The sequence below is a fragment of the Physella acuta genome, unplaced genomic scaffold (genome assembly GCF_028476545.2).
Source record: "Physella acuta isolate Inbredline_101_S28 unplaced genomic scaffold, ASM2847654v3 ptg001466l, whole genome shotgun sequence".
NCBI classification, from domain to species: domain Eukaryota; kingdom Metazoa; phylum Mollusca; class Gastropoda; family Physidae; genus Physella; species Physella acuta.
The window spans coordinates 1,978-146,156 of record NW_026732981.1 but is presented as its reverse complement, the minus strand read 5'-3'; the positions used below and the strand labels follow the sequence as shown (position 1 = coordinate 146,156).

Below are 144,179 nucleotides of genomic sequence, written 5' to 3'. Positions count from 1 at the left end.
TGCTCTCATCTAACAAAACAGACAAACAAAAAAAAACAAAAAAAAAACCCCAATAAAAAACAACAAAACAAATGTACAATCTTTTCGCTTTTAATGGTATAACAATGGTTGTTTGAAAAAAAAGAAGTCCAAAAAATTATATTTAAACCTGAAATAAAATCATACTACATGAGTAATGACCAAATTAAGTAAAGCCAACAAATAGCTGGTCACAAGACAAATTTGCTGGTGCTCACATATAGACACAGGTCAATATTACAAAAGAATACCTGACCACTTGACTTGAAGAAACTGAATTTAATTTTCGAATGTATATAATAAATGATAACAAGATACGCAAATAATAATAGGCAAACAATACACAATTTAATCTAAACAGCATTGTTAAATACCAAACGTTACAGTGAATTGAAATGAAAAGATATTTTTATTCGATTAAAAATTTAATGCAAAATATTTATTCAGCATTTTTTCGTTGGTTCTTCTTTAAATCAACATGTCGTACGCTTTTGGTAAAGTATATAGTATCGGATTAACAGCTGAATTTAGGGGCAGAAGTACAATAGCCACCAAGCTATAGGTCTCAGGGCCAAAGTCGTGCCCAAAGGCAGATATGACACCCATGATGCAGATAGGAAGCCAGCAGAGAACATTGGATATGACGACGAGAGCGAGGTTTTTAGCCACGGTAATCTCACGTTTTCGATGAGCTGGTGACGTAATCAACGAGTTAGAGGAAACAGCGATACATTTAAAAATCATCACTTGTCCAAAAATAATAAATACAACTATTATGAAATTAAAAACGACGTACACGATAAAAGAAAACACCCATCCACCCGTGTGGTTTAGGTTAATGGGAAGTCCCAGACACATTGCGTTAGAGGAATAAATCTCATAGCCTGGAAGTATCAATGGGACGGTTGAAACAAAGAAGCCAAAGAACCAGACAGCTGCTGAGATAAGTGTCAGAGTTTTTTTTGTAAAGTCGGGAACATCAAACGGGTTTTTAAACACGCAATATCTATCTATTGTGATGAGTAAAACAAACAATAACGAAGTTTCCGAGGAGATGGTAGCGAGAAAACCCGAGGCCTTACACAGTGAACTTTCTCGCCACTCTGAGTCATACAACACGTAGTCGTCCCGGTAGTAAACATCAGCCCCTGCTACCACGAGTAAATATACGCTCATGATCAAATCGGATAAGCCTAGATGTGTGACATAATATCTGTAACTTTGTTTAAAAATGTGTTTCTCATAGAAAAGTCTAAATCCAATGACAATAACATTACCAACTGAACCTACTAGTGCCATGAGCCATATCAGGGAACGTTTGATAACATCACCAACAAGATGTTCACATGAAGATATGGCGTCTACGGGCGCATTACATGTAAGGGAGGGAATTCCTGGACCTCTAAATTTTTCACAACATAATTTATAATTATCTCCGTAGATTGCAGAAGTTATCTCAATTTTTTTAAGTGACCTGGATGTGTCCATATTAAACACTAACTTTGTGTTTCTTAAATCTAAGACTTCTATGTGAATATTATTTTTTAAAAAGTCCATGCGTTTTAAATGTGTCGAACTTAAATTTAGATACTTCAAGGCAATATCGCGAGAGACAAAAAACAGAATAGTGTCCAGCATTGAATATGACAAATCAATGACTTTAAGGTTAGTCAATAAAGACATTTGAAATATTACATAAGAGACTAAGGTGTGTGATAAATTCAAATGACGCAAGTTTCTTAAGAAAACTGACAATCCATCAAAATAATCAAAAGTAATGTTATTAAAACTCAAGTCTATGTAGTATGTGTAATGTAAACTGTACTGTAATGAAATTAGTAGGTCGTCGCCAGTGTGTTTGTTTAGCGAACAATTCGATAAATATAGTTTTAAAAGTTTCTTACAATTTATATAAGTAGGAAAGAATGCCGCGGACAAGTTTATACCCGAGGCGTACAAAACATTTGTATTAGGATAAAGCATGCTTAGCATGTCACTGTAATTTACTTGACTAAGGTCTGTCACTTCTGTCACACCCCACTGACATGTAAAACCCGTTGGGCATTTCTCGTGGCACATCAGCTCATCTTCTCCGTCATGGCAGTGTCTCATGCCATCACAGATATGCCAATCGTTGATAACAGTTTTTCTGTCTCTACACGTTGTCATATTGTTTTGATAATTTGCTTCATGCGTCAACAATAAATTGTTGTTATCATATTCATCATCACCTAGAGGGCAATCATTTATTCCATCAGCAATCATGTAAACAGGAATACAGTAAGAAAAATAGCATTTGTAATAATCTGGCCCACACAAAAATTGTTCGCAGTTTTCTAAGTGAGAAAAATCTGAACAACCTAAGTTATTTCCAGAGTATCTCCCTCTTAGATAAAAACATCGTGGGGCAAACTTAATTCTTTCAGTTTGGTTTATTGTGTGTGGAGTGTTTGAATTTTCATCGACACAAAGGACTGCTGGTTTACTTTTATCATTATCAAACAAACATACATTGGTCTTGCACATTGAATTCATGACGTATTTCTGTTGGTTTTTAGTAGTGGGAAAAAAGTTAAATATTGTGTCGCTAGTTCTACCCGGGAACCACACAGTGGGTAAACAGACACCATCTGTTGTAATCGTTTCCAAGCAGTCGTTACAATTCTCCTCGTCAATGTTATCTAGACAGTGCTGGACTCCATCACATATTTGCTCATGTGTCAAACAAATCTGTTTTGTACCGAAAAACGAGATAGAAACTGTACAAAAAAATCCAGTTGCACAGGCGTGCGAGTTGGTCTGATCACACATAGCTTCATCTTCGTTACTATCACAATCCTTAGTGCCATCACACACGTAGCTGTACGGTATATTGAAATAATTATTGTCAAATGGGTTCTTCAATGAGTCAAAGATTTCAGAATGGTTTGTTGCCAGAAAACAGTTAAACACAAACTGCTTGTTTCTTTCATCCATTTTAAAGTCGATGTACAAATATTTCAAAATGCTATAGACAAATAAAACGATAAAAGAAAAAATAAATTAGTAAATACATTAAAAATATAAAAAATATATAATAATTTTTCTTTTCAATTTAAAAGATAAAAAAATGAATAAAATAAACAATAAACAAGTAAAAAATAATACATAAATAATCAGGGTTCAAGTCAGTAGACCGTCCCCGAGTCCACCTAACTCTGATGGGTACCTAACTCACGTTAGGGAAAGTAAAGTCGGCTGGGCATAGTGCTGACCACACTATCTCTTCATTTATGCCGAGGTCACAGAAACAAGTGAATTCTACTTCACTTGCCCCATAGACCGTCATGTTTGAAAAGGGAACTTTACTTAAATAATGACATAAATAAATAATCAAATAAAAAAATAAATAAAAATGACATTGATGAATTTAAATGTTTTTACAGCTACCGATTATCATCCATTATTTTGGCACGTGAGACGAAGTTTGTTTCTTTCTTCCACTGCTCCACAATTAAATTAGTTCGTGCCTCAATCATGTCTTGTTCGCAGAGAAAAAACAAATTGTCTTCCGTTTGGTTATTTGTTTGAATCCAAGAAACATTGTAACCATTTTCTTCTTCAGGTTTTGTTTTGTTGAAATGCAAAGCGAGACATAAAATAGTGGTATCAATCTCATCAGAAAGGTTAAACTTTTGCCTGTTTTTGACACCAGGAAATCTGCTTTTGCTTTCCACAAACGTTTTCTTGCATTCACCAATCAAAACTAAAAACGAGCTGGCATTCCTGTTTTGTCCACTAAAAATTTGAATTAACTTTGTTTTCAGAAAAATAAATTCTTCTTTCGTTTCGATTGATACTGAATTGGAGTTCAACTTTGTGCACTGAGAGCTATCTATGTTAAATCCTTTGTTTGCTTTGACTTTCTTCAGCCTATAGCATGACAATTGTGGGAGACTTGTCTCACTTTTAAACATAAACCAGCCGGGCCTACACTCACCACACAGTCCATAAGAGATGTAGTTGTTTGAAGATAGGTCGTCATTTTTAAATACATACTCAAACCATTTGTGTTTTGCAACACTTTTCTTTACTTCTATAAAAAGATGATAAAGATTGATTTTTTGTTTCAAATGATAGGGGTTTAGAGTGGAACGAAAATCATCTTCAAAATCAGATATTGAAATAAATACATTTCTTACATTTAAATCAACCTTCACGTCACCATGTGTTTTAAAATATTCTTTTGAAAACTCAAAAGTTATTCTTGCATCAATTGGATTCGTTGAAGGAAAAGTGTTTAGCTTTTCTATTTTATCAAATAGTTCACATGAACTATTGTATTCATTAAAACCAATCAGTTTCTTAAACATGTTATCCGACTGCTGTTGCAAGGCAAATACTGCAACTCGTGTCTTAAACGTTTCATTGATTGATATAGGAACGAACAAACCAATAATGTTCTGGATGCGTGTCTTTGTTAATGCGTTTATACCGTTGGAAATTAAAAATAAATCTATGTAAGAGGTTCGACATTCTTTAATTGGACGTTTTGGGCATTCTGTTCAGTAAAAAAATATAACAAGTATTTAAAACTATAAAAATAATACAAATATAATTTTAATAATATGAACAGTTTAGATTTAGCAGATAAACATATTAAAACGAAACAGTTCAACTAAATAGGATTTTCAGTAACATATATATTAAACTTAAGTGAATTTGGCTAACTGTTTTCGTTATGAAATATGTGATGAATAACCAGTTTTACTTAGAAACAAGAATAGAAAAAAACCATAACAATTAATAAAAATCAAACAAGAATATAGTGCATTATTATTTTAAAAAAAAGCTTACATACCAAAAGCGTTGCTCTCGAAAAGGTTTTCGAATTCGTTGTTCATACATAGTTCTAAAAAATACCTAAGCGTATCTGATTAAAACAATATACAGATAAATGAAAAAATGAATGAATAAATGAACGAACGAACGAACGATTGAACAAACGAACGAACAAACGAACAAACGAACGAGCGAACGAACTAACGAACGAACGAACTAACTAACTAACAAATGAATGAACGGATGAATAAATAAACATTTAAACAAATAAATAAACACACAAATAAGTAAACAAAAAATACATATATAAATTTAAAAAAATAAAATTAATTATTTAATTATATATATATATATATATATATATATATATATATATATATATATATATATATATATATATATATATATATATATAAAGCAATGTATGTCTGCTTGTGTGTCTGTGTCTTTGTCTTGTATGCATTACACCTCTCATCTCATGGTTTTGTTAGTTTTCCGTTGTGTAATACCTGACTGGTGGAGTCTTAATATAGTTTCTTTGTGATAGATATACATTTTTTTTGTATTTCTTAGTGGCTCAATAGCTTTCAGATAACATCTCTATTCACACTGTCAAACGCCTTTTCGAAGTCGACAAAGTCATGTATAAGGGGGATTGCCACTTAAGGGACTGTTCAATAATGATGCGCAGCGTGGCAATGTGGTCAGTACATGACCTGTCTTGACGAAAACCAGCTTGTTCTTGTCTCAACTTTTTGTCCAAAGCAGTTGTTGCATTGTGTCAGGTCTCCCTTCTTTGGCAGTTTCATTAGGTATCCCAGTTTCCAGTCAGATGGGATTATCTCTTCTTCCCAAATCTGCTTAAGTAGAGGATATCATATGTCTGCTGATATGGCTGGGTCTGCTTTAAGTGCCTCTGGTGTGATGCCGCCCAGGCCAACTGCTTTGCCATTTTTCATGTTCTTTATTGCTCTTATTGTTTCTAACTTTGAGGGTGGATCTGTACACACATTTAGTAGGTGGTTTGCAGGTGGTATATCGGGGATGTTTGATGAGAGAGGATGGTTTAAAATCTCATCAAAGTGCTGTACCCATCTGTCTCTCTGTTCTGTGTCACTTGTTAAGATATTTCCTACTTTATTCTTTACTGGTTTGTTGGGATTAATATTCTTGCCTGATAGGGTCCTGGATACTTCATAGAGCCTCTTCATTTTTCCTTGTCGTGCTGCAGTTTCTGCCTCCACTATCATCTGTATGAACTGTCTTTTGTCTTCTTTTGCACTTTTCCTGACCATGCGATTTACTTCTCAATAATGTGTTCTGATGTTTATTTTCTCTTTTTGATCCTTATATTGGTTAATCTTCTGCTTTATCTCTTTTCTATCTTCAATTTTGGCCCATGTCTCTGTTGTGATCCATTCTTTTTGTTCATTTTTTTTTCTTCCCAATATGTCAATGCATGTTGACTTCCATAGTTCCTGTATTCCTAGCCATTTTTGCTCTACTGTTTCTTCTGCCAGACTTTTGAGTGCTTCATACCTATTTTTTACTGCGCAGTTTAAGTCTTCCTTTATTTTTTGACTCCTAAGATATGTTGTATTGGATTTAAAATGCGGTTTATCAGCTCAATCCCTGTAGGATTTTAGTTTTGATTTTAGTATTGCAACCACTAGTTGGTGGTCTGAGGCTGCATCTACACCTCGTTTCGCCCCAACATCCATTAAACTCCTCCATTTTCTGGAAACTGTGATGTGATCAAATTGGTTCTCTGTTTCGCCAACGGGTGACGTCCAGGTGGTCTTATGTATATGTTTATTAGTGGAAATTGTCCCCGATATAATTAGATCATTAAATGCGTACAAATCAGCAAAGAGTTACCCGAAGGCTGGTGTAGCGTCAACATGTTGTGGCTAGTCGTCCGTTTTTTTTCGTGTCCATGTTTTTTCTTGTAGTTGGTGAAAATTATATTTTAATGTTGCAATTTCTCTTTGTGGATTGTGTTTTTTTTTTTAAATTATTGTTACACCTGGCACAAACGAACCAAAAATAATTAGAACGCCGAGTGTAACAAGTGAGGGCTTAAGTCCGGGATTTGAACACACACAACTCAAGATTCGAGCTTTGACCCCTAGGCAAAGAAAAAAAATGGCGGAGAAAAAAAGCGGACTGGCAGCATCAGAAAGACAGTAGATGCCGAGCTACAAAAAATTGAAACAAATAAAAATTAAGGCACAAGAATGAAGAGAGAGAAAGAGTTGAAAGAAAAACAAATAGAAATAGAGATCAAACAAATAATGGCCGAAAAGAAAATAGTGGTAGCAAGGGAAAGAAAATAAAATGGCAGCTACAAACAAAAACAAATAACATAAGACCATTAGAGAATAGCAGTCAAACAAATAAAATAAGACCATTAGAAAATAGCAGTCAAACAAATAACATAAGACCATCAGAGAATGACAGTCAAACAAATAACATAAGACCATCAGAGAATGACAGTCAAGCAAATAACATAAGACCAGCAGAGAATGACAGTCAAACAAATAACATAAGACCATCAGGGATTGGCAGTAATTAATAAACAATAAGTTTATCTGATGACAGTTAGCCAACGAAACAAGTAACACTGGAGAGAACGTAGATAAAGCAGAACTCTTACAAAACCTGAAGTCAAAATATAAAGAAGATATAGGCCCTCCTGGAACTTAAGAATAAATTTAAAAGAGAGAAGGAGAACTTGACCAGTATATTTATGTTTGAACTGGAGTCAAATCATGGTAAATACATTATGGCATAATGACGTCATATTTGATATGATTCGCTTCCCACATCTTCCAATTTTAGAATATGAAAAAAAATAAGTTTTTCATTCAAATTTGTTTTAGATCTCTTATGAAGACGTATGTCATGAATTTTAATCAATTCTTTCGATTAAAAAATAATAGAAAATAAATAATGCACTACTATTTAAATTACTATAAGTAAAAGCGTGGGCCACTTTAGTATCCATTGGATACCTTTACTAATATTTAGGAAGAGACCCACGATTTTCTTTCGTAGTGTATAATTTATTTTCTACTTTTTAGTGCATTATTACATAAAAGCTTGTTATTAAAGCGTTTTATACGAAATTGTTTTTTTTAGTACTTTACATGTTTTTATTTACAATAGAGTTACATGAGTATTGAACGGGACGACGCGCTTTTTGCCGTGATGACGCGTGTGGATAGAACTGCCTACTAATTCGGTCTAAATTTTAATTAATTCATAAAAAATTAACTAGGCATCCAATTAAGTCATATTTAATGTCACGATGCATTGTCTTCATGTCATGACCCACGTTCCAACTACGAACCGTATCTGTCATGTAGTAGATCCTGCAATTTCGCTCGGCCGTTTCGATCTAGACTGTCGACTTACGACAGAAGAAGCAAGTTAAATAATAGCTTGTAAAAACAACATCAATACAATTTAATAGCTGAGGTTTTAACAGAATCATTTAAGTCACTCATTAAGTGTGGGCATTTAATATGGTAATATGGTGACTAATAATGTACATATTTTGTTCTAATTTTTCTTTTAAGTATTGGCAGCTTATGTTATTTTAATTGCGTCGAATTTTTAGATGATTCGTTTTTTCTTTGCTTCGCTACTAATATCGCTCAACGTGCAATAAAGCATGTTGCGTTTTGAGCATAAGTATTTTATATAACATTTAAGAAATATTTAGGCCTTTAACTCACGTGAAACGGTTAGCGATGGCTAGTATTTAATAAAACACGGGCTATACATTAAAATAAGTACAATAGAAACCTTACATAAATATATATTTATTTATATATATATATATATATATATATATATATATATATATATATATATATATATATATATATATATATATATATATATATATATGTATGTATGTATATTTAGAAGTCAACACAACACTAGGACGAAATGTGACACACACACATACCCAAACACACCCACACACACATATATATATAGAGTGAGAGAGAGTGTTAAGTGCACACTTGAACTTTATATTTAAAATTGTGTGTGTTTTGGCTATTATATTTACGTTGTGGTTTACCTTTCGTTGTGACGTGTATTTTTAAAAATGTTATCAAGCATTAATGGAATTGTGAGTTTCTAACAATTCACTTGATCAAAATGCTGTTGATAAAGGAGCTGAAGGATTTCCCAAAGGACACTTGCCCGAATACGACAAATGCCCGGGCAAGTGTCCATTCGGGCGTTTTTCGTGTTTGGGCATGTGTCCATTTCGAAAATCTGCCTAAGAAACATTCGGGAATTTGTCGTAGGCCATCCGGTTTATCTGTGTAAGGGATAGACGGATATAGGTTAGTATTTGGTTTGTATTCGGTTGTATGAATATCGGACTTGATGGATTGGGAGAGGTGCATCGCGGTGGATTTACGTGTATTATAATTTACATATTTCGTTTTCCTATTCTATTCTGAATTCATGTACTTTTTATTTGGCTTTGAAATTAGACAAATAAAAACACTTACCATAATTATAGGTTGAGGCAGATGCCAACGACAACAAACACACAATAAAACGTATTCGCAGCATCGCTACAGATTTCTGAACAAAACAAATGTTTTTAATTATTAAAAAAATATTTTGTATATAAAGGAGTTAAATTAACAAAAAAAATATTTTCTAATCTTAATTAAGTCTCATTTAAAAAACAAAACTTAATCTGCTTTAGCGTAAGTAAAATTAATTATGTCTGGTTCTAGTAAAAACAATAATTTCAAAAGCAGATATATTAAACAAAATAAAAACTCGATTGCGATTGCCGTGCGTGTTGTCTACGACAGAAAAAAAGTTAAAATAATGTTGTAAGTAATTTCTTTTCGAGCAAAATAAAAAGCCTCACTTGTAAGAAGTAATCCAAAATATATTATTTCAAATTCATTCTCAAAGACATAAACAATCGGTTGGGCGTGGCTCGGAAAAAAATGAAACTCTAAATGTAATTGCTGAGATTTGCAATACTTGAGTTTTAATTAAAATAAATTATTCAGAGTAAATTAAAAAAAAAAACTCTAAAAAAAACTCTACTCATGATAGTATACGTGTGTAAAGTTGTTTATGTGTGCATGTGTGTCATGTGTGTATTTAGGCTAAGTATGTGTGTATGTGTGTATATGAGTATTTACGTTTCTGTGTGTTCTTTCGAGTTTTATCGCATTTGAACATGTCCATTCGTGTAATTGGCCGGCCAATGTGCGCAATGGCCGGCTCTCTTGGCCTAAGCCCGAAGAACTTAGCACTAAGAGCGTATTTCATACATTGGTCGGCCAATGCGCGCACTGGCCGGGATGACCAAGAGAGGCTCTCGTTAAAATAGTTACTGAGGAAGATCTTGAGAACATTGAACAAGAAATGGAGGTTGCCATAAATGCAACGACATTCGGACTTTGACCGGTCGATGGGAGGCGATATTGGCCAATCCGCGCATTGGCCGACTTCGGGGCTTTGACGGTAACATATATATATATATATATATATATATATATATATATGTTACGGTCAAAGCCCGAAGTCGGCCAATGCTAGGATTGGCCGGCCAATCCGCGCATTGGCCAATATCGCCTCCCATAGGTCGGTCAAAGTCCGAAACTTTGCTTGATTTCGGCCTTTGGCCGGCCAATCCGCAGACTGGCCATGGTGCACCGGCCAAAGTCTGAAATAACTATTGATTTCAGCCTTTGGCCGGCCAGTCCGCGGACTGGCCATGGTGGACCGGCCAAAGTCTTAATTAGAAGATCATCTGGCTAGGGACGACCGGCCAAAGTCCGAATTAGAAAATCATGAGCAGATTTTGGGTTTTTTAATGCCGTAAGGATCATGAAATTAAGTCTTTATTGATTATTAATTAAATGACAGAAACATTCAAATTTTTTATTGTACTATAGTCTCAATCAATCATTATTATAATTTGTTACAACAAGTTGAACTTTTATGGCATTTAGAATTACATAGCAACTTGTTATTTTTACACTTGCAGCGATTTGTTGTGCACTTGGTTGTGCAATTGCAGCGAGTGTAGCCTTGGCCCCCAGTCAATGATTGTGAAGATGCGATGGTTCGTAGTGATTTTTCCTCAGTGCCAACTGACGACAATAAGAGCAGTTTTTCGTGAAGAATTGAACTAAAGAATACGTTACTCACAATGAAACCGCACCCAGAATAATAAAAACGCGATCACAACTTAGTCTAGATAGAACGTTGGCCAGGACATCCCGGCCAATGCGCGCATTGGCCGGCCAATGTACAAAATACTCTGTCAAGTTTAAGCACTTCGGACTTTGGCCAGTACGTCCCGGCCAGTGCGCGCATTGGCCGGCCAATGTACGAAATACGATCTTAGTTCTAAGTTCTTCGGGCTTTGGCCAAGAGAGCCGGCCAATCCGCGCATTGGCCGGCCAATCCGGGGTTTGACCGCACTTCGGGCTTTGACCGTAACATATATATATATATATATATATATATATATATATATATATATATATATATATATATATATATATATATATATATATATGTGTGTTGTAGTGAACGAGTGAAGTGGATGAATGGGGGTGAATGTTGTACTTGGTACCCTGTCCCGTTCGACGTTCTTCAGTTCTCGTGCTGTGAGTTGTCACAGTCCGGTTTGTACCAGTTTATGAAAGGGTATATAAGGTGTATGAAAACGTGTGTGATGGCCTCAGTTTTGTCCAGATCTCTAAGGTTTGTACAGGTTAGGTTTAGATTAGTTTGTAGCCACTGTATCTTAGTTTACTAGCTGGTGAATTTTGTGTTTAGACTAGACTGTTATGTGTAGATAGTGTATATACTATTAAAACCTTTTAGTTTTCAACGAGCCTTTGTTTCATTCAGTCTTGTGTTGTAACCCGTTTGTGGTTGTTTGTCTTATGTGTTGCGCTACGCATCGGATCACACGAAAGGCGTGTCCGTGTGTTCACAACATATGAATATATATATATATATATATATATATATATATATATATATATATATATATATATATATATATATATATATATATATATATATATATCATGTTACAATGTTAGGATGTGTGTTTAACGAGACCTCATATACATTCTGATAATCAACGCTTATATTAAATAAAGCGAATTGGTTTCATTATCTTAAAAATGTATCTCTATAAAAGCTTTTATATTAGATTTTTTTCCTCCTTGTCGTACTTACTGCTATAAAACAGCGGCGGAGGCGTGCGTTTGTTATGACAATCGGCAGTAACTAAAGATAGGAGTGTTTCGTTAATATTTTTAAGCAAACGGTTTAAGCATTACAACTCGTTGGAATGCTTAAAAATATTAATTATGTTCAAAGTTAAGTAAAAATTCACTGTCTATTATTCGCGTTAACAGTTACACAGTTATCATTACTACAGATTGTTGTGATAGTCTACATAGTTCAGGATTCGCTAGTTGCTGCAGCTCAGGTAGTATATGAATGTGTATGCCTATTTGTGTGTATTGATTTTATCTTGGTGTAAGAATGAATAAATTTAATAAAATAAATTGTGACTCAGCTGCTTTTGTAAAAGTAGGCCTATAAATGAGTTTTAGCTTGAATAGTTAAGCCTCTGTCCAATCGTAGCATTCGTAAAAGATTGTGAAAGAACGGTTGAAAATATTTTAAAATAAAAAAAAAACACTAACAATTTAAAAAAATATGTTTAAGTTTTTTATGATATAAAGGTTACAACTTTAATTTTACATATAATGACTATAATTTTTAGCAACAGTAGAGACGCAGTTTGTGGTTTATGCATAGAGTAAAAATTTAGGCAATATTTTTTTTTCTAAAACCAAAGCAAAGCTATGCAAAACGCTATAATAGTATGCAAAAAACCTGTTTTAATTAAGGTACTATTATATCAAAATGTATTAATTTCTATTTTCAATTCCGTGAACTAAAAATATTTTGTTACAAATCAGTACATTAAAAATGTATTTTAAATTGTATGTCATTTTTTAATAAATAAATAAATACATATATTTTACTGGTTTCATTTTTGTGCGGTAGCATTCGCCAACCAACCTCAAATAATGTGGCTTATGTGGGTGGCACTAGCAGTTTGTCTACCAACATGTAAGTTTATGCCACTTCTGTAAAAATATGTTTTTATGTGAGCATTTCGAAAATTTTTGCTGTTAATTTTAACTTTTTTAAACCTCACTACTATTGTTTATTTAATTTGTATAGTTTGTCTATATATATATATATGCATATATATATATATATATATATATATATATATATATATATATATATATATATATATATATATATATATATATATATATATATAGGTGCAGACTGTAGGTTCCCTATTGCAAAGTGTGCAGAAGTTGAATTGGATGTTCTAATATACACACCTACAGTAAACGTTTTTCAAAAGACGAGAATAAAGTCAATTGTGAGTTACTTTTTATCAGATGCGCCGTATGAACCAATGAAAAGCAGAATATCTTTGTTTTTAACATCAAACTTTACAACGCTTTTGGAGAGTGCTATTGATTATGAAACATCATACGAATTTTTAAAAGACATTGACAAATTAAACACCTACGAAAAACATGATTTTCAAATATTGGATTCCATCATAATTCACTCAGAAGGATATTTTAATAAAACTCATTCATTTGATAGAAATAATAAAGTAGTTGTTATAATCTTATGCGAAAATTGCATCTGGGCATTTAAAAAAGATATCTATTTTGATGAATATTTTGAAAAATTCAATATTGTTTTGCAAGCTACTTTTATTATTTTTATTACGCAGTTTCCAATCATAAATTGGGAATTTTTCTCTGAAAATAGCAATTATGTTTTTATATCTTCAAATGACGATCTTAAAGAAAACATGATTGTCTCTATGTCACTGTGTGATCAGTGCAATACAGGCTGGGTTCCGTTTAAATCTGAGTCAGCTCAGTCAACAAAGTCCTGCTATAAATTTGAAATTTCTGAAGCTATGTTGAGTCATGAGACTGCCGTAGCACGCTGCAGAGAGTTTAACTCCGAAATTGTTGAAATAGAAACCAACGAGGAATTAGAATTTTTTAAAAAGACATTTTTGCCAACAGCAAATAATATGTTGGAATCATTATATAAAAAGGAATACATTTTCAACACGAGACAATGCGGTTATTTATTTTCGAATTTTTTGGAGCACAATATTGATAAAACGTCTGGCACAAAATATAAAAAAGAGCAGTTTTGCTTTGTTTTACGTTATTCGCTTAATAAAACCGTTTTTGAATTTTCATGGATAAAAGTTCCTTCAACTAAAAATGTTACTCGCTTACTTATTTGTGAATTTAAAACGACCAATCTACTGAGAAAAAAAGTCAACACAAACACAGATCGCGTCGGCAAGGATAAACATGGGGTTCAATACTTAACCGATACAATTTTATCAAACATATCTTTTTTTGATTGCAACGATTATGCAACAAAAATTCCTTTCAGTTTTGTACGTGATGGGTATTCAGACTGTAAAAACGGAGAAGATGAGCTGGACTTCAATATTAAAACAGGGCCAGAGTGTGTTAACCAATTTCTATGTGATGAGAGCAATCTTCAAAATAAAATGCACTGCATAGCTATGGATAAAAGATGCGACGGCTATGTTGACTGTTTGAGTAAAAAAGACGAAGAAGACTGTAATCATTGTATGGAAACTACTGTCTCAGATGGAATCTGTCTACCAAGTCAGTGGTTTTATAACGACAGTACTTACTTTTTCATGCTTTCTCATCGCTGGAAAGCTGTTGATCACGAACTTTTGACAAACATTAAACAAAGAATGTCTGGATGTGAAAACATGTCATGTATTTATGAAGCACAAATAAAACTCAAAGTTATAAGATGTAGAGCCATGCCTGAAATAATGTATAAATCGTATGTGTCTACATATGAAGCAAAGACATATATCTGGGCTCCTCGATGTATTCATCTAAAACATCGTTTTTCGAAAATTCCCTTGGGCTGTTTAGATTTGTCTCATCTTGATGCATGTGAAAATTTTGCATGTAGTGATGGTTTGTATAAATGTCCCCAGTCGTACTGCATTCCATATTACATGTTAAATGATGGGGACATGGATTGTCCTTATGGAACAGACGAAGGGATGATTGAATATAATCACGTGACAGACGCAACTGACTGGTTCCAGTGCCGTAAATCTCTGACCCTCATCCACCCGGCCCATGTGTGTGATGGCATTGACCACTGCCCTACAGGTGACGATGAGTTGCATTGTTACGAGTTGTGTCCTACAGGTTTTACCTGTCGATTTGGTGTCACGGCAGTTACAGACCTTAGTAAAGTCAATTATTCGGATGTTTTTAAATCTATAGATAGACGTACAAAAGTTTTAATATTGTCTGGGTTGGATATGAGCCAAGCTGTTTTTCCGTTTCCAAAATTAGATGATTTGCTTGAACTGCATCTATCAAACTGCAATTTATCTGATTCATCAATATTGAATTTTGGTGACGTGATGGAAAATTGTAAATATTGTCATCTCATAGATATGAGTTACAATGAGATTGTCTATTTTATACCATATGCTTCATATAGGTTAAAATATCTCAATTTATCTCACACACTGATCTATTTATTATATTTAGACTATTCTCTTTTTAATTTAATTACATTAGATTTGTCTTATTCTCATTTTAAATTCTTTCAAATATCCAACTTAGATATTACAGTGTTTATAAAGTACTTAAACATAAGCAATACTAAGTTCTCTGCTTTGGGTAGACAACCACGCTTACAAGTAGGTATTTTAGATATAAGAAACACAAATTTAGTATACAATACAAGTATTTCCTTAGCTTTGCGATCTATAACAGTGCAGACAGCTGTTTATGGTGATAGTTATAGACTTTGTTGTTTTGCTTTGAAAGAACCAGGTTTTGCATCGTGTAAATGTATCACTCCAAATGACCCAATTTCATCATGTGATCATCTTATTGCTGACGTCACAATGCGGGTTTTGTTGTGGCTGGTTGGGATTATTGGATTAACGGGTAACGTATTCATAATCCTTTACGTCATGTTTGGCAGATACAGTGTATCAAAAAGCAAGTTCATGCTTTTAATAGTAAATCTAGGAATCTCCTACATTTTAATGAATATTTGTGTTATTGTCCTATTAGGCGTTGATATCAACTTTAATGGAGACTATGTATATAATAACTTGGGTTGGCAAGAAAGTTTGCTGTGTAATATTTTGGGATTTATGGCAACTTTTTCTTTTGAGTCGACCACAGCAATTGTAGTTTTCCTTGTGTTGTATTATTCTGCTCTAATTACATTCCCAACCAGTCTTAAACAAATATCATTGTCTTCTATACAATCTTTTAACACGATTCTATGGAGTCTCTCATTACATTTATCTCTAGTGCCTTTAATGTTTCCTGACTGGCAGATTTATTCATCCAATGCTTTTTGTCTTGGGCTAACTTTCTATATAAATCATCCTATTGGTTGGATATATTCACTCTTTATTTTCGTTATTATGACATTTTTAGCAATAATTTTGACTGTCGCTGGACTTGTATTGATATTTAAATCAAATTTCTGGAATTCGAACACAAATTTGAATTTACTTGAAGAGGCGGACATGACGGGAATGAAATATATGTCAGGTGTAGCTGTGTCAAACTTGCTATGTTGGTGTCTTGTGTGTACAACAGGACTTTTGTCTGCAGCAGGACTGACCATTAGTGTAAACACAGTTGGCTGGTTGACTGCATTGGTCATCCAACTCAACTCTGCTATTTTTCCATGGCTCATCATGTACCCTGTTGTCTACCAATGGATGTTGGACTTTAAAGATAGATTGTGAACAAAAAAATAATTTCGTAGAGTTTAATAGTAGAGTTTAAAATATTAAAAAAATAGCTTGCAACTCTACTTTAATCTTAAATGGCGTAGAACAGACAAAACTTTGTAAGCACACGCAAACACAACTTATTTGCAGGGTCTACGACAAATTCCAGAAAGACACTTGCCCGAATGGCATTTTCCCGAATGCCGATTTCACGAAATTTTACTTGCCCTAATGCGAAAAATGCCCAAAAGGCACTTACCCGAAGGCTTTTTGCCTGAAAAAAAGGTTAATGTTAGATAGTAGATACTACCAAATAAACATTCTAAATCAAATTAAGTTTGAAATTTGATAAACAACACACTTTTAAGCAAAGAAACAATGCTACTTATACTTTTAAAATATTAATAATATTTAAAATTTTAAAAATTTAACTTTAATTTGGTTTTTTTTTGAAAACTGAGAAATTGCTGTAAAAATATCTTTATTCTTTAAAAATGTGAGTTGACGTTGGCGGCGTGACTTTATATTCTATGGATAAAGGTTTTAAACGCCTTGTGCTGCGAGGTGTAGCAGTTGTTATATATAACTTATGACACGGTGTATGTGGCGAACAGAGTCGAACAGAGCCGCGTTTATTTGATTTATTTTGTTATGCTTAACTTGTGTGGTGACTATTTCACAACAGATCGAGGCGAAATCTATGCAGCAAATTTAAATCTAAGGGTAGTCATTTATGTGTTATCTTCATTTAATGCACCATTTTTATAAACTCCACTACAACAACAACTACAAATTAGTTTTCTTTCTACATTGTTAGTAAAATGATATTTATGATAATAATTTTATCAATCTGTGTAAGTTCATTTTAACTTCAGGCTAAATTAATAATGCTGAGGAATTCGTGATAGGATACATTATGTACTTGTTTGGTATCGAGTGTAATAAACGATATCACAGAGCTAAATCGGGTTGGTTAAATGAAATTTCTCTTTTGTATTAATACCACTGCTTTGTAAATGTAATTTATGCATGTAACTTTCAGCTTTTACTCATCACAAAGTGCGTCTTTATTTGTATCAGGATATCAACGGCTCATTTAGAATTTAAAAAAAAAATATTAAGTAGCACCTCTCGGCTTTTAGAAAATTGAATGCTGCAAAATGTTACAAGCTACTCCTAACGCTAGCTTAACAAACAAAAAAGCATGTTTGCTTTAACATTAAACCCGGCAATTGCAATTTACAGCCACTGCTAACCAGTGGCGGAACAAGAAGAAATATGGATTTTCCGCAATATGTTATTTTGCCCCCCACCCCACCTTATATATATACTAGCGTACCCGACCCACGCGCGTTGCCGCGGGGATAGAAGAAAGTTTGACGAAATATATTAGGATTTCACCAACGCGTTATCAAATTATAATTATATGTTCTTAGACGCGTGACCTTCTTTTCTAAAAATGAGTTATTTAAATGTAAACAATTGATCATAAATATCAGGACACGGGTTTACCTACACTACCGCATGAAAACATTGAGTGTACATTAATCACTCACCGAAATATATGGTAGAACACACTTCGGTGACCGCCCATGTGTCAGAGACGTAGAGGAGCGCTCTCAGGGCCCCACCCCCGATTACACTATCGCATAGGCGCGGCGTACGACCCCTGGCTCCTTAAAACTAACAGGCACCATCGTGCCAAATAGCATCCTGTTAATAATGATGCAGATTTCGTCATTTGCTAAAGTGACACAAAAGAACAGGATTTTTTTCTTTAACATGTAAAAAAATTATTTGAGGTGTTTTAAATATCATTGTGACTGATGCAATATGCTAGCGTTACTAATGGTCTATTATTAGATGCTCGATCTTAATTTCTGACTGGATTGTCTAATAATAGATGCTTATTGCATCATTCGCAAAGTGACGAAACTTTACAGTAGGCTCCTCATATTGAAAAAGTTATTTTTTCATCTTTCGCAAGGTGACGAAACTGTACAGAAGGATTTCCTCGCGTTACAAAATTATTTTTAGAAGCCTGTTGTAGTTTTACCGCTGAATATAGTAGTACCCCTTACTCGCTATGCAGGACGCTCGATTAACGGATGCCAAGTGCCAACATCGTCGCTCTAAAACTCTGGGCGCCAAACCGTGTATTGACGAAAGTTCTACCCTATATGGCGCTGCCCATAAGAAACTTTAGTTTTCTTTTTTGCAGAAAAATTCTCTGGTGTATTCTCATCTACTCCCTAAAGTTTCATGGCACTCGGATGAACCGCATCCGAGTTTTATTTTTTATATACCGTGTATAAAGAAAAAAAATCGCCGCCCCCCCCCCCTCCGGAGGGCGCCGCCCTTGCAATATTAAACAATATTTTTTTTTGCAGAACCCTACTATTGAGTTATCTAATCATCTCCCCAAAGATTCACGGTACACGGATGAACGGTGTGAAACCGAAATAGATTTTTATTTTTATAAACCGTATATAGAGAAATTAATTTTTATTTTTATTTTTTGCATAACCCTTCCCTAGAGTGGTATAATGAACTACCCAAAGTCTCATGGCTATCGGGTGAACGATGCCAAACCAAAATCGACTTTTATTTTTATATACGGTATATAGAGAAAAACAAATCGCGCCCTGCCGGGGCGTCACCCCTACGAATTTAAACATGTTTTTTGCGCAAAAACCTCCCTAGGAGTATTCTCAACATCTTCCCAAAGTTTAATGGCGATCGTGTTAACGGTGTCACTGCAATTTACTTTTATTATTTTTATAAACCGTATATAGAGAAAAACAAATCGCGCCCTGCCGGGGCGCCACCCCTGCGAATTTGAAATATTTGTTTCGCAGAAACCTCCCCAGGAATATTGTCAACAACTTCCCAAAGTTTCACGGCGATGTGATGAGAGGTGTAGTAATGCATAAAGGACAAACACACACACACATACATTGCTTTATATATATATATATATATATATATATATATATATATATATATATATATATATATATATATATATATATATATATATATATAGAGAGAGAGAGAGAGAGAGAGAGAGAGAGAGAGAGAGAGAGAGGGTAGGCCGGGGTAATTCCACACACGAGGTAATTCCACACACTGGGTAATTCCACACACTATATACTGACCATATATATTAATAGACAGTCATAAAGTAAAAAGTTTCCCTTTCAAACCTGACGGTGTATGGGGCAAGTGAAATAGAGTTCACTTGTCACCGTCCTTGAGTCCACCCAACTCTTATGGGTACCTAACTCACGTTAGGGAAAGTAAAGGCCGCTGGTTTTAATGCTGACCACACTATCTCTTCATATGCCGAGGTCACAGAGACAAGTGAATAGACAGTCATACTACATTTTAAATTAATTGTTCGAGCAACTATCTAATTTAGTAATTTAATCTATGTCTTTGTAAAGTACATTCTCCATGGGATAACAAATAATATGTTCTAATTCATTTTGGGCTTAATTTAATATTCTTCTCATTTATCTCCGCCGAAAATTGTAAAAAGTGTAACTTAATATCTGCCAAGCTGATCAAAAAGTGTAAGAAATTATTATTTATTAGGGTTCCATTTGTTTCTTTTAATCTCATGATTTTTTTTCGTGCATTTATATTCATGATTTATATTAATGCTAACGAAAGAGGTACAAAGGTTTGTCTATCTTTTACACTACAGCTCATGTATTTTTTTTTGTCTAAGCAACAGTGTGTAGAACAATTCACTGTTGTAGAAGATATGTTTGTTTTTTTACAAAACCATTACTCTAATAGAAGTAAAAAATCTTTATTGTGTTTGGTCAAAACGTGGGCCCCTTTAAACCCTGTTTGCTCCCACCCCCTCGCACATCGGGTCTTGTAGTACCGCCTCTGCTTCTAACTATTTCCGAAACGGCATGTACTTCAACATGCCTGTACCGAAACGTGCATGGAAGAAGAAATCGAAACCACTGTTTGTTGCTGTAACGTTATGTTATTTAGACAAAATTAGTTCACTAAAATAAAATGTTCAATTTTATGTCAGAAAGATACAAGGCGATGATTTTTTCATTTATTCGGTTAGCAGTTTTTAATTTCAAAATACGTGTAACAATTTATGTTGTTCAAGTGATTTTACATTATACTTTACGATGTGTTCAACAATTGAAGACTCGCAGTAACGGGGTTAAATAAATCGGCGTGGTCGAGTCGGTAATGCTCATGATTGCTAAACCGAAAAGTCTCGAGTTCGAACCCTCGAGGCTCGTTAGCTGGGGACAGCGACTCTTCTAGGAGAGACAACTCCAAAATCAGCTTGCTGCCTTGTAGATTGTTCTTGGTTGGACAAAGGCTATGGAAGCAAATCCAAAAAGAAAAGCAGGCGGAAATCACAGTCAATGGCCTCAATGGCGCAAAACACGTATCCTTAATTGTGATGGAGGCGTGGTCGAGTCGGCAAAAGCTCATGGTTGGTAAATTCGAAAAAGTCTCGAGTTTAACCCCTCTGGCAGACAAGGCTCGATTCCTTCCAACATTTAAAATTAAGAACGAAGAAGAAGAATGATTTTCCGTTAAATTTAAAATAAAAATGCGTTTTGAGTTTAAATCAAAATATAAACATAGTATAAAGAAAACTCTCTGAGTAAATTGGATTTGCAACTTTTTTAATGTGTTAGAAATTACATTTTTTTAAATAAAATTTTAATTTGTCAATTTGTAAATAAAATTCCTTATATCATCGTTTCTCTTATGTGTTAGAAATTACATTTTTAAATATAATATTAAGTTATTTGTTAAAAATAAAATTCCTTTTATCATCGTTTCTCTCATGTGTTAGAAATTAGATTTTTTAAATATAATATTAATTTTGTTTGTTAAATAAAATTCCTTACATCATCGTTTCTCATATGTGTTAGAAATTACATTTTTAAATATAATATTGAGTTATTTGTTAAATAAAATTCTTTATATCATCATTTCTCTCATGTGTTAGAAATTACATTTTTAATTTTTTTTTACAAGACTACCCTTTATTCTTGGATAACTGTGTTTTTGGGAGTTATTCATAAAGGAATTCACTTTTATTTCACAACGCGATAAAATACCCGTTTAGGGAGAAATACAACGGACGCTAAGATGATAGTGTTGTCTTTTTCAGTAAACCAAAACCAAAATCCTTAAGTGAACTTCAAATTTAACTGGGAGTGCTTTTAAAAATGGATTTTTATCTAGAATCGGCATTTTAACCAAATTTAAGGATGATCTACACGTAGTTACTACACGTTGAAACTTAGTATAGTCGTAGTCATACCCCTAAACCTTGCACATTTAGAGTTTCTTTAAGACGACTCTACGATGGGGGTTTGGGGCGGGGGGAGGAGAATAGGTGTGGGGGCGAATTCCCTCTCCCACCCACCCTAAAGCATGGCTACATTCCCTATCAATGAAAAAAAATTTCCATACAGAATATATTTTATCGATGTCCGCCCCTTCCCCAGAAAATTTAGTCCAACCCCAATCCCGAAAAATTTTAGGTTTCCTTCTTCCTCTGGGTTAGAAAATAATTGAAAGAAACACTGGTCGTAAATGTAGATCATACAGATTAAAGGTAGACCCTACTGCTATAGTATAGACCCGTTTCCTACTTTTGGACGCTAAACCTTGATCACGAAGATAGTGTTTCATTCAGAATTTTTTCTCAGAGGATGGGGGATTTGCGGTAGAAGATGTTCATCGGCAGCGGGTTGTGGTGGGATGCCTGAAAGAAACTCTGCACGAAGACCTCTTTTAAGATTAGACAAATAAATGAGGCGTTGATTTTAGAGTCTTTTTACACAGTTTCGATGACGTCAATGTTTCCGTATATATTTAGGCAATTGCTTTTTAATTTTATGTTTACTTTAAAAGCAATTACGCCATTTTATTGTGTGTTCTTTTTCGGCTTAAGAATCCTAATATATAAAAGACCCTGTGCGCACTTCTCTCTCTCTCTCTCTCTCTCTCTCTCTCTCTCTCTCTCTCTCTCTCTCTGTCTGTCCGCAAAATATTTTCGCCGGACATCACATCAGAACCTAAAGCGATATATCGAGAACTTGATACGTAATTTAGTTGAAAATAATATGATAGATGTTTTAAATGTATAACCACAATTTTATTTAAAGAAGAAAAATAAAAAATAAAGGCGTATTCGAATGTAGAAAAACAATTTTAATTATGCAACCGGAAAAGTGACAAAATAGCTTTACTGTTATTATAGATTCTATTATATCCTGATGTAGCTAATAACATTGCTAACCAAACAAATATTTATATAAAATAATTAAGGCTTGAGATAGTTTAGTCTAGAAACTCATTATTGGCCTATATTCTAGAACCTAGATAGAGCTAGAATCTAGATCTAGATCTAAATGTACTATATACGTCTGGCTTAATTCTAGTTTTTCCGTACTTCTAGATACATTCCTTGTATTCTCGAATAGAGCTCACCGAGTTGACGAACATCTTTTATGATATTAATGGCATTGACACATTTTATTTTTATTTTGACTTCATGGCGCCCGTAAAAATAATTAAATGGTAAATCTTAAGCCTAAAATCTATTTAGAAATTTTATATTTTTATAATCTATTTTATAAAAGTTGCAAACCCAGAGAACTTGAAAATAATTTTCCAGTTTAAGGCTACATTTCTATTTATTTTCATCAAGCCTATGTTATTACAGGATGTTTCACTTTCTTAAGATAAACATTGATTGGCTGTACAGGAACTCCGAGAACGATAACTATTTGATTACAAAACTTTGGAGAAAAAGTTTTTAAAACAAACACAAGAATTAGTTCTACCATTTTGTTTACATTTTGTATAATAACATTTATGCTAGCCTATCGAATGCCATTGTTTATTTCACCATTATCACGTGAAAAACAAATTGCTTTTGCCTTTTTAAAAATTGTGTTTAATTACCAAAAATACTAAAATCTCAAATAATATACACTGTTATCTAAGTCCGTAAATAAACATAAAAGTCAATATTTTATACCCTTATCGATTTTAATTGCACCGCACATGATTTTAAAAATATGTTATGGGCCTCTCAAATACCTTTGAGACTATTCTCGATCGGGTCCATTAGATGATCCGTGAAGTTAAAAAGCATAGATTTACATCTAACTAGACTACCCAGTTATTATTGAATAACCGTGTTTCAAGGGTCATCCATAAATGACATCATGCTTATTTGATAATATTTAATATTTCCATTCCCTCCCTACTGTCACTTCGGTTGGGCATAGTGCTTACCACACTATCTCTTCATATGCCGAGGTCACAAAAACACGTGAACTCTACTTCACTTTACTTTTCCCTACTGTCACTTATTTTCACACAAAAAGAAACAGACTCCACATTAAAAAATACATAACAACTCGGAAATGTTTTTGTCTTTTAAAACATAGATTTCGGCTGAGCATGGGTCTGACCACACTATCCCTTCATATGCTGACGTCAAAGGTGAAGTATACCCAACTCTACTTCACCTGCCCAGTGTCCCGCCAAGTCTCAGACAACATGTTTTCTTCGTTTAAAAAAAGATTTCAGCCGAGCATGGCTCTGACCACAGTATCCCTTCATATGCTGAAGAAAAAAACAGGTGAACTCTACTTCACCTCTTCTGTATTCCGCCAAGTTTCGACAGGCAACTGTAGCATTCACATCCAAAAAGAAAATTAAAAAAAAACTAGCATTACATAATGTGTTTCGAACCCGTTCCACCCGCAAGAAAACCTATTACACAAACACCTTAGCTATCTAAGCTCTTCATGTCGGTGACGTTATTTTGTGTTACATTTATACTTTGAGCCTGCGTAATAACTTGATTTACGTGAATAGGCCCTATTATTATTGCACATTAAATTTTATTCCAAATTAATCAATTCCATAGCTAAAAAAACAAAGATTTACATAAAATAATTAAGGTCTGAATTAGTTTAGTATAGAAACATAGATTCAAGATCTAGAGAGTAGAGATCTAGATCTCTAGCTCTATCTATTCTAGTTTTTCCGTAGCTCTAGATCTAGAATCTAGATAAATAAATCCCGTATTTTCTCGAATTAGATGATGCTTGAAGCTAAAAAGCAAAGATGTATATCAAATATTGAAGGACTAAAATAGTTCAATAAAGAAATACAATAACGAATCGTGTTTTTTACTTTCTCGTATATACTAAGTATAGAGAAAGTATTGTAATCGTGCAAAAAAATAACATGAAATTTTGACAGTTTTCACCGTTTTACTCCCCAGTCCTTCATCACATCCGGAGTATAGAGGACTTATTTTTATCGGGCAAAAATTATCAATCCAGATTTTTCAAAATTAAGTGGTTTTATGCGTAATCCAGTCTGGAAAAAATGGGCTTTGCAATTTTGTCCGTTTTCTGTGTGTCTGTCTGTGTGTGTGTAAACACGATAACTTGAGTACCGTTACAGCTAGGTTGATGAAATTTTATATATAAGTATTTTATCAAAATCGTAGATCCATATCAACTTTTGAACGATTTCCGATAACTGAAATTCAAAGTAGTTTTTTCTACTTTGAATTTTTCAAAAGCCTATAACTTGAGTACTATTTCAGATAGATAAACGAAATTTCACAAGTAAGTCGAAGATCTAATTCTCTACCTTCTGTTAAATTTTGAGTAATTTCCGTTGACCGGAAGTAGTAATTTACGCTACTTCCGATTTCTCAAAAAACTAATGTAAATTTTTAAAGTACTAATAATATTGCGCACAATTATGCACTTTTTATTTGACGTTCACTTGGTGTGCACTTCTTTTGTCTGCGAGATTTTATTCTATTTTCCCACGTTTTCTTTAACTTGCTTTCTCTGTGTGTTTATTTATTTATTTGTTTGTCTTTCCAATCCAATCTTGCGATCGAAATTTCTGGCACTTCCCAGTTAGCTAGCGCGCTGAAATTTTCAGGGGAGCTTTCTTTTGGATGACCATTGAATATTCAATTGTTATTATTACTAAATTGATCAATGGAAACATTTTATTGAGCATTTTAGACCGCTATATAATCTATATATATAATTCTCCTCTGCTAGCCATTAGAAAAAAAACCAGCGACGCGTACCTCGCGCGCAGTGAAGCGAACGATCACATGTCGCCACAGGCTTAGGGGCAGAGAATTTAGCTTGAACCGAGTTTAAACTTACAGGAGGTAGGCTAGTTTGGGCGAGACGATATGGTCGAGTGGTTGGGCACACGATTGCTATCCCACTCGACACGGGTTCAAATCTATGTGTTCTAGTCAGTAACGTATTCACACAACGTGTTTTTTACGAGTTGTCTTTTTACGAGTTGTCTTTTTACGAGTTGTCTTCTTACGAGTTGTCTTCGTTTACCCAAAAAAAGTGAAAAGATAAAATCGATAGCAAGATTTTAATGCAAACAAACAGACAAAGACTAAAAAGTAGAAAATAATAATCATTAAAAAAGTTTTAAAAAACCCACGTTTTCTGATTGAACTAAAAAGTAGAAAATAAATACTATACATCACAATAATGCAAGCGATCACTCTACTATAAGCGATGAAAAACGTGGGGCGCCGAAGTAAAAGTTATATTACTATTGATTAGATAATACTATTGACTTTTATTAGGGAGCTTGTAGAGAGTCAACAGTATTAGAAACTGTAAGAAAATCACGGCGCCCCACGTTTTTGCTCGCTTATAGTAGAGTGATCGCTTGCATTATTGTGATGTATAGTATTTATTTTCTACTTTTTAGTTCAATCAGAAAACGTGGGTTTTTTAAAACTTTTTTAATGATTATTATTTAAAACTTTAAGTATTTAAAATGGATTAAAAAGTCATGTCTATAGCCCGAGTTCCCATCCCCTGTTGTTTTATATAAGAATATTCGAGAAAGTTTAGGGGAGATCACTCCCGGTTTATTATTATTGTTTTTATTTTCAACTAATTCATTTTGATTTGACCTAGATTCTAGATCTATAACTTTTCCTGCCTCCGACAGCTAATCTGTAGATCTAGAAAAATGTATTGTATGCTTAAATTAGAAGAACTTTTGAAAATTGATAATAAGTGTAGGAGCCTAATTAAAATAGCAAACGGATGTATTGTTAAAGCCAGAGCCGACAGAAAATTAGTTATATAACGCGTTATACTTTTGAATGGGCCACAAAATCTTGAATTGAAGCCGCCATGACTGTTATAACCAGTAAATAAGTCATGTGACGTCACTATAATTAATGTCATTGTTCTAAGCTTTTGTAATTAAAGTTGTCTATCTACCAATTAATATATCACTAAATTAACAAAAAAAAAACAAAGAAAAACCAAATAAATATACAAACTTGTAAACAATTTTGAGTGTTAGTTTTATTTAGATACATAGATAGATATTTAAGGACTAACATAATTAAATAAAGAAAATCAATATTTTTTTTTGTTTTTATATGTTTTTATACTAATTAATTTTGGTTTGACCTAGATCTTGATCTACTATCCCTTTCTCCTACAGATCTGTAGATCTATCTCAATCTAGAGAAATTTATTGCATATTCGAATTTGAAGAACTGTTAAGTGCATCCTATTGAAAATCGATAATAGTGTTGGAACCAAATAAAAATAGTAAATGGGCATATCGTTAAAGCTAGTTAAAAGAAATGTAAGGTTTTAATGTGTTAAACTTTTAAATTGGCAACATTGTCTTCCATGTTTGTTTTATCCGCCTATTTATAATACCCTGCTTTTGTTTTGCCCTTCTAAAAGGAAAAGTTTTTACCCACTCAAGCGTGTGTGTTAATATGTAGCTGTTTTCTCCTGCGTTTTAAGCGCAATTTCCAAACTGGGATTGCGATTATTAACTCGTCATTTCTGGATGGATGGATGTGTGTCCGCAGCTTTAAGTCGTATCTCCTCCTCAACGAAGCAATATCGAGGACTAGTTCCAAAGCAAATATGTTAAGCAAGTTCCGAGGATGATTGTGGGCCAAAAAAAAATTCCCGGAATTCCTTCCTGGATTTCCCGGAAAAGCCAAAAAACCTCGAAAAATGCAGTTGTTGGCCCATATTTCAGCAACCAGACAACTTAGCGACTTGAAACATTTACCAATCGATTTCTACCATAATTTAGAACAATATTGCCGAAGAAAGTTTTCAAAAATATCCTTTCGTTTGGTCACAATTTTTTTTTTAAATTACATAAACACCTACAAAGCGATCGTTCTCCTAGCTTGAACGCACCCCAGCATTATACGTCTTGTGTTTTGTACCCGTGTGTGCTTTACGCTACGACAGAGCTATTTTTAGATAACATAAGGAAATTGCGCTTTAATTGTCACTAGACTTTTGATTAACTTGTTTTTGAGTAGAAGCATTCGGTACTCGCTACACGGGCAATGCTGACGATGTTCATCTCTCTTATCTTTACAAATATCTATACTATATTTGTAAATAAATGAACTATATTTCCAGTTTTAAAAAAAAATGGAAAATCAGGTACAATAACATTTTATTACTAAGAAAATTAACACACTAAATAACTTCAGTAAATCTATTATCTGTCAAATAATGTACGCAGCTACTGTTCATAATAAATCTTTAGGCGCATCTAAAAATGTGTGCTTGCTTGCGTTATTATTTCTCATCTTCTGAGCATCTTCTCTATAAAACTCTTAACCATTCTTCCTAAAATTGTGCTTTTACGCCATCAGTATCTCAAAGTTCTTAGTTTTTTTTTTAAATTAATCATTGACACGCTCATAATGTTCAGTTTAAACTAAACTTACTTTAAATTGTTAGTATACATAATTTAGACGAAACTTCTCTAATATGTTAACTGCAGGCAATCTTTTGTTACAGTTCTACTTAGAAAAACAGAACTACTTTAGTGTAACTTAACAAACAACCAAATTGTTAGAGGGCTTTAGTTTTCTATACCATAATAAATACTGTGTGCATTTCACTACCGATATCTTTTCTGAAAGGTGATCATTTAGTCTTAGACAGGTTGAATGATTGACAGATTGCGTTTTATTTTTTATTTTAGTAAAACAGAGTAAACTAGTAAAACAGACGAACATATCGTTAGAGTGAAACAAATATCTAACAATGTAAATCAACCGTGGTCATATGTCAAAAGATAAGTAGAGTAAAACACGATAGGAAGAATGCCGGACAATAATAAAAACTAAATTTGATCGCCATTGTATGATATTTCAAAGTGAACTATAATGTTTACTTAGCACATATATACGTATAGATAGGACCCACAGAAATTAGGTGTGGAGAGGGGAGCTTTTTTCTAGTTCCACAACTAAAACAAATACAACTGAATTATAAAAAGCTTTTCTTTTCTTTTAAAAGTTAAAAGTAAAATTACGTGCTTGTATACTGTGTGAGTACAATCTGATTACTTAAAATGAAAAAAAATAATTCAAGTTTTGTTTTGGTTTTAAAAGAATAAACTAGCTGACTTTAAAAAAAATGTTTAATATACCAGTATCTTAACTTCATATGTGTATAGAAGATTAAAGTTCATGCTAAATACATTATAAATAACCAATACCAAAAGTACAGTCTGTTACAGTTACAAAAGCAAATACAGATAGACTACAAAGGTTCACAAATAAATGTTTAAGACAGATCCTTAAAATAAGATGTCCATACAAAATATATCAAATAAATACCTGTGTGAAAACAAACAAAAAAAACAGTCAATAAATAAGGACATCAAAGCCCGTAAATGTGGGTGGATTGGACATACCATGAGAAGGGAAAATGATAGCATTGTAAAAAAAAACTAAGGAGTGGAATCCACGGGGACGAAGAAAGTGAGACTGCAAAAGATCGGCAGAGGAAGAGGCAAAGGACGCCTAGTTCGCGTGGGCAAAGATAAATTGAGCAGCCCAAAATCGAGTACGGGGGAGAGATTTGATTGCAGATTTTAGCTCCACAGCGGACAAAAAAAAACCCAGATAAATGATGATGTTGGTACGCCTGTGTGTACATAACTTTGTCTGTACTGCGCTATTTAAGAGTACAGTAAAGTTTCCAAGTTATGTTTTAATAGGCTCCAGAAAAAACCAACTTCTTAATTAAATACTTTTATTAATTCATTTGTGTATATCTAAGTTAGGTTACTTGAAGGAAAATATTTCCATGCATCAGGGACTCTTTTGAAAAAATGGTTGCCATGGCAACGGCGGCTATCTTGAAAAAAACATCCTTTTCTGGAGTTCTAAAATTTCATAAACTAACATAAATATCGGCTATATAACCATTAATCCTTCTTTTACTAACGCTAATAGAGTCAGCTGGCTAGTTTGTGTAACAGAAATCACTCTAGAAATTATTTTTTTTAATTTTCAAAATTTGGTGTGACGAAATTCCAATGAAAATAATGCTAAATTCAATGGAATTTCACCACATATTTTTTTGAAAATTTGAAAAAAAATATGTCTAGCTGTGTTTCGGTTACAAAAATTAGCCAGCTCACTCTATTTATGTTAGTACAATAAAGATCCATGATTATATGGGCGGTTTATATGTTACTTTAGGAAATTTTAGAACTCCACAAAAGGTAGTTTTTTCCGAGATGGCCGCCGTTTCCATGGCAACCATATTTTCAGAAGAGTCCCTGGTACATCCAAATATTTTTCCTTAAGTACCCTAACTTATACATACACAAATAAATGTAAAAGGCTTTTTAACTAAAAAGTTTTTTTCCCTGTTTTTTTCGGGAGCCTATCCCCTTAAAGTCCAACATTCATTGGTAGACAACCGGGTACATGATGAGCCATGGAAAAACAGCAGAGTTGAGTTGGATGACCAATGCAGTCAACCAGCCAATTGTGTTTACACTAACGGTCAGTCCTCCTGCAGACACCAGTCCTGTTGTACACACAACACACCAACATAGCAAGTTTGACACAGCAACACCTGACACACATTTCATTCCCGTCATGTCCGCCTTTTCAAGTAAATTCAAATCTGTGTTCGAATCCCACAAAATTGATTTAAATATCAATACAAGTCCAACGACAGTCAAAATTATTGCTAAAAATGTCATAATAACGAAAATAAAAAATGAATATTTCCAACCAATAGGATGATTTATATAGAAAGTTAGCCCAAGACAAAAAGCATTGGATGAATAAATCTGCCAGTCAGGAAACATTAAAGGCACTAGAGACAAATGTGTTGAGAGACTCCATATTATAATGATCAAAGAAACAAAAGGAAACATTGATAACTGTTTTAGGCGTGTTGTAACTTTCACGAGAGCTGAGTGGTACAACACAATACAAACCACAAACACCGTGGTCGACTCAAAAGAAAAAGTTGCCATAAATCCCAAAATATTACACAGCAAACTTTCTTGCCAACCCAAGTTATTATATACATAGTCTCCATTAAAGTTGATATCAACGCCTAATAGGACAATAACACAAATATTCATTATAATGTAGGAGATTCCTAGATTTACTATTAAAAGCATGAACTTGCTTTCTGATACACTGTATCTGCCAAACATGACGTAAAGGATTATGAATACGTTACCCGTTAATCCAATAATCCCAACCAGCCACAACAAAACCCGCATTGTGACGTCAGCAATAAGATGATCACATGATGAAATTGGGTCATTTGGAGTGATACATTTACACGATGCAAAACCTGGTTCTTTCAAAGCAAAACAACAAAGTCTATAACTATCTCCATAAACAGCTGTATGCACTGTTATAGATCGCAAAGCTAAGGAAATACTTATATTGTATACTAAATTTGTGTTTCTTATATCTAAAATACCTACTTCTAAGTGCGGTTGGTCGCATATGGAAAAAAACCTCGTATGACTCATATTTAAATAGTTAATAAAGACCGTACCATGTAAGTTGAACATATGAAAAGATCCAAAGTTAGAATACGATACATCTAATGCATCGAATCTTAAGTGATCGTCTAAAAATACAGCAGTGGTTAGTGTATGAGATAAATTTATCGTTTTCGACTTATATAAAGGGAATGGCTGGAATACATCAATGTTATTTACACTTAGATCTAATCGATCGCAAAGCTTACAGTTTTGTACTACAGAGTTTATATTTCCCCAAATTACGTTAATCAAATTACAATTTGATAGATACAATTCAAGCAAATCATCTAATTTTGGAAACGGATAAACAGCTTGGCTCATATCCAACCCAGACAATATTAAAACTTTTGTACGTCTATCTATAGATTTAAAAACATCCGAATAATTGACTTTACTAAGGTCTGTAACTGCCGTGACACCAAATCGACAGGTAAAACCTGTAGGACACAATTCGTAACATTGCAACTCATCGTCACCTGTAGGGCAGTGGTCAATGCCATCACACACATGGGCCGGGTGGATGAGGGTCAGAGATTTACGGCACTGGAACCAGTCAGTTGCGTCTGTCACGTGATTATATTCAATCATCCCTTCGTCTGCTCCATAAGGACAATCCATGTCCCCATCATTTAACATGTAATATGGAATACAGTACGACTGGGGACATTTATACAAACCATCACTACATGCACAATTTTCACATGCATCAAGATGAGACAAATCTAAACAGCCCAAGGGACTTTTCGAAAAACGATGTTTTAGATGAATACATCGAGGAGCCCAGATATATGTCTTTGCTTCATATGTAGACACATACGATTTATACATTATTTCGGGCATGGCTCTACATCTTATAACTTTGAGTTTTATTTGTGCTTCATAAATACATGACATGTTTTCACATCCAGACATTCTTTGTTTAATGTTTGTCAAAAGTTCGTGATCAACAGCTTTCCAGCGATGAGAAAGCATGAAAAAGTAAGTACTGTCGTTATAAAACCACTGACTTGGTAGACAGATTCCAACTGAGACAGTAGTTTCCATACAATGATTACAGTCTTCTTCGTCTTTTTTACTCAAACAGTCAACATGGCCGTCGCATCTTTTATCCATAGCTATGCAGTGCATTTTATTTTGAAGATTGCTCTCATCACATAGAAATTGGTTAACACACTCTGGCCCTGTTTTAATATTGAAGTCCAGCTCATCTTCTCCGTTTTTACAGTCTGAATACCCATCACGTACAAAACTGAAAGGAATTTTAGTTGCATAATCGTTGCAAGTAAAAAATGATGTGTTTGGTAAAGATGTATCAGGTAGGTGTTGAATAATATGTTTGCTAACTACAGCATTTATTGTAATTGTGTTGTTTCTTTTGCTTATTAAATAAGTCGCATCAAATTCGCAAATAAGAAACTTCGTAAAAAATTTATTTGGAGAAACTTTCATCCATGAAAAGTCAAAAGCCGTTTTTTTAAACAAAAAACGCAAGGCAAAGCAAAACTGCTCTTGTTCATATTTTAGACTGTATGTTTTATATCTGTTGTACAATATATTATTCGGAAATAATAGACTGCATTGTCTCAAGTTTAAAGTGACTTCTTCTTTACCTAATGATTCCAACATATTGATTAAAAAATCTAACTCTTCTTTAGTTTCTATTTCAACAATTTCGGAGTTTAACTCTCTGCAGCGTGCTTCGGCAGTCTCGTGACTCAACAGAGTTTCAGAAATTTCAAATTTCAAGCAGGACATTGTTGACTGAGCTGACTTAGATTTAAACGGCACCCAGCCTGTATTGCACTGATCACACAGTGACATAGAGACAATCATGTTTCCTATAAGATCGTCATTTGTAGATATAAAAACATGATTTTTATATTCAGAAAAGTCCCACTGTACGCTAGGAGATTCGGTGATAAAAATTAAAAACGCATTTTGCAAAAGAGTATTCAAATTTTTAAAATATTCATTGACATAGCTATTTGTTTTGACTTCCCAGATGCAGTTTTCACATAGGATTATTTTTACAACTGTTACATTATTATCTAACGCACAATTTTTATTTATATATTCTTCAGAATGTATCAGGATGGAATCAAGTATTTGAATGTTATGTTCTACGTAAGCGGTTAATTGATCAATATTTTTTAAAAACTCGTGTGGCGTGGTGTAATTTTCACCACCAATCAATAGCGTTGATAAATTTGACGTTAAAATCAAAGTTATTTTACTTTTCATTGGTTCAGTTGTCTTATCAGGTAGAAAATACTTTACAATTGACTTGAGCCTTCTCTTCTGCATGACGTTTACTGTAGATGTGTATATTAGAACTTCCATTTTGTTTTCAGAGCACTTTTCAATAGGAAACCTACTGTAAACACCTGAAATATATATATATATATATATATATATATATATAAATATATATATATATATATATATATATATATATATATATATATATATAAAGCAATGTATGTGTGTGTATCTCTCTGTCAAGGCGCGATTTGTTTTTTCTCTATATACGGTATATAAAAATAAAAGTCGATTTTGGTTTGTCGGCGTTCATCCGATTGCTAGCAAACTTTGGTGAGTTCATTAAAACACTCTGGGGAAGGGTTCTGTAAAAAAAAATCATTTTTAATTTCGCAAGGGCGGCGCTACGGGAGAGTGCGATTTTTCTCAATATACGGTATTTAAATATAATAAAATAAAAGTGAATTGCAGTGACACCTTTCACACGATCGCCATGAAACTTTGGGAAGATGTTGAGAATATTCCTGGAGAGGCTTCGCGCGCAAAAAAAACATTGTCAAATTCGCAGGGGTGGCGTCCTGGCAGGGCGCAATTTGATTTTTCTTTATAACGGTATTTAAAAATAAATGACGATTGCAGTTTCACACCGTTCATTCGATAGCCATCAAACTTAGGGGAGTTGATTAGAACACTCCAGGGAAGGGTTCTGGAAAAAAATTAATTTCGCAAGGGTGCGATTTATATATATATATATATATATATATATATATATATATATATATATATATATATATATATATATATATATATATATAAATATATATATATATATATATATATATATAGATATATATATATATATATATATATATATATATATGTATATATATATATATATTTATTTATATATTTCAAAATAATTTATATAACTGATTATATCTTTGTATTTACTTGTATATTAAAGTTGTATATTAAATTTATTGAGTCCGATAAATGCTAATAATTAAATACTTCTAAGCTTTACGGGAATAATATCACAGGGATTTTCACACTCATCCTCTTGCCTCCACCCTTACCATTGTAAAAACTAAAATACAGCACTAATTAATTGTTTTCGTTTTCAGAGTAATGAGATAAACTAACGGATGAGTTAATACATAATTTACTTTAATACGTTTTTCAGAATAAAACAAAACAAAACATAATAAAAATCGCCTAAATGTTCTACATCTACTTACAATTCTATACTTAGTTTTTACCAAAACTTACAAGTAAGTAGAAGAACAGTATGTGCCATCCATAGCAGTGACATTATTAGGGATTACCAAAACAACTGCTTAAAAAATGAAACAAGAAAAAATACATAAACAACCTTTTAATAGCAATTTTTTATTCTGGGACATGCATACGTGAAATATAGGCTACGATCAATGGTTACAGAAAAAAAAATTTCAACAGTACCAAAAAATGTCACCTTATTCTCATTGGATGAAGCCGCGTGAACGCTCACTAAATTAAGGTGTTAAATAATATTTTGTTTAGAAATAATAATAAAATAATAATAGATATTAGTTTTTAAAAAATAATAAAAATAATAAAAACATGTCTTTAGTGCCATTCTCCCAGTGTCATCTATAATAATAGTTTCGCTTTCTGTGTATGTATCTATCTATCTATATATCTATCTGACAAGAACGCTATAGAGAAAACACAAGCAGAGTAAAAACTTTCACAGTAAAACGAAAACGAAAGGTAACGTCACATGGAGCATATAGTAGGAAATAGTCTAAAGCGGGGGAGTACACAATAATATGACGTCATTGATTCTCGAGTAAACATTGTATTAAAAAGCAAATCTTGTCTAATCAAGTGGTTTTCGTGAAGTGTTTATTTCATGCAATTCTTCCGGTAAGGGGTAAAGCCCCCCCCCCTCTTAAGAACGTTTATGCCCCCCCCCCCCTAAAAAGAAATGACGTCATCGATATTCTATGATAAAAACACTGACATTACAGCCGTGTTTTGCGTGAAGATTTTCTTTCAAATATCTCATCGGGTAGGAACGAAGCCCCATCCCCGTAGAACGACTGTGCCGACACCCCTTCCCATCTCAAAGAAATGACGTAATTGATACTCCATAATAAAAATACTGACATTATGGGCTAAATTATGTGTCTAATGTTATAAGTGTTTTGCGTGAAGAGTTTCTTTCAAGCATCTCTTCGCGTAGGGGCAAAGCCACTTTCCTCTACCCCCTCCCTCCCCCCATCACGGTAGGACTTCTAATTCCCCCAACACCCACACGCACGATAGAACGTCGAACACTGATGTGTGAAATTTAGTGAAACAAAAGTAGGAAAAAGTTCTATATTATAGAAGTAGGCTCTACCTTTAGTTTGTATGATCTACAAATTCGACCAGTGTTTCTTTCAGAGTTATTCCTCTGAGAGGGGGGGGGGTACTTGAAATTTTCGGGGGTGAGGGTTAACTAAATTTTTGGAAGGGGGTGGACACTGTTAAAAATATGTTTTCTATATAAAATTATATTTCGTTGAATGGGACAGTAGACGTGCTTTAGTGTGTGTGTGTGTGTGTGTGTGTGTGTGTTCGGGGGGGGGGGGTGGTGCTCGGGGCTGAGCACCTCTCCCCTAAATGCGACTTAATTAGTGTTTGAGATTAGGTGCAAGGTTTAGGGATATGACTTCGACTATATTTAGTATCAATCTGAAGTAACTAAGATCAATCTTGATTCCGGTTAAAATGCCGATTCTGGTCTGAAATTCGTTTAAAATGGCATTTTTCGTTGCCAGTTAAATTTTAAGTTGAGCCCGTTGTATCTCTCCCTCAACGGGCCATGTATCTCGTACAGGAAATATTTTTGTAAAGATCATACACACGATTGTGGTATTATTAAAAATGTCGGGGTTTAAATTAAGCTAGTCAAAAAATATTTTGTAACGTCATAGAAGTTTAATTACAATAAATTAAAATTAAAAGCGGTATTGTTTTTTTTTTCTAACCTTGTTCACATAGGCAGGGTAGTTCAGTGCAAATTCGCTATAGAAATATTTTGTTTTAAATACTAAATTTAGAAAAAGGAAAAAATAAAGATGAAAAAAAGGATTGCGTACCAAACAAACTTTAATACGTAGTGCATGATTAAGTGAAAAATAAGTACTTAATCTTTATATTGAAACTTAAACGTGTCTTTAAAAGTTCATTAGACATCTCTAAATTTCAACACTAGACAACTGCATAGAAGAAAAAAATGTAGGTTGGTAGCTATCTCAGTATATCGGTGTGCATGTAAACATATTAAATTAAATACCGTTTAAATTAGGATGACAACATTTCATCTATTAGTATTATCATAAATTTGTTGTTTTCAGTTGACTTTTAGCTAATTTTAGTAAATCGAAAGGATCTTAATTACACTTCCTTTCTCTTTGTTATATCTTTAATAATTTCACACACATTTATACAACAAGATTAATAATTTGCTCACGTCTTTCTTTTTAGTTATTTAATTTTCGTTATATATTTCAAGAAATAAATGTAGGTCTATTTGTTACGTAATACTGTATAGGTCATGGGTCGTCAACTTTTCGAGACGGAAAAGCCAAAAGTAACAATTTACAAAATTTACCTTTTTTTTTTAAAGAGCCACTAACATTTTATTGCAATAATTGTTATTTGATAAGATTAGGTATATATATATATATATATATATATATATATATATATATATATATATATATATATATATATATATATATATATATATATATATATATATATAAAGAGAGAGAGAGAGTTTTAAATATAAAATAATAATTGTGCATATAAAAAATACACAAAACATATTAAAGCTATTTAGCTATCTCTGCTAGAACAATAATATTAAGAATAGGAAGTACATTGAAAGAGGGAGTAGTTAATTAAATCGTACTCTTGCAGAAAAATATTTGTTATGAATTTTGAAACTAAAATAATATAATTAATAGTATTTTGCGCATGGAATTCGAGAGCCGCATTTGAAATCAAAAGAGTCGCAGGTTGCCGACCCCTGGCATAGGTATATCAATATTTTTTAGATTGTTCTTTTTTAACATGTTTTTATGTTTAACATTTTAAATGGAAAATAATCTCCCATTTAACTAGTATCAGCCACCCCTCAAATTAAAGTTCCATCAACCTCCACTGAAATTTAAAGTTAACTCAACCGCCCTCCCATCCCCCCCCCCCCTCCAGTGATAAGTGTCTAAACGAAACTCTGATACTGATAAAAAAATAGTAAAAAAAAATAGTAAAGATTGCACCATTAGCATAAAATTTTACTCACGTAGTATAAAATGTATTTTGACTGTCTACTCTACATACAATCTTTTTGAGTTTCAGCCACTTGTGTGCTTAACAATGATTTGTCTAAAACTATAGACAGAACACTCCTCTCTTTCTCTCTATATTACTCTGCAACGCGTTGTAACAGCGATCCATTTTTGTCGCTTTATTTTCAGTGGCGGAACTACAGATAATAGTGTTCTAAGCAAAAAACCTTGGAACCCCTTATATATATATATATATATATATATATATATATATATATATATATATATATATATATATATATATATATATATATATATATATATATATATATGTGAGTGTGAGCGTGAGCGTGAGTGTGAGTGTGAGTGTGAGTGTGAGTGTGAGTGTGAGTGTGAGTGTGAGTGTAAGTGTGAGTGTGAGTGTGAGTGTGAGTGTGAGTGTGAGTGTGAGTGTGAGTGTGAGTGTGAGTGTGAGTGTGAGTGTGAGTGTGAGAGTGAGTGTGAGTGTGAGTGTGAGTGTGAGTGTGAGTGTTTGTGTGAGTGTGAGTGTGAGTGTGAGTGTTTGTGTGAGTGTGAGTGTGAGTGTGAATGTGAATGTGAATGTGAATGTGAATGTGAATGTGAATATTTATATATATATATATATATATGAGTGTGAGCGTGAGCGTGAGTGTGAGTGTGAGTGTGAGTGTTTGTGTGAGTGTGAGTGTGAGTGTGAGTGTGAGTGTGAGTGTGAGTGTGAGTGTGAGTGTGAGTGTGAGTGTTTGTGTGAGTGTGAGTGTGAGTGTGAGTGTGAGTGTTTGTGTGAGTGTGAGTGTGAATGTGAATGTGAATGTGAATGTGAATGTGAATGAGAATGAGAATGAAAATGGGAATGGGAATGGGAATGGGAATGGGAATGAGAATGAGAACGAGAAAGAGAAAGAGAACGAGAACGAGAACGAGAACGAGAACGAGAATGAGAATGAGAATGAGAATGAGAATGAGAATGAGAATGAGAATGAGAATGAGAATGAGAATGAGAATGAGAATGAGAATGAGAATGAGAATGAGAATGAGAATGAGAATGAGAATGAGAATGAGAATGAGAATGAGAATGAGAATGAGAATGAGAATGAGAATGAGAATGAGAATGAGAATGAGAATGAGAATGAGAATGAGAATGAGAATGAGAATGAGAATGAGAATGAGAATGAGAATGAGAATGAGAATGAGAATGAGAATGAGAATGAGAATGAGAATGAGAATGAGAATGAGAATGAGAATGAGAATGAGAATGAGAATGAGAATGAGAATGAGAATGAGAATGAGAATGAGAATGAGAATGAGAATGAGAATGAGAATGAGAATGAGAATGAGAATGAGAATGAGAATGAGAATGAGAATGAGAATGAGAATGAGAATGAGAATGAGAATGAGAATGAGAATGAGAATGAGAATGAGAATGAGAATGAGAATGAGAATGAGAATGAGAATGAGAATGAGAATGAGAATGAGAATGAGAATGAGAATGAGAATGAGAATGAGAATGAGAATGAGAATGAGAATGAGAATGAGAATGAGAATGAGAATGAGAATGAGAATGAGAATGAGAATGAGAATGAGAATGAGAATGAGAATGAGAATGAGAATGAGAATGAGAATGAGAATGAGAATGAGATTGAGATTGAGATTGAGAACGTGAACGTGAACGTGAATGTGAACGTGAATGTGAATGTGAATGTGAATGGCATTGTGAATTTGAGTGTGAATGTACACATGGAAGAGCAAATACGCATAAGTAAGCTAGTACTTCATTGTTATGTTTGCGTAAACGCATTAGCACGCTCTTACGTGAACGTGAACGTGAATGTGAACGTGAATGTGAATGTGAATGTGAATGGCATTGTGAATTTGAGTGTGAATGTACACATGGAAGAGCAAATACGCATAAGTAAGCTAGTACTTCATTGTTATGTTTGCGTAAACGCATTAGCACGCTCTTACGTCATAGAATACTCATTAGCATCCGGCACACACTAATGAAAACATGTGTTATACATTAGATTACCAGTTTTTCATTTATACTTTAATTATTTGCTTTTATTAAAAAAATTATGAGGTTATGAATATTAAAGTATTTAAATAATTACCTGCCGCATCCATCGGCTCCTTTATGTTTTACAGACTGGATTTGTATTTTGCATTTCTTCTTACACATAAGAATTACGTTTTTTGTCCACAGGTAATTAACTTAGAACATTTTAAATTATATCCATTTTCTAGTGATAGAAAACTTCAAGTACTCTTGATACTTTCCTTAAGACGATATACTTAAGTAAAAATTTTCACAATCTGTTGTATCAACTGTGGTCAGAACTATATACCTGACCATTGTTTAGACGCATATTTAGTTGTACACAAAGGTAAACTGTGTACACTGTAGTTGTTTCTTGAGAAAAACGATAATAAATTATTTGAATTGCATTGATTTTCTTTTTTTAATCTAAACATCTTAATTTTTTAAATAATAACATTTAAAATAGTTTCTGTTTTTTATTTTAAATATTAGTCGCGATGCTGCTGTCATTGTTACTTGTGTGTGTGTCTTCATTGGTATCACTCTTAGGCTTTAACTTTGGTAAGTGTTCTTTTGTTTGTCTAAGCCAGGGGCTCCAAACTACGACCCGCGGAGATCTTTTTGTCTCTGGAATTTTTTTTTTGGTTGGAGGTGGCTGAGGAACTCAAAACAATTTGAAAATGTAGTTTTGGGTTCAGATACCAATGTCTGCTTTGTTGAATACGTTGTGACTCAAATAGCTAAAAATGCAAACAAGCTTCGCCATTTTTAATTGCAATGGATGAGTCGTTGGACAGCTGTTCCACCTGTCAACTGTTTGTATTCATTAGAGGTGTGGATGAAGACATTAACATAAATCAAGAGCAGGCTTTCGTACATAACATGTATGACACTGTTACAGGAGAGGATATATTTAATGAGTTAAAAAAACATTTGCTGAGTATAATTTGGACTGGACTAACCTCAGTTACCTGACTGTTGATGGAGAAAAATACATAAGTGACAAAAAGAAAGGCTTGGTTGGACAAACGAATGAGAAAAACATTCTACAACCAATGTTCCTGTACTGTATTATTCATCAGCAGTGTACTGAATCATACGGTGAAGATGGTGAATTAAGTAGTAACAATGTGCTCAAGAATAGAAAGTTCAGAGAGATGTTGAAAGATACAAACACAGAATCGCAAGATTTACCATATTACACAGCAGTAAGAAGGCTAAGTTGTGAGAAAGAACTGAGCAGAGTACGTACGTTAAGAAAGGAAATAGGTAATGCTGGAAAGTAAAGGCAAGTGGAAATTGGCATATACTGCAGATATAACTAGTCATTTAAATTTTTCTGAAACTAAAACTACTAGAAAGGGAAATCTAGTTGCTGATCTATACCTAAAGGCCTTCAGATCCGAACTTGTCATGGTTTTGGAACAAATACAGGCAAATAACTTGACCCACTTTCAGCAGTGCAAAGTTTTTTATGGCTGAAGCAACAGCTGAGTCCCCCGGATCATTTGCACACGAGATCATCAAGGAACTCCAGCTGCAGTTTCAGTAGCGGTTTTCTGAACTCCTTAGAGACAAGTTAAAAGAAGGGCGGGTGGTTTTTATACGTGGTTATATAAATATGTTTTTGCCCAAGGAAGACTTTCCTAATATTAAATTTTTTGCATTAAAGTACCTTTTTAAGTTTCGGAACATTATACCTTTGTGAACATTATTTTCAAGAATGAAATACGTGAAGAACAATTTCAGAACAAACTTGGATCTAAAGTATGTTGTCGGCCACCGACAGTGTTTCTTTCACGCTTTTTTTCCGGTGAGGGGGGGGGGAGGTGGGGACACTTGTTAGTTGTATATATTTTAAAATAAATTATATTTCTTTTTTTTGGGGGGAGGGGAGTCCGACACACCGGAGAGATGATTGGAATCTGGCCCCCGAACAGATATTTTATAGTTAATGCGTTTCTCGGGCTGAAAAGTTTGGAGACCCCTGGTCTAAACCATAAACATGATAAAAGAAATATACTCAGTAGACTAAAAATATTCCATTTCCGACATACCTCTACCATACTGCCAACACATAAGTTCAAATACTATTTTTCTAACATGAATTACGTAAAACAAACCACTGCATTCTTTTAATTAATAATGGTGTTGTTCTTTGTGTAACATGAAGATGGATTTATAAGTTGGAATATGTTTGTTGGTATAAGTGTCGGATGCAGGTTTTAGAGTTGGGATTTGGCTTGTTAAATGATTGATTAAATATTTCTCTAGATAAATATATTAGTTACAGATACATCAATTACAGAAAAGTAAACATCAAAGCAACACATTCTTCTTTCAAATATCGGTCACAATCGCTGTACACGGGGAATGGTAAGGTCAAGTTTTTGACTCGAAGGGCGAAAAGTTGCAGGAGACATTTCGGAATGGAGTTCTGGGTTAATGTTAGTTTTTGTATATATATATATATATATATATATATATATATATATATATATATATATATATATATATATATATATATATATATATATATATATATATATATATATATATATATATATATATGCTGTATTATTTTACTAATAAACCAATGACAAATAATTAAAAAAGCTTGGTAAAAAGATGAAGGCTTCTTTTACATTGCTACATTTATTAATACATAGTTATATTTTGACATTGGTCTTTTTAATTTTCTTTTTTTTATTAATAGTCTCTAATTTCTGTTGATCTACAAATATTTCTTAAAGTATAAGGCACTTAGGGATAACAAGTATGTTATGTGGACCTAATTTAGCATAATGATATTTTATAATTTGTCTTTATGTTAAGTCTTATGTTAACATATTTTTAGAAACTCTATTTTCAAACAAGTTTGATTTTTAATGCTTTCTGCATTCTTATCTTTACAGAAAGTCTAAAATTGACTATCAAAGAATGTCGTTCCTCTTACATAGATTTATTATTTATCTCCAATGACATAAGCCCAATAACAAAGACACGCATTCAGAACATTATTGGTTTGTTCCTTCCTACAGTTAACGAGACTTTCAAGACAAGAGTTGCCGTATTTTCTTTGCACAAACGGTCGAATGAAATGTTTAATAAACTGATTGGTTTTAATGACTACAACAATTCAGATGAATTATCCAGTAAGATAGAAATGGCTTTTTATTCTAAGAATAAAATAGATGCACATTTTGCTCTCTATTTTACATTAAACTACTTTAAAGCTCAAATACATGAATTTAATGCAACACAAGTTTTAATTTCAATTTCCGATGTGCAAGAATATGTCGGTTACCGCAAGTTGGATTTGGAACATCTAATTCATGCTTTTCATATTTTTATAGAAGAAGGCATAAGCGATTACCGACACTTCAGATTATTTGAGGATGCACTTAAAAATGACGACCTATCTTCAAACAACTACATCTCTTATGGACTGTGTGGTGAGTGTAGGCCCGGCTGGTTTATTTTTAAAAGTGAGACAAGTCTCCCACAATTGTCATGCTATAGGCTGGAGAAAGTCAACGCAAACAAAGGATTTAACATAGATAGCTCTCAGTGCACAAAGTTGAACTCCAATTCAGTATCAATCGAAACGAAAGAAGAATTTATTTTTCTGAAAACAAAGTTAATTCAAATTTTTAGTGGGCAAAACAGGGATGCCAGCTCGTTTTTAGTTTTGATTGGTGAATGCAAGAAAACGTTTGTGGAAAGCAAAAGCAGATTTCCTGGTGTCAAAAACAGGCAAAAGTTTTACCTTTCTGATGAGATTGATACCACTATTTTATGTCTCGCTTTGCATTTCAACAAAACAAAACCTGAAGAAGAAAATGGTTACAATGTTTCTTGGATTCAAACAAATAATCTTGCGGAAGACTATTTGTTTTTTCTCTGTGAACAAGACATGAGTAAGGCGCTAACCGATTTAATTGTTTGGCAATGGAAGAAAGAAAGAAATTTCTATTACACACCAAAGAGGCTAGATAAAGAACGGTAATAGTGAATGTATAATCATTAGTTGATGAGATCATGTAGTGAATAATGCGTGATATACTTGACAACAAGTAAATACATCCTAACATATATATATATATATATATATATATATATATATATATATATATATATATATATATATATATATATATATATATATATATATAACTGTAACCGTAACCGTAACCGTAACCGTAACCTTAACCTTAACCTTGACCTTGACCTTAACCTTAACCTTAACCTTAACCTTAACCTTAACCTTAACCTTAACCTTAACCTTAACCTTAAGCTTAACCTTAACCTTAACCTTAACCTTAACCTTAACCTTAACCTTAACCTTAACCTTAACCTTAACCTTAACCTTAACCTTAACCTTAACCTTAACCTTAACCTTAACCTTAACCTTAACCTTAACCTTAACCTTAACCTTAACCTTAACCTTAACCTTAACCTTAACTTTAACCTTAACCTTAACCTTAACCTTAACCTTAACCTTAAGCTTAACCTTAACCTTAACCTTAACCTTAACCTTAACCTTAACCTTAACCCTAACCTTAACCTTAACCTTAACCTTAACCTTAACCTTAACCTTAACCTTAACCTTAACCTTAACCTTAACCTTAACCTTAACCTTAACCTTAACCTTAACCTTAACCTTAACCTTAACCTTAACCTTAACCTTAACCTTAACCTTAACCTTAACCTTAACCTTAACCTTAACCTTAACCTTAACCTTAACCTTAACCTTAACCTTAACCTTAACCTTAACCTTAACCTTAACCTTAACCTTAACCTTAACCTTAACCTTAACCTTAACCTTAACCTTAACCTTAACCTTAACCTTAACCTTAACCTTAACCTTAACCTTAACCTTAACCTTAACCTTAACCTTAACCTTAACCTTAACCTTAACCTTAACCTTAACCTTAACCTTAACCTTAACCTTAACCTTAACCTTAACCTTAACCTTAACCTTAACCTTAACCTTAACCTTAACCTTAACCTTAACCTTAACCTTAACCTTAACCTTAACCTTAACCTTAACCTTAACCTTAACCTTAACCTTAACCTTAACCTTAACCTTAACCTTAACCTTAACCTTAACCTTAACCTTAACCTTAACCTTAACCTTAACCTTAACCTTAACCTCTCTGTCTTTCTGTCTTTCTGTCATTTTGTCTCTCTGTCTTTCTCTCTTTCTGTCTTTCCGTTTTTCTGTCTTTCTGTCTTTCTGTCTTTCTGTCTGTCTGTTTGTATGCCTTTCTGCTTCTCTGTCTCTTTGTCTCTCTGTCTCCCTGTCTCCTTGTCTCTCTGCTTCTATGCGGCTCTGTCTATCGGTCTTTCGGTTTGTCTTTCGGTTTATTTATCTGACTGACTTTTGATTTTTCGATCTTTCGGTCTCTAGGTCTGTCTTTTCGTCTACCTCTTAGTCTGTCGGTCTGTCGGTTTCTCGGTTTTTTTGTTGGTGGGTCGGCGGGTCATTGGTTGGTTTTTTTTTTAATTAATTTTTTTTTAATTAAAAAAAATATTTATTAATTTCATTTTTTTAATTATTTTTTTTTTTAATTAAATCATTTTTTGTGTATTTAATTTTTTTTAACATTTAATCATTTGTTTTAAATTTATGTATGTGTATTTATTATATTTTTTATTTTTTAAAAGTTTTTAATATTTTTTATTTTATATTTATGTTTACTTATTTTTCAAATTATATATATATATATATATATATATATATATATATATATATATATATATATATATATATATATATATATATATATATATACATTGTTGTGAACACACGAACACGCCTTGCGGGTGATCCGATGCGTAAGACAATCAACACATAAGACAATCAACATCAAACGGGTTACAAAACAAGACTTACTGAAAACAAAGGCTCGTCGAAACTAAAAGAATTTAATAGTATCTGCACTATCTACACCTAACACAGTCTATTCTAAACACAAGATACAAAGGCTAGTAAAACTACGATACGTTGCCTAAATACTAGTATAGACCTAGCCTATACTTACCTTGAATATCTGTACAAAACTGAGGCAATCACATGCGTTTTCATACACTTTACATATTCTTTTATAAATGTGTACATATACAAACCGTACTATTACTAATCACCGTACAATAACTGAAACAGGACAAGCGGAAAAGAGTACCAAGTAGCAAAAAAAATACATTTACCCCATTGATGTATTTTTTAAATTTATCTGTTTTTTTTTTGTCTGTAGCATTTTAAAATACTTCTACCTCAACTTCAACATGAATGAAATAAACCAGCAATTTGTTTTTAAATGTTTTCTTCCCAAAATGTTTACTGATGGCTATATACCATACAGCCACGTGTGTGATGGCACTAAGGATTGTGACAGTAACGAAGATGAAGCTATGTGTGATCAGACCAACTCGCACGCCTGTGCAACTGGATTTTTTTGTACAGTTTCTATCTCGTTTTTCGGTACAAAACAGATTTGTTTGACACATGAGCAAATATGTGATGGAGTCCAGCACTGTCTATATAACATTGACGAGGAGAATTGTAAAGACTGCTTGGAAACGGTTACAGCAGATGGTGTCTGTTTACCCACCGTGTGGTTCCCGGGTAGAACTAGCGATAAAATATTTAACTTTTTTCCCACTACTAAAAACCAACAGAAATACGTCATGAATTCAATGTGCAAGACCAATATATGTTTGTTTGATAATGATAAAAGTAAACCAGTAGTCCTTTGTGTCGATGAAAATTCAAACACTCCACACACAATAAACCAAACTGAAAGAATTAAATTTGCCCCACGATGTTTTTATCTAAGAGGGAGATACTCTGGAAATAACTTAGGTTGTTCAGATTTTTCTCACTTAGAAAACTGCGAACAATTTTTGTGTGGGCCAGATTATTACAAATGCTATTTTTCGTACTGTATTCCTGTTTACATGATTGCTGATGGAATAAATGATTGCCCTCTAGGTGATGATGAATACGCTAAAAAACTGTTAGCATTTGATTATGAAGTAAATTCTCAAAACAATATGACAACGTGTAGAGACAGAAAAACTGTTATCAATGATTGGCATATCTGTGATGGCATGAGACACTGCCCTGACGGAGAAGATGAGCTGATGTGCCACGGGAAATGCCCAACGGGTTTTACATGTCAGTGGGGTGTGACAGAAGTGACAGACGTCAGTCGAGTCAACTACAGTGAAGTGTTAAGAACGCTTGATCCAAATACAAATGTTTTGTACGCCGCCGGTCTAAACCTGTCCTCGGCATTCTTTCCTACTAATATAAAATTTAAGAAACTTTTAAAACTATACTTATCGAATTGTTCGCTAAAAAAACACACTGGCAACGACCTACTAATTTCATTACGTTACAGTTTAAGTTACATATACCACGCGGACTTGAGTTATAATAAAATCACACTTGATTTTTTTGAGGGATTATCAGTCTTCTTGAGAAATTTGCGTCATTTAAATTTATCCCACACTTCCGTCCTTTCTATAATATTTCAAATGTCTTTATTGGTTAACCTTGAAGTAATAGATTTGTCATATTCAGAGCTGGAAACTGTTAAATTCATTCACTCTCACGATATTGCCTTAAAACATTTAAATCTAAGGGCAACACGTTTAAATCGTTTGAACTTTTTCAAGAAAAATATGTTCATAGAAGTCTTAGATTTAAGAAATACAAAATTATCGTATGATTTGGATACATCTAGATCACTACAAAAAATTAAAATAATTTCTGTCGTGTATGGAGATAGCTATAAGTTATGTTGTGAAAAGTTTAGAGGTCCGGGAATTCCCTCCCTTACGTGCAATGCGCCCGCGGATGCCATATCTTCATGTGAAAATCTACTAGGCGATCTCATCAAACGTTCGCTGATATGGCTTGTAGCAGTTGTAGGCTTTGGCGGTAACGCTATTCTAATTGGATTTAGACTTTTCTATGAGAAAAACATTTTTAATCAAAGTTACATATATTATGTCACAAATTTAGGCTTTTCTGATTTGAGCATGAGCATATATTTACTCGTGGTAGCAGGGGCTGATGTTTACTACCGGGACGACTACGTGTTGTATGACTCGGAGTGGCGAGAAAGTTCACTGTGTAAGGCCGCGGGTTTTCTCGCTACCATCTCCTCGGAAACTTCGTTATTGTTTGTTTTACTTATCACAATAGATAGATATATCGTGTTTAAAACAAAATTTCATGTTCCCGACTTGCCACAAAAAACTCTGACAATTATATCATCAGTTGTCTGGGTCTTTGGCTTCCTTGTTTCGACCGTCCCGCTGATGTTCCCAGACCTGCAGTTTTATTCCTCTAACGCAATGTGCCTGGGTTTTCCAACTAAACAGTTTCTCACAGGAGGATGGGGTTTTTCTTTTAGTATTTTAGTTGTTTTTAATTTCATAATAGTTCTAGTAATTATTGCTGGACAAGTGATGATTTGTAAATGTATCGCTGTTTCCTCTAACTCATTGATTGCGTCACAAGCTCGTCGAAAACGTGAGATCACCGTGGCCAAAAACCTCGCTCTCGTCGTCATATCCAAGATTCTCTGCTGGCTTCCTATCTGCATCATGGGTATCATATCTGCCTTTGGGCACAACTTTGGCCCTGAAACCTTTAGTTGGATGGCCATCGTTTTACTGTTCCTAAATTCAGCTGTCAATCCGATTGTTTTTACTTCACTTTTAGTGAACGATAAGTTGCTTGAGATAACGCATTGCAGTGGCAGAGCTTAAAAACACATTTTTACATCAAATTAAAAAATGTAAAATGTGTCTTGATTTTTTACTTTCTCGTATACAGAGTATAGAGGAAGTATTGTAATCGTGCACGAAAATCACATTAAATGTTGACTGTTTTCATCGTTTTACACCTCAGCAGTTCATCATATACGGAGTATAGAGGACTTATTTTAAGCGGGCAAAAATAATGATCCAGATTTATCAAAATTGTGTTCATCTATACGTAATCGAGTCCGAAAAACTGGGCATTACATTTATGTCCTAATGTCTGTGTGTGTGTGTATGTCTGTGAACACAATAACTTGAGTACCGTTACAGCTAGTTTGATAAAATTTCATATATACGTATTATATCGAATTGGTACTGTATCAACTTTTCAGCGATTTTCGATAACCGGAAGTGGGGCTTATTCTACTTTTAGTTTTTCAAAAGTACTGTTTCAGTTAGATAAACGATATTTCATATATAAATTTCATCTAGTTGGAGTAGAGCTGTCCTAACTCAGTTTGTCATGCCATATCTTAACACCTATTTCATTATTAGTTTATCATAAACCAAATACATGTTACGAAATAACAGTCCATTGATTATGATTTTATTTTATTTCTTTCTTTTCTAATCAATTTATCTCATACACACGTCTATTAAATTACATTTGTTTTAACACGCAAACTGTGTTCAAATATGTTAACGTTGATTTTTATATATTTTTTTATGTTGTCTCCATTGAGTTTTTAGATGTTTGTATCGATAACAAAATGAAGGAAGGAAAGACTGACAATCTACCTGCAGGCTTATATTGTAGATTAAATAAGTTTAGTAAAATTTAAAAAGCGAACCAGGCCTTTATTTTTAGTTATTTACAAAATAGCTCATTATGATGTATTTTATGAAACTTCACCCCAATAAAACCAAGTCAATGTTAATTACAACTCATCAGAAACGCCTTCGTCTTCCATTCACCGCACTACGCATTACTATTGACAATACAAGCATTGAACAGGTTAACAGTTACAAATGCCTAGGATTGGTTATAGATCACAACCTCACTTGGTCCGATCATATTCATCTTCTAAGAATGTCCTAATTTAAGACAACTTTTCAATTAGCAAGGATAAAAAACTTTCTGGACTATAGGAGCAGGCTAGTTTTTTATGAAGCTTTTATTCAATCTAGGTTGGATTATGCTTCTGTAGTGTGGAGCGGCAGCTTTATAACTAAGCAGCGTCCTATTCTATCTTTACAAAAAAGGGCTATAAAACTGGTTACTGGCTTGTCTAGTAGTCTGGATTCTTTTATTACAACTAAAATACTTCCATTAAATAAAAAGATAATATATACTAAATCAATTTTTTTATATAAAATATTCCACGAAACAGCCCCCTCTTACTTATGAGACATATTTTCTTTTAACATAAAATTAAATCGTCGTCTTAATTTACCGTTCCCATAACATAGCTTCGCCTACTCTGGTTCTAATTTGTGGAACAATCTTCCTAAAAAAATAAAGCTATCTAGATCTGAAAATATATTCAAATCTAAACTAAAACTACAATTATTTAATGACCTCTCTAACTGACTCATTGTAACATTTCTCATTCATCTATTATATTCTTTTTTAATCTCATTTTGTATTATAACTATGTAACACTATGTCTTTATTCCACATTTTTAGTGCTATGTTACTGCTATGTGTTATTGGATTGTTTTATTTGTTTAAACGGCCAATGTGAAAAAAGGCCTTCGTGCCTACAATTGTAACCGTTTTTTGAATAAATTTGAATTTGAAATTTGAATTTGAATTTATGAAAATCTATTTCTGCTATTTTGCTAAACATGGCTCGTCGAAATTTTCATAATATTCTACCATACGAAATGCTTAAAGGGAAATAAACTCTAAATAGCTTAAATTTCTTTGCAATATACGTGTAAGTATTACACGACATTTTCTCAGTTTGTATGCCCGTAGTGATTGTTATAATCAGAAAACATTCAACCATAGTTTGTGTTGTATTAACTGTTACTAAATGTTATTTTAACATATATATTTAATAAAAGAAATACACAATTTTGTGTCGATGCTACTGGCCTAGTCAACAAGTGCCCAACAAAACAAAACAATATAGATAATAAATGACTTTAATTAGATTTCAACAGACGGAGATGGTCTTACAAACGACCTAGGTTTAATTAAACAACGTAAATAAATAACAAACAAAAAAACTCGGGCGCTATTTTGCTTAATTAAAAATGATTGTAATCTGTCACAGTTTTTTTTAATTAACGTATCCAATTCGTGCACTAAAAAATGTTTTAAAACGCAAGCGTAATTTCATTATGTAAAATACCCTCGTGGATAGCGTGTAGATTTGATTTGATTAAAGTTAATCATTAAGGTCGCTTGCAAAGTTAATTATAATCTGTGTAATTGACTAGATTAAGTTTTTCTAACGTATGTCAGATTCTCAAACAAATTGAACACGTCGAGTATAAACAAGACATTACAGACACTCACTTGCAAATGTAATGAATCTCTTTTGAGAATCATCCACGAAGGAGTTATAGCAATTTGTTTATCTAAATTTTCATTAAAAATGTATTGGTGTGTGATTTATAAGAATGTTTATTATAATTATTAACGTAGAAATAGTAATAAATCCTGTTCACGAAATTTTTTTAATAATGTAATTTCAGTTTTTTAGGACGGTGAAAAAAAACGAAATTCATTAACCAAAATATCTTATTTCAAATTTTTTTGGTTAGTTAATTAAGTTTCGACAGCAATAAACAATAGTCTCAAAATGTAGAGACCATAGGCGGGTTAAGCTTGAAAAAAGTCCTGGATGAAATTTTCTGGGGCCCCTACGCACACGCACAAATACACAAACACACGCGCCAATACACAGACACACAAACACACACACACTTACATATAGGATATATATATATATATATATATATATATATATATATATATATATATATATATATATATATATATATATATATATAGGCTACACATATATATGTGTGTATGTTTGTGTGTGTATGTGTATGTGCCTTGAATAAGAAACGGGTTAACCATGCGTAATCAAATGTATTCCAACATTGGAAATACAATGTAAACTATGGGTATAGAGTAATAACATACTTCACTTGTGTCGCGTGAATCTCTAAGTTATTTTTATCGAAAATAGTTGACTTTTGTGGACGCTTGTGACCAGCTGGGGAGAGTTGGAGAGTAGGCAGTGGGGGGGGGAGGTGCTTCAATTACCTGTGGACGTCCACATATTGAATTTTACATTTCAATAAAGAGAAAATCAGCAGTTCACATGATAAAAATAACCCATACTAACCGGTGAATAAATGTGTCAAAGATTCAACTGTAACCTAAACGCAAGCTAATGAAAAGGACATTTTTTTTTTACCATGCTAGGCATTAGGGAAGGGGTGGGGGGGGGGGGGGGGAAGGGGATGCAGATATCGCGGCAATTTGTTCAATGAATGTAATCTTTGCTTTCATTGTGAGAGTAAAAAAAGAGATATTTAGCCCACGTCTACGTCTACGTCTACGTCTACGTCTACGTCTACGTCTACGTCTACGTCTACGTCTACGTCTACGTCTACGTCTACGTCTACGTCTACGTCTACGTCTAAGTCTATGTCTATGTCTATGTTGGTTCAGAATCCTACTAGTATCTATTCCCTACATAATTACAGGGTACACCGTAGGGATGGATAGTAGGTGACACGTTCAAAGAATTTAGTAGTATATTAGGTCACTTTTGGGTAGTATCCGCAGGCGCAGGCGCACCCAGGATGCGCAAAGGATATATAGGAAAATACTCGGATGCGCAGGGGGATGCGCAGGCGCCGCAGGAACAACGAGATATAGTAAAATACTCGGGATGGGGATGCGCCGCAGGAACAACGAGATATAGTAAAATACTCCCGGCGCAGGCGCAGGCGCAGGGTGAAGGAGCCGCAGGCGCAAAGACATATAGTAAAATACTCCGGATGGGGATGCGGATGGGGATGGGGATGGGGATGCGGATGGGGATGGGGAGGATGCGCAGGGATGCGGATGGGGAGTAGGTCAGTAGGTCACCACCGGTGACCTTGTGACGTAATTAGTAACATTATGACGTAATCATTGACCTAGTTACGTAATCAGCGACCTAGTTACGTAATTTTAACGAGTTTTTTAATGAGTTTGAATTTAATTTTTAAGTTTTAATTAATTTTTATTAACGAGTTACGTAATTTTAATGTGTTTTTTAATGAGTTTGAATTTAATTTTTAAATTTTTAATTAATTTTATTTACGAGTTACGTAATTTTAATGCGTTTTTTAATTAGTTTTAATGAGTTTTTAAATTTTAATTAATTTTTATTATCGAGTTACGTAATTTAATTACTTTGATTGTATTTTTATTTTGTTTAATTTGTTTGTTTACTTGTTGTTTAATTTAATTACTTTGTTTATATTGTGTAATTTTTATTAACGAGTTACGTAATTTGATTATTTGTTTATATTGTGTAATTTTTATTGACGAGTTACGTAATTTGATTATTTGTTTACTTTTTAATTATTTTTATTTTGTTTATTTTTAATTTTATTTTATTTTATAATTAGTTAAATTATTATTAACTAGTTACGTAATTTGATTTTAATTACTTTTGTTTATTTATTTATTTGATATATTTCTTTTCTTTGTTGTTTAATGTTGTTTATTTATTTGAATGTATGTATGTTTTAAATAAAAGACTAACACTAGCATGTACTAGAACAGTCTTTGTATAGGTACCATTCTTCAACACAACGAACGTTACAAACATAGAACATTCATTAAAGATAACGATTAACAACACCTGTTACTCGCTAATGGCACCCGGCACGTATCGATTCACCAGCGATCCTTTGTTCTTGTCAAACACTGGACAACGGGCCAAGTTCATATTGATCGCACCCACTGACCATCACACCTAATTAAATTTTGTTATGCTTCACCGAGTTTCCCCGCTCGATTTGATAGGTCATGATGATTTATGTGTTGTTCGCCTAAGCGAACACTGCAGGGGTCCCGCATTTAATCGAAAGAGCTAAGTGATTAACCGCAAAGCCAGCGTTAAGTGTGGGAACATCTGTTACCACGTTAATCGGTTTTACCGATCGCTTTGTTAGCTCCGCGAAGCACTTAGGTCATTATGCAACAGCTGTTGTGCGACAGCTGGTGGTGTAATTAGGTTGAGCAACCGTATAAATGACCGCGAAAATTGTGTTCTAAACACTTCGACTTCGGACTTCAAATCAAGCGTCACAGCGACTTATCCTGAATGAGACCTCTGTTGACTCCTGAGACTAAACCCACGCCAGCTTTACCAAGCATCACATCTACCTAACCCTACACGGACCACATCTTTTGTGCGTGTTTATACTATTAAAGGTAAGGTTAATATTACTTTTGTTTTATGAGCGCTAACCCTATTAAAATCAAATCTTATTAAATAAGTACGCACATGTATTTAATTTTGTATCGTACACCGAGGTAAGGTTAATAGTACGTATTGTTTTAAGGGAGCTAACCCCCATTCAAATACCTTTTAATTAATTACTTTACTTTTGAATCGTACACCGAGGTAAGGTGAATAGTACGTTTATTTTAAGGGAACTAACCCCATTAAAATACCCTTTAAATAAATATGTATCTAAATAAGTAGGCAACTGTATTCCTTTTAGTGTACAACCGACCCAACAAGGCAACCAGTGAGCTACCTACCCATCCCTGAGGCATCCACTGAACCAAACGTTCCAACTACAACCAACTACACCACTTCGGATCTCCACATACAGTTAACTTCACGTTCAGCTTACACGTTCAAACCCATAGGTACGTTTCATTTTTAATTTTGTTTTAAGTCTGTATTTTATTTTATGGTTTTTATTTATTTATTTTTTATTTTTTATTTATTTATTTTTATTTTTATTTTATTTTATTTTATGTATTTACTTTAATCTTTTTTTTTTTTTTTTTTTTTTTTTTTTTTATTCTACAGCCAACGACCTACCCAAGCATCCGACTACTAGACACCTCGTCAATAATGGAAGCCGCCCAACCTACCAGCCACCCAGCCATGACTCGCTTCACATGCGAGATCTGCGACCGAGTATTCAGCCGTAATCAAAATTTCATACGCCATCAAGAGACAGCACACGGTCGAGGAAGACATACATGCACAACTTGTGGTAAAATATTTACACGACTTGACAATTTGACAACCCACTATAAGACAGCACACAACAACCAAACATCACCGAGCGACACCTCATCAGCAACCGATAGACAAACTCCACAACCACTATACGTGACCGATAGACAAACACACCAACCCACTTCAGCGACCAACAGTCAAACCATCCAACCCACATTAGTGACCGACACACATACTGTCCAACTCTCAACAGCGAGCCAAACAGCTCGTACCGCGACCAACACTAGCCCCTTAAAACGACAAAGGACGTATGAAGACATATCAAACAACAAACGCGTAAAGACTAACATCGACAGTAACCTTAATTCACACACCACTATTTTTCCTGTAGACGACCTTAGGGGAGATGCAGTAGACTTACACACGACCACAGACAAACCTTCACCCACATCCCTTCTCACAGACATCCCTGACTTTATTAAACATAATCACGCCATCAACATGTTACAAAAGGATTCGAATTCAAAACCCTACACAGACAATTTTTCCTTTTTTAGATGTTTAGCCAGACATTTAGGAGCACCCGTAAAAGATCTTAGAATTCCAACATTAAATCTCGCGAAACAGTGGCAAGCGCACCAAGGTCTCGGGACCTTGGATAATTTTAGCGGGGTTAGGTTGGTCGAAATTCCCCTCTTAGAGTCCTGTTTTAGTGTAAATATTGAGATTTTTGAATTTAACGAAAACCAGATCCTTTCCCCGAAACTTAGAAGTAGTGATAGGTTTAGGGAGACTGTGTATCTTTTATTTTTTCAAAATCAGTTTATGTACATTAATAATATAGGTGGGGCGGGTCACTCTTTCGCGTGTTCTGTGTGTAACAAATTATGGCCCACCGTTCAACAATTGAACAGACACGTGAAAGGGTGTAATGGGGGGAAACCCGTTGATAGGTATAAGGGAGGGGTTTATCACACACAGCAAACAATCTGGGAGTTTTTAGCGTCCTATGGGGTAGTTGTAAATAGTAATTTTGTTTATCCCTTCCGAGCAACTTACGATTTCGAATGCTATTTCGACCATACCGAGTTACCCACGTTAGGTAGAGTTACAAAAAGCGTAGCCAAACACGTGCCTTTGTCTTGCTCTGTCGCCTCAAACGTAGATGGGTTCGTCGAACCCATCTGTTTTATTTCGACTGGTGACCCTCGAGAATTAGTGACTAGGGTTATTGACAGACTCCACATAATCGCTGAGGCAGCTTATGGAATTTTGAGAAAACAGTTCGAGCCTGTTTTTAAGCAAATCAGGAAGCTATTTCCACCTAAAGCTAGGGGTAGTGATAATAAGTCGAACGACAAAGGGTTTGATAGGTTTCTTAGCGGTAGATTAGATGAGTATTTGCGACAAATGCCGGTTATAGGGTTTAATTCAGGAAAATATGATATAAACCTCGTTAAACCGTATTTTATTCAGTACTTTTTAGCTTATTCAAACACAGAAGAGGGGTTAGAGGAGGGACCTAGAGCTAGTTGTAACGATGAGGAAGACGACGTAGAAGATAAACAAACACCGTTTAAATATGTAGTTAAAAGAAATAATAATTTTATGTGTATATCAACAAATAAATTAAAGTTTTTAGATATAGTTAATTATCTAGCACCAGGGTTTAGCTATAGTAAATACCTCGCCGCGTATAGTGTTAAAGAGACCAAGGGATTTTTTCCGTACGAATATGTCAAAAATTTAGCCGTCTTAGATGAAACGTCTTTACCTCCGCATTCGGCCTTTTTTTCATCATTAAAAAATTGTAACATTTCAGAAGAGGAGTACGCGACGTGTAGCCAAATTTGGGTAGAGAAGGGGATGCAAACTTTTAAAGATTATCTTATTTGGTATAATAATCTCGATGTAAAACCGTTTATCGAAGCGCTCGAGCAGCAAACTAATTTTTACAAAAATTTAGGGGTTGATATTTTTAAAGACGCGATTTCTGTCCCGGGGGTAACCTTAAAATACTTATTCAAAACACTTCCCAAAAACGTTTCTTTTTCTTTGTGTTCCGAGCGGGAATCAGAGTTACATAAAACAATCCGAAATAATATCGTAGGGGGCCCCTCCATTATTTTTCATAGACATCACGAAAAGGGTGAAACGTTCATTAGGGGGAATAGTAATAAGGTGGTACAGGCAATTAAGGGGTACGACGCAAACGCGCTTTATTTATGGTCTTTAATGCAAAAAATGCCGACGGGCTTTCCGATTATTAGAAATAGTGAGGAGGGGTTTAGACCGCGTAAAACGAATCATTATGGGGAACAGGCCTTTCAGTGGTTATCGTGGGTTTCAAAAACAAAGGGGGTAACTTTAAAAACGGCATTTAACGGGGGTGAAGTTAGCTTAGGATCACGCCATATAAGAGTAGACGGGTGGGACGCGAACAGTCGAACCGTTTATCAGTTCCATGGCTGCCTCTTTCATGGACACCCCGACTGCCCCTTAACCAAAGACCGAACAGTAAATCCTATTAGTAACAGACCCTTGACAGAGTTATTTAAAAAGACAAACGAAATTACGAAGTACCTTACCGAGACTGTTGACGTTAAAGTCGTAGAAATGTGGGAATGTGAGTGGGGGAACCAGAAAAAAATGAACCCAACTATTAAAGACTATTTAAACTCTATTGACAAATCACAAAAAACACCGACACCGACCTATGGTAAGAAATGGCCCCTGACTGAAAAACAGATCATCGATTCTGTTTTAGACGACTCGTGTTTTGGACTGATAGAATGCGACATTAAAGTACCGGATAGTTTAAGAGAACATTTTAGTGAGATGACACCTATTTTTAAAAATACGGACGTTACGCGCGACGACATCGGACCGTTTATGAGACAATACGCGATCGATAACAACTTATTAACTAGCGGTAGACGGACTTTAATCGGTAGCTTTACAGGGGAGAAAATTTTATTAGCGACCCCCCTTTTAAAGTGGTATTTAAATAATGGGTTGGTGGTAACTAAAATTTATCAAGTCGTTGAATATAATCCGGTTGCATGTTTTAAGACATTTGGGGATACAGTTTCAGACGCGCGAAGAAAGGGGGACATAGACGACAAATACGCAATAACTAGTGAAACAATGAAATTGTTAGGAAACGCGGCATACGGTAAAACTTTGACGGATAAAACACGACATGCGGACATGACCTACTGTAGTGATAGGGATATAGGGGATTGTATTAATAATCCACGATTTAAAAAAATGACAAAACTTACCGACGCTGTTTACGAAGTAGAAACGTTAAAAAAAGAAGATAGTTTGGGATCTCCCTCTTCAGATAGGCTTTTTCGTTTATCAGTACGCGAAACTTAGAATGTTAGAATTTTATTATGACTTTATAGACAAATATATAGATAGAACCGACTTTCAGCTATGTGAGATGGACACGGACAGTTTATACTTAGCCTTAAGTACCGATGACTTGTTAAAAGCCGTTAGACCGGGACTAGAACACGAGTTTTTTGACATTTACGACAAATGGTTCCCCTCAGAAGTATGCGACTCACATAGACCACAATTTATAAGCGGCAAAGGCACGGTAGATAGTCATTGTCTGGGGTGTAGGGCTAGGAAAATTTATGAAAAAAGAACACCGGGGTTGTTTAAGCTAGAATATGAAGGGGATGGGATGGTATCTTTATGTAGTAAGACGTACCACTGTTTTGGCGAGTATAATAAAACATCAACCAAAGGATTATCTAAAAATCACAACACACTAGGCAAAGAATCTTTCATGCAGGTCCTCACAACAAAGGAACCAAGTGGTGGGACAAACACAGGATTCAGAGCATACAACACGGGGATATACACTTACACCCAACACAGAAACTCACTTTCTTACTTTTACATTAAAAGACAAGTAGACGCAGACAATGTCACAACATCTCCCCTAGACATATAAGACCCTTTAGTTTACCAACCATGACTTTAACGAGACTTTAATGTAAATATGTAAATAAGACAGAACCATGACGGTATGCTGATGGGGTTGTTTTTATTCAATAAAAACTTATGATATAAACGAGCTTTTTTAAATTTTTTGATGTGAGTTATTGTTTTGTTACTTGTCCCTGAAAGTTATGTAACTCGGTATCCTCTATAAGAGGCATGACTGAAATCAAAATCAACCATTTAAAATACTGGATCCGAGTTGGAAACCGCTCTTTACGGTATTGATCGATAGCCCACCCAGGTGTGGTATTCAGGGAATACTGTAAACACCGCCGTATAAGAACCCTATACCATGTCCGGTGAATGTTTTTGTCTTCAGTGCTGTGGATGGGATTCCCGTGAGAGCACGGGAATGTCGGATCAAACGGAAACGGGTCTTGATATTGGACCCGAGGAAGTGAGATTGTATCCTGTACAGATGATCAGTACCTTTCATGAGACTAATCAAGGGGAGATGAATCTAGGTTATGAGAGAGTGTTTGTACAGCGACCTATAGGTGGAACCTTTATTGAGCCCCTTGATGAGACACCACCACCACCCAACCCAGCTTCTGACAGGGACAGTGACATTAGGTTCCATGATGAGGAGGAAAGGTTGCAAACATTTTCGGGGTGTTGGTCCGACGTCTACCCGGTCGACCCTATCAGTTTGGTTAAAAATGGTTTTATCTTCATTGGACCTGGCGACCTTGTCAAGTGTATTTTCTGTTTGAATACGTTGAGGGGATGGAAAATGGGTGATGTGGTAGAAGAAGAACATCGACGCCATTATCCAGACTGTCCTTTTGTACGGGGTGCACATTCACACACACACACACACACACACACACACACACACACACACACAGGAGTTGTTTGAAGTAAATAAAAATTTTATGTACATTTAAATGCTCTTTTGTGATTAATTGTAATAGCTGATTAAAAGGTGTGACAACTTTCCCATCCAACTTTGAAATCCTACGCAGTCAAAACATCGGTGTAAGTTATACACCGCAAACCAAACTTTTTCACTCAAACCAAAAAGCTCTCACATACACACACACTCACACTCAAACACACACACACACACACACACAAAGCGAACTTGTAAAGACAAATAATATTGCATCGTTGAAAACTTCACCGACTCTAGTATAAAAACCATCCACCAACCCCTTCCAAAACATACATGTAACAACTTTGAAACCTACCTAGATGAAAACCTCACCGACCCTAATATAAACTCGGCTGCCAACAATTCCAAGAACATGTATGTACCAACATGTCTCGGTGTTATCAAAACTCCCCCAACCCTAGTATGAACTCTGCCCCTAACAATTCCTAAACATACATGTAGCAACTTTGAAACACGCCTCGGTGAAAACTTCACCGACCGTAGTATAGACTCTACACCAACCCCTTTTAAAACATCCGTGTACCAACATCACTCGGTGAAAACAAAATCCTTCCCACTCTAGTATGGATTCGGCCCCTAACACTTCCAAAACATGCCTGTATCAACTTTGTAACCTGCCTCGGTGAAAACTTCACCGACGCTAGTTTGAAACCTACCAACTCCAAAGCATACATGTAACAACTTTGAACCAATCCATGGTGAAACCAAAACCACACCACCCTAGTATAAACTCTACACCTAGCAATTCCTAAACATGCATGGTTCGAATTCAAAACCAACCTCGGTGAAAACTTCACCGACCCTCGTATAAACTCTACACCAACCAACAACAAAACATTGCCTAGGTGAAAACAAAAACCCTATGATACTGTCCGTATAACTGTTAGTGAAAAGCACGGGACCCAACCGGGGGAAAAATCGATTAACGTGGTAACAGATGTTCCCACACTTAACGCTGGCTTTGCGGTTAATCACTTAGCTCTTTCGATTAAATGCGGGACCCCTGCAGTGTTCGCTTAGGCGAACAACACATAAATCATCATGACCTATCAAATCGAGCGGGGAAACTCGGTGAAGCATAACAAAATTTAATTAGGTGTGATGGTCAGTGGGTGCGATCAATATGAACTTGGCCCGTTGTCCAGTGTTTGACAAGAACAAAGGATCGCTGGTGAATCGATACGTGCCGGGTGCCATTAGCGAGTAACAGGTGTTGTTAATCGTTATCTTTAATGAATGTTCTATGTTTGTAACGTTCGTTGTGTTGAAGAATGGTACCTATACAAAGACTGTTCTAGTACATGCTAGTGTTAGTCTTTTATTTAAAACATACATACATTCAAATAAATAAACAACATTAAACAACAAAGAAAAGAAATATATCAAATAAATAAATAAACAAAAGTAATTAAAATCAAATTACGTAACTAGTTAATAATAATTTAACTAATTATAAAATAAAATAAAATTAAAAATAAACAAAATAAAAATAATTAAAAAGTAAACAAATAATCAAATTACGTAACTCGTTAATAAAAATTACACAATATAAACAAAGTAATTAAATTAAACAACAAGTAAACAAACAAATTAAACAAAATAAAAATACAATCAAAGTAATTAAATTACGTAACTCGATAATAAAAATTAATTAAAATTTAAAAACTCATTAAAACTAATTAAAAAAACGCATTAAAATTACGTAACTCGTTAATAAAATTAATTAAAAATTTAAAAATTAAATTCAAACTCATTAAAAAACACATTAAAATTACGTAACTCGTTAATAAAAATTAATTAAAACTTAAAAATTAAATTCAAACTCATTAAAAAACTCGTTAAAATTACGTAACTAGGTCGCTGATTACGTAACTAGGTCAATGATTACGTCATAATGTTACTAATTACGTCACAAGGTCACCGGTGGTGACCTACTGACCTACTCCCCATCCGCATCCCTGCGCATCCTCCCCATCCCCATCCGCATCCCCATCCCCATCCCCATCCGCATCCCCATCCGGAGTATTTTACTATATGTCTTTGCGCCTGCGGCTCCTTCACCCTGCGCCTGCGCCTGCGCCGGGAGTATTTTACTATATCTCGTTGTTCCTGCGGCGCATCCCCATCCCGAGTATTTTACTATATCTCGTTGTTCCTGCGGCGCCTGCGCATCCCCCTGCGCATCCGAGTATTTTCCTATATATCCTTTGCGCATCCTGGGTGCGCCTGCGCCTGCGGATACTACCCAAAAGTGACCTAATATACTACTGAATTTGACCGCTCTGACAGGACAATAGTAGTATTTATACTGACCTGTAGCCAGGGTTGTTAGGGGATAATTTGTTGTGTCACAAGTTTTGAGCCCATTGTCCCGTGGGAATAGCTAGGGGGTTAGAACAGGAGTATAAATACAGGCAGGTTAGTCTCTCTCTCTCGCACTAGCACTCCAGACAGTAGCGACGAGGTGAAGCCTCGCTCAGCAGAACAAGCATGTATTGAATTAATGAACAGCAGAAACAAAGAATGTCTCATGTACTGTTCTATATTTTACTGTAGCTGACTCGAGTAGCATTAATAAATACCCCTAGACAAACTAGGTATCCTGACTGCAAAATTATAGTCCGGTCTGCAACAAGTTCGAAATATACATTTCTTGCGGACAGTAAAGAAAATAAAGCAGAGCTTAAACCGACAGATCTATATATGAACGCATTAGAGCACATGGTTGGTTTTTAACACACAGTTCAGGAATACTAGATTCAAATTAGCCAAGCAAGTAATTATTATTAAAAAATAATTTAACGAACTACTACAAAAAACTAGACAAATTTATCAACAATCACACATTGCAAGACAATACGAGGAATAATTATTTTAATTCAACATAAACAGAGCCGCGATCTATCAATAAAAAAACTGGATATGTACAGTTTGAAGCTAAAGTCTGCAGTTTAATTAAAGTAGAAACGATTCTTATACTGTTATACCAATTGCTAGCTTATACTGAAATTGAAGTAAGCGGGGTAACCAATTAAATAATATGTTGACTATAACGTTGATTGAAAATATACATACATGTAAATATCATCGTCAATTACTACTTAACGTTACTTTAGAAAAGATAGTTACTTACACGAGGCTAGGGGTGTTATGGAACGACGCTATCAGGTTAAAAGTTACTTTTTAATGTAATTGAACACCTAGTTATATTCAGTTGCATCTTTATGATTATAAATCATCTCCACTATTTAAAAGTTGGATGACAATAAATTTACTGTTGGATTTGCACATTTCGTGTTATGATTTTAGCAAAAATACAGCAATATTTTTTTAATGTCATCATTCATTTTCCATATTTTTCAATGCTGTAGTTGTTACATTATGTCGTGTTAGCGATTGTTAAGTCCCTTGTATTGTATATATTATGGTTACGTCCCTTTGAGTGTTTACTGTGTAGCTGATGTGTACCTGTGAGTTAGTTAACAGCAGACAGACCCAGATACAAGTCGTCTATTTTGTCTAGTGTAATCAATTATTAAGGTTAACTGACGAAACTGTTTGTTGAAAGAATGTAACAATAGTAACAGCTTGTACACGGAGGACGCGGGCTGGCTTTATTTTTGTGGAGCTAATTGGCAGAAGTGTTTGCACGGTTGACTTAATGCATGGAAGGCGAGGCGATTTGGTGCCTCGTGAATTGGTAGGTTCGAATTCCGTTGGCTTTGATCTGTTCTGTCTCTGTTTGGACTATAATCCGTACCTTTGTCTACCCTTGGCGTTGAAATATCACTTTCTGTTTACATTACCATTTCGAAAATAGGGATCAACTGTATTCATTTCTCTTTTTCATTATGCTTTTTAAATGTATTCTCTGTATTTGTAAATGTAGTTAGTTACACAATGAATGTCTATGTTAGACTCAGTTAACAAACAGTCGTATTTTTTCTAATAATCTCTGCAATTGTTTTCTTTTGTTGGTCTTTCTTTTTTTATATCTTCGTGTCTTGCTGTTCTACACTATGGGCCGTCGTGCTTACAATAAGTTCGATATTTTTCCTCTAGTGTTTGATTTGGTGATTGTGTTTTGAGCAAAAGTCTTTGAAAACAGTTTCTTTTTTGTTTTTATCTTCTGTTTGAAAGAAAACGAAGCCATTCAATTGTTAGTTTCTCAGATAAAAAGTTAAAAGACACACACACTAGCGGCGTTGAAGAAATGTGTGCATCTAACTTCGATAGTTTTTATACTGCTTTATTCATAACTGGTTGTATTGTTATAGTCGTCATTAGTTAAGTATGCTGTAGGAGAGGAATATGTATCAGTATTGTTGTAATAGGTGTGTACGTCCAGTGTTTCTTCCAGACTTTTTTCTCCGGGGGGGCACTTGAAATCTTCGGGGGGGGCGGTAAACTTTCTTCGGGGGGGCGGACACTGTTAAAAGTATATATTTTCTATATAAAATATATAAATTTCATTTCGTTCGGGGGGGCGGTAAAAAAATTTCGGGGGGGCTTCTTAAATTAAAAGAAAAGAAACCTTAAGCAATTTCAAAACGTTATTTTGAGTAGAAAATTTGTTAATTAACTTATTAGCAGCAAAAACATTGCATCCTGAACCTTATTAATTTAGGATAGCCATGTTTTAAGGAAATGTTAAATTCAGATAAGAAAATGAACAATATATGTAGGCCTATGCTGACAAAATCCTTTTTTTTTCGTTGTCGATTTGTTTCTAAAATTGCTAAATCTTTAAAATGTGCCATGTTTTAGTCTGAATTAAAAGTGATACAGGGAATATTTACTAATACAAATTTTGTGTTTACAGCCTCAGAGATGTAATCGCTTTCTTTGATGAAGCTCTGAGTAAAACACAACTGTTATACAACGTATAACAGTGTCAGCCAAAGATCTTTATAGGTTTAACCACGTAGAGCCTAGTCCCCACTTGACCAACAAGATTCCCCACCAGACTTGTGTTACTAGGGTTAAAGTCCAACAACTGACAGAGCCCCGTGGACTGGAACCAGTTGAAGGCCAGACAAATCCGAGTGTCCCTGATCCTTAGACAGTCGAGGGCGCAGAACGTCGGTGTTTCTGTAGTGATTGTGACAATGGGAGACAGAATGAGTACCTTGTCGTCGTACGCTCTGTAGTCCGCTTCCAAGGGGTCCATGTACGTCGACATTGCCTCAAGTTCACAAAAATGAAGAACGTTTGTCGTGTACCTATAACATAAAATAAATAAACAAAATGATATAAACTTGATAATAGAGAATTTGGTTGAAGTCTCGAGTTCAGATTTCAGTCTTGAATCACCACATTGCTGAGTCGACCCAGCTCTAATTGGTACCTGAACTACATTAGGAAGAGTAAAGACTGCTGGGCATATTGCTAACTACATATTTCATATACCGAACACCATTATACATGTTGAACTATGATCCATCTGCCCCATTGGCAGTAAGGCTACCTTACTTTACACGATACTTTAAAAATAAACACCATAGCATAACACATTCTGTTTTTCTATTTTTAGGTGTTCTGATTTCTGATGTTTGTTTTTTGTACACGTATATTTTTTAAACGGTCACACACGCTATATATGAAAACAAAATACAATATACGTAACACACAAAGTATGAATATTAAATTATTTGTTCAATGTACAACGATGTAATGTATGTAGTTATCAAATTGGTGATAGCCAGTAGCGTACGCAGGGGGGGGGGAGCAGGGGGAGCGGCCGCTCCCCCTCTGGCCATGTTCAGCAAAGTGGCGCCTTTTTGAAACTTTTTAAACTCAAAGTTTTAAACAATGATATTTGTTAAAAAAATATTTTTGGTAGGCACATCTATGTAAATCACCAGATTTCTTTTCATGCAACAATTAAGTATTATTGTACTAGTCTCGTAGTGTCTACGTTTACAACACTTTTTAACAGCTTCATTAGTTTGCCATTCTAAACATAACCATTACGATGCATTGCTATGTTTAAAAAACCTCTACGGTAGTATCACTTGGCAAAAGGGGTGTTAAGTTTACGGCAACTGTATAATGTATTTGCTTACGTATAATTGAATTAGAAAATGTTATACATAAAACTTCACACATAATTACTTTATATATACAGTTTGAATCGTGTGATTAATTTAAAAAAAAATTACCATACAGAAAAAAATACAACTGATGTGGCACCTCTATTTAAATTTACGTATGAGCAAACTGCGTAGTGGTGGGGAAATTTTGACAAGGTCAGCCACGTCATCACGATGAAGTAGTAGTATTCTTACAGTTTGGGCGAAAGTGATTCCGATTACAAGTTATATGAAACAGTTACAACCCCCCTCCCCCATGGACCCCTTTGTAAAAAAAATATTGTCATAATACCATTACTACTTATTTAAATCTATTTCTGTAATATATATTTGTGTAATATATATGTGTGTAATATATATGTATGTTTAGAACAGCCATCTAAAAACTAACGCTATGTTCACTCTGAGTTGGTTATCTCCCCTCCCCCCACACACCTCGCCACCACAATTGTGTAGAGCGACATTAATGTCAAACCCAGGTATACACTGGGTTGGATAATTGACCTAAAGTGAACGGATAGTGATCAATGAAGTTGAACCCCCCCCCCAACCCAACCCGAACTGATCTGTTTTAAGTACATGTAGAAAAACGCGTAATGATGTACCAAAAGTACCATGCAGCCAGAATATTAGCTTTTTAAACGTAAAACTCTGTGAATATTGTTTTTGCAATTACCAGTAAAAAGGTGTGTGAGCAATACAGTGATCTAACCCATACCTATCACTATCTTAAAAAATGATCTTTAATGAACACAAAGAAGCAGTAGTTAATTAAAATATAAGATCTGAACTAAAAGACCGATATTTAATTAAATGTAGGCTGTTATTCCGAATGTTTTTCTATAATATCGAAAAGCTTGGTTTTATACCAACTCTGATTTTAAAAACTTTCATTATGCTGTAATACTTTAGCATTTATGATGACGATATATTAAATTATGATTATAGACAAAAACATTTTTTTGTGAACACGAATAGTGTTAAGCAATTTGATTATATTCTAAAGTAATTATTTATTTGTTTTGACATTTATAATTAAATGTGTAGATATATACATATTTATATTAAGAGAGTGATTATTTCCCCCATTTTACTTGTCTTAAATAATTTCCCAGGAATTATTATGTAAGATTTTTTTTACAAGAATTACAAAACAGATTGTGTTAAGTTCATTGTTTTTGGTTGTAGTTTGTGTATATATTTTTTTGTTTAGTTTGATACAATGTTTGTTTTGTCGACCTACATTGTGTGTTTTTCTTATTTCTTCAGAGTGCTACTTTTAATTTATTTTACATCATAAGGAAGTAATGACATACAGCTAGTAATTATATATATATATATATATATATATATATATATATATATATATATATATATATATATATATATATATATATAATACACGTATATAGAACGTGTTAAAAATTCGGCGCCTTTTTTGCTTTTTTCGCTCCTCCTACAACGAAAACCTGGATACGCTTCTGGTGATAGCGTTGTGAAAACACCCAGCGTAAGCTAATCATGGCTATAACTATTTCTCAAATATGGTACGGAACTATTTCACACTTACTAAAAGTCTCATTGCTTACTATCTAAAACTATAACTGCAAGTTTTAATTCGTTAAGCTTCGAATGGTAACGTAGAAATTGACTTTTATAGAGTCTTATAAAATTCTTATTGAATCGACTTATAAAATACTTTAATCTAAATGGCTCAACTGCCTCCTTAAATGGCGCAGAAATCGCTGTGATACAGTTAAATGGTTTGGATATCACTTGCAAATTACTCTAACCGTAACATACTTAAAAGACAGCGTGTTTCAACTATAATATAAATATTTTTTTGGAACTGTTAGTTTTAAATTGATACACATGTGTCAGTATTATGGTCAGGTATTTGTATATTGACATTATTGTGTATCCCATTAAGGCGCTAGGGATTATTACGAGGAATAATATTATAAATAAAACGTGTACTAATCTATCTATCTGTATACTACTAAAACTCAAGTTTGTTTACATGTTTGAATATTTATTTTTTGTTTGTTTCTTTGTCCGATTGAATACTGGAAAAAATCGGCACTAGGTGGAGAGCTGTAAACTCGTATGTAGGTAGAGAAAAATGTTTGTTTTCAGACAGACTGTTAATCACACATTTATTTAAAGACGTTAATTAATTTATTGATTTATTGTTGATTAACCACATTAATTTTAAAGTTTTAGAACAATGGCTTAACTTTGACTGAATAGGGACGTTTGATAACTCATTTTTTTTTTTTATTTGTTATTGGGGAGAATCTGCATTAAGTGTTGAGAAGTAAAATAGGATTTTGGGTGGTAAATGTTGTTCATTCTCAAACACACTGTTAATAGCAAACTTATTTAAAGCCGTTAATTAATTTATTGATATATTCATTGGTAGATTAACCACATTAATTATAAAAGTTTAGAACAATAACCTTAGTAATAGTAAAAAGTGTTATTGTTTTTTACAACAACGTTTTCAATTATTTTTTCTTAAGACCTATATGTTAAATACTGAAGATGACGTATTATCCAAATATATTTCTAACAACACTAATTTGACTCCCAACCCCACAACCCCCAGGTCCCCACCATGTTTCGCATCATTTATCATTTGCCATTCAGTTTCCTATTCTTACTTATTTGTGTATTGTTTTATTTATACAGCTTACAAACAAACATTGTAAAGTCATAATTTGTCTCTATTTTACTATTATCATTTACGTACGGTACTTTGGTTCCCCAATGACCCCAATGACCCCTACTCCTTTTATATTCATTGTATTACCCCCACATTATTACTTACAGTTGTTTAGTTAACTTAAACAACTCTTTTATGAGAACACTGTTAACCAATTTTCGACCTTTAAAACTCCGCTGTATCTCCACAACTCGTGATAGCTACACGCCTACCCACCCCTAACCTGTCGGTACTAAACATTCAACTAAACATAAACAGCGATTTGAACATACCAAACTTTCACTCTCCCACAAAATCGCTCACACAGCAATCTGTTCGTCAACCCCCCCCCCCAACATACACACACTATAAATAGTAACACATCATCAGTTAGATCACACAGCACATATTTTGACGCTTGGCTTGCCTTAAACACACACAGACACTCTCTCCATGGCTCGCCAGACACTCTACCGCCCCCCCCCTCTGCCCACTTCACCCTCTGATATGATAACCCCACATCCCTTTTAACTGTTCCAACGACCCCACCCTCCCCCCCCCCCCCCCAAAAAAAAAACAAAAACATCAGCTCCGAATATTTCTTCATTTACTTATTTACCTATTTTTGTAATTCACTATTGTACATATGTAAACGAAATCTGTGTAAAACAACAAATTTGTGTGTATGTGATTACTCTACCGGTTATTCATTTTTCTTTGGTATTTACTATGTTTATTGTACATAATGAGATGAAATCCATGTAAACCAGCTTTGGTTTCGACTATTCTTCCATACGTTATACTCTTCCACCACTTTTGTTGGCAAACATGGTACTAAACAGCCTCTTTTCAATTTTTGAACCAACAAGCTTTAAAGTCAATGCATCTTTTGTATTCATTTTCATATTTCGCTATTTATTAATTATAATCTGTACACCAATGTAACTATCTTGTAAATATCCACCCAAACGGCGTGGAATGTTACAGCATTTGTTGGAAAATAAAAGTATTAAAAAAAAAATAAGGCCTATATGTGAATGATAAGGTTGACTATCAGGACCTCGCGGGGCACAGGGCAGGTGAAGTAGAGTTCACCTGTTTCTATGTTCTTAGCATATAAAGGGATAGTGTGGTCAGAGCCATGCTCAGCCGGAATCGTTTTTTTTTTTTTTTTTTTTAAATACAAACATGTCTGAGACTTGGCGGGGCACTGGGCAGGTGAAGTAGAGTTAAGTTGAGATTTTTTTAAAATATAAAAAACGTCTTTTTGAATGTACGGTCTGGTTTTTTTTTGGATGATAAGTGCTGACAGACGTGATGTCATTTATGGATGACCCCCCCCCCCAACCCACAGTTATCTAACTAGATAATGGGTAGTCTAGTTACCCTTAACAATACCTTATAAGTCTAAGAAATGTCCCTAAAACTGGAGTTGTACAGTTCAACACAGAAGTTCCAGGCACAAGAGAATTGACCTGCTGGTAGCAGACGTCACCAGACACCAACGGGAACCCTGACATCAAGCGCGGGTCTGTTCTAAAAACTTCGATCTTGAAGTTTTCCAATTTCGGAGCGCCGTAATCAAGTCTTGTAGAAAAGATACAACATTATATATATATATATATATATATATATATATATATATATATATATATATATATATAATGAGTGAGAGAGAAAGAGAGGAAAAGAGAGTGACTACATTTTCCCAGTTACAAAAAAACGATTTTGAAAACAAGACTACGCTATTTAAGTTTAGGATAGGTATCGAAATTAGTTACAACAATGCAACAAGATTCTGTTTTTTAACATTTATGTTTATCTTCGTCTATTCAAAACCATTTTTTAAACATTTTAACTTTAAAAAAAAGAAAACTAAATACAAATAATATTTGAAATGTACACTACCCAGCATGTTTATAAATGGGGGTACTATAAAAATTATTATTAAGATTATTAAGATTTAATGTATTTTGCTAATTAATTAAGAGTCGCTTACCTATTTGAGAATATAATATGGTCGACCAAATACCATCCTTGAAAATCAACCAGCCACCAGCTTGCGTATTCCCTGTTCGTGTGAGTGCAATCATAGTTTGCTAGGTCTTGAACTCTGATTCCATCATTTCCCAAACCAGGTCTTCCCCAATCAGTTGTACTAACATTAGAACTCTGATATGCAGGTTTGAAAAGGGCAGCGTTTACCAAAGTTTTGGAATCAACGAAATTACTTAGTAAAGAAAAGATGAAGACGATGACAGGATAGAAAGACATGTTGTCTTTGTAACACCACAGCCAGTTCTGACACTCAGTCTCGTTGCTAACGTCAGCTTGCAATACATAATGGCAATACAACATGTTGGGATTGAGCACTTCAAAGATACCGCAATACAATAGATATTTTGTCTGAATAATTTACTGACTTCTTTATAAAACAATGCAAACATAAAGACAAAAAAAACGTTTTAAGATCAACTGTTTCTTTTGTTTTCTTTTTTGACATTGTTTCTTTTTCAGAGCTCGTCCTCGCTTTTCTACCGTGAAACGACGTTGTGATATTCTGATTTGCCTAAGGTCGTGAAATATCATTGATGTCTGTCAGATATGGATTTCAACCTATACGTTCTGATAGTTATTTATAATTATATAGTAAAAAATGCAATTGACAAAAAAATTCGATTATTGTTTTGATTTTTTAACATACCTCTCCCCCACCCCCGTCTCCAACAGTAAACGAGTCTTGTAAAGATGTCTTGAGCCCCGAGTCTAGACCTGTCGCTATGGTCACACCCGGATGTCTGGTCATGTGTGACACTGTAACAGACGGTGGAGGATGGACCATTTTCCAAAGACGTGTTTCTGGAACTGTCGACTTTTACCGGAACAGAACAAAACCAAACACAACACAAACACAACGCAAACACAAAAGAAAACAAAAACACAATACAACCAGAAAAGAAAACACAAACACAATGCAAACACAAACGAACACACAAATGCAACACACAAAAAAAAAACGCATCACATTTTTTTCAGTACCTTATATTTTGAAAATTTACAATAGAGTTTAATGACTAAATTCATTGCGCGCCAAATGAACGTGATGACGCGTCTATAACAGTGCTGAATATTTTATTAAAAATTATATTTAGTAAACAGGACGTTTAGTGAATACAACAAATACAAGATGGCCTTTTATAAATCCATGCTAATTATAATACTCCAACAATAATGTCCTCTTTTAATAATGTCCTCTGCAGATTTGCATTCACATTTTGCTAATTATATTATTCCAACAATAATTCCCTCTTGAAGATTTTGCATTCACATTTTTGTATTAGCGTGAGTTGAATTTATTTTTAAATTACCTCCCTTGGCAATGGTGAAGATGGTGAAACATAAACACCGAATCGCAAGATTTACCATATTACACCGCAGTAAGATGGCTAAGCAGTGAGGAAGTTCTTAGCAGATTATTTAAGTTAAGAAAGGAAATAGGTTACTTCCTAGAAAGTAAAGGCAAGCCACAGCCATTAATGTCTGATGAAGATTGGGTATACAATCTGGCCTCTGCTGCAGACATAAATATTCATTTAAATTTTCTGAACCTGAAACTACAAGAGGAAAATCTATTTTCTGATCTATACACCCACATAAAGACCTTCAGATCCAAAATGTTATGTTTTGAACAAGTACAGGCCAACGACTTAACGCACTTTCAGAAGTCATCGCGGCTGAAGCAACAGCTTCCAGCTGCAGTTTCAGCAGCGGTTTTCTGACTTGGATTCAAAAGTAGAAGAAGTGAGACTGTTTCGAAACCCATTTGAAGCAAATGTGGCCAGTTGCCCAGATGAGCTGCAGCTGGAAGCCCCTGACAATGTTTCTTTCAGCATTTTTTCTCAGGGAGGGGGGGATACTTGAAATAAGCATATATCTCTGTATAAATTATATTCCGTTGGGGGGGGGTAGACGTTCTTCGTGGCGGGGGGTGGGGGGTCCGCCACCCCGAAGAGATGCCTTCAAGCAACTCTGGCCCCCGAACTGATATTTGATAGTTAATGCGGCCCTCGGGCTGAAAAGTTTGGAGACCCCTGCATTAGAGCACAGGATAGGTTTTTATCACACAGTACAGCAATACTAGATTCAAATTAGCCAAGCAAGTAATCATACTAATAAACGAACAATCAATGAACAACTACAGAAAACTAGACAAATTTATCAACAATCACACATTTGCAAGACAATACGATAAATAATTAGTTTAATTGAAAATAAACAAGCCGCGAACTATCAATAAAAATAACTAAATATTCAGTTTGAATCTAACGTCTGCTGTTGTTAAATAAAAGTAGAAACAGTTCTCATACTGTTATACCGATTGCTAGCTTATACTGAAATTGAAGAAAGCGGGATAACCAACTAAATAATATGTTGACTGTAACGTTGATTGAAAATATACATACATGTAAATATCATAGTCAATTACTACTTGACGCTACTTTAAAAAAAAAAGTTACTTACACGAGGCTAGGGGTTATGGAGCGACACTATCAGGTTAAAAGTTACTTTTTAATGTAATTTAACATCTAGTTATATTCAGCTGCATCTTTATGATTATAAATCATCTCCACTATTTAAAAGTTGGATGACAATAAATTTACTTTTAGAATTGCACATTTCGTGTCATGATTTTAGCAAAAATATAGCAATATTTTTTTTACTGTCATTATTCATTTTCCATATTTTTTCAATGCTGTAGTTGTTACATTATGTCTAGTTAGTGATTGTTACCTCCAATGTATAATGTATATTATTATTTTAGTTACGCACCTTTGAGTGTTTACTGTGTAGCTGATGTGTACCTGTGAGTTAGTTAACAGCAGACAGACCTAGATACAAGTCGTCTATTTTGTCTAGTGTAATCAATTATTAAGGTTAACTGACGAAACTGTTTGTTGAAAGAATGTAACAATAGTAACAGCTTGTACACGGAGGACGCGGGCTGGCTTTATTTTTGTGGAGCTAATTGGCAGAAGTGTTTGCACGTCTGACTTAATGCATGTAGAGCGAGGCGATTTGGTGCCGCGTGAATTGGTAGGTTTGAATTCCGTTGGGTTTGATCTGTTCTGTCTCTATTTGGACTAAAATTCTGTACCTTTGTCTACCCTTGGCGTTGAAATATCACTTTCTGTTTACATTACCATTTCGAAAATAGGGATCAACTGTATTCATTTCTCTTTTTCATTATACTTTTTATATGTATTCTCTGTATTTGTAAATGTAGTTAGTTACACAATGAATGTCTATGTTAGACTCAGTTAACAACCAGTCGATTTTTTTCTAATAATCACTGCCTTTGTTTTCTTTTGTTGGTCTTTCTTTTTTTATATCTTCGTGTCTCGCTGTTCTATACTATGGGCAGTCGTGCTTACAATAAGTTCGATATTTTTCTCTAGTGTTTGAATTGGTGATTGTATTTTGAGCACACGTTTTTGAAAACAGTTTCTTTTTTGTTTTTAACTTCTGTTTGAAAGAAAACGAAGCCATTCAATTGTTACAGATTCTCAGATAAAAAGTTAAAAGTTACACACTCTAGCGGCGGTGAAGAAATGTGTGCATCTAACTTCGATAGTTTTTATACTGCTTTATTCATAACTGGTTGTTTTGTTATTGTACTCGTTAGTTAAGTATTCTGTAGGAGAGGAATATGTATCAGTATTGTTGTAATTGATGTGTACGTCCTCTGTCTAGGCACAGTTGTTTTATTAATAATATTTTTCATTTTAGTTTAAGAATTGCAGACTAAATGTTTTCTACACACCTTGTCTCTGTCTAAATATAACTAACTGGATCGAATAAGTCACATCTCTGAGTACAAGACACTGTAATTGATTTGTGACTTATATAAGAGAAAGTTAATGTGTCTACGCGTAATGGAACAATACTTTATGTGTGCCACAGAATCAAGGACAATCTAGTGTATTTGCGCTATGTATCTCCACGCCTGAAACGTCTGAACTAGAATATAATAATAAAGTATGATTCAAAATTATATCTAAAATGTTTTTTTTATTCTAGATTGTTTAAAAAGACAATAAAATGTGCAAATATTAAAAAAAAAAATTAGCATGAATTAAACTTGTGTGCTGTTTAAAGTTGCAGACCTTAACAATAAAAACCTGTATACAACAATAGTTTCAACTAGTTCATGTAGAAACACTAACACGGGAATGTTAGTCGCTTCAAATGTCAATTAAAGATTATTAATTTAAAAGAAAAGAAACCTTAAGCAATTTCAAACGTTATTTTGAGTAGAAAATGTGTTAATTAACTTATTAGCAGCAAAAACATTGCATTCTGAACCTTATTAATTTAGGATAGCCATGTTTTAAGGAAATGTTAAATTCAGATAAGAAAATGAACAATACACGTATGCTGACAAAGTACTTCTTTTTCGTTGTCGAATTTTTCTAAAATTGCTTAATCTGTAAAATGTGCCATGTTTTAGTCTGAATTAAAAGTGATACAGGGAATATTTACTAATAAAAATCTTGTGTTTACAGCCTCAGAGATGTCATCGCTTTCTTTGATGAAGCTCTGAGTAACACACAACTGTGTCATTATACAACGAATAACAGTGTCAGCCAAAGATCTTAATAGGCTGAACCACATAAAGCCTAGCCCCCACTTGACCAAAAAGATTCCCCACCAGACTTGTGTTACTGGGGTTAAAGTCCAACAACTGACAGAGCCCCGTGGACTGGAACCAGTTGAAGGCCAGACAAATCCGAGTGTCCCTGGCCCTCAGACAGTCGAGGGCGCAGAACGTCGGTGTTTCTGTAGTGATTGTGACAATGGGAGACAGACTGAGTACCGTGTCGTCGTACGATGTGTAGTGCGCTTCCATGGGATCCATGTACGTCGACATCGCCTCAAGTTCACAAAAGTTAAGAACGTTTGTCGTGTACCTATAACATAAAATAAATAATCAAAATGATATAAACTTGATAATAGAGAAATCGGTTGAAATCTCGAGTTCAGATCCCAGACTTGAATCACCACGACATTGCTGAGTCGACCCAGCTCTAATTGGTACCTGAACTACATTAGGAAGAGTAAAGACTGCTGGGCATATTGCTGACTACATATTTAATATACCGAGCACCATTATACATGTTGATATATGATTCATCTACCCCAGTAAGGCTACCTTACTTTACCCGAAGCTTTAAAAGTAAACGCCATGGTAAAACACATTGTTTTTCTATTTTTAGATTTCCTTGATTTCTGATGTTTCTTTTTGTAGACGTATATTGTTTAAACCAGGGGTCTCCAAACTACGGCCCGAGGGCCGGATGCGGCCCGCGAGTTCCTCTCATCCGGCCCGCGGAGATCTTTTTGTCCACGGAAAAACGTTTGTTGGTGCTGGCTGAGGAACTTTGCCCAGAAAAATTAAAGACAAGCCTGGAAGAAACTGGCCCCCGAACTGAAATTTGTTAGATAATGCGGCCCTCGGACTGAAAAGTTTGGAGACCCCTGGTTTAAACGGTCATACCGCTACATATGAACACAAAATAAAATATACGTAAGATACAAATGAATATTAAATTATGTGTACAGTGTACAACGATGTAATGTATGTAGTTATGAAATGGGTGATAGCGTAGTGAAAACAACCAGCGTAAGCTAATCAAGGCTATAACTATTTCTCAAATATGGTACGGGATTATTTCACACTTAATAAAAGTCTCATTGCTTGTTATCTAAAACTATTACTGCAAGTTTCAATTCTATTAAGCTTCGAATGGTAACGTAGATGTTGACTTTTATAGATTCTTATAAAATTCTTATTAAATCGACTTATAAAATACTTTGATCTGAATGGTTCAACTGCCTCCCTAAATGACGCAGAAATCGGTGTGATACAGTCAAATGGTTTGGATATGACTTGTAAATTACTCTAACCGTAACACACATAAAAGACAGCGTGTTTCAACTATAATATAAATATTTGTATATAGAAAACTGTTCAGTGGCGAAGGCATATATAGACCACCCCTATATATATATATATATATATATATATATATATATATATATATATATATATATATATATATATATATAAGCTACTGAAACTGGTATTTTTAAATTGATACACATATATCGGTATGATGGTCAAGTACTTGTATATTAACATTATTGTATATCCCATGGGTGGCGCGAGTGATTATTACTAGCATTAGTGAATAAAATGTGTACTAAAATATTATTGTATTTACCCTTAACAATACCTTATAAGTCTAAGAAATCTCCCCAACACTGGAGTCGTACAGTTCAAGACAGAAGTTCCTGCCACAAGAGGATTGACCTGCTGGTAGCATAAGTCACCAGACACCAACGGGAACCCTGGCATCAAGCGCGGGTCTGTTCTAAACACTTCGATCGTGAAGTTTTGCAATTTCGGAGCGCCGTAATCAAGTCTGGTAGCAAAGATACAACTATATATATATATATATATATGTATATATATATATATACATATATATATATATATATATATATATATATATATATATATATATATATATATATATATATATATATATGTATCTCTCTCTCTCTCTCTCTCTCTCTATATATATATATATATATATATATATATATATATATAAAGAGAGAGAGAGAGAGAGAGTGACTACATTTTCCCAGTAAAAAAACGATTTTGAAAGCAAGGCTACCCTATTTAAGTTCAGGAAAGGTATCGAAATTAGTTACAAAAATGCAATAAGATTCTGTTTTTTAACATTTATGTTTATCTTCGTCTATTTAAAAATATTTTTTTTTAACTTTTTAAATTAAAAAAAAAAACTAAATACAAATAATATTTGAAATGTATACTACCCAGCATGTTTATAAATGGGGGTACTATAAAAAATTATTATTAAGATTTAATGTATTTTGCTAATTAATTAAGAATAGCCTACCTATTTGAGAATATAATATGGTTGACCAGGTACCATCCTTGAAAATCAACCAGCCACCAGCTTGCGTATTCCGATTGCGTGTGAGTGCAATCATAGTTTGCTAGGTTTTGGACTCTGATTCCATTATTTCCCAAAGCAGGTCTTCCCCAATCAGGTGGCGATGTACTAACTTGAGAACTCTGATATGCAGGTTTGAAAAGGGCAGCATTTACCAAATTTTTGGAATCCACGAAACGGCATAGTAAAGAAACGATGAAGACGATGACAGGATAGAGAGACATGTTGTCTTTGTAACACCACAGTTGTTCTGACACTCAGTCTCGTTGCTAACGTTAGCTTGCAATACATGATATTAAACAATATGTTGGGATTGTCCGTTGCAAAGATACGCCAATACAATAGATATTTTGTCTGAATAATTTACTGACTTCTTTATAAAACAATGCAAAAATAAAAACAAACAAAACATTTTATGATCAACTGTTTCTCTTGTTTTCTTTTTCGACATTGTATTTTTCAGTTCTTGTCGTCACTTTTCTACCGTGAAACGATGTATGATTTTAAAAAAAACGTGTTCTCTATATGTACGGTTCGACAGCGGTATTGTGTCTTTGTTCATTTCGTCAAACGGTCTGTTACCCTATCGTAACCACTGCGTTGTCATCAAATATTGACCAACGTGTCGGTTTAAAAAAAAAAAATTGGTTCGGTTGAAGTAAATGAAATAAAAAAATTAAGTTTTCCGCCGTTTGCTGCCGCACCAAAAATTAAACATGAGATGAGAAATTAAGTGAGCTAAAATCTTGTAAATTATATTTTTTTTAAATGATCAGTTTGTTACAGCTATTTATAAATCAAATCTTTGGTTCTTACTTTCATGTTTAAAGAATATAGAAAAGTACTGTAATCGTGCATGTCAACGGTAAATTGTATGTGTACCGTTTTACAATATATATATATATATATATATATATATATATATATATATATATATATATATATATATATATATATATATATATATATATATATATATATATATTTCAACCGGTAGGGGGTCTGAGCCACCACTATACCGTGAATTCTGTACAACTGAATAAAATAATAACAATAATAACCCATAAGGGTATGAATAGATTTACTACAGATTTTTTTTATGTAATTAGTGTTGCCTTAATTATAAATTTTTGCTATACAAATAGAATCTACATAACTTTTTAATAGCTTGGGACTTTAAGTGCTTACATATGCGCTCGCTTTGAATGGTTGATCGCCGACCTAGGACGCTGTAAATAGGAGGCATGGCCTACTTTAATATTGCTAACATAATCAACGTAACTAGCGTTACATGTGTAGAACAATGTTGTGGGATATAGTAATGAGAGGTACTCATTAAATACAACTCATGTTGAGGGAAAAGTCTCAAAGGTATTTGAGAGGTCCATAAATTATTAAAAAAATAATGCACGACGTAGTTACAATTAATATGGTTATAAAATCCTGCCTGTCTGGTTTTTTTCGGACTTTACTAAAGATTGGATGTATCTGTTGTTTTTAATATTTTCGGTAATTAAATAAAAATTTAAAAAAAGCAATAAAAATAAGCATTGCACATTTGATTGCTATAACTTTTTACACACAAATGCAATAGCGTTTTTTATGTAAGGAAATTTTAAAATTAATTTTTGGGTTTCCTTGATAACGAAAATTGTTTCGACAAATTTTTTTATGCAGTTGATTATTTATATTCATTAGTCAAACATGGTTTAAGTATTTCAAAAGCTTCAGAAAACCTAGAAACAATAATCCCTATACTTTTAGTTAATTCCCGAATATATTCGATCATTATCCAATTAGTTCCTAACGCTGATTAAGCAAAAGACTGTTTAGGTTCATGGAGACCTGATTTTCCTCTAGAATTATTTTGGACAAATCCTCGTTTGGTCTCAGCTGATGTTCCTTTAGTCTGGGGGTGGTCAGGATTCTCAGACGCTGGTACAGGGCATTGGATGAAAATAGGATGACAATAGAAATCATTGGATGAAAATAGGATGATTATAAAAATCATTGGATGGAAATAGGATGATTATAGAAATCATTGCATGAAAATAGGACGATTATATAAATAAATGGATGAAAATAGGATGGTTTTAGAAATCAATTGATGAAAATAGGCTGATTATAGAAATAATTAGATGAAATAGAATGATTATATAAATCATTGGATGAAAATAGGATGATTATATAAATCATTGCATGAAAATAGGATGGTTAAAGAAATCTAAGGTGAAAAGCTCTTGAACTTAGAAGTCAGAGGTTTAAAATCTATTTGATTTCAACTATAGAGATAGATGTGAATAATACTTTCGATAAATTTCTATTTTGAAAATGTGCTGATTTAAAAAAAACAATGGTGAAAAACAAATAGTGTAGGAAAAGTGTTTCAAAGTAAAAATGATAAAGTAAATAAATATTGACCTTATATTCAACAGGGGACAGCGTGGTCGGACACTAGAATGAACAGCTGTTAACACAAAAGTCTCTGTTTCGGTTCTCTGGCTCCACGCCTTTGGATGTACTTACCATTTGGGAAAGTAAATACATCTGTACATGAGACTGACAACCTTATCCCTTCATGCCACAGAAACGGGTGAACGCTACTATTGAGCTTTATAGTTCATAAAGTGTATCTCTTTTATATTTGAAATCAATGGGCCTCACGTTTATAATCAAAATAAAATGATTTTGAGTATTGTATCTAAAATATATAGCAATGTACTTGTAACTAGTAATCAACGAACACACTAACCTCTATAAGCGTCCCTGGCGTCACGACCAAGCCCTGGATCATGAAGACCGGGATAAGGGCCACACTGACGAGCGCTAATGTCCAGCCAATCCCGATAGCCCACGACGGGAAGACGTAGGTGACGAACTTCCGTTTGTAATCCACCTCAGAGTAACTGGCACAGCCCAGCGTGAAAATAGCCTGCAATAACAAGTAGTAATAACAAAAGATAAACTAACAATAATTGTTATAAAGCAAAAACTATCAACTGAGAAAAAAAAACTAAAATAAAAATATACAAATCAAAACCTATCAATTTACATTTCTGAAATTGCAAAATTACAAAATAAAACGAATTATTGACAAACAAATTTTAAAAAAAAAATAACGAAGAAAAGAATTAAAACAAGCATTTAAAGAAGAAAAAACTAGTATCTTACATAAAATAAAAATTTACCATAAACAAAACTATTAACATTTAACTTAACCATTTACAAACAACCACTTACAAATTACAAATTAAAAACCAAATCGAACAAATAACAAACTAACAAAAATTCCTTTAAAAATATTAAAAATTAGAGAAAATAAACTGGGAGTGATCTCCCCTAAACATTCTCGAATATTCTTATATGAAACAACAGGGGATGGCAACTCGGGATACAGACATGATTTTTAATCAATTTTTAATTACTTTTTAAAATAGAATAGAATTTCGTAGAAAAAAGAATTGCACACCAAGTAAACGCAAAACAAAATGTGTATAATAGGGTGAAATATTATTAGTACTCTGTACATTCACATGTGTTTTTTGAGAAATCGGAAATAGCGAAAATTACTACTTTCGTTCAACGGAAATTACTCAAAGTTTGAAAGAAGGCAGAGAATTAGATTTTTTTACTGACATGTGAAATTTCAATTATCTATCTAAAATAGTACTCAAGTTATAGGCTTTTGAAAAACTGAAAGTAGAAAGCGTTCCTCTTACGGTTATCGGAAATCTTTCAAAAGTTGATACGAATTTACTCAAGTTATTGTGTTTACACACACACTTACACACTCTCACACAGACATATGGACAACATTGCAAAACTTGTTTCTTCGACACAGGGAGGTGTAAAACGTCGAGATTTGCAAAAATCTCGATTTTTTTTTTGCACGATTACAAGACTATATCCATACTTCGTATACACGAGGAAGTAAAAAAATCTAACAACATGATAGACAGAAAAAGGGAAACAAAATTAACCTGTTTATTAAGCAAAATTAACAATGTACAACAGAAAAAAAATAACAAATCACAATTTCTGTCTCCTATAAACTTATATTTTTTTATTTATAAATTATTATAATATTCTATTTAATCTAGACATACAGAACAACACATCCTACCAATGTATAAAACGGACTGAGAAAACCATTAAAGATCCGGATGTACCAGCGGAGGAGTTTTGTTACCAACGTGTTGTTGAACCCAAACATGATGATTAGGTTATCACAGAAGCGATCAATACCTGTGTAGAAGTTAGTATAAGAAATACAACATATCCTCTTTGTAACTGTTCTTGATGGGTAGGCTACAAGTCAGCTGATAAAGAGAGTAATATAGTGACATAAACCATATAAGTAACTAGAAAACCACATTCATCTACCATAGACACAATCCACAACTAGACAACCACATCCATCTACCATAGACACAAGCCACAACTAGACAACCACATCCATCTACCATAGACACAAGCCACAACTAGACAATCACATCCATTTACCATAGACACAAGCCACAACTAGACAACCACATCCATCTACCATAGACACAAGCCACAACTAGACAACCACATCCATCTAACATAGACACAAGCCACATCTAGACAACCACATCCATCTACCATAGACACAAGCCACAACTTGACAACCACATGCATCTACCATAGACACAAGCCACAACTTGACAACCACATGCATCTACCATAGACACAAGCCACAACTAGACAACCACATCCATCTACCATAGACACAAGCCACAACTAGACAATCACATCCATCTAACATAGACACAAGCTACAACTAGACAACGACATTCATCTACCATAGACACAAGCCACAACTAGACAACCACATCCATCTACCATAGACACAAGCCACAACTAGACAACCACATCCATCTACCATAGACACAAGCCACAACTTGACAACCACATGCATCTACCATAGACACAAGCCACAACTTGACAACCACATGCATCTACCATAGACACAAGCCACAACTAGACAACCACATCCATCTACCATAGACACAAGCCACAACTAGACAACGACATCCATCTACCACAGACACAAGCCACAACTAGACAATCACATCCATCTACCATAGACACAAGCCACAACTTGACAACCACATCCATCTACCATAGACACAAGTCACATCTAGACAACCACATCCATCTACCATAGACACAAGCCACAACTAGACAACCACATCCATCTACTATAGACACAAGCCACAACTAGACAACCACATCCATCTACCATAGACACAAGCCACAACTAGATTCCAACATCCACCTACATAAACACAGGCCACAACTAGACAACCACATGCATCTACCATAGACACAAGCCACTACTAGACAACCACATCCATCTACCATAGACACAAGCCACAACTAGACAACCACATCCATCTACCATAGACACAAGCCACAACTAGACAACCACATCCATCTACCATAGACACAAGCCACAACTAGACAACCACATCCATCTACCATAGACACAAGCCACAACTAGACAATCACATCCATCTACCATAGACAAAGCTACAACTAGACAACGACATTCATCTACCATAGACACAAGCCACAACTAGACAACCACATCCATCTACCATAGACACAAGCCACAACTAGACAACCACATCCATCTACCATAGACACAAGCCACAACTAGACAACCACATCCATCTACCATAGACACAAGACACAACTAGACAACCACATCCATCTACCATAGACACAAGCCACAACTAGACAACGACATCCATCTACCACAGACACAAGCCACAACTAGACAACCACATCCATCTACCATAGACACAAGCCACAACTGGACAACCACATCCATCTACCATAGACACAAGCCACAACTAGACAACCACATCCATCTACCATAGACACAAGCCACAACTAGACAACCACATCCATCTACCATAGACACAAGACACAACTAGACAACCACATCCATCTACCATAGACACAAGTCACAACTAGACAACCACATCCATCTACCATAGACACAAGCCACAACTAGACAACCACATCCATCTACTATAGACACAAGCCACAACTAGACAACCACATCCATCTACCATAGACACAAGACACAACTTGACAACCACATGCATCTACCATAGACACAAGCCACAACTAGACAACCACATCCATCTACCATAGACACAAGCCACAACTAGACAATCACATCCATCTACCATAGACAAAGCTACAACTAGACAACGACATTCATCTACCATAGACACAAGCCACAACTAGACAACCACATCCATCTACCATAGACACAAGCCACAACTAGACAACCACATCCATCTACCATAGACACAAGACACAACTAGACAACCACATCCATCTACCATAGACACAAGCCACAACTAGACAACCACATCCATCTACCATAGACACAAGCCACAACTAGACAACCACATCCATCTACCATAGACACAAGCCACAACTAGACAACCACATCCATCTACCATAGACACAAGACACAACTAGACAACCACATCCATCTACCATAGACACAAGCCACAACTAGACAACCACATCCATCTACCATAGACACAAGACACAACTAGACAACCACATCCATCTACCATAGACACAAGCCACAACTAGACAACGACATCCCTCTACCACAGACACAAGCCACAACTAGACAACCACATCCATCTCCCATAGACACAAGCCACAACTAGACAACCACATCCATCTACCATAGACACAAGCCACAACTAGACAACCACATCCATCTACCATAGACACAAGACACAACTAGACAACCACATCCATCTACCATAGACACAAGCCACAACTAGACAACCACATCCATCTACCATAGACACAAGCCACAACTAGACAACGACATCCATCTACCACAGACACAATTCACAACTAGACAACCACATCCATCTACCATAGACACAAGCCACTACTAGACAACCACATCCATCTACCATAGACACAAGCCACAACTAGACAACCACATCCATCTACCATAGACACAAGCCACAACTAGACAACCACATCCATCTACCATAGACACAAGCCACAACTAGACAACCACATCCATCTACCATAGACACAAGCCACAACTAGACAATCACATCCATCTACCATAGACAAAGCTACAACTAGACAACGACATTCATCTACCATAGACACAAGCCACAACTAGACAACCACATCCATCTACCATAGACACAAGCCACAACTAGACAACCACATCCATCTACCATAGACACAAGCCACAACTAGACAACCACATCCATCTACCATAGACACAAGACACAACTAGACAACCACATCCATCTACCATAGACACAAGTCACAACTAGACAACCACATCCATCTACCATAGACACAAGCCACAACTAGACAACCACATCCATCTACTATAGACACAAGCCACAACTAGACAACCACATCCATCTACCATAGACACAAGACACAACTTGACAACCACATGCATCTACCATAGACACAAGCCACAACTAGACAACCACATCCATCTACCATAGACACAAGCCACAACTAGACAATCACATCCATCTACCATAGACAAAGCTACAACTAGACAACGACATTCATCTACCATAGACACAAGCCACAACTAGACAACCACATCCATCTACCATAGACACAAGCCACAACTAGACAACCACATCCATCTACCATAGACACAAGACACAACTAGACAACCACATCCATCTACCATAGACACAAGCCACAACTAGACAACCACATCCATCTACCATAGACACAAGCCACAACTAGACAACCACATCCATCTACCATAGACACAAGCCACAACTAGACAACCACATCCATCTACCATAGACACAAGACACAACTAGACAACCACATCCATCTACCATAGACACAAGCCACAACTAGACAACCACATCCATCTACCATAGACACAAGACACAACTAGACAACCACATCCATCTACCATAGACACAAGCCACAACTAGACAACGACATCCATCTACCACAGACACAAGCCACAACTAGACAACCACATCCATCTCCCATAGACACAAGCCACAACTAGACAACCACATCCATCTACCATAGACACAAGCCACAACTAGACAACCACATCCATCTACCATAGACACAAGACACAACTAGACAACCACATCCATCTACCATAGACACAAGCCACAACTAGACAACCACATCCATCTACCATAGACACAAGCCACAACTAGACAACGACATCCATCTACCACAGACACAATTCACAACTAGACAACCACATCCATCTACCATAGACACAAGCCACAACTAGACAACCACATCCATCTACTATAGACACAAGCCACAACTAGACAACCACATCCATCTACCATAGACACAAGACACAACTTGACAACCACTTCCATCTACCATAGACACAAGCCACAACTAGACAACCACATCCATCTACCATAGACACAAGCCACAACTAGACAACCACATCCATCTACCATAGACACAAGACACAACTAGATTCCAACATCCACCTACATAAACACAGGCCACAACTAGACAACCACAACCACCTACCATAGACACAAGCCACAACTAGACAACCACATCCACCTACCATAGACACAGGCCACAACTAGATTCCAACATCCACCTACATAGACACAGGTCACAACTAGACAACCACAACCACCTACCATAGGCAGAGGCGACAACAAGACAACCACATCCACCTACCATAGACATAGGCCACAACCAGACACTCAACAACAGCCACCAACATTACAATTCTGCTGGCTGAGTAATAATCAAAAAGTTGGAATACGTACATCCCACCCTGAAAGAATCACCATAGCGATATACATAAACTCAAATACAAGTTTTAAAATTATTACATAAAAAGTACCTGAAACATAGCAGGGAAAACATTGTTTACTACGTATAGTGCAGACGACTGACAATACAATTCAATTGTAGGAGAAACAGCTTTATTTAACTAAAGCCGTCTTCTAAACTGTCAATTTTTTTTAAAATATTTTTTTTTGCCATTCAGTTCTTGATTGGTAGCTGGACAGTTACAACTGTTTCGATTTTATAGAGAGGCCATAAAGCTGGTAAAACAATATTTTAGCAGTTTAATTTCAGGTTGAAAGAGATAAAATCGGGAGTGACCTTCCTCGTACATTTTCTCGTATAAATGTATGGTTGAGATTTTAGTGGAATCGGTCTGTATAAATGAATCTTTTTCAGAAAACATAAAGAAATAACATTTTCTTTATGAGAATATGATAACAAATTATCAAATTCAAGGTGTAAAAATTTCGAGATTTAAAAAAAAATCACACTTTAGATTTTTTTTCACTATTACAATACTTTAACTTGTACTCCAAGTGTGAGAAAGTAATATCGCTTTAATTCAGTACTCACTTCCGTGACCATTGAGAGTCCAATAATGTAGCTGACCACACAGACCACAACTGTGAATATTTCTTTGCGGTAGCCTCGTCTTAAGATGTCTGGACACAGGTCGACACAGGCAGAGATAAAGCCCTCAACTGCAGCAAACTGAAATACGCGAAGCGTAGCTTTATTCTTAACTTTTTTTAAAGATTTTAATTAGATTTTTTTAGTTTGTTTGTTTGCTTGTTTGTGGGATGCGTCAAGTCAAATCTTGTAACTTAATTTTGATCCCTTTCTCGTGTTCTGATTTCGTTCGTCTCAATAATGCAAGAATATCTCATGTTTAATCTAATTATTAGGCAGTGGTTAAACATTACAATTTATTTAAAATATTACTAAATTCAGTAATAAAATGGGAGATAACAAGATAAAATATTAACAACTCTCTTTCTCCGGTTGCTTTTTAAGCCTAGTGGTATCATCCAAAGACCCACCTGGCTATCTAAGCCTAGCAGTATTATCATGATGAAGAAACAAGCCGACCAAAATGGAGCTAAAGGCATCTGTGAAACAGCTTCAGGGTAGGCGATGAATATAAGACCAGGGCCTGTAGAAGAAATGAATGGAAACGGTTGCTCCGAGAAGATCAAGCAAAAAGTAATAATAACATCAGGTAGTGTTAGTATCGTATTAAAGTTAAGGCAATACAAGTACATCATACACTTAGATCGATCAATAAAATTAACATACCTAATTAATTAAAAATTTCTTTCTTACCTCATGTACTAGCTTTTATCAAAAAGTTTAGCCCCAAGTGCTCTCAACATTGAAATATGGGTGAAATGTTTTCAACTATACAGGTTTAAATATTATTTTAATAAATTGCTTTCGGTAGTTTCTCATATATTAGAGATGATTACGTATACCGCAGTATATAAAGTAGCGCGTTGTTGACTGTTAGATCATCCTTTGACACAATACCTCTAGTTCCACTCACGCAAAAAAAAATCTGTTTTGTTTTGTATTGAAAACTCCGAATAGATGATCCCAAGAAGAAGACGCCAAGAAGACTGGATACACCTGGGGACAGTTGGAGAGACTAGCCCAGGACAGATGCCTGATACACCTGGGGACAGTTGGATCGAGACTAGCCCAGGACAGATGCCTGATACACCTGGGGACAGTTGGAGAGACTAGCCATGGACAGGGATGCCGGATACACACGGGGACAGTTGGAGAGACTAGCCCAGGACAGATGCCTGATACACCTGGGGACAGTTGGAGAGACTAGCCTAGGACAGATGCCAGATACACTTGGGGACAGTTGGAGAGACTAGCCCAGGACAGATGCCAGATACACTTGGGGACAGTTGGAGAGACTAGCCCAGGACAGAGATGTCTAGAAAGCTCTAGTCAGCTGGCCCTGTCCCAAGAGTGGCGACATGGTAATCCATTTGGATAAAATATACGTTAATTATGTTATTGAGAATTGACTTAGACAACTTAAAATCAAACAAAGTACGTTTATGCTTTTATTTCTTGTGGGAAGGGGGAGGGTTCTATTTGTTTAACTATATTATTTAAACGGACTAACTTATGTACAAATAAAAACTTACCCGCCTCAGCAACGTCCTCTATGGAGATGTTTTGTTTGAAAGCCATGTAGCCCAGAATAGAGAAAATAACAACACCGGCAAGAAGACTTGTCAACGAGTTCACAAGGGCGAAAATTAGACTGTCTCTATAATTTTGAGAAGGGTGAAATGTATATTATTCTCTACATTTGAGGACCAGGCTTCTGTTACAATTAATGGAATGTTAATTACAAGCGCCAGTATCGCGGAACAATAAACCAAATGTTGCTGATATAATGTAAAGCAAAAATAGTTTTTCTTCACCTAAAGCAGTTGTGATGGAACTTGTTGTAGCTTCCCAGTGCCATCAAGGTACCCAGTGATATAGCGTAGGAAAAGAATATCTGCGTGCCTGCGTCTACCCATACCTACATATAAAATTTAATAATAACAATAAATTTACCATACAATACAAAAATTGTTTTTACAGAACATTCTAACTAGTACTATCCACGTTTGCAGCCAAGGTCAGTCGTAGTTCGTTTTCCATATTAAGTGAAAATTTATTTTAGCCTGATCTACTACTATAGCCTACATGTGTGTTGTGAAGGTCCATTATTGAATGGAAGCTTTGTATACGCCCAACATTCGCCTTTATCCATCAATGCACTTGCGGCTGTAGTAATTTATTGCTTTTAATTACTATTTTCCCATAGACAGGTTCATGCACAAGATCCGTGGTAGACAAAGTAGCCGTACATGCAAGCAATTAACCATTTTTGGTGTGGTCGAGTCGGTTAGGCTCATAGTTTCTGAACCGATTAGTCCTGAGTTCGAACCTCCGGGCAGATGAAGCTCGATAGCTGGGGACAGCCACTCATCTATGAGAGACAACTCTAAAATGAAACAACTGCTGCCTTGTAGTTTGTTCTTGGTTGGACAAAGGCTAAGAAAGCAAATCCTAAAAGAAAAGCAGTCTGAAATCGGATTCAACGGCCTAAATGACGAACATCCCGTTGACAAGTATACTTAATTGTGTTGGGAGGAATCCCTTTCAATACTAAAATTAAGAAAAAAGAAGAAATAGCATTGTCCCTAAAAACATCTACTAAAATAAAATTAATACATGTTGTATGTAGTTTTTACTTTTCACCTGGAGAAAGCACATCAAAACACCCAAAGTAAAGGAATCAAACAAAATAAGGAAACTGGCAGGAACGGACTGGGGAGCAAATCATCACATCCTGAAAAAAAAACACCACACCAGCTCTATCGGACCTACCCTAGGATATGAGGCTAAACAATACCTGCAGCATGGTTGTGTTGCAGTGGATCCCGAGCCACTAACAAATACAAAGGAGTGAGATTGCTGACCAGCTGGCGAAAATCGAGGGGAAAGAAAAACAACCACACAAAAAAAGAATCATTAAAATACAAACACTGGACCCTACACACCACACTCAAGGAAAAATTATATGGGGCACCCGCGGATCTGAAGACCACAGTCAAGTTCATACTCGAAATTGGACTTCCTTTAATCCTCCAACATAAACTCAAATAAAAACGCAGAAGAAGAAGTTTATTTTTTATTTTTTGCTACATTGATACAACATTCAACTCACATAATCCCGAATATAATTTATTATATTTAAAATCAGTATGAATTCCTGTCCAGTTACTTACAAAAACTGCTGACTTCTTAACTAGTTAACTACTTTAAATAATTAACCACATGAAACTACCTGAGCATCGGCTAGGCGCTCCCACTTAGGGTCTAGGTAATACAACAACCCCTGGGTGGACCCTTCCAGCGTGACGCCCCTGACTAGTAAGATGAACATGAAGACGTATGGGCTACTCACAGTGAAGTACATGACCTGTCGATGTAGAACCACATCCATATAACTTATGTTGAATCTTCTTCTTCATTCTTAAGTTTAGTGTTGAAAGAGATCCCTTCCAACACAATTAAGTATACGTGTCAACTCGTTACGCGCTGTTGACTCCGATTTCAGCCTGCTTTTCTTTTTGGATTTGCTTCCATAGCCTTTGTCCAACCAAGAACAAACTACAAGGCAGCAGTTGTTAGATTTTAGAGTTGTCTGTCCTAGATTAGTGGCTGTCCCCAGCTAACGAGCCTCATCTGCCCGAGGGTTCGAACTCGAGACTTTTCGGTTTAGCAACCATGAGCTTTACTGACTGATGAAGTTTTATATAAAATTATATTAACATTTAAAAATAAGACTATATCAGCTCGAGTTTCTTACCTTCCCAGACGACTTAATCCCCTTACAGATGCAGACGTAGACGATGACCCAGGCCAGCAGCAGACACAGGGCGTTGTCCCACTTGATGGTACCTGGTTCTCCAACCCCAGAGGACAGGCCCAGTACCTTACGTCTAGTGGTAGGGTCAGACGATACGTACACTTACATTGTGCTTGAATAAAACTTTACACCTTCTATTTAAAAATTGCATACAGTTTTGTAGCAAAATTGATACAATATGACATAAAGAGTTAAATATATCATTTCAATATACGATGCTGAGGTTTTAGAGATGCTCTTTACATTTCGGTTGGTTTACTTTCTTAAACTCAAACAGAACAATTACATTAAATACTAATGGGGCGACGTAGCTGGGTGGATGAGATAATACGAAAGTCGCGAATTCGAATATCGCGCTCGAGATTGTTCGACTTCAATGAATAAAACAAGCTATGATGGGTAAATGGTTCAAGTTAGGGAGACAAAGGCGCTGTGCAAAGTGCTGACACACCATCCATCCCCCCCCCCCTTGCATGCCGAGGACAATGATACATATTAACTCTACTTCAACTGTCCGTGTTTTTCTTGGGCACAAACAGGAAAAGATGATGATAATTAAATATTATTTTTCAGTCGTAAACATGCTATATTAAAGACAAAGGATATTCGACAATGATTGTTTCCTATGTTGCAATAACATTATGAAGTACATTATTTCCAATTCTAATGTTGCTAAGATCAAATTAACGCCTTTTTTCCAGCTACAAAAAATAAATAAATCGCACAGGCATATATTTCCATGTCTGGTTAGTTAGAACTATCGCAGCTATTAAATATCATTGCCATACATGTACAGTATTTCATACAGTAAGACTCAGAGGTGCGCATAATTCTGCAAGGCTTGACATAAAGCGTCGGCGGTTTCAAACATATTAGGCATCTCTTCGGTGGGGGTGGGGGGCGCTACTCTTATCGAAATGAAATGAAAAATATATTATTGATATAGAAAATATATACTAGAATAAGCGACACCCTCCGCCGTCAAATTTTACATTTTTAGAAAAACATTCTAAACGAACTCTGTTTCCATTTATAATCTGCCTAAATGCTGAACAAATTTAGGAAAGAGACATATGTTACAACACAATGGTAGAATTACTCCCAAAATTCTGTAACCGGATCTGACGACATTGCCTTTTGTCTAAGCTGGAACATTTTCACTCGTCCGTTGTCTTGTATCTCCGTGACGTCAGAATACAGATCCAAACTGATTGTGTTCGAGTCATTGATGGGCGATTTTAGAACATCCCTCAGAGCCGTGTTCAGTAGGTTCTCAGTGTTGTTGAAGTTCAAGGTCGGGTCATCGAACATGGAGCAGTTGGGCGTGTTCCAGGCGTTGCCGCAGTGTGACCAGGGGAGGGTGGTCGTGAAGGAGGCGAAGACGTAGTAGAACGCCCAGGAGAGGATGATGTTGTACTCGCAATTGACTAGAAAGATGATGGCCGCTGTGGCGTAGCCAATACCTGGGAAAAAAATAAACATTAAACTCTTTTATTTTATTTAATTATCGAAGAAAACCGGTAACCTGCATAGTGAGACAGACAATCAACTAGAATACAAAGAAACAGACACAGGTCAGTAAAAGCCCGGAGATTTGTGTAGGAGAACGACACAATGAAGATGGGTTACCACTGGGGACAGAAGATCTAACCAGAACAGATTTGCTAGAAGGCTCATGTCGGCTGCGTGGGTCAGTATTTTATGTATCAAATACCTTTACAAACATGTTTTAAGCGACCTATGCTTTTCTTTATTGTAATATGAAATTATGGTAATTTTTGTATATTTAACGAAAAGAAACACACAGAAAATTTGCAAGTGATTGTGCATGGGATCTATTTAATGACAACTTTATTTCTGACACGCTCTGAAACGGAGGAAAAACAAACCTTGGACACGTTTTTTAAAAGCCTGCTTGAGACAATGAGGAAAGCGTGGCGAAAAAAAAAGCAAAAAAATAAAAAAATAAAATATCCGAGAAGATAACACACCTTTAAACAGAGGCACTATCTTCCAGTCCTGCAATCCCTTCAAAATCCAGAGTCCTATATTCAAACACTTATGACAGCACTAGAGAGGCTAAAAAATACCTGCAGCAGAATTGTGCTGCAGTGGATAGCGGGCCACTGCCAGATCCAGGGTGACGAGATCGCAGACCAGCTGGCAAAAATTGGGGGAAAGAAACCACAACCGGAAATTTCGCTACACCCAAAAGAAATAAAAAGAATTATAAAAAACAAACAAACGCAAATGTGGTCTGTCACACACCCTCACTACATTAAAGACGACGGCTATTATAATTTAACACGAAAAAAACAATACATAATCTTTCGACTTAGAACAGGCCACAACAGACTAAATCAACACATGCACAGAAAACTGAAGGTTGGGTGTAGCGAAATGTGCCCTTGTGGCAAGGCCCCGGAAAACACGGAGCACGTACTCCAGGAATGCACTTTGTATAGCCAGGCACGAGACAGACACTGGCCCCAGCCCACCCCACTCAGGGTAAATTATATGGGGCACCTGACAAACTGGAGACCACAGTCCGGTTTGTCCACGAAGTTGGACTTGTTGTCTAAATCCTCCACCATATTTACAATTAAGAACGAAGAAGAAGAAGAAGAAACCGAGAAGATAACACACCTTTAAACAGAGGCACTATCTTCCAGCACCCTATGCCACCCTCGCTCATAAACTGTCCGAGCGACACTTCCAGGAAGAACATTGGGATACCTCCAAGAATGACGGAGATGAAGTATGGTACCAAGAAGGCGCCTGTTTAGATGAAAACAAATGACTGAAATAATTGTATACAATAACCCCAATTTTTAATGTTTGAAATCGTGAACAAAATGTCAAACGTACATATACAATGCCCTTACCTCCACCGTTTCGGTAACACAGGAACGGGAATCTCCAAACATTGGCTAGACCAACGGAAAACCCTATACAAGCGACGAGAAAGTCAAGTTTCTTGGCCCATACTTGGCGTCTACGGAGTTTTGGTTTACGTCGACCTATGCCAGGCTCCTCCACTTGATGGGCATCATCCATCTCGAGCATGTCCCTCTCCATCACACACATGCATGTAAAAACAATGGTTCGTTTAACGCCAATATACATCGGCGAGTTAACTTAGCTTACAGTCGCTTTGTTGTTCGTAGATATAGTGTACAGTGAAGCAGTGGCGTCTCTAGATGGGGTTTCGCCCGGTGCGAAACCTTACTGTGTCACCAACCCCAACCCCCCCTAACAAATGCAAAAAAGTACAAGGTTTTATATATATATATATATATATATATATATATATATATATATATATATATATATATATATATATATATATATACTTATGTTTATAAATAGGCATATGTAAGCCTAAATATATATATATATATATATATATATATATATATATATATATATATATATATATATATATATATATGGATGTAGCATTGGTTTCTATACAGTTAGCAAGTTTAAGTCATAGTATCACCGCACCATCCATGTCGCGAATTGGCGAATTGTGAATCGTTCTTAAAAGACAATTTAAATATAATTAAACATTAATTAAACTGGGAAAAAAGCATTTTTCTTCTTTATTTTTTACAATTTTTTTGTCTTGGTGTCACCCCCCCCCTCCTAAATGGTGTCACCCGGTACGGTCCGCAGCCCCCCTAGCGACGCCTCTTACGTGGAGTTACATTAGCATTGATCATGTTTTAGCTGTCGCAAATTGAATGTGACATAAAATAAAACGTGTCGAGCAACATAAAGCTTCTAACATTTATCTTTTGTGTTTACACATTAATTTGTGAATAATCCTATTCATAAAGGGGAAAATTATAATACCCAAGAAATTAGTGGTATAATTAAACAGAAATTAGATATACTTTTAGGATTTTAATGTGAATTGCTAATGATTTCTACTTAATATGTGCATTTTCTAGGTGCACCATCAAAACGCCCCGGGACAAAACGACCCCGACAAAGCGGCCCCGTCAATATGACCCCGACAAATCGACCCATTACAAAATTACCCAGTCAAAATAGCCCCGTCAAAAGGGACCCGGCGTAGAGGCTCGCGGCAAATTGACTCGCGACATATAGGCTCCCGACAAGTGGGCTCCCGACATTTAGTCTATCGACAAATTGCATACTGGCTCTCTACAAATGGGCTCACGACGTATTGGCTCCCGACAAATGGGCTCCTGACATATCGTTTCCGAGAAAATAACTTCGACAAATTGACTCCAGACAAATTAATCGTACGACCACTATTAGCATAAAAGTAACCATTATGTCTAACCCACCAAATACGCAGAGTTCCTACCTCCATTACCACTATAAGCGCTAATAATAATGTTTGAATGAAATGCTGTAGCATGAACGAACAACAATTCATAAATAAATCCAGTGTTAAACAGCTAAATTTAACCAAATTAAAAAATTTGAAAATGTAAAATTTACAACAGTAAAGAACTTTAAATGTATGATATTCATACATGATGCTTACAGGATAACGACATATTGTTTTGATAACCTACAAGCATACTGCAGGTAGGGATGTACAGCGTGGACCTCTCTCCCCTCATGCTGAGTTGGAACAACCGACTCATTATGGAAGTCATAGATAGATGACGCTTAAATCTATAACATACTATCTCTAATACTAGATAAAATAATATAAAAATCACATAATTTATTCATGCTAATAATTAGCAATTATTAATCTAATTTTTTTTCTAATTGTTAATTAGATTCAGAGTGCAGACACATGGGCAAGATGAGACCATATCGATGTTAATAAAATGTCGCGATAACCTAACCATCTAAATTCAAAATCGACAACAAATGAAAATTTTTAAGAGGGACATTTGGATTGTGGTTTATTGCACTTACAATTAATCAAATATTTTAAAGAATAACAAGTAAAGGCATGTGCCGCAGTCATTACATTGAAAATTCCAACTTATATTTATCTGTCGATATTGTTTGTCAGTTTTCGCGCAATAGATCTCCAAACCAATCTCATTTTCGATTTGCAAAAAGTTGTATGCTTAATAGTTCGGCGCTTGTTATTTTCTTTAACTATGCAACGCAGAGTCCCCTTGAAGTCGTTATTTAAAGAATGCGTACCAAGAAATTAGTACTTTAACAACTACTTTCAAAATTAGACTTGTATTTGTTTTTAAATATCTTTTTTTCTTAATCTTGCTGGAATATTCTTTTTAGCAGCAAGTTTATTGACATTTTTAAAGTGATCTTTTATTTAAATGTTCTCATAAAATTAATTAATTTATTTTATAGAATATTTTTTCAACAGCATAACTATTTATAGCACACTCACAATAGATATCTCAAACATACCTAAAATGCCGGTAACATGATACTTTACATTAGGAATGTTGAGTGTGGGGATATTTTTCAATTCTTCTTCTTTCGATTTTTGATTAACCTAATTCAAACTTGAGATTTTTACTATTTTCACTTGATAATTTTTTTGTATTAACCTAATCAGAGCCGGCATTAAGAATACTCGGGACCCATGAGCCGACGGGTGAGAAGATAGTGTTGCAATTGAATGTAACCTTTTCCTTTGATATCATTGAGGCAAACCGAAAAGAACCGCAGTCAAGTTAATATTAATTTTAGTCTTATTATTTGTTTTTCTTTTTCACCTTTTTAAATTATCTCATTCAAGTTAAGACTATTTTAGGAAAAAAAATATATTGATAAAAATGATGGGAGAGAAACAAGGCGTGATCTAACCTGTGGTTTGAACAACTGGGCCAAAGGACTGCGTGGTGGGGCGGGGGGGGGGGGATAGATCGACCGACGTCTAACCCGAACAAGACGACGCAGGAACTTGAGAACAACTAGAAAGTCTCTATTTTCAACTAGCTCTCATGGGAACCTGACTCCCGTTAAGGACAGAAAAGGCGACTGACATAGTGCTGACCACACTTTATGTGCCATGATCGAGAAACAGATGAACTCTACGTCTTCTATTATAGTCAAATAGATAATAAAATTACCCTCAATGGCAACTCTTTGTTAGCCTACGACAAAATCGACCTAGGACATGGACGCGAATATTTTAACAACTCTTTTCGATTGTGTCACAGGCTTAAGCAATCATCACTTACTATAAATCAAAGGCTCACTGCAATCAATTACTATAAATAAACGGCTCTCTGCAATCGTTAATATGAATAAAAAAATCTCTCTGCAATCATCAATAACTATAAATAAAAGGCTCGCTGCAATGATGCTGTCTGCTCATGTCAAAGATTTGAATGTTTAATGTAATCAGGACAACAAAAGACTTTTTTCATAACGCAGAGTGGAGCTCAACCGAAAGTCTGAGGTAAGGAAATAATGTTTTGGTTACAAACTTTGAAGATGACATCACATACAATTTTAATAACCCCATGGCTTAATCTCATTCAAGCTGAACGTCACGTGCACACAATCCACCAACCAGTGATGGGAAGCTTAACAATTGAATTGTCTAATTAATATTTTATTCAAGAAGCCATTCTCTTCTTGTTGCGTGAGATTCAGTGTTAAACAAAGATTGATAAAAATCTAGATAAAGCATGTCAATAATCGTTCGCTTCTTAATGAGGTCGGTAAGTAACGAGCTAAGTTGTTAGGTATTAGTTTAGAACTATTAGATTCAACCATCAGTTCTTGTAAATCGTACACGTCTAATAACTTTTCGTTTAACACAGGAATACTATATTTAGTCTATAAATGTTAAATCTCTTATGCGTCTATCAACTGTATCAAAAGTGAATAGCTAAAGCATCTACGGAGCATTCAGTATTACATAATATATTTGTGATTTAAAAACGTGATTTAAAATTACCAGAAAGCAAAAGGTTGTTGAAATTGGATTAAGGAAGCAATAATGCAAAATCAAATTATATTTTCGTATGTTGCACTATCACTGCTTCTTCGAGGTTTGTATACTATGATATATATATATATATATATATATATATATATATATATATATATATATATATATATATGAGTATGTTTGTATGTATGTATTTATTCAAAGTATACGACATTGTATGTATTTATTTAAAGTATACGTCATTTAATTTGACATCTAATCTATGTATCTGTAAAACAAAATGTATGTATGATTTACCTATTTTAGACTATTTTATGAAAAAGTAATACAAAAAGGCCGTTTGAGCTGACGTTGGGTCCTACATTTTTGTGTATGCATAAAACGGGATCCGGACGTTTTCCCGAAAAACACTTGCCCGAATGTGATAAATGCCCGAAAGACACTTCAGGATTTGTCGTAGACCCGCATAAAACAAAAATCTGGAGATAAATCATTGTAGCCAAATGTTTGGTTATGAGAAGCCGCAATAAATAGACCGAGATAAAACAGTAATGGCCTACTCCAGTTTTGGGCGGGGTTTATTTGTAGAGCGGTTATTGACAGGGGAAGATTTGCTTTAGCGCCCGAGACACATTGAGCAGGTAAAGTAGAGTTCATCTGTTTCCACGAGTAAGACATACAGCGGGATAATGTTGTCCGTACAAGGTAAAGCCGACTTTACTTTCCCTTGGTGAACTCAGGGACGTCCTACAGACTCAAGCCCGGGATCCGAACACTGGACGTTTAGTTAACTGTCGTGAGCTCGTTACTAAATGCTAGAGAACCCTTACATTATGTATTAAACGCTAAATAGATCTTACAGTAAATTAGCACCCCCAGAAATACCTAACTCTTTATAAAAGCAGCAATGCTAGAGAGATCTAACCATTAATGTACCTTCCCCACCACAAGCCCTGCTGGCCGATCTGGTGAAGCAGACAAGTTTTAAGATGGTGCAGGAACAAAACCTGCTGATGCTGCCCATCAATGTAGAGTACAGTGACGTCAGCCATCTGTCCTGCGCCTCCCGATGTACGACCTCCAACAAAATGTGCTACTCCTACATCTACGACGGTCCTACACGACATTGTACCCTGGGTGAGTGGAACATTTTATGTAGGACAGTTTACATAGGACATTTTACATTGGGAAGTATGAATTGGAGATTATCCAGAGGACATTTTACAGATGACCCTTACATTGGACATTATGGTTATTATAAGAATTTTGTAACTCAAAATGTATCTTTTAATGTCACTAAGCTAGGAACCTACTGATATAATTACGGAAACTACCCACAATACCAATCCACTCATCATAAACGCTGAATTTGATTCCATTAAATGCAAGCAACTGTACTTATTTATCTTTTAAAGGTTCCTGACTGGTCCTTAAAACACCATTAGATCCGGTTGTCCAAGGAAAGATCTACTCTACTGGCAAGTTCTGTAACACAACCAGCGACAAGATGTTTATAAATAGTGGCAGAATCTCCTCGACAGAATTGTTCTTTTGTTCAAGTGATCTTATAATTTTAGTCACGTTTTTTTGTATCAATTTTGTTTGTTCATAACGATATCCATACACTACTAATTATAACTAAATCACTTGCACTGTTTTTCTTAAAACTACTAAATAGCGTCGGCTATACAATGAAATACGATATGGAAATCAATAAAAGCATATAAACCACATCTAACAAATGAAAAATGCTACTGAACCAAAAAAGAACAATGATATGATTTGCCTGAGGTTGAGAAATATTGATGCTTGTCGGATTATGAAATACAACCTATACGCTCTGATAGTTTATTCTCGTTTTTAAAAATAACTAAGTAGTAGAAAGCTCCATAGACAGAAAATTTGGTTATTGTTTTGATTTTTCCTAAAGATCCATTCCTCTCCCCACCCCCCATCTCCTCAACAGTTCACGAGTCTTGTAAAGATGTCGTGAGCCCCGAGTCTAGACCTGTCGCTATGGTCACACCTGGATGTCTGGTCATGTGTGACACTGTGACAGACGGTGGAGGATGGACCATTTTCCAAAGACGTGTTTCTGGAACTGTCGAGTTTTACCGGAACTGGGCAGAGTACAAGAACGGCTTTGGGAATTTGAGTTCGGGTAATTTTTACCTGGGTAACGAAAACATTTATTTGATTACGTCAAAGAGACAACACGAGCTTCGAGTTGATTTGACAATGAATGGCGTTAATTATTTCGCCAAGTACTCCAACTTCAGCATCACTAGCGAGGCTGACGGCTACAGGCTACAGGTGTCCGGGTACTCCGGCACGGCAAGTGATGCTCTCTCTTACCACAACCTGATGAAGTTCACCACTTACGACAAGGACAACGACGTATACAGCACCAACTGTGCCGTTTTTGCCAACGGCGGCTGGTGGTACAATAGCTGCTTCTCCTCCAACTTGAATGGAAACTGGGATTCTACAACCCAGACAAGGGTCTCCTGGCTTCAAAATGGCGTACTTTCCCGTGTTGGATTTACGGAGCTGATATTTAGATTACGTTAAATTTGTCTGAGGCGACGTCACGCCCATTTTAAGTATTTTTACCTCCCAGAAACCCATCGTTACGCATCTACACATAAGCCAGACCCCACTCCCCTAAAATAGATTTAAACCATCAACTAATCCCCTCCCCTATAAATGCTACACTTTTTTGTGTGCTTTTTGGGCTTTAGTTTAGTTCACAATGCCTGTTTGTTTCCTTGTGGGTATGTGATAATCTTTTAACTCTTTTTGACCCGATTCTAATGCAGCGAATTCGTTCAAATTTTCCAGATACATTTGTCTAAGTGACAACGCAATAATATTTTTATTTTCAATCAAATTATATTTTACATTAGTACCACGTTGATTTAAAGATCACTTAAAACAAAGTTATCTTTCTTGAATAAAATCATTGTTGGCTGAAATGTGTACAAAAATTGCATGAGTGACCACAGATTTTATTAATGAAATCAAGATGTTTTTTATATTCTTTGTGAGCACTTAAAAGTTTATCGTTGTTTTTTTTTTTAATTTAAATTTCTATTTTCTAAAAAAAAATTTCTGATCTCTTGTCAACACTGAGTTTATTTTTATTGAAATAATGGCTAAAATTCTGACATCTCATCTCCTTCGTCACTTATCGCAACAAACGTCCGGATCCCCCCTCCCCCTCATCGGTTATTGAAGACCCCCTAATTGAGTTAGTTACATTGACATCATTATTACCCTTGGTTCAGGGTATGCAATAATAATTCGAAAACAAATTCCTGCGAGGGTACATTTCGTAAAGCTATTATATTCTGTTACAATGATATTAGCAGTACGGTTGTTACCATTTTTAATTAAATCCTTTTAATTATTTTTTTTATAAAATATTATATTTAAAAATAAATAATTTAATTAAATGTATCACTTGTTTTCGATAACGTAACACGCAATTAAAAGAATAATTTGTTGATACTATGTATAGCACACTTAATTAATGTAAATGTAATATTAATATTAGCCTAATAACCATATCAGTTTAACTATATTTACGATATTTCTAATTAGTCTAATATCACTATACCAATCAATTTGAAATGTAAATTTTAATGTCATTAATCCTAATATATAAAAGCCCATGTCCGCACTTCTCTCTCTATCTCTCTCTTTCCTTCACTTATTGTCCGAGGCTATGTGATCAGTATGTTCAGCGATATATGGAGAACTTAAAGATACGGACTTGAGTTGAAAATAATATTTTGGGTGTTTTAATGTATAAACTAAATCTAATGTAAAGATGCTAAATAAATATAAGAGAATATTCGTATGTAGAAATACAACTTTATTTGTGCAACCAGCGAAGTGATTTACAAGAACGCTTTAGAGAGCATATAAGTAGAACAAAATATATCACTGGCAAAAATAATGACGTCACATGAAACAAATAGAAAAATACTATTATGAAAGAATGTTAATAAAAAGTTTAAATTACGGAAAGTACAAAACACTAATGACGTAATTGATTGTAGGATTAAAATTAGAATCAGAGGCGTAGCGACCCCTCCCGATGCTCGGGGACAAACTTTCAAATTGGCGCCCCCCCCCCATAATTTTTTTATATATTTATATTTCAAAATAGCAGCTAAATTAGCTTATTTTGGCTCCCCTAGGGTCGGCGCCAGGGGACATATGTACCCTCCCGCTTCGCTACGCCTCTGAATAGAAGTAAAAATCGTATGTCGAAAATGATTAATAAAACTAATGATGTCATTTTAAAACAGGATAGTTTCCCAGCATCTTTTAATTTTAGAATTATTTAGACCAACACTAAAAAAATAAATAATAGTTTTTAAAAAATACCATTGAATAACCAGGTTTTTAACGGAATTATTTGTCACTTAAGGGGGTAGGCTCCGGAAAAAGGGGGCGGGGAGAATCATAACTAATACGTTTTTTATATTTATTTATGTATGTATAAGTAAGGGTACTTAATGGAAAATGTGTGCATGCTTCAGGAAATCTTCTGAAAGTTTAGTTGCCATGGCAACGGCTGCCATCTTGAAAAAAATAACCTTTGTTGAGTTCTAAAGGTTCTAAAATTAACATATACATTGACCATATAGTCATTGATCTTTTTCTAATACTAATAGAGTCAGCTGGATAGGTTTTGTAACAGAAAACCCGCAAGAAATATTTTTTTCCAATTTTCAAAATAAAAATTTTGCTGGGAAATACCATTAAAGTTAGCATTAATTTAAATAATATTTCGACATGCCAAATTTTGAAAATTCAAAAAAAAAAAAAAAAAAAAGATATAGGCCTACACCTCTAAATAACTAAACCACACTTGATTATGAATTTTATAAAACTTTATTTTTTTATTTTTTTTAAATGTAAAATTTAAATAAAATTCTATGATTTACTTTGTGTTTCAGTTTTTAGTTAATAAAACATGAATTTTAAAAAGATTAATAAAATTTTCACAGGTTTTTTCAACCGACGTCTAAGATAAAACAGCACTAATCAATTAAATTATATATTTTTTAATTTAAAAAAAGTACTGAATTTATTAAACGTTTCTTACTATTAATGTTATTTACTGTTTAAACGGTTTTAAAACTCTGTATATTATTTTTTTTAAATTAAACCTTGAGTTAAAAACGCCGTGAATGTTTTTTTGAAATCGTGAATGTTTAAAACATATATGTGAAATATTGGAGACGAAATTTTTAAAATTGCATAAAACACGTTTTAATTAATAACAAGCATTTATGGTATGCACTAAAAAGGAGAAAATAAATGATTTTCTTGAAATATACAATAAGACACAAGTATTTAAATTACTATCATATATATATATATATATATATATATATATATATATATATATATATATATATATATATATATATGCCAACTCTAAATCAGCCAAATGTCTTTATAGGCTGAACCACGTAGAATTTTGCGCCCAATCGACCAACACGGCTTTCCGCCAGACTTGTGTTACTGGGGTTAAAGTCCAACAACTGAAACCCTCAGACAGCTGAGGGCGCAGAAAGTCGCTGTTTCTGTAGTGATTGTGACAATGGGAGACAGACTGAGTACCGTGTCGTCGTACCCTGTGTAGACCGCTTCCATAGGGTCCATGGACGTCGCCATCGCCTCCAGTTCACAGAAATGAAGAACGTTCGTGGTGTATCTTTGATATAAAGAAAAAATATTTTCCGTTATACAAAACTTAGACTAATATTTTTACTCACCTTACCAATACTCATCATTTGTAAACACAGATTTTTAAATCGTTTATCATCTGTGGCTCAGTAACAAAATTAAATAAAAATTGTTATTGAACAAAAATTGAGATGACACGCTAAATATATATATAACGAGATTAAACGTTTCTTAAAAACATGAATAATAATACTGATATATAATTTATGGTTTTATAATTACTATATTAGTAACAATGATTTTGCTTAGTGTATATCAATGGTACCTGATCAATCTGAGAAAAGTCCCCAACACTGGAGTTGTACAGTTCCAGACAAAAGTCCCAGGCCCAAGAGGATCGACCTGCTGGTAGCATACGTCACCAGACACCAACGGGAACCCTGTCATCAAGCGCGGGTCTGTTCTAAACACTTCGATCTTGAAGTTTGCCAATTTTGGGGCGACGTAATCAAATCTGGTGTGAATAAGGAAATAAAAAAAAAATAAAAAGTAAACAATATTAATAAATCAGCAATATATGAAGAAAAAACGAATATATAGACATTAGGCCTAAATTACGTGCTGTTTAATACTTTAACAAACACCAACGGTTGTACAACACACTGAGCTATTTCTTAAGGAAGCTATTTAAGTATTATTCTATATTTTAAAAAAAATTGAAAATATAATGATATTATTTTTCTAATATTGTTAAATTATTTTAATAGCAAAAGAAATTTCGTGGTGAGATAATTATCTTTCCATAGTATTTTGTTTGAGATATTTTCTACCAGGATACTTCATCCAGAAACTGTGACCCCATATAAAAAATATTCTGCTAATTATATGTTTAATGTGTATTTTTTTAAGAAAGGTAATTAATTTTATAATAATTTAGAATTACCTTTTTTTAAAAATCAAAAATGATTTTAAAAACAAAACCAAGGAAATAAAAAATGAATAAATATTCAAATACCTATTTCTGTGTATATAATGTTTGTGTAAACAACGTAAAATGTTTTGTACTAAAGTTTAATATCCAAGCGTCTAACCTCTAAAATTAATTTTTTTTTTATTTTAAATGCAGGCGTGTCATTAAATTTACACTCACGATGAAACAATAGCTTACCTGTTTGTGAAAATAATATAGTCAACTAGGTACCATCCTTGTAGGTCAACCAGCCACCAGCTTGCGTACTCGTCCAATGTGTGAGTGCAGTTTAAAAGTACTGGGTCTTGTGTTCTGTTTCCATCATTCCCATAATTCGGCGTATCGTGCAAGACATTGTAATCATACACGGAACTCTGGTACGATGGCTTACGAAGTGCAGCGTTCTCCAACGGCTTGGAAGCGAATACGTGGATTATAAAAGAATTGATGAAGACGATGAAGTTAAAGTAAAACATTTTACCTCTTTTCAACCGCAAGCACGACTGGTAGTCTCTCTTGTAACTATGACTGTCTTAAAAAAAGTGATGCTGTTGTTAAAAGCAATAGTTTGCAAACAATAAAGATGTGAAGATATACAGATGAATAATTCACCATTTCGCTATTACACACATAAAACATGAGAACAAAAGAGCGTTTTATTCTTAAAATCGTTCTGCAACTTTGTGCTCAGGTTTTTTCAGTTTTTTCCTTGGTTTTCTACCGCACCGTCAAATACGTCCGAAACTGTTATCCGTGCTTTATTTGCAACATCAACACAATATTCTATCTGTCACATTGTCACACAACTCTACACACACGCTGGGGAGGGGGGGGGGGGGTCATCCATAATTTTTTTACCTATCTCTGATATCTGCCCACCTGTCCCTGGTATCTGCCCACCTGTCTCACGTATCTGCCCATCTGCCTCTGGTATCTGCCCACCTTTCTCTGGTATCTGCCCACCTGTCCCTGGTATCTGCCCACCTGTCCCTAGTATCTGCCCATCTTTCTCTGGTATCTGCCCACCTGTCTCACGTATCTGTCCACCTGTCTCTGGTATCTGCCCAACTGTCTATGTGCCCCTTGTGTTTGGTATCTACCCATCTGGTCCAGGTATGCCCAACTGTCTCTGGTATCTGCCTACCTGTCTCTGGTATCTGCCCACCTGTCTCTGGTATCTGCCCACCTGTCTCTGGTATCTGCCCACCTGTCTCTGGTATCTGCCCACCTGTCTCTGGTATCTGCCCACCTATTCCTAGTATCTGCCCACCTGTTTCTGGTATCTGCCCACCTGTCTTTGATATCTGCCCATCTGGTCCAGGTATGCCCACATGTCTCTGCCCACCTGTTTCTGGGATCTGCCCGCCTGTCTCTAGTATCTGCCCAACTGTTTATGTGCCCCCTTGTCTTTGGTATCTGCCCATCTGGTCCAGGTATGCCCACCTATCCCTGGTATCTGCCCACCTGTCTCTGTTATCTGCCCACCTGTCTCTGACACTTGACTATCTATTCAGACATGTTTGTTTCCTGCAGTCCTTGTTTACTTGACTCTCCATTGATCTCTCATCGATATTCAATGTCTATGTTACGCTAACACCCAAGACTTCGGCTAGCATCTCTTCTTCCAGATCATGCACAATTGTGGCGGTATTTCTTCTATTCTTACCGTTCTACATTGTTTCATTTTTTTTGGTATAATTGTTGTTTTGCATTTTTAACAACAGTTTTGATTCGTATCTACATTTGCCATCATCATACCTTTATTAAAGAAAGAAGCTGATGAATAATTTGGACTTGGTAAACATCGATTTTCGATTTTCATGATAGAATAGTGTATAATTTGGAACATTGCCTTTTTTGTTATTTATTGAGTGAGTTCTTCCTTCATCCCAACAGGACCGTGTTCTTTTATTGACTTATCACCAATTAAAAAAAAAAACAATTTTTTTACATTTTGAAAGAATTTTTTTTTTCAATTATAAAAAGTTATTCTTTCAATTTATAATAGCACGTTTTGAAATATAAAGCTAATTTACTGAAAGATATCATTAAAATACATAATAATACATATGTTCAAACGACATAGGTTATTTTACTTCGTTCTTAATTACAAGGCTTCCATTATTTTCTCTCCTAGACGGGCCCCTGTGGGTTTGCCTCCAATCCATAACCTTTGCGCTTACAAGAACAGCTACAACTCGGCTGTTTTCTCTCCTAGATGGGTTGCCTTCGACAAGAAAACTAACCACCACACAAGACAATAACAAAAAATAAAGTAGAGAAACATCAGGCACTTTATTCATACAGAAGCAGTATAAACATTACACTCCATGACAAGTCATTGGAAAAAAAAAAATCTCTACTTTAAAAATAAAAACATTTCAATTCATTTAGTTTGGATGAGATTCTTTGTCCATACATTCTTTTATAGAAAGTTGTTTAACAATTTTAGAAGTTTCAAATAATATAGGAAGATATCCTTAGTTAAATGAGTTTCTAATACAATTCAGTTCCAAATTTATATAAAAATATCACCTTTTAATCGGATGATTTATCCTTGTTTTTATTTTAAGTTTCAATAATAATGAACGACAATGAACTTTATTAAAAAAAAATGTTTGTAATAAATAGCTATTGAACCAGTTTAAAAGTAAAACAATATTTAATATAATTGCATATTACAGTTTGTACAATTGTGTATATATGTAAGCCATATAAAATATATCTAAAATGCATAGAGACACATCATAAGAGACATTTTAATTATATTAAACAAACTATTTGGACTTCAATTATGTGGTTTTGTATGGTTAAAATGTATACAACTTACATTACTGATAACAAATTTAATTTTAAATCAAAATTATCCTGTTTTTTGTTTACAGAACATTAGCTAAGTCTGTATAACTTACCCATTTATCTTAATGGTTTATAAAACAACACAGATCTGTCTCTTCCATAACCACTCACAGAATTAATTTAAACAATAGCTCTGCTACATACCATGACCCTTAAGCTAAAACAGAATCACTGACTACACAAGTTACAAAACAATGGATATATATGTACACTGTTGTATATGTTTATTAGTACTAAGAAATGTTTTGAAACAGAAAAAAAATACATACAAACTCCTAGACAACAAGTTAAAAGTAGTAGCACCAATATGAGTGAGAAAAACATGTTCAAATACACAAAAGAGTTACAATTTCTTTCACTTCTTTTATAACATCCAAATTGAAACAAAAAATGACATGGTAAAATGAGAATTATGAAGACACCAGGGAAATTCAGACTAGAATGAAATTTTATTTTTGTCAATTATAAAAAAAAACAAAAAAACTTTTATTTTTCAAAAATAAAACCAATTTGATATTGTGTGATATTTGGTTGAAATCATGTTAAAATTTTTTTTTTAAATATAATTCCTCAATCACAGTTTTAAAATAATTATTTCCACCCTGATATTAATGAGAATGATAAACAGAACCAGTACAATAAATAACAATAACTCTTTCATCCAAGCATCCTTAGAGTAAGTGATGCCATTAAATACAGCATAGCATCAAGTCAGTTGCAAGAAGCTTTCACTGCTCTTCACTATACACACATGGAAATTATATCTATATATTGTGTTATCACTGTATCATGCTTATTCTATCAATTCATTATATTATATTACAAATTACATTATTTTTAAAATTATATTATTTTGAAATTTTTAAGGAGCTTACAGTAAATGTAAAAATATAAGTAATTTCGAATGCCCTACAGTAATTTAAAAAAAAAAATCTAAATGTACAAAATGTGCCTAAATTTAAAGATTTTACAATGATTGTAAAAAAATATTTTGTAAAGGGCTTTTTTGTTTAGAAATTGTAATTTTTTCCTGGTGTTGAAGCGATAACACTTTAAAAAAATTATTTGATTATTCTAGTTGGACATAAGTTCTCTCCCCTTTAACTAAGCTAGCACTTGGCGCTTGACCTTAGAGCGCACCACCTGCAGCATAATGAGTTTCCTGGCACCAAACTTGTCTCCCAGGGCAACGATGGTGCCCTTGTCTTGGCTCATGGTGATGTAGAACACATCCACGCCAGCATTGAAGGCGCAGATCTCCTGCCCATTCTTCAGGCGCCACAGGCGGATGGTTCCATCTCTAGAGCCAGAGACCACGATTTCATTGTCAGAAGAAATGCAAGCGCACCAGACCTGATGATGGATAATAGAGGTTTATAAATAAAAATTTAAGTCAATTTCCTTAAATGTACATAAAACAACCAATTAATAATTGAACATAAAATATATTGCGTTATAGCAAAATACACAAATTTAATCCTAGTTTTTTCATCATCTTCAGTGTAGTGTTTTATAAAATGAAAATTTGAATTTCTTGTCTCTTTTAAAAGCCCCAGATTATTATTTCTCAGTATTATTGATAAATTTCAAAAATTATTTTTTTAAAAATAAAATTAGATAGCCTGGTCTAACAAAATCTGAGTTAAAGACAAATCTTGACACAAAGATAAATCTTGACACAGTTAAAGACAAATCTTGACAGTCACAGACAAATCTTGACACAGTCACAGACAAATCTTGACACAAAGACAAATCTTGATACTGGAAAGTCAAACTTTGGCATAGTCAAAGACAAATCTTGACACAGTTAAAGACAAATCTTGACAGTCACAGACGAATCTTGACACAAATCAAATCTTGACACAAAGACAAATCTTGATACTGGAAAGTCAAACTTTGACATAGTCAAAGACAAATCTTGACACAGTCAAAGACAAATCTTGACACAGTTATAGCCAAATGCTGACTCAGTCGATGACTAACAAAACCCAACAAGAACTAACAAATCCTGACAACAAATCCTGACAAGAACTAACATATCCTGACAACAAAATCTGACAGGAAATAACAAATCCTGACAACAAATCCTGACAGGAACTAACAAATCCTGACAAGAACTAACAAATCCTGACAACAAAATCTGACAGGAAATAACAAATCCTGACAACAAATCCTGACAACAAATCCTGAGAGCAGGACTAACCTCATCATTGTGTCCTGACATGGTACAGATGTGTCTCTCAGTCTCCAGGTCCCACACCTTCAGGGTGCCATCTGTGGAGGCAGACACCAAAAACTTGTTGTCCTGTGACCTTGACACAGCCTTGACCTCCCTGGAGTGGGCGTGTTTGCCTGTGTTTGAAAACAGCTGACGATTTGGTTGACCTAAGGAGAATCAAAAGAGCACACGATTAAGTAAAAAGTAGGAGAATTGTTGACCATGCCACCAAACAATATGAACTTTTCTTTACTAATACAAATAAAATATAAGTGGAAAAAAATCTAATTTGTGATAATTTTTTTGTATGCTGGAATACTGAATTTTACCAGCTTTCTTTCAGAGAGAGGACCATATTTAGAAAATGGACAAGTAACTAAAAAAGCAGAGGTTACAATCTGTTTAAAGTAAAATGTTATAGTAATTGATAGAAAATGTTTATGGAAAAACATATTTTTCATGGAAAAATTTTCATTGCACAGATACATTCAGAATTGCATAATTGTTTTTTTTTTTAAATATAAATATCAGTGTGGTAAAGAAACAAAATAAAACCCAGTTACACAATTTTGCTATTTCTGTGCTTTTAACAGGTCATTATGTCCAATATACTTTTATTTTTCCTTGAATTTAAGGCTCTTATCATTGTCCTTTATTTTACATAGGCCTACTTTATGATACAATGAAATCTGCTTGTATTGCATGCTCTCTCTATGCAGGAAAACAGGATGAACAGAAAATACATTTTGGAACACATGTAGAGTAATACCCACATGTAAAAGGGAATGTACACAAATGGAAAATACCAGAACAGTCTGAAAGTTTTATGCACATTTCATTCTATTTTAGAAAACCTTGCACATTCTTTAATATAACAATATACTAAGCTTCAAAACATTTAAATGTGTTATCAATAAAAGTTCTAAGATACCTGTCTTAAGGCTCCATACGACCAGGTCACCATTCCTAAGTCCTGTGACAGCCTCGTCGTGGGGGAGGATGGCCGTGCACTCAGGGGCGGCGTCCAGTCGCAGAATGTTGGGGTCGGAAATGTTGTAGGATGTCAAGGTCATGTCGAAGATGACAAACTCGGCAAAGTTATCAAAGGTGTTGTTGAAACCTGCGACCACGTACCTGTCATTCTGAAATTACCGCAGGTAAAATATAGTTCAGGCAGAGTACAGTACAGATCTATATGAAATAGGTAAAACATTATACAACTAAAACAATGCATTTTAAACATTGCACACATTAAAGGAGGTAATGAATAGCATAATACAGGTGTAACTAATCAGATAGAATATAGAAAAGATAACTTGCTTTAATCTTTTAAAATATAATAATTAATGTGCATGGAATGTATTTAATACAAATTTTGTTTAAAAATATAGAAATAATACTTGTAATCAAAGTTATGAAATCAAAGATATTTTTATGCCAAATTGCTCTGATTGATGAGCAAAAAAATTAAGAAAATAAACTATTTTAAAAAAGAAACCTAAAACTGACTTGTGCTCAATATGTTTAGAAAAATTGAAAGTAAATTTATATTAAGATGCTGTACTAAGAAAACAGTTTTATAATATAAATTCTTTTATAAAATGATTTTTCATAATGCTGACCTGTGATAAGCTGATATAGCTAATGTAGTCATTGTTTCCTACAGGGGCGTCGTATCTCATCTCCTTGATGGCCTGGTTGCCCATCAAATCCCACACAATTATGTTGGTTCCCCCACCAAACTTGTCCGAGCGGCCAAACACCACTTTGTCGTTGTCGCTGAGAACTGTCAGGGCCGAGCAGGTCTCCTGCATGGCCATGTCTAAAGGTCGACCTGATGCAAAGTCCCAGATCTGTAGAGAGAGTAATGAGTGAGAGTAATGTGAAAGAGTTTAACACACTTTCATGAAACACTTACCTCATTCATGAGATGTGCTAAGGAAAAAGTAATAAGAATCTAAATAGATCTAGGCCTACTTTAATTTCTTTTTTTTCTGGCTATTATAACATAAGGTTTGAAAAAAGTTTCTAATTTATTTGAACAAGCATTAAATTAATAAGAAATTATATATATTACAAATAAAATGAGCTATGGATAAAGTAGAGAGAAAATAAATACTTTTATTCAATTTTTTTTTATATTTGGGCAATATAACAATTGGTTTGTAAAATTTTATAACTTACTTGAACTAGCATTAAAGTAATACAAAATATCAAATATTACTAATAACATTTTATGGGTTCACTTTGAACTTGATATTAGTTAAAAAAAATTTGGCTATTACAGTAATACACTTGTGGTAATAATTTTTAAAACACATATTCAACTGTCGGTATAAATGTTTATTCAAGTTATAGATTCCTTAAATATCATCTGAGGTTTAACTTCCTATAGAATGGTTAACTTTGGTTTAACTTCCTTTATAAATGTTAACTTTGGTTGAGCTTCCTGTATATGAGTTAACTGAGATTTAACTTCCTGTCTAAATGTTTAGACAAGTTACTCTAGATATCCACTTGGATTTAATGTCCTCACCTGGAACTGATAGTTGTGTACACCTTTAGGTGTTGAGTATTGATTGATTTCTAGGTCGGCATTGATTGCACCAACTAAAAGCCTGTCATTGCAAACTAAATGGAGATTGGTGGAGCCCACTGTTTCACCTTGCATGATGCGAAGGAGCTCTCCTGTCTGCAAAAAACAAAAAAAATAAAATTGTTGCAATTTTTATTTTAAATAAATAAAATCCTACCCATTTAGAACAAAAATCCCTTAATAGTTTATTTATTACAATTGCCAAAGAACAGAGGGGTGAAAGTGGCGTATAAGCGAAACTAGAAATGCAAAAGACAAGTAGCCTGTAGACTAGGCTAAAATGAATTGATGTTGAGAAGGCAGACCTCCGGCAGCTTAGAGTTTAGACATGGAAAAAGAAAACAGCAGACAAGTCTGAGAGGAAGAAGGTGAGAAAATGGATCAAAATCCTGAATGGATTGTGAAGCAACAGGTAAAAGTAAAGTAAAGTTTCCCTTTCAAACCTGATGGTCTATGAGGCAAGTGAAGAAGAGTTCACTTGCTTCTGTGATCTCGGAATATGAAGAGATAGTGTGGTCAGCACTACGCCCAGCCGCCTTTACTTTACCTAACAGGAGTTAGGTACCCATCAGAGTTGGGTGGACTCAGAGACGGTCTACTGACTTGAACCCGGATTCGAACTCAAGACTTACGGGCTAGCACTCCAGCTTTCTACCACTAGACCACTCCGTCCCGTGGAGCAACAGGTATGGATGGATAATATCCTATTAATGTTTTTTTTAAATACTAATCAATAACTAGTAAATAGAAACACTGCAGTGTTAATTGATGTAATTATCAGGAGCTTCATTCAGCCATGTCTAGACTTACATTCATGTTCCAGACTTGAGGGGGACCTAAGCTGGACCCAGTGACCACACTGTGACCATCAGCTGTCATCAGGCAACAGTCGACCCTGACCTCTTCACCCATGGCACCTGGGGTCACAATGACATTGGACATACTTCCTGCTGCATAGCTGAAATAAAGTTTAAATATATATATATATATATATATATATATATATATATCAGGGGTCGGCAACCTTTTGAAGCGGAAGAGCCAAAAATTACAATTTTCAAAATTTCCCTGGTTTTAAAGAGCCACTAACATTTTTTTTATTTCAAATATTTTATTTTTTTATTGAGATTATTAGTATTTGTTCAAAGAGCTGGAGAGCCGCATCTTGATATCAAAAGAGCCGCATGCGGCTCGCGAGCCGCAGGTTGCCGACCCCTGATATATATATATATATATATATATATATATATATATATATAAAGTGATCAGCACAAATAAATAAGAAAAAAAAACAACAGTTGACTGATCTTCTTCATTAAAAAATGTAATGTTGGATGGGATTTCCTCAAACAAACTTAAGTATTCATTGTCATCATGTTAAACTCCAATTTCACGTGATTTTCTTTTTGGATTTGTTTAAATAACTTTTGTTCATCCAAGAACAGAATACAAAGCAGCAGTTTTCTATTGGGTTGTTGTCCCAAGCTATTGAGCCTCCTCTGTCCTGGGTTCAAACTCAGGACTTCTGCAGTAAATCACAAGTTCTACTTCCCAACCACACCACATTTAAAGCAAATATGTATCATTCATGAAGAGTAATTTTGTGGTGGCTATAAGTGTCAATACATCTTCCATAGTATACAGCTAATGTTTATATGTTATTGGTAATCAACTTGCAAGACATAGTTTAATAATATTGCAATCTTAACCCCAACACTAATTATAATTGTGGAAAAACTAAGTCCAAAACTTACCCCATCATAGCCTGCTGCCCTCCTACATTGCGGATGGTCTTCATGGAGAAGTTATAGTTGGAGGACATGGTGGAAGTAGAGTAGCCTGCCCCTACTCCACCTGCACTTAGAGTGTTGCTCTGATAGTTGGAGTGTACACCTGTGGGAGATAATATAAAACATTAACTCAACTAATACAGGAAGTCAACTTTATAAGGAACAAAAGATTAAAAATTAAGAAGGGTTCAGATTTTAAAACATTTGCAAAATAACACTAATGACAAAATGGTAATGATTAATTCATAAAATTTAACATTGAATGTTTTTAACATTTTTTTAAAACCATTAATTATTATTTTCAAAACATAATATCGGTTTTCAAGACAAATTTTTTTATTTTCCAAATTTTCATTTTATTTCAAATAGGACAATGTGATCAGACTGTAAAATAAATTAGTGATTGAGTTCAGATTCCAGGTCGTCCCTGAGTCCACTCAGCTCTAATAGGTACCTGACTAACGTCAGGGAAAGTAAAGTCAGCTGGGCATAGTAGCCTGCTGACCACACTACCCCTTTATATGTGGAGGTCACAAAAACAGGGAATTTCTACTTTATCTGACCCACAAACCACCAGGTTTGTATCAGTAAATTTACTTTTTTTAAACCATATTTGAACTTGTTAATAATATTTTGACATTTTGAAATCAGTTTGAATTGGTAAATTTACTTTGTTTTTTAACCATTTTGAAATTATTAATAATACTTGTATTGATAATATTTTTACATTTTGAAAAACATTTAAAAAAAAAATTGAACTAGGTAAAAAGAAAACTCTACTGCACCTGTAGCAAGGTCATAGTCTGCTGTACTGTTGCCTCCTTCTATGTGGTAGGACTGCAGTGAAGCAGGCGTGATGGCTGCGGCACTACTCTCAGAGTAGGCGCTGGCTCCAGAAGTTGAGGCCATCTGGTGTCTACCCATCCGTGGGGTGCCAATTGCTGTTCCTACAACGTAAAAATTTACAATATTTCAATTCAAAAACCTAATTACCCATTTTAATTGAAATATAAATTTTAAGGAAAAGAAATAATAAGACACAAAATTTTAATTTTCTAAGTATTGAATATAACCAGTTTGCTATGTATGACAATATATTGGTCATCACATTTGAACCTCAAAATAATGAATATTTCTTGTACTACTTTTGTGTTGTATGGATTCTACACACAATATAAAACTCAATATTGCATCCGACAAATTATAATAATAATATCTGCTTGATAAGTTGGCTATTCTAGAATTTAAAAGTGACAGTACGTAAGTGAGTTGAGCTTTGAATTCCCTGAAAATTTGAGATTAATGAACTCAATCTTATTGTATGGTTTATTGAAACAAATAAGCAAAAGAGTAAAGGAGAAATAATGTCAGGTAAAGAAAATTGATGCTGGGTTTATCAGTGTGGCATAAAAATGAACCACAGTAAAAGAGTTAACTGATTAACTGAATGTTTAAATTCAATCAACTTTACTATACCTGATTTATTATTTGTGTTGCTATTTTAAATTAAATATTTGACTACAAAGGAAAATAAAGCATTTAACTAAAGATCACAGATTTACAATATAATCAGTGAATATTTGTAAAGATATACCATTATCAAAATATAGTATTGTTACATATATTAATGAAGAATATGCACTTACGTACACTACACAATCATGTCCTATACTGTTTTTAAGCACAAAAAGCTATTGAAATGTAAGTAGTGTAAGGAGTATTTAAAAATGTTAATAACAGGCTACTGTTTTTGTCAATGTACATGATTGTTTTTTCTAAATGGGAATTTAAGTGTTAATATAATTAAGAGGCAAACATTGATGATGCAATTAATACAATATGCTTTATACATTATGCTTTATACAATATGCTTTATACAGTAAGCTTGTCATACAAGATTACTGTGTATAGATCAGCAAATTTTTCTATCCATTTTGAAATAATTTAAAATGTTTACTTTATTGAAAAAATAGTTATTTAAATACTGAGTCACTTCCCTTAATGAATCATATTGAGACACTTGAAAATACTAGTTTTCTCAAAAAATGTTATTAAGAAGCTTTTTAATAAGACAGTTGTTATTTGGTTGTTTAGTTAATTAATAAACTGTTAGCAAGCATTCCATTTTAGTTCTTTTGTTATAAGTAGGTTTTAAATTTCATGATTTTTAAAATTAGATCCTTCAGTTAATGAGTGCAAAAAAAAAATCGTTAAATGTGCAAACATTACGTCACAGTTCTCCGCCTGGTGTGCATCTAAAACTACATACAATTTGTACGCACTGGTGCCACATATGGAATCCAAAGACTATACAGAATATATGCCATGAAAGATATACAAAGCATATGAGCCATGGACTACGCTATGTTGGTTATACCTTTATTTGAAAATGTACCCGTGGCGCGCAGAGTTGCAGAATCGTAACTATCACTGCGTTGGTGGGCACTGGTGCTACTTTGTTGTGTGTATAGATAAGAGCTAGAGCCTCCGGCACCAAAACCTTGACCTGTGGCGCTCTTAGAGTAACCTGTGACAACAGCATCTGTCATGTCAGCACCTGGTGGGCCATTAGTGATGATGGGAAGGGGAGGTGAAGGGGAGAGAGAAAATAAACCATGCTGTTAAATTCATGCATTGTTATCACACAATAATCTAATTTTTTTTAAATTAATTTTTTTTATCATGCTTACACATGCAGAACAACAAAGTAGAAGTTTGATACATAACACACATGCCTATATTAAAAACAAAACTGTGTGGGGCAAAGTCTAATATTGAATTTATGCTAAGATTATTTATACAATATCTTACATAGATAAGTTATTTTATTACATGATTCTTGGAAAAAAGTCTATTAAACTTGTTTCATATTTTCATAAAGAAATAAAAAAACTATCTCTGAGTAAGTTATTTTTAATCAGATCTTGTTTAATACCATTGACAAAGTGATATTTTTAAGGAACAACTAAAAAACCACTACTGATTTTTCAAACACATCTACTCTACATGACTTTACAGAGAGTGCTAAAACAACATCTTACAGACAACCATATCAACTGTACTAGCCTCATTCAGTTATCTTTAAGTGGTCTAGTGTTTTTAGATCTACCCATGCCAGTGTAAAAAATGCAGCAGTACAAAAATGCTAATTATTTAGTACTTTGTGTTCGTAACTTGTCTAACTAACACAAGCTTATAACATACATCAAATATACACTGTAAAATAAGGACACACAGTTTAGATGCAGCAACTTTCTACTAAGTGTACATTCTAAATACAAAGTGTACATTTAAATGTGGGAAGGTGTGTCATAGTGGTAGAGCGCTAAACTGCTAACCCGTAGGTCTCGCATTTCAATGGTTCAAAACAGTAGAATGTCTTTGAGTCCACCCAGCTCTGATGGGTACCTAACTCATGTTAGGGAAAGGCAGCTTGGTTTTGTGCTCAGCACACTATCCCTTCATATGCAGAGGTCACAGAAACAGGTGAACTCTACTTCACTTGCCCCATGGACCATCAGGTTCAAAAAGGGAAATTTACTTTAGTTTATGATAATGTATAAAGGTTGTAGCTTGGTTGAGTTGCTAGATATTTGTATAGAAATTACAGTAGGTTGCCTGGTAGGATACTTATGATGATAATATTGTTGCATCTGCTTTAAATTGTATAGTTGCAGAGTATTTGTATAGAAATTACAGTAGACAGTGATGATACTTATGATGATAAAGTAAACAGTTTTATCTGCATTAAAGTCTATGTTTATATGATGATGCTTTACACAACATTTCTTAATTATATGGTAAAATATTCTAATATACAGTCATTATCTTTATTAAGAAACCTTGATTTAGAGGATGATTTGTTTTTTTAAAAATAGCGTAAGATATTTCAGGGGTGAATTTGAAAGTCCTATTTGATTGGATGGAACTTACCTCCAGCACCTGCACCAGATCCTGCTCCAGCTCCCACACCAGCTCCACCTGTTGCAGCTCTTACAGCTGCCATGTTGCTGGTGCTACTGGGGGCTGAGATGTTCAGGTTGGTGGGCTGCGGGGGCTTGAGGAAAGTGCACCAGCCAGGCTTACATCTGTGCACACAGAAAGGCTTGTTAGATGTTTTCAGGAAATTATTTTAAAACTCAAATATAATAGACTCACTAATTGGTAATAATTAATTAATAAACACTTGGTAGTATTGTGGCCAAGGGACACAAGGATGTTGTGACTAAAAAAAATCCACTATAAGAAAACGTCCATACAGAAGGGGCATATTACAAGAATTAAAGATAGATGCCCCAAATAGTTTTTAAATAATAATAAAAAATAAAAATAAAATCATTTTTAGAAGGCCGACTTAAGAATAAAAAAATCTGAAAAGCCCACAAAAGAATAAAGAGAATATGTACTTCTAGAAAGCCTACAGTATAAATATAGAATAAAAACTCTTAGAAAAAGCCCACATAAGTATAAAAAACAACTCACAAATAATGACCACATAAAAAAACAACTCACTTATGAAGTCCCACATAATAATTAAAAAAAAACTCACATTAGGCCCACATAAAAAACAACAGCTCAGTTATAGAAGGCCCGCATAAAAAAAAACAACTCACTTGTAGAAGGCCCACATAAGAATATAAAATTACTTGTAGATGGCCCACCCATAAAACAACAACTCACTTGAAGAAGGCCCATATATAAAAGAAAACAACTCACTTGAAGAAGGCCCATATATAAAAGAAAACAACTCACTTGTAGAAGGCCCATACATAAAAGAAAACAACTCACTTGTAGAAGGCCCATACATAAAAACAACAAATCACTTGTAGAAGGCCCACACATAAAACAACAACTCACTTGTAGAAGGCCCATACATAAAACAACTCACTTGTAGAAGGCCCAAACATAAAACAACAACTCACTTGTAGAAGGCCAACATATAAGAAAAAAAACTCACTTATAGAAGGCCCACCAATAAGAAAACAACAACTCACTTGTAGAAGGCCCACATAAAAAAAAAAAACATCAACTCACTAGTTGAAGGCCCACACATTAAAAAAACAACGCACTTGTAGAAGGCCCACCCATAAAAAAACAACTCACTTGTAGAAGGCCCACACATAAAACAACAACTCACTTGTAGAAGGCCCACATCAAGCTACTTGCTAACGCTGCCAGGCCAAGGATTGTGCCCATGACTGCCCCAGCTCTGGGTCCTACAGCAGGCAAGGACGGCACTGACGCCACTTGGGCTGCCGCCACTGTGGTCAGGAGAAAATAGAACTCTTAGGGGATGATGTTTGTTGTGGTAGTGATGTTTGTTGTGGTAGTGGTGATGTTTGTTATGGTAGTGGTGTTTGTTGTGGTAGTGGTGATGTTTGTTGTGGTGGTGGTAATGTTTGTTGGGGTGGTGGTGATGTTTGGTGTGGTAGTGGTGATGTTTGTTGTGGTAGTGATGTTTGTTGGGGTGGTGGTGATGTTTGGTGTGGTAGTGGTGATGTTTGTTGTGGTAGTGATGTTTGTTGGGGTGGTGGTGATGTTTGGTGTGGTAGTGGTGATGTTTGTTGTGGTAGTGGTAAATTTTGGTGTGGTGGTTTGTTATCCCCCACACTATCCAACCATCCTTCTAACATCCACCACATCATCAACAATCCTGCTACCATCTCCCACATCATCAAACATCCCCCCATCAACAACCATCCTTCTAACATCCCCCACATTATCAACCATCCTGCTACCATCCCCCACATCATCAACCATCCTGCTATCATCCCCCATATCATCAACCATCCTACTACCCTCCCCCCACATCATCAACCATCCTGCTACCATCCACCACATCATCAACCATCCCTCACATCATCATCCATCCTGCTACCATCCCTATGTCACCAACCATCCTGCTACCATCCCCCATATCAACCATACTACTACCATCCCAACATCATCCAACCATCCTTTTCCCTCACCTCCTCCCCCTCCTGACACTGGAGGCCCAATGTTTGTTATATCCGATCCAGTCCCTCCGCTCCCAGCAGGGTAAACCACAACATTGGTGCCACTTCCAGAAGCACCCCCTGCTCCTCCGGCACCCCCTGCTCCTCCAGCACCCCCTACAGGATCCCAGATAACGCCAGCACCTCCAATATCGCCTGGAATCACTGGAATGTCTGGTTCCTCTACTATATTAACTGTGAAATCAAAACATTAAAGCATTAAATCAAAACATTACAGCGTTAAATCAAAACATTGCAGCATTAAATCAAAACATTACAGCATTAAATCAAAACATTACAGCATTGAATCAAAACATTACAGCATTAAATCAAAACATTACAGCATTAAATCAAAACATTACAGCATTAAATCAAAACATTACAGCATTGAATCAAAACATTACAGCATTAAATCAAAACATTACAGCATTAAATCAAAACATTACAGCATTAAAAATCACTGTGATATTCTTCTCCAAGATAATCTTCAACTATAGGATCTGTAAAATCAACACATTATAACACTAAATCTCTGTGATATTCTTTTACTTTAGGAACTGTAAAATCAACACATTATTACACTAAATCACTGATATTCTTTTACCTTAGGAACTGTAAAAAAAAAACATTATGACATTAAATCACTGTGATCTTCTACTAGTCACACTGTAAAAACAATGTTAACATCTATAGATTTATAATTAGAAATCTGAATCCACAAAAAGAAATGTGTAAAGTTGAAAAAATGTATATAACCAAATCACTAGGATATTTGGGCTCATTTACTAAATAAAAACATGTTAAAATATACATAGAGAAATGGAATACATTCAACTTTCATTATAGAAGCAAAATGAGTGTCAGTAAATTATTCAAGGCTATGTTTTGGCTAATGACACTGCTAAATATTATGCTGTGTAGTTGTAACTACAAATCATACACTGTAAGAAAAAAATTTGAAAAAAGAAAAAGAAAAACAAGATACTTACTAGTAGTTATAACTAGAGGTGGTGGTTTAGTGGGTATTGTTTCCCATCCTCCGTTAGGTTCAGAAGGTGTTCTGTAAAAAAAAAAATAACAATTTACATTTGATGTATATTTTTTTAAAGATTATGCATTAAAAACATCTTGGACTTAAAATCTTTAAAATTAGATGTTGCGTTGTCAGACATTTGTAGGGTATACATATCCATTTTTTATATATGAGCTATATACAACTCCCATTAATTTTATTATAAATAAACTAGCATGTCGCGCATGGTGCAATTTGGCTGTTGATTTAAATATAATCCTGACCATATTGCAGGGTGGCAAATGAGCAGATGCCGTGTGCTGCAATAGTGACTGTAGAACTTGGGGGTTATCCAAATGTACACTACCACCAGGGCACTGAAGGACGCCCTTAGTTTAATTCAGTCATTGATTGTAGTTGCCCACCATATCCCTAGTGTAGGGCACTCTTTTAAACTAATGTAGATTACATGGTGCTGTCAATTACTCCCCCTCCCCCCCGAAGCAATTAGGGGCAGGGTAAGGTCAGGGTTAGATATAGTTTGTGGTTTGGTTTTACGGTTAGGGTCAGAGGTTCTTCAGCATGCAGGGGAGGGTAATTGACAGGGGGTAATGGCGCAGGCTATATGACATACATACGCACTGTTTCAAACAGGTTAAAGAATGCCATGGAAATCTGACCTTTGACTGTGTGTACAACTGCCATTCATTTAATTCAACACCAATAATTGTTGTTTACTCACACAACTGGTCCAAGTTTAAATGGATGCGGTGCCACCTTTATGTCATCATAAAGATCTACGTAATCAGGCCTGCTTGTAGCGTATGGGAATATCAGTTTTCCATTGACGTAAAGACCTACAGATAACACACAGGTAAAAATATTATACCGAAAAGTTATGCAATGTGATCAGTACCAGTTAGTAATTAATACAGTTAGTAGACTATAATAGCTTCATTTTTATTTGCATTATCTTCTCCCTCTTGTGATCAAGACAAAATATGGCAGATGGAGTAGAGTTCATCTGTTTCAATGACCTCAGCATACAAGGGGATAGTGTGGTCAGTACTATACCCAGCCGCTATTTTTTTTCTAACATGAGTCAGGTACCCATCAGAGCTGAGTGGACTCAAGGACGTTCTACAGACTTGAGTTCGGAATCCAAACTCAAAACTTTTGGGAGATCAGTCTAATGCTCTACGCTCTGCCATGCTGTGCCTTATTCTCGTATAGAAAAAATTAACTGAGTTGATTAAGAATTTAACATATAATAAAAGAATACAAATTTGGGATAATTTATGTGATAGATCAGTGCCTTAACTCCCATTTCCATACTTACCCATACCAACAAAATTTTTTTTTTTCCAATCTACATAATTTTTAAACTTCTAATTTTAGTCATAATTAAGTATTTCTATTTCTGATTGATAATTCTTGAATTAATCTGTTTCTTACCTCCAATGATGCCTTGATAGCCATTCAGTATCTTTCTACCTTGATAGACCCCTCCAACATAGATTTTAGTCAGTCTGTCAAAGCTGCCATGGGAAACTGAAAATATTGCAAAAATTGTATATTAAAAAAAGGAAAAACAAATTAGGGAATAAAATTTATGTTGATTTATTTTTGCTTATCATCAAAATATATTATACATGTGGATTTAAAATACCTAAGAGATATGAACAAATACATAAAATAAGCAAATTTATTTCCCCTACTGCTTTAACTTTAGCGACACATTTTTTAAATTAATTATTACATTTTTAGTTAAATAGTTCATCAAATTTACTAGGCCTGCTTATACATTTAGCAAAAAAAAAATAAGTGGAAAAAATTAGCATATTTGTTTACAACATATTTTTTATATCAAATACAAATTGGACATTCCGCCTAAAACTTGTGAACACAAAAACATGAATTGATGAAGAAAAAATCAATTACCTGCATGGTTGTTAAAGGATTCCATCTTATCAACAGTAAGAGTTCCTTTATCTTTAGTTCTCAGAAGCTTGATAATATGGTAGTTGCCATCACTGACTAGTATGTCACTATTGGTTATTGTAGTTGCTGCCCCTGTTCCGTCTGTATCGTATTTCACTACCACATATCCATTGACCTAATAAAAACATAAGAATGTTTTTTAACAAGGAACATATGCTGGTTCACATATAAAGGAAACATATCTAATTTGTTGTGATATTTATAGTTAATAAAACAGAAAAAAAAAAAATTGCAATAATAAGCTATTAAATGCAATGAAATTTTAAATCAATTAAAAAAACTGGCTTTCTTGAATACAAGCATAGGTTGCTTAAATGTGTTAAGTATTTCACAAGAAACTATAAAACCTTTTAAAAGAGGATATATTTTAGTTTTAAAAAAATATATAATTTAAAAAAAAAATGAAAAAAATAAAATAAAATAATGAACAAATTACCAGCCCAATCTCAACCATATCCTGAAAGTGATCAGAAATTAGCTTCACAAGAATGGCATCCTTCTCTTTTGTCATCACCCCAAGGACAATCTCATCCTGCTCGCTGTTTAGCTGTTCTGCAAATGGGTAGCGGTAGATCATCATGCCGTATTTATCTGCATTACTCTCACCTCTGAAGTAGTAGCCAAGTGGCTCTGAAATATTTAAGTCGTAAAATAATGTCCTACTGTAGCAGTAAAATATTTAAGTCATAAAATATTTTACATGCACCACCATGTGACTCTGAAATATTTAATTCATAAAATAGTAAATAAAATTTTATAGAAATAAAATCTATTAAATCAGCCAGTTTTAAATTTTTTTACAGATATAACATTGAGGCTAACTATATTTAGTAGATCAATTAGTAAGCTACAAAATATTTGTTTTAAAATTAATACAATTATTACTGATATTGCTAGTTATATATGTAAGTTATAAAAAAGGGGAATTTAAAAAATAAACGAACCATCTCCGCAGACTGGCCCAGAATAGGCAGTTCTAGAACAATCACATGATGTGGTGCCATTGTTCAGATGGTCTTGACACAAGCCTCCATGCATGCAGGTCGTGGGAGTACACTTAGTCCTCACATCTAGAAAATAATGATAATAAAAAAATAAACAACTTGTTACAAAACAATGTTGACTGACATCTAAAAAAAATTTAATTAAAATTATAAACCACTTTTTACAAAACAAAAAAAAATGTTGACTGATATTTAAGAAAAGTAATGTATTATATTTAAAAAAATAATATTAACAGAACCTAAAAAAAAAGTTATAAACCAATTTTTATTAAATAAAATTGATTGACATCTAAACAATTAATACAAAATTTTAAACCACTTATTACAGAACAATTGTTACTGACGTTTTAAAAAATCTAAACTACTTTTTATAAAACTTAAATATGGTCAAAAACTTTCTGAAGATAAAAAAAGTAAAAGTAAAATTCCAATTTCAAACATGAATGCCCATGGGGCACTTCACTTCAAATAACTAAATTAGCTAAAATTTGAATATAAACTTTGAATAATGTTGAAGCTATCCTATTTAAAAGTCTCAGCTCAATTCATTTAAGTATTTAAATTGTTAAATACAAATTTAAACTTTTTGACATGCATTTAGATTGTTGATTCAAATTTTATTTATTTTTAGAAAGCAAATAACCTTGACATGTGTTAAGGATGTTGACATTCTGTGCTGTTCCCAGTTGGTAAAGGTCCGGCATTTGCAGACCCACATCCACAGATGCTAAACATCCGCTGTATCCAGCCTTGGATGCAATGAACTCTTTGATGTATGGCTTCTGCAGCACACTCTCAGGGGCACCACCTAGACAAAGCAGGAAATTTAATTAGAAATGTAATTAGAAACTTAATTAGAAATTTAATTAGAATTCTTTTTTAAAACAACTGATCTAGCTAAATTTAGCCAACAGTGATGGTTAAAACAATAGATGATATGGTTAAAGACGTAAAGTATCAATTAATCAGATTACTTCTGAAATTCAGTGAATGTGATAAAATCCGTTTAGTTCTGGTATATACTTAAAGATAGCATGATAATTTTTACTGTAAGACTCTAAATATTATTTAAAATTCACTTCTATATCTCAGATATTGCAGTGGCTTATAGTTAGTTATAGTGTCAAATTTTTTTTACCAAGACTTATTATTACTTCTAGGAAAAAACAGAGGAAACCCAGACCTACATACCCATGTTAGACCTACTATAACATCTCACCAATGTAAAGAGTAGATCTACTCATAAATGTAAAGATTAGACCTACTCACCAATGTAAAGACTAGACCTACTCACCAATGTAAAGATTAAACCTACTCACCAATGTAAAGACTAGACCTACTCACCAATGTAAAGACTAGACCTACTCACCAATGTAAAGATTAAACCTACTCACCAATGTAAAGACTAGACCTACTCATTAGTGGAAAGATTAAACCTACTCACCAATGTAAAGACTAGACCTACTCACCAATGTAAAGATTAAAGCTACTCACCAATGTAAAGACTAAACCTACTCACCAATGTAAAGACTAGACCTATACACCAATGTAAAGACTAGATCTACTCACCAATGTAAAGACTAGACCTACTCACCAATGTAAAAACTAGACCTACTCACCAATGTAAAAACTAGACCTACTCACCAATGTAAAAACTAGACCTACTCACCAATGTAAAGACTAGACCTACTCACCAATGTAAAGACTAGACCTACTCACCAATGTAAAGATTAAACCTACTCACCAATGTAAAGACTAGACCTACTCATTAGTGGAAAGATTAAACCTACTCACCAATGTAAAGACTAGACCTACTCACCAATGTAAAGATTAAAGCTACTCACCAATGTAAAGACTAAACCTACTCACCAATGTAAAGACTAGACCTATACACCAATGTAAAGACTAGATCTACTCACCAATGTAAAGACTAGACCTACTCACCAATGTAAAAACTAGACCTACTCACCAATGTAAAAACTAGACCTACTCACCAATGTAAAAACTAGACCTACTCACCAATGTAAAGACTAGACCTACTCACCAATGTAAAGATTAAACCTACTCACCAATATAAAGACTAGACCTACTCACCAATATAAAAACTAGACCTACTCACCAATGTAAAAACTAGACCTACTCACCAATGTAAAGATTAAACCTACTCACCAATGTAAAGACTAGACCTACTCACCAATGTAAAGACTAGACCTACTCACCAATGTAAAGATTAAACCTACTCACCAATGTAAAGACTAGACCTACTCACCAATGTAAAGACTAGACCTACTCACCAATGTAAAGATTAAACCTACTCACCAATGTAAAGACTAGACCTACTCATTAGTGGAAAGATTAAACCTACTCACCAATGTAAAGACTAGACCTACTCACCAATGTAAAGATTAAAGCTACTCACCAATGTAAAGACTAAACCTACTCACCAATGTAAAGACTAGACCTATACACCAATGTAAAGACTAGATCTACTCACCAATGTAAAGACTAGACCTACTCACCAATGTAAAAACTAGACCTACTCACCAATATAAAGACTAGACCTACTCACCAATAGAAAGACTAGACCTACTCACCAATGTAAAAACTAGACCTACTCACTAATGTAAAGACTAGACCTACTCACCAATGTAAAAACTAGACCTACTCACCAATGTAAATATTAAAGCTACTCACCAATGTAAATATTAAACCTACTCACCTATATAAAGAGGTCCATTCAGGTTGACCTGGTTCAACATACTGTGAGAGATGGAGGACTTAAGGCTGTCCACCTCCACATTCATCTGCTTCTGGTTGTTGGATGTGATGGTTACCAAGGAAACGGAATGCCACTTGCCATCACTGTACACTTGTGACTCGGGTGTGGGAACGTGAATTGGTGGCTTATCTTTTCCTGGCATCATCTGTACAACAGAGGATAAATCAACCATAAGTGGAATGTAAACAGATCTAGGAGAATAATTAACATAAATAATTTTTCTGTTGACTTTTTACTCATTTTCCATTAAGACTAATTAATAATCTGTTACTTTTAGTAGAAATACATCAGTGTTAAGTCTAAGTGGAAAAATATATTCTCACACACAAAGATGTGTATTTTTTATGAAATTATTAAATACTGATACTTGTCATCACACCAAAAAGTTAAAATGTGCACACACATGTGCACACACTAAGAATTTATGACTCATATGCCAAGGTCACAAAAACAGGTGAACTCTACTTCACAGGTTTGGAATTTTTTTTTTTTTTTTAAATGTATGAGTCCATCCCCAACAACCAAAACAATATGGGAACTGCCACCATCCATAAACCTTTTAATATCCCAACATCAAAAAGAAATTTACTCCTTTTAATATCCCTACAAAAGAAATGTACACTTTTTAATATCCCTACAAAAGAAATTTACTCCTTTTAATATCCCTACAAAAGAAATTTACTCCTTTTAATATCCCTACAAAAGAAATTTACTCCTTTTAATATCCCTACAAAAGAAATTTACTCCTTTTAATATCCCAACATCAAAAAGAAATTTACTCCTTTTAATATCCCTACAAAAGAAATGAACACTTTTTAATATCCCTACAAAAGAAATTTACTCCTTTTAATATCCCTACAAAAGAAATTTACTCCTTTTAATATCCCAACATCAAAAAGAAATTTACTCCTTTTAATATCCCTACATAAAAAAGAAATTTACTCCTTTTAATATCCCTATCTCAAAATGAAATTTTCTCCTTTTAATATCCCCACAAAAGAAATTTTCTCCTTTTAATATCCCTACATAAAAAAGAAATTTACTCCTTTTAATATCCCTACAAAAGAAATTTACTCTTATTAATATCCCTACAAAAGAAATTTACTCCTTTTAATATCCCTACAATTTTTTTTACACATTTTAATATCCCTACATCAAAAATAAATTTACTCCTTTTAATATCCCTATATAAAAAAAAAATTTACTCCTTTATATATCCCTACATGTACTTACTTTAACATGCAGTTTCCCTTGGAAGAGCTCCACAGCAAAGAGTTCCCCATTGAGTCCCTCGTTCAGCAGAATCACACCATTGGGGTTATGTGTTTTAAACAGGAAGTGAACATTTAACCCAGAGGCCTGGTTCAGGGGTGGCAGCTGTACGTACGAGTTGTACGTGGGGAATGTGACGTCATTGAAGATCAGAGACGGAAGCTCTCCGCCAACAGAGAAATCAAAGCCGGCTGCGCTGAGTTTGTTGAAGACATCTACCTCACCGATGTGAAAGTTCTGCAGGTATCCTATAAACCTTTTGGTGCTGTCAAAGTTGGGCAATTCACCTTTGTTGAAACCGCCGATAAAAACATTGTCTATGTATGAAAAGTAGCCATCGCCTGGTAGAATTCCTGGAATTATAGAAAAATTATCATAAATTAAATATTGTGATGTAGATATGGTGTAATTTAAATATATGAAGAAATAAAAATTTAAACGAATACAAGAAGTAAAACATAGTAGCCTTTTCACTCTTAATTTTAACCCTTTAACAGCCAATATTAAATCCACCTTGTCAACAGATCCAACTCTAAACAGAGCATTGTGGCCACAATAAGGAACAAAGTTAGCTATAAAGTTAATTTCTTTAAACAGCTGGGTCACAATCCAATGAAACAAAACAAAAAAAAACCGAGTAGTTTAGCTAGTTTAAAGACATAAAATAACACTTCCACTATTGCAGCTAAGGGATGGATGGGATTCTAGTAAAGTGAAATAAATTATGATGTTGGCTTATACTTCTCAATATCATCTTATGTTGAAGATTGCTTTTTGTTTTAAAATCTTGGGCTGTTAAGGTTAGATTTTATTAGATCAATGCTGGTATATACCCGGTTTTCATTGGCTAATTTCACCAAAATTTATTTCTGCTTATTGCAGGTTAAATTATCTAAAAATTTTCCATGCTCCTCTCAGATTGGCTTAAATTTTCATGAACAGTTAAATTTGGTTGAAATTGTTCTGGCTTAAATTTAATGTTACCATGCTTAATTAAAGGTTCAGCTACATTATCAAAGGAACAAACATTATAATTAACAGAAGAAAACAACTGCTATTTACGTTTCTGATGTGGCTCATCATCAATCCAAACTTCCATCTCGTTACCACGCCGCTGTATGTAAACTGTGTGCCACCGCAAGTCATTCAAGTTATCTCCAACATAGAAAACCTACACAGTAACAACAAAATGATGGTAGAGATGATAAGTAATACTGGAGATGGCTCTTGATTCTAAACATAAATTATATTAAAAAAACACGGAGTTAAATAAATTGACTAGATATTACACCTTATAATACTGAGGTAACTGAATTGACTAGCAATTACACATTAAAATAATGAGTTAACCAAAGACTAGATGTAAAAAAATATCCAACAAAACAAAAACTAAATTTAAAAATTTACATTAAAGTACCAAATCATTTATTTTTATGTCAGGTGCATATTAGTGGGTCATGTCCATATTAGTGGGTCATGTCCATATTAGTGGGTCATGTCCATATTAGTGGGTCATGTCCATATTAGTGGGTCATGTCCATATTAGTGGGTCATGTCCATGTTTGTGGGTCATGTCCATATTAGTGGGTCATGTCCATATTAGTGGGTCATGTCCATATTAGTGGGTCATGTCCATAATAGTGGGTCATGTCCATATTAGTGGGTCATGTCCTGAGTACAATACTTTCTACTCTTCTAAGTGTTGCCAGGTACTGATTACAACTGAGTGAGTACATTGGCTTTCTCTCATTTATAAATAATACTAAGTCAAACTTTAATATCTATCTTAAATGCTATCATTCATTCAGCCTAAATTTCTATGTAGTTTTATTTCCACATTGTTACACGTTAAAGCAAGTTTATAAAAGAAATACCTAAAATAAAACATTTATAAAGCTTAGTGTGTCATTGTTACATTAATTGACACCAGACTGACCTGATTAGTGCCTCCTAGATTGGTTGATATCTTGATACGTCCGTTTTCAAGGTCACCACGGATAAACTGGTTATTTATATTGGACTTGGTTTGGAATATAAAACCATTGCTGACCATAGTTTTAAAACGGAATGACATGTTATCCACATGGTTAGTGAGGGTGGGCGTGTAGCTCAGGATGAAATGTCTGCTACCGTTCATCACACCAACCAAGGCCACTGAAAAGTGGAAAACATATTCATTTTAAAAAAAAAAAAGGAATGAAATATCAAATTTGAATTTTATTTTAGTGAAGTTATCTATTTTGACCTAACAATTTACAGTCAGTTGAAGTAGAATTTATGTTTCTTGACGAAGGCATATGAAAGGATGGTGTAATTAGCGCTATATCCATTATTAAATTTAAATTTTTTTTAAAAATATACTTTCTAAAAGGGCATTGTGGGCTAGCTGTAGTGTGCTAGACTGAAGGTCTTGAGTTAGAATTCGGGTTCAAGTCAGTAGAATGTCCCTGAGTCCACCCAGAACTGATGGGTAACTAACTCATGTTAGGGAAACAAAGGGGGTGGGCATAGTGCTGACCTTTATATGCTGAGGTCATAGAAACATATGAAATCTACTTCATCTGACCCATGTGTCTTGGGCACAAATGGGAAATTAAAAAATATATTTTCTAAACACAAAGAGTGTTGTTTAGAAAGGAAAAATTATAATTGTATTTTTTAGTTTCAAAAAATAGGAAACACATACATTTAGGTTTTAAAAAAAAAAAAAAAAAAAAATGTTTATTCTATTTGTCACTGAAAGGTAAGAAACTTAGAGTGCAAAGTAATGTTTTCTGCTGAGGGGGAATAAACATAACATCAAAGAAACTCTGTTTTCATATAAAACTATTCCTTGAGTCGTAATGGTACTTACAATTTTGACATTGCTTTCCTGAATATTCTGTGGCACGGCAGTCACACTGGAAGCTCTGCCAGGTGTTGGAGCAGTAGCCGTGGGCGCAGGGGTTGAGCTGGGAACAGGCCTGGGGCATGGCGGAACAGCCTGGGTTTACATACCCCAGGAGTTGCTAAAGATAGCACAAGGGAGTTAATGATATGGTAGTAAAGATAATTTGGGCAGGGAAGCGGGTAATTGACGTAGGGCTGAAGATTTAAATAACATGTATAGGAAGATTGACTCTGATTTCAGCCTGCTTTTCTTTTTGGATTTGCTTCCATAGTCTTTGTCCAACCAAAAACAAACTACAAGGCAGCAGTTGTTTGATTTTGGAGTTGTCTCTCCTAGAAGAGTGGCTGCCCCCAGCTGACAAGCCTCATCTGCCCGAGGGTTCGAACTTCAGACTTTTCGGTTTAGCAACCATGAGCTTTACCTACTCTACCATGCCGACCCCTTTATACACCTGAATGTTGGGACTTATGTTTAGAATCCATGCAGAATTTATTGTCAAGGCACTTAAGAACTTTATTATTATTATTAGGTCATTAAAGTATTAATGCATTTATCTTACCATGATGTGGAGATGTGGACAGAAATCACCTTTAAAACAAATCATCTTTACTTAAGAAAAACAACCAAGATATCCTACTCTTACCCAGCCATTAAAGGGTTACAAACTTTCTTACCATGGTGTGGAGATATTGTCGGAAATCAGTTTCAACACTATTAATCTTCGCATTAGAAAGAAAGATAACCAAGATATCCTATGGAGAGCGTGGCCTAAGCAATACAGTGCTAGACTGCTAAGGGTTAAAAACTTTCTTACCATGGTGTGGAGATATTGTCGGAAATCAACTTCAACATTATTAATCTTGGCATTAGAAAGACAACCAAGATATCCTTCTCTTGCCCAACTGGCCCAGGGCAGGTTGCTGTAGCTTTTATATCCACCATAATAGACAGTAGCTGAAAGATTATTAACATAGCTATTTATTGTTCATCAAATTGATAACAGATATTTGTGCGTTTCAGAGATGAGAAATAATTTCTTTTTTTTTTCAATGAAAAAATGACCTTCGATAAAGAGTTGTTACAGTAAAAGGGTTGAATATACATAGAAACACATTTCTACAAACATAATGAACTAGCCAGGCCCTGCACTGGCCTTTGTGAAAAATGTATCTGTAGAGTAATAGTATCAAACTGATTGGACTCTCAAAGAAGCCAATAAAATATTTTTAAAACTGTTTGCTGTGTTACTGATTTTAAAAACTTGATCGTATGTTTTTCTACAGGTTGAATGTATTTGTAATAATTTAAATTTTCTGTAACGAATCAAAAATGAAAAAAAAAAACCAAAAAAAAAACAACAAAAAACAAGACTAACAATGTTTTTTCTCGACATCAATTGTTATAGGTAAATTAATAAATACACATTTTTTAGCAAACATGACCAATGTCATTATTGTATGGTTGTAACTATGTTTATGCTGCTATCTATGGCACCACCTGAAGTAGCTGGCTCACTGTATTGTACAGTGATGCCAATATGTAGATAAGCGTACCTGGTGTTTTCGGTAACCGCTCATCAGGGTCTAGCTTAACTCTTGTCATTTCCCCATCAAGCATCATGTTGATCATGGAGTCAGTGAAGCGGAGTTCCAACTAGGATACATGCAAATACACAATGACACTTTTTTAAAGAAGCAAAACTATCTTTAAAATACAACGAACACTTGATTTACTTTATATAGTCTAATATATAAAGCTCAGTTCTGTATGTGGCGGACAAAAATGTGCATCGTTGGCATTTCTACGGATTCAAGTGTTAGATCAATTATCGTGCGCAGTCGTCTAAATTTACGAGTCAAAAAATTACCATTGAAAGTCTTTAAAAACAATTTTCATTCTATTTACTTAAAAGAATAATTTTCAATTATGAACGCGACATAAAATTTTTAAAAAGTGTATCGACGTTTATAAAATTTCTAAAATTGTGTCGGAAATGTATTGACTGCACGGTTACTTCCCTTTAATAAAAAAAATTCTTAAGAAGAAAGAATTTACATTTTATTACTTTGTTTTTGGTGTTAAGAAAAAAAAATAATTACATAATTAGCGGGGATTGATTAAGTGCAATGTAGTTAGGTATTTTTAATACTGCCTTTTATTTATTCTATACACTGAACATACTGTTGAATAATTATTTTTTTTTAAAAATCAATAACATTTAATAAGCCAGGTCCTACAAATCATATACGTTTATTTCTTTTCATTTACGGATAAGCTTGGAGTATTATCATTTTTGTTCACTAAATTGAAACAGGCGCGTCCGCCGGCGCCCCTGCACGGTTCGATTTGGCACCCTGGGCTATCATGTGAGCGCTATGCTGCATAATTTTGTTTTGAACAGTGCGATAGACTATGGATAAGAAAGGTTACTATAGTCTTTAAGTGAATCAAATCCGGGCGTCCTCCGGCACCCCGACAGGGTGCTATTTGGCGCCCCGGGCCTTCCGGTGTACGCTATGGTATCTACGTTCGCGTGAGTTCAAAAGACTATCGATAAGTTATGTACTATAGTCGTTTACCAAGTTCAATCAGGTGGTGACGTCATGGTGCGTCCTCTGGCGCCCAGAAAGGGTGCTATTTGGGGTCCCGGGCCTCCCGTGTTCGGTTTCGCGCCTACGTTCATTAAAGTGAGTGCAAAAGACTATGAATAAGTTGGGGTACTATAGTCGTTTATTAAGCTGAAGCAGGCGATTCAGCCCCGTGAGCACTTTGCGTTTATGTTCGCGTTAGTATTTTCTTTGTGTTTAGGTTGGGTTTGCGTTAGTGGTTGCGTTTTGATTTGGTTCGTTTTTGTTTTCTTTTTTCGTTTTCGTTTGTGTTTTATTTTCTTTGGGTTTGTGTTTGTATTTGTGTTTGTGGTTGGTTTTGCGTTTGGATTTGGTTTGTTTTCGTTTGTTTTTGCTTTTGTGTTTTTTTCTTTGGGTTTGTGGTTGGTTTTGCGTTTGGATTTGGTTTGTTTTCGTTTGCTTTTTCGTTTGTGTTTTTTTCGTTGGGTTTGTGTTTGTGTTTGTGGTTGGTTTTGCGTTTGGATTTGGTTTGTTTTCGTTTGCTTTTTTGTTTGTTTTTTTCTTTGTGTTCGTATTGGTGTTTGTGTTTGTGGTTGGTTTGTTGTTAGGTTTTTGTTTTCGTTTGTATTTGTAATTGTGTTAGCTTTTATTTGCGTTTTGTTATTTTGGTTTTGGTTGGTTTTAGTTTGGGTGGGCAATGCCGGGTTTATGATGATAACTAAACATACACGTAATGGTCTTTAACAGAAAGGTTTTTCACAGAAGCCAGAGCAGGGCCTGGCCGGGACGGCTAGTATATATATAAAGCTAATGCAAAAAGATATAAATTACATTTTTTTAATATTAAAAGATATTTGTTATTAGCCAAATTCTTCTGCAATTCCATTCCTCCGCATTTTTCAATGTCAGGACTATTTATATAAAATTTCATAATTTGTAATCACATATATTTTAAAGCACTGGTGTCAGTATTTGTAAAAATAATTGGCTAAATTTGATATATTTAAAAAAAAAAATTTATAAAACTTAATTAAGTGTAATTAAAAACAACTACCAATCAGTAGTCCAAATAAAGGCCAAGAAAAAGAACACAATTTTTACCTCGTGCTGCTGACCATCTGAGACTTCGGCTTCACGCACTAGAGTTCTCTTTGCCTTGCCCCCCAGGTGATGTACCAGGTAAAGCTTCTTGTCGTAGATCTCTAACAGGATGTAGTCCTTGCCTAGAAGGTTACCTGTGACATACAGGAGCAGAGCCTTGTCTTTGATGGTCTGGAATTTCAGGGACAGGGCGGCGCCATTTTTAATTTGGAAAATCTGAGGAGAAATTAAATACGTTAATTAAAATAAATTCACATCCTATTCAGATAAAGACTTTGTTTTGAGTATTGTTAATTTCAACAGAGACACTAAGAATCAGCAAAAATTCTTGATATGATGCTGTACTGGTGATAATTATGGAGAGGGTGGCCTAAGCTGTACAGTGGTAGACAGCTAACCCAAAAGTCTCAAGTAATTGGGTTCAAGTCAGTAGAACGTTCCTGAGTCCACCCAGCTCTGATAGGTACCTAACTCATGTTAGTGAAAGTAAAGGCGGCTGGGCAAAGTGCTGACCACACCTTCCGTTCATATCCCAAGGTCAAGAAACTTAAGAACTCTTACTTCATTTGCATAATGAACTGCTAGGTCTATAGAGGATTCTTTCCAGATGAAAACTGAATTTCAGAAAATATTTTTTTTTAAATGATGGTATGCCTTGTTTGAAATAACAATGCTGTGGTTCTTTTCTTTAGATAGGTGAGCAGTGAAATCCATGTTAATCTGAATGTGTTTCCGTATTTTCCCTAAATATGTTTTGGTATTTTTGATAATAGATGTGTTTTCTTGAGCACTTTACTGAAATTACCGTGCAGTTATACAGGGGAGTGAACGAAACACTACAAAGTGTATTACATTATTGATGATTTATACATTTGCAATTAAAAAAAAAGTTTTAAGAATCCACACAAGAGCCCCTTACTTCTGGGTATTCCATGTAAAATCTTTCATCCACCAAGGTGAGTGAGGTCAAGGGTGGTGGGAGGGTGGGTGCAGGTGTTGGAGGTCTTGGTGTATACGTTGGTGGTCTCCAAGTGATTGGTGGCCTCTGAGTGGGTATACGGTCGTTAATTCTTGATATGACGTCAACACCAACGTTGTAGGAGATAGTTCCATTGATTAGGTTAGCATTGTACATCACCTGTTGAGGATTTTATATCTACATTCATGGATTTATTTAATATTTAAAAGTCTTTTACAATGACATTTACACATGGGATGGCATGGCCTAGCGGTAGAGAGCTAGACTACAAACCCAAAAGTCTCAAGTTCGAATCTGGGTTCAAGTAAGTAGACCGTACCTGAGTCCACCCAGCTCTGATGGGTACCTAGCTCATGTTAGGGAAACAAAAGCAGCTGGGCATAGTGCTGACCACACTATCCATTTATACGCAGAGGACTCTGAAGCAGATGAACTCTACTTTATCTGCCCCATGTGTCTTGGGCACGAACGGGAAGAGATGACGATGCACAAAATCTGATGTACAAATGAATCTCAGAAGGCCAGTTTACAAAGAACAAAAATTTAACTCATCACTGGTTGAAGCCTCAACATTGGCTACTCACTTTGGCTAAGCCTCCCGTCAGATACTGCTCCACCCGATTGCCTGTAGACCTCAAGTTGTCGCGGGTGCCGCCCAAATAAACCAAGCCTGGAACCAAAAAGCGAATGTCCCTTGGGAGAGTGAAATCTTGTCTGAATTCATCTTTGCTACCTTTTGAGGCTATCAGGGTCAATTTCTGATGGAGGAATATTTGAAAGTTGTATTTGTCGTATAATGAACATGTCTAGAAAAGTATAATATAACTTTAATTCATTTTATTCATAATGCACAACTGACTTTCTTTGACAACATAATTATCTAGACACTAAGCCTAAACACTATTTATATATCTAGGCCTTGACCATAATATCATAATACTATCATAGGTAATATATATATATATATATATATATATATATATATATATATATATATATATATTTGTATATGTACATCTAAACTCTACAGATTTATAAACAAAAAATACTTATAACAAAGTTAATAATAACACACTTGTATTGATATGGGCACATAGCCTACTACAATGTTAATTCTAAAAAACTAAACACTAAAAACATTGCAAAAAGCAATTTGTTTTATTATTAAATATGATTCAACCTCACATTTAACCTGTACTAAATTAACATCTAACGTGACTCACTTCACAGTTATCCTGATTAATAATTAACATTTTAATCTACTAATTAACCTAAATTGTTGTACTCACTCTGCCCTTTTCTACAACAGCCTGGAACCTAGTCCAGCTACTGTATTCTTTTTGTGGACCAAGAGGGAACTCTAATGGCTGTCCATATCTATCTTCAGTGACAAATACCAACTGACTATTCTAAAAATAAAATGAATTATTAAATCATTAATTACGGCTCATAAAACAAATGAAACAAGTTAATTAAAAAGTCTAGTGACAATTTTAGCGCAATTTCCTTATATTGAACCTCAGCTTATTAATAGGGTACAAAAATAACGTTTGATTTAATAAGTAAATTAAATCGAGATAAATCATATATTGAGCAAATAAATAATGCAACACAAGTAGTTTTAATAATTCAAAACAAAATAGAAAAAATATTTATTAACGAGATTTTTTAAAAAATCCTTTCGAACCTCCGCTCATTCGCTATGGTAAAATCCTTTCGAACCTCAGCTTATTAATAGGGTACAAAAATAACGTTTGAATTAATAAGTAAATTAAATCGAGATAAATCATATATTCAGCAAATAAATAATGCAACACAAGTAGTTTTAATAATTCAAAACAAAATAGAAACTAGCCTCCCGTATCAGTCGAAAAAAAAGGGGAGAGTAGCCTCCCGTATCAGTCGAAAAAAAAGGGGAAAAATTAAAAAAATCCTTTCGAACCTCCGCTCATTAAAATCCTTTCGATCCTCAGCTTTTGCGCTAAAAACCTACAAGACGCTCAGTTTAAAAATTCTTAATTAATTTTTTGTGACCGAACGAAAGGATATTTTTGAAAACTTTCTTCGGCAATATTGGTTTAAATTATTGCAGGAATCGATTGGTAAATGTTTCAAGTCGCTAAGTGGTCTGGTTGCCTAGATATGTAGCAAAAACTGAATTTGTTCGAGGTTTTTTGGCTTTTACGGGAAATCCATGAAAGAAACCCGGAATTTTTATGGCCTATGTTCATCCTCGTAACTGGCTTAACATAATTGCTTTTGGAACTAGTCATCGATATTGCTTCGTTGAGGAGGAGATACGACTTAAAGCTGCGGACACACATTCATCCATCCATCCATCCATCCATCCAGAAATGACGGGTTAATAAACGCAATTCTCCAGAATGGAAATTGCGCTAAAAATAAAAACATTAAACTAATCCTTAAAGGAAATATTTAATTAAAATCAGAGTAAGATTACAAGGAGATACTTAGTCTGACTTTTGAAGAGGAAATTATAAGATAATGACAATATGCCTTTACTTTCTTAAATTAAGAATTTCTCAAGAAAACTACCCTGTGAATGTTTAGAGTTTTTTCATTAGACTATTAAATAACTAAAGGTATGATTTAATATTATATAGTATGTGAGTATTCAATACGTCCTTTACCCGTAAGTACAAATAATGCTTGTCAGGCCCGTTCTCTTGGAACCAGATAAGTCCGTTAGGATTCCTGGACAAGAACTGGAAGTTGACCTCTTCCCTCTGGACTGGCAGCTGGAAGAAATAGGATTCCAGCTTGGAGAAGTCGATAACGGCAAACTTGTCGCCATTGAACTGGATGATTTCTGAGGTGCCGGTATACCCAGGGGCGCGGGTGTAGTTGGGAGATGGGGGGCGTCGTGTGGTGACGGAACCAAATACTGCGGAGAGAATGGTAAGGTGTTAGCATGAATAAACTTTTTATTAGTGAATATGTGAACATGTTTTCTGAAGCTGTGGATTAGGAAACTTTTAGGTAGACTTTTAAGTTTTTATAGATGCGTCTTCAGTCACAGCCTGTGGGGATAGATACATAAAAAACAAGGTAGGTCTTGTAATATAATTCATGCATTAAGGGGTTAATTAAGTGGATTAGCAGGACTTAAGTAAATTTAGGCATACTATGTTATATATTTTTAAACTGTCACATTTGGACCATCACTTGTTATTTTAAGATTCCTGGTCTTTCTAGGAACTTCAAAAGAGTACTGCATTTACAGTTTGTTAGGAGTTATGACTGTCTTGTAAATTTACCATTTTAGACTTGGTGTTAATTAGAGCAGAGGAAGTAGAGTTTAGCTTGCTAAGAGATATAACTGCCCAGTAAATTTACCATTATTGACCAGAAGTTAAATAGAGCAGATGAAATATAGCTTAAATGTTCCTGTGATAACTTTAACATTTTAACGACTTAACAGAATGAGTGGTCGGTTAATGTCCAGCAGCCTTTGCTTTTCATTATTTAATTAACGTAAGTCAGGTAACCAGAGTATAGATCCAGTGGTAAGCATTACAACTTCCACCAAAGACCTTTTATTTTACAACACAGGGGGAATCACAAAGCATAAAAAATAAAATACTTCGAGTCATCAATTTATAGTACGGTTTAATTTAAAAGTGCGGTTAACATACAGCCCTAAGCTAAGCCTGGTAAGTTTTCCCGCTTCTAAACTACCGAAACACTACAAATAAAATTAGAATCTTTCGGCTTTCAGTGTTGGAGAGTACGCATAATATATGTAGCGCGAGCGTTGAGGCTATGTTGTGTTTATTTTCGCTCAGCACTATATTTTGGTATGAATGGAATTTTTAAGCTTTAAAAATACCCCGCGCGTGACACAGGTAAAGATGGCGGCCGTGGCATAGATATAATCTAGTTGAGCAAGTTAATAGCCAGAAAAGCCCGAATATAGATCTAGATCTAAGAGGGGGTGAAGATCTTGATGAAGCTGTGTGGCTGATGTAATAATATACAATTTATATCATTACATCATATTTCAACCAACACAAGAAATAAATGTAAATGATTCGTATTGTTAAAGTAAGACTGATAATGATAATCATTGCGTTTATATAAAAAAGCAACCAGACAAACGAATGATCACAACGTTAATTCAGCTATGGAGATAGATCTACACCTTGCCACCATCGCTATTGTTCCAACATCTTTAATACACAATATTATATAGAGTGATAAAATAGATTGTCTTATTTACAAGAAAGCACATAAAAAGAAGAGGCGAAATGTAAACAACGCTATTCTAAAACAGGATTCTAACTTTGTTTCTTTCAGACATTTTCTCCCAGGGGCGGTGCACTAAAATACATGGGGGGGGGGGGGGCACTGGTTGAAGTATATATTGTTTTTTTTAAATGGTGTGGGGGTGGTGAATAGGTCTACTCTTTGATACGCCTAGTAAAAAAAGAACAATGAATTCGCAGACTTTCTGCGTAGCCCATGGTTCCGTACTTTACAGAAGGTAACAACCCCCGGGAGTGGGGGGTGGGTCTATATTGAAAGATGCTCGGCTGTTCACAGCGGTGGGGCCACAGAGTTTGATAAACAGGGTTCTCAAGTTGCTGACTGCGGTGGGGCCATAGCGTTTGATGTGTGTACTGTGTATTGATGTGTACCTAAATGAATGTCAAGTTACTTGAGCTTGTGACATCAAGTATACCTGCCAAGCACTTACATCTACGTATTGGATATTGATGTGTACACTGATCTCAAGTTGACGTTCACTGAGATCCTTGTACACACGTCGTGTACACAAAAGTACATAGGTTAACTCTCAGCATGTAGCCTACATCATGAACATTTCTTAAGAGACATTTATTCACAGAAAAACTTAGGTAAAATCTCAAGATTGTATATCATGAACATTTTTTACGGCCTTTTTAATCAATGGTATGGCACTTGTATTAAACTGTATTGAACTTGTAAGTAATTATATGGAACGTGTACTTATGAACTTTTCCATCATCATACATATATTATATGTTTATGATTTTTTGGTTAATTTTTCTGTGAAAGATTTGTTATGTAAAGACTGTGGTCAATTCGCGATACACCACAACAAAAGGTGTGTTGCACTGAAACTGGGCTGGCAGTGGAAAACTGACACAGTGATGTGGACATTATTTAATTTCCAAAAGCCAACTCTCTGTTTACTTTCTCAAGTAAATTTCTCTTTTTGAACCTGGTGTGACTCGGGCAAGTAAAGTAGAGTTCACCTGTTTCTGTGACCTCGGCATATGAAGGGATAGCGTGGTCAGTAATATGCCCAGCCGCCTTTACTTTCCCTAAGTTGAGTAATGTACCCATCAGAGATCAGAGATCTTCCAGGCATCACTTCAGGGGAAGAAAGTCTACCGCCCCCCGAACGAAATGGAATTTATATAGAAAACATATACTTTTACCAGTGTGCCCCCCCTCCCCCCCCCCCCCCCGGAAAAAAAGTCTGGAAGAAACACTGTCAGAGATGGATGGACTCAGGGACGTTCTACTGACTTGAACCCGGATTCGGGACTTTTGGGTTAGTAATCTCGCGCTCTACCGCTGAACCACGCATTCCCCGTTTACTATCTAAATCAGACTAAAACCGTACAAAGCAGGGTCCGGCATAATCAAAGAAAATTGTTCTGGCATGAACAGAATTTGAATCTAGAACCAATAACCAATCGTGTTTTGTGTATTCAACACGTCATTTCCTCAACATTCACAGAGCCATAAGCAGGCAATTCTGGCTTGCCTCTGGGGAGAAACAGAGAACGACACCCAATGTCAAGTTGATAAACACTAGTTAACGCTAGAACTACCGACTCCAACCAACGCATGCATTAACAAAAAAGGTAAAAACAGGTGTACGATTCAAGGTTGTATTATCTAGAGCGGAGGTCTACGTACACCTCACTGGCACCTGGAATGGTGCACTTAGGGGTGAGTCAGGGTTTCAAACGTGAGGTTTGAACATGAGAACATCAAAGGGGAGGTAATTCAAATTGAGGGAGAAAGCTAGTGCTTTAACGAAAGGAATTTGAACTTTGGGGAACATGGCGGATTATTTTAATGATAGGCTCTTTTACCTGAAAGTATTTGATTACTAGAGGGCAGACATGGAGTCTATCCCCCCGCCCTCCGACCGACCGAAATATAATTGATATAGGAAATTTTTTTTTTTACCAGTGTCCGTCCATCCCGATCCCCCCCCCCCCCCCACTCCACGGAGAAAAAAAAAGTTTAAAAGAAACACAAGTAGTTTGTATGACGACTGTGCTGTAATAGTTAAATGAACGAATGACATGTGAACAGAGGCGTAGCGGGGGGGGGGGGGTCATAACCCCCCATAGACCCCTCGGTATATATAAAAAGTATGAGGGGGGTGGGGGGGGGGGGGTGCAAATCGAAAGTTTGAGGGGGGTGCAAATCGGAAGTTTATCCCCGGGGTAAAAATTGGACCCCCCCCCCCCCCTTGAGACGATCCTGGCTACGCCACTAACTGTAATAATGGGTATGTAATAAGGAATATACTAAATTATACGAAGATACTGCAGAGACAGTTAAACTGCTATTTTTATCTGGGAAATAACAATATATGATGTTGACAACTTCGTTTTATTGACTACTGATAAGTGAAAGAAAGTAATCAATGTGTTTTTATGATGGGCGACTCGAATATGTAATAAGCATTGACAGTTGAACTGTACATTTTATCTGGGGGCACTTGAATGTGAAGAGGGGGCGTAATGTCTGTGGAACAACTGTAATGAAATTGCGAATGTAATTAATTAAATGGCAATAGATGTGACTGAAGTGTTTTATCAACGTCAACTTAAAAAAACTACAAAAATAAAAACGTAATGTTAGAGTTTCAGGAAGTTGCTGATACACAGATAAACTTTACACGTGAGGAAGTGAGTTGCTATATTTAGATGTGTGTGTGTGTTAAATTTTTAAACGCTCGTTGTTCACGCTGAATTAGGCTAATTAAAAGGTAATGCTAGAACAGCTTACAGAATGGAAACGCTACAACCCAACGTTGGATGTCTACGTTTATCACTGACGACTTTAAAGTTAGGATATCAACATTAGCACTACATTGAATATTATGTAGTGGGTCAAAAGAGCAACATGAATATATGAGTAGTGGGTGTAGGGTTTCTTTCAGACATTTAAAACTAACGGATATGGGATGGAGCCAATTATAAGAATGGTTAAAGTAAATATCTTTTGTTTAATAAAATTCTATTTCTTCAAGTTAGAGTGGGGGAGGTGGGGAGAAGGGCATGCTCCGGGCAGTGCCCCCTCCCCTTCCCATTTTTAGAGATGAGTGAAAGAAACCCCGGGGTAGAGTGCACGGGTGGGGACGTCGATGGACATGCACCGGATAGGCGGTACACCCACCCACCCCTCCCACAAAGATGCCTGAAAGGAACTTTTGTTTGGGTTGCTATGTAAAAAAACCCACACTTTATCACCATTCTCCCAGCCCTAATCATACCCCTACACGGATGTGCATGTGCAGTTAGACTTACCTACGACCAGCAGCAGTAGACGCATCATCATTGTTAGCGTCAGATCTCCCATTACGAAGACATAGTTTTAATCCAGAATATGAATTTTAAAAAATATAACACATTCACATTAATCCCACTGGATCTTTTTATCTTACACTATTCCAGTAATTTAATGTGGTATCTTTGTTCAAATAATGTAACTATGTCCGTAAACACTAAAAATTTAGAAGAAAACAATATTTGATAAAAATATTCTTTAAAATAAATAATAAAGTAGCAACAAAATCTTGCTTCACGGGCGGTTATTAAATAAACCGTGCACGCCAGCAAGCAAATAGCCAATTATCCACTGTACTGTAAGCATCTGCTGGTCAACGCCCAGACGTAAGCGACCCCACTAGCATCCAGTCCACGGCCCCATCCACTTCAACTGGTCAGTGCACTTATCTAATCCATGTCACGAGTCGGCTGGCACTTAATCAATTCAAAATTTTAGGCACGTTACAATTTCTGTCATGTTGATACTTTCGGTAAGTAATACTACGGCACACTTTTTAAAACCACAATATATACATACATTATGCATATTTATATAGGCTACACACACACATATATATATATATATATATATATATATATATATATATATATA

The 144,179-nt window shown here is 34.8% G+C and overlaps 2 protein-coding genes across 4 annotated transcripts; both read right to left on the bottom strand.

Moving 5' to 3' along the window:
• Positions 1 to 75,668: 75,668 nt before the first annotated feature.
• On the bottom strand, positions 75,669 to 94,429 carry LOC131928135 (sodium- and chloride-dependent taurine transporter). Its single transcript, XM_059284077.1, has 15 exons — positions 94,258 to 94,429; positions 94,019 to 94,150; positions 92,472 to 92,835; positions 91,313 to 91,445; positions 90,788 to 90,922; positions 89,370 to 89,473; positions 89,088 to 89,212; positions 87,966 to 88,078; positions 87,499 to 87,636; positions 86,809 to 86,908; positions 82,196 to 82,317; positions 80,825 to 81,004; positions 79,918 to 80,007; positions 78,016 to 78,194; positions 75,669 to 75,996 (listed from the first exon to the last, which is right to left on the bottom strand). Exons 1-15 carry the CDS (start codon positions 94,427 to 94,429, stop codon positions 75,669 to 75,671), a joined length of 2,415 nt encoding a protein of 804 aa, XP_059140060.1.
• Positions 94,430 to 107,198: 12,769 nt separating this feature from the next.
• Positions 107,199 to 138,833, bottom strand: LOC131928134 (uncharacterized; the record flags this gene model as incomplete). 3 transcript variants are annotated; one of them, XM_059284074.1, is given in 31 exon segments in its annotated part: positions 107,199 to 109,134; positions 109,985 to 110,166; positions 110,931 to 111,141; positions 111,622 to 111,852; positions 112,536 to 112,691; positions 113,406 to 113,553; positions 114,350 to 114,488; positions 115,171 to 115,332; positions 116,763 to 116,942; positions 118,319 to 118,473; positions 119,523 to 119,646; positions 120,355 to 120,576; positions 121,371 to 121,441; positions 122,136 to 122,250; positions 122,849 to 122,944; positions 123,335 to 123,509; positions 123,831 to 124,024; positions 124,339 to 124,464; positions 125,042 to 125,206; positions 127,118 to 127,322; positions 128,411 to 128,802; positions 129,512 to 129,620; positions 130,386 to 130,603; positions 131,304 to 131,457; positions 132,154 to 132,293; positions 132,893 to 132,992; positions 135,008 to 135,223; positions 135,927 to 136,145; positions 136,571 to 136,744; positions 137,276 to 137,395; positions 138,638 to 138,833. In XM_059284074.1, coding segments are annotated over 31 exon segments (5,344 nt in total), but the record flags the coding sequence as incomplete, so codon positions are not given.
• Positions 138,834 to 144,179: the final 5,346 nt, after the last annotated feature.

Excerpts from the sequence above, each read along its gene's own strand:
- LOC131928135 (XM_059284077.1), bottom strand. The coding sequence starts at position 94,429 with ATGGATGATGCCCATCAAGTGGAGGAGCCTGGCATAGGTCGACGTAAA. Across the intron at positions 90,923-91,312 it reads GGATTAAGTCGTCTGGGAAG|GTCATGTACTTCACTGTGAG; the intron begins GTAAGAAACTCG and ends CTACATCGACAG. Across the intron at positions 78,195-79,917 it reads TAATTCTAGAGGAAAATCAG|AGTTCTCAAGTTAGTACATC; the intron begins GTCTCCATGAAC and ends CCTGCATATCAG.